Source organism: Ornithorhynchus anatinus, chromosome 5 (genome assembly GCF_004115215.2).
Source record: "Ornithorhynchus anatinus isolate Pmale09 chromosome 5, mOrnAna1.pri.v4, whole genome shotgun sequence".
NCBI classification, from domain to species: Eukaryota; Metazoa; Chordata; class Mammalia; order Monotremata; family Ornithorhynchidae; genus Ornithorhynchus; species Ornithorhynchus anatinus.
The window spans coordinates 103,369,382-103,511,435 of NC_041732.1; the positions used below are offsets into that span (position 1 = coordinate 103,369,382).

The 142,054-nt window shown below is 52.8% G+C and overlaps 3 protein-coding genes across 6 annotated transcripts; 2 read left to right on the plus strand and 1 right to left on the minus strand.

Annotated features, from left to right (window-relative positions):
* The first annotated feature begins 12,725 nt into the window (after positions 1 to 12,725).
* SNRNP27 (small nuclear ribonucleoprotein U4/U6.U5 subunit 27) lies at positions 12,726 to 31,563 on the plus strand. Its single transcript, XM_029065884.2, has 6 exons — positions 12,726 to 12,783; positions 15,513 to 15,633; positions 16,772 to 16,884; positions 17,510 to 17,589; positions 23,519 to 23,583; positions 31,219 to 31,563. Exons 1-6 carry the CDS (start codon positions 12,750 to 12,752, stop codon positions 31,271 to 31,273), a joined length of 468 nt encoding a protein of 155 aa, XP_028921717.1. The 5' UTR covers positions 12,726 to 12,749; the 3' UTR covers positions 31,274 to 31,563.
* Positions 31,564 to 42,162: 10,599 nt separating this feature from the next.
* Positions 42,163 to 82,294, plus strand: MXD1 (MAX dimerization protein 1). Of its 4 annotated transcripts, none has more exons than XM_039912157.1 (7): positions 42,163 to 42,272; positions 43,232 to 43,328; positions 56,138 to 56,167; positions 75,118 to 75,232; positions 75,995 to 76,139; positions 77,181 to 77,251; positions 80,437 to 82,294. In XM_039912157.1, the coding sequence occupies exons 1-7, from the start codon at positions 42,185 to 42,187 to the stop codon at positions 80,569 to 80,571; spliced, it is 681 nt and encodes a 226-aa protein (XP_039768091.1). In that variant the 5' UTR covers positions 42,163 to 42,184; the 3' UTR covers positions 80,572 to 82,294. The 4 variants fall into 4 exon arrangements, with proteins under 4 accessions (XP_039768091.1, XP_039768090.1, XP_039768092.1 ...); XM_039912156.1 differs by having other exon boundaries at positions 42,165 to 42,272; positions 77,178 to 77,251; XM_039912158.1 differs by lacking the exon at positions 80,437 to 82,294 and having other exon boundaries at positions 42,165 to 42,272; positions 77,178 to 79,944.
* A 5,090-nt stretch (positions 82,295 to 87,384) lies between these two features.
* ASPRV1 (aspartic peptidase retroviral like 1) lies at positions 87,385 to 88,651 on the minus strand. The gene has a single exon (XM_001519327.3). The coding sequence runs from the start codon at positions 88,400 to 88,402 to the stop codon at positions 87,650 to 87,652; it is 753 nt and encodes a 250-aa protein (XP_001519377.3). The 5' UTR covers positions 88,403 to 88,651; the 3' UTR covers positions 87,385 to 87,649.
* Between the last annotated feature and the right edge of the window lie 53,403 nt (positions 88,652 to 142,054).

The window sequence follows — 142,054 nt, forward strand, 5'->3', positions numbered from 1 at the left end:
ACCGAACGGAGCACCTCTTGTGTACCGCGCACCGTCCTGAGCACCTTCGATGCGCAGAGCACCGCAGGGGGCCCTCGGGAGTATATCGTAGATGCTCGAATCCCGGTCCCTGCCCCCGAGGGAGACAGACGGGTGTGACTCGTGTGTCCGTAATGAGAACGGGACCCACGGCCCCAAGGGGGTTGTTTTGGGGTGCAGAGGTGGTACCCAACTCTTTCGATCGGAAGGCGCAAGGGAGGGGTGAGCTAGAAGGCGTCCAGGACAACCTCTGGGGGACGGGCCGACTGTCCATCCCTGCCGATCCGGGCTTGGGCCCGGTCGGAAACGACGGAGAAACGATAACGATACTTGTGGTGTTTGTTCAGCGCTTACTATGTGCCAGGCGCTGTACTAAGCCCTGGGGCCAATGCAAGCAGATCGGATCGGACGCAGTCCCGGCCCCCCCCCTTGGGGCTCATATTTCTCAATCCCCATTTTCCAGATGAGGGAACCGAGGCCAGAGAAGTGAAGTGACTTGGGCGGCCAGACGCGTGGCGGAGCCGGGATTAGATCTCGTGACCTTCTGAGTCCCAGACCCGGGCTCCATCTTCTACGCCGGGCTGCCTCAATTCCGCCCATTCCACCGGGCCACTGGGAGGACGGGCCGGGGTCCGAGCCCGGGGACCGGACGTTCGTCTCCTCCGAGGGCCGTACGTCCGGAGAGGGCTTTCCTCCCCGCTTCCCGTTTTCCTCCCAATCCGCTTCTCCTCTCCCCCGACCCCTCCGGGCCTCGGGGGACCGGGAGAGTCCGGGAGCCCCGGCGGCCCGGACGTAGCGGCCGTGTTTCCTCTCAGGAGGGCGTCGGGGGGGGAAGCCGAGATGGGAGGCCCGCTCGGTCAGAGGCCGGACCTCGGCCCGTCGGTGGGGCTTCGTCCCCGTGGGGCGGTGGGCCCGGGGGGGGAGGAACGGCCGTCTCTCTGTCCTCCCTGACCCCGGCAGCCGTCGGTCGGTCGGGCCAGCGTATTCACTGATCGCTGCCCGTGCGCGGAGCACTGAACTAAGCACTTGGGAGAGGACAACGGAACAATAAACGGACCCATCATTCCAGCCCACAACGAGCTGTCGGTCTAGAGTCAGTCAGTCGTATTTATCGAGCGCTTACTGTGTGCAGAGCACCGTACTAAGTGCTTGGGTAGAGCAGTCTAACACATTTTCCCTGCCCACGGCGAGCTTACGGTCTGATCGGTCAGTCGTATTCATCGGGGGCTTCCAGTGCGCAGAGCACTGGGCTGAGCGCTTGGGAGAGGAAGGTGGGACCCTGCCCACCATGAGCTTACGGTCTAGAGGGGCGGTGAACATGCCCAGGCTCCTAGGGAGGGAGGGTCAGGAGCTTCACTCCCGCCTCCGCCGGGGACGGAGAGGGGAGAGATGGGATCCGGGATCGGAACGAGCCGGAGATTCCCAGCCGCTGTCCCTGGCCATCGGCCGTTGGGTTTGGAGGGAAGAGAGGCAGCTTGCCCGGGAAACCTCTGGGATTTGACCTCGGAGTTGTCGCTGAAAAGCGAGCGGGTTTGCGGTGACTTGCTCCTGGGGATTTGGCCGGTGGCGGTCCCAGAGTTATAAGAACGACACACCCCATCAATGCGGAGTATTTACTGAGCACCTCCTGGGTGCAGAGCACTGGACTGAGCGCTTGGGAGAGTCCAGGAGATTTAGTAGGTGCACTCCCTGCCCCGAAGGAGCTGACGGTCGACTGTGTGCAGAGCACTGTGCCTGGCGCTTGGGTAAGACACAGTCCCTGCTCTCAAGGAGCTGACGGTCTGCTGTGTGCGGAGCACTGTGCTGAGTGCTTGGGAGAGCCGAATAGACTAAGACACAATCCCTGCTCTCAAGGAACTGCCAGTCTACTGCGGGCAGAGCACCGGACTGAGTGCTTGGGGGAGTCCAATAGATTTAGTAGACATAATCCCTGCCCTGAAGGAGATCACGGTCTCTCCCGTATGCAGAGCGCTGTGCTGAGCGCTTGGGAGAGGACGAGTTAGTAGACAATCCCTGCCCTGAAGGAGTTCACAGTCTCTCCCGTATGCAGAGCGCTGTGCCGAGCGCTTGGGAGAGGACGAGAGAGTTAGTAGACACCATCCCTGCCCTCAAGGCACTTGCGGTCTACTGTGCGCAAAGCACTGGACTGAACGCTTGGGAGAGGACCTCCCCTCCACGGAGTGCAATTCTGGTTTTACCAGAAAAGACCAGACGCCCTGTCTTCTGTCCTCCCCCTGCTCGACGGGGACAACGGGTCGGAGTTCGAACGGGGCCGAGCTGGAGACCCGTCTTCGGTCTGCCCCCTTGACCTCGGCAAGAGGAGGCCGGTTCTCCCGCCGCCGGAAGGTATTCATTCAATCGTATTTATTGAGCGCTTGCTATGTGCAGAGCACTGTACTAAGCGCCTGGAATGGACAGTTGGGCAACCGATCGAGACAATCCCTGCCCAGTGACGGGCTCACGGTCTAAACGATCGTTCAAAAGATCCAGTCGGTCGTTTTCCTTGCCTCTCGTTCGTCACCTTTCCTGAGGGCTCGGGCTTGGGGGGAGATTTCACGGCGCCATGGTCTCGGCCCGGAACCCACTGGCGTGTTTTTCCGTCTTTTCAAGGTGATGGTTTAAAAGGCGATCCCGGTTTGGTCCCCCGCTGCTCTCTTTCACCCTCTTTGCGTTCCCAGAGACGTGTCCTCCACCCAGTTGAAGAGAGATTATAATAATAATGATGATAATAATAACCGTGGCATCTGTGAAGCGCTTACTATGGGCCAGGCACGGTTCCAAGCGCCGGGAGAGACCCGAGGTAATTGGATTGGACACAGATTATGCATTATTCGTCCATTTGTATTTACTGAGCGCTTACTGTGGGCAGAGCACTGGACTAAGCGCTTGGAAGAGGACGATAGAACAGTAAGCAGACACGTTCCCTGTCCACAGTGAGCTGAGCGTCTAGAGGAGGGGACAGACATTAATAGAAATAAATAAATTACAGATATAGAGATTATGATAACCAGCACGTGTGCATTACCCGTGCATTTGATGACCCTCTAATCTGTGAGTTCGTTATGGCCAGGGAGCATGTCTATTTGTACTCTCCCCAGCGCTTAGGACAGTGCTTTGCACACAGAGAGTGCACAATAAATATGATTGAATGAATGACCAACAAGTGTGCATTACCAGTGCATTTAATAGCCAGCACATGTGCATTCCCCATGCATTTGATAACCGGCACGTGTGCATTCCCCCTGCAGCTCAGGTCTCTTGGGGATGTTCTTTTCGGAAACACAATTGCCCACAAGAGAGGAGATGAAGGCAGAGGAAACCAGTAGCCTAAATTCACATTTTTTAAAATATTATTTGTTACGCGCTTACTGTGTGCCAGGCACTGTACTAAGCGCCGGGATAGATCCAAGCTAATCAGGTTGGACAACAGTCCCCCCGGTCCCACGTGGGGCTCCCAGTCTTCATCCTCATTTTACAGACGAGGTCACCGAGGCCCAGAGGAGTGAAGTGACTGGCCCAAGGTCACACAGCAGACAAGTGAAAACCCAGGCCCTCCTGACAACCAGTTCCGGGCTCTATCCCCTAGGCCGCACCGCCTCCTCCTCGTCCGTCCATATCTCCGGCCAACGGCGCACCCGGTTCTCTCCTGAGAGAGGCAGATAAGAAACCCGGAGAGGCAGAAGTTGAACGCTCCACCCTGCCGGGCCCGGCCCCCCCGACGAGTCTCCCGGGTGGAAACCGAGGGACCGCCAGCCTTTCCACAGCAGTTCGAGGAATGGGGGTACTCAGGACAGCCCCCGGGGCCTGGATTAAGCCGGTAGATTACGTGAGCTCTGTTTACCGGTGATTCATTTGTATTTCCAACTCAGCCGGCTGCCGTTTGAACTCGGTGGACCGGTGACGGACGCTAAGCAGCGTCCGATCCCCCAGCAGCTCCGGTAGGCTGGATGTCCTTAGTTCAGTCGCTCCGTCGACCGATGGTACTTGTCGACTGGATGCAGAGCACTGGACGGAGCACTTTTCATCATTCCACATTCACTTGTATTATTGAGCGCTCACTATGTGCAAAACACTGTACTCAGCACTTGGGAGAGGAAGATAGAGCCAGAGAGAGACACATTTCTGCCCACAGTGAGCTCACAGACTAGAGGGGGGACGAACGGTAATAGAAATAAATAAGTAAACTTGGGAGGGGGCAATAGAAGAGCTTACTGCGTTCCCTGCCCACAAGGAGCTTTCAGTCTAGAGGAGGAGACAGGAGAAAAGAAATTACGGATATCGATCAATCAGCTCTATTTATCTATTGCACGCTTACTTTGGGCAGAGCACTAGACTGAGCGCTTGGGGAGAGTCCGATGCAACGATAAACAGACACGTTCCCTGCCCACAGTGAACTTACAGTCCAGAGGGGGAGACGGACATTAGAATAAATTTCCGAGATCAATCGATCTGTTGAGTGCTTACCTTATAGCTGGCACTGTACTAAGCGCTTGGGAGAGTCCAGTACGATGAACAGTCACGTTTCCTGCCCACAACGAGTTTATAGTCTAGAGGGAGAGATGGACATTAGAATAAATTTCCGAGATCAATCGATCAATCTGTTGAGTGCTTATTGCATAGCTGGCACTGTACTAAGAGCTTGGGAAAAATACAATGTAGTAAGTGCTGTGTGATTTGTCAGGATGAGGAGAGGGGTGAAGTCGGAGGTGGAGAGTTCACAGATGAGTCGGCTTCAGTCTTTTTGACTCCCCGCTGGACAAGGTATTTTTCCAGGATAACCCTATGGATAGCAGTCAATAGGTCCGTGGTATTTATTGAGTGTTTACTATGTGCTGAGCGCTGAACTAAACACTTGGGGGAGTCCATTGCCACGGAACTGGCAGACACGGTCCCTACCCGTAATGCAGTGCTCTGCACACCGTCATCGGTCAATAAACGCTACTGATTGATTAGTCGATCGGGGAGAAAGGAGATGCCGTAGACCCGAGAAATCAATTTCATTTCTCAGTCACCCAGGGGTCCTGTTGCATTGTGTTCCCGCAAGTGCTTAGTACAGCGCTCGGCGTATAGTAAGCGCTCGGTAAATACGATCGGTCGATCGATTGGTCGAGAGGAAAGAAGAGGTTTGAAACACCAGCTCGTTGGCATTTATTGAACGCTTATTATGGACTAAGCGCTGGGGAGAGAACGACGGTGCGTTCCCTGCCCGGCGTGGGCCCTCGAGAGAGGTTGGCGAGGGCAACCGCCCAAGCTTCGGTGTTGGGCCGTAGCCCGGTCGACGTTAGCATCTCCCTGAGGTGAAGGGGCGACGGGTCCCGATTCCTCTCCCCTTCCCGCTGCCACCCCAGCTGGAGAAGTCGGTTCCACTTGGCAAAGTCCGTGGGGGTCCGCTCCCCGGGGCCGTGGCGGGGAGCGGAGGGCACCGCTGTCCGGGCCGGACCGTCCCCGCCGCCCGGCCTCGCTCAGCCCAGACCTGACGGTCTCCGGTCAGATCCAAAATGGCAGCTGTCGGGCCCGTTGGCTTTTGGAGGCCCGTCCCGGTCCCCATCCCCTCCTGAGGACCCTCCCGCTGGCTCTCCCGCCCAGTGAAAACTTGGCCCCGTGGGGAAGTCCGCAGATGTCTCCCCCCCAGACCTCGATCCCGGGAATGGGGGAAGAGTTGGGGGGCGGGAGACGGACTCCGGGACTCTTCCATTCCTACAGCCATCCTGGAAAATATACCTCAGGCAGCCCCGGGGAAGCCCAGATCCACAATCCCTAACCGGGTAGGGGAACTCGAAGGGGAAGCGGGAATGAGGGGGAGGACGGTCACCGACTCCCCGGGGGTCAGAGGTCAGGGGTCAGCAACCCCGCCCCCGGTCCTCCCGTCTCTCCGGCCGACGGCGCTCGATCGGGCCGGACCCCCGCGTCTCGCTGCCGCTCCCGGGCCGGGAGGCTTCTTGAGGCGAAACGCGGCGAGGAGCGTCGATCCAGAGGGAGCCGGGAAAATTAGCCACAGTTTGACTCTGAGCTGCCCACGTTCTCTCTAGCAAATGGGCCGTCCTGGTGAAAAGTCCCTGTCTGACAATCGTCGTGTGAAAGTGCTTTTCATCGTCTGTCTCCTCTCCGTGTACATATACTCCCTGTGTTTGGCCTTTTGCTGATGTGAAGTTTAAAGTGGGGAGCTTATAAATCCCTTCTCTCTCTCTTTCTCCTTCTCTGCCTCTCTCTCATCTCTGTCTCTGTGTCTCGCTTCCTCTCGCTCTTTGCTCTCTCTCTGCTTCCACTCTGGAACTGTGCCAACTCGCTTCATCCGTCGCACTTCAAAAACAAAAAAAAAATTCAGGACGTGCCGACCGGACGGTTGGTCTCTTGGGCTTTTACTTGGCAATTTATATATATATATATATATATAGGTATATAAATATATATATATATATTTACGGGTTAGTTTTTGTATGGTTTGGGGGTTTGAATCTCTGAGCACCAAAGGCTGCGTTTCGTTGTCGCGAGAACTTCTCCGCCTCCCCTTCCGAGCCCTCTCGCTGCGTTGTTTCGGGGGTTCTCCGCTGAGAGTGTGTGTTCCTGCCTCTGGATAATTATTGTATAAGCTCTTCTCTCACGAATGGATAGCATCGTATTAAACCCGGTATGTTCAAACGGCTCACCGGACCGGCGTGTGTGCACTGAAGGAGGTCTCTTTGAGTTCTTTTTGCTCCCCGGGGGCTGAAATTGGAAGAGCGGTCCTGGATCGTATCCGAGAGACAGAGTCAGTTGTACTTACTGACGCCGACTGGATGCAGAGCACTGTACTAAGCGCATGGGACATCTCTTGTCCTCCCTTCACCTCAAGCTTAACGTGTCCAAAACCGAGCTCCTCATCTCCACACCCAAACCCCATCTCCCCCTGACTTTCCCGTCACTGTAGACGGCACCACCGTCCTCCAATCTGACTCACATGCCCATAACCTTGGTGTTGTCCTTGACTCCTCTCTCTCATTCGACCTACATATTCAATCCATCGCTAAATCCTGTGGTCCCACCTTCCGGCATCGCTAAAACCCACCCTTTCCTCTCTATCCAAATTGCTACCACGTTAATAAGGAACAGTAGGGTGGAGTGGCGGGATCCCGGGCCTGGGAGTCAGAAGATCATGGGTTCTAATCCCGGCTCCACCACTTGTCGGCTGTGTGGCCTTGGGCAAATCACTTCACTTCTCTGGGCTTCGGTTACCTCATCTCCACAGTGGGGATTAAGACCGTGAGCCCCATATGGGAGAGGGACCGTATCCAACCTGATTTGCTTGTATCCACCCCAGTGCTTCGTATAGTGCCTGCCACATAGTAAGCCCTTAAAATTCCATCATTATCACTATTATCATTATTACAAGCACTCCTCCTATCCCACCTCGATTACTGTTTCAGCCTCCTTTCTGACCTCCCAGCCTCCCGTCTCTCCCCACTCAGGGCCATACTTCACTCTGCTGCCCAAATCATTTTTCTACAAAAACATCCAGGCCACGTTTCCCCCACTCCTCAAGAAACTTGAGTGGTTGCCCATCCACCTCTGCAACAGACACAATCTCCTCACCCTTGGCTTTAAAGCCGTCCATCCCCGGCCCCCTCCTCCCTCCCTCCCTTCTCTCCCCTCCATCCTGGGCCGCACGCTCCGCTCCTCTGGTGCCGCTCACTTCGCCTGGGCCCCATCTTGACTGTTTCACACCGCGCCGACCCCGGCCCACGTCCCCGCCTGCCCGGAACGCCCCCCTCTAAATCCCACAACAAAGCCATATTGCAGCCCATCTCCTCCAAGAGGCTACTCCTGACTGAGCCCACTTCCCTCATCTCCCCTTCCCTTCTGCATCACCCTGACTGGCTCCCTTTATTCATCCCCCTCCCGGCCCCACACCACTTACGTCCATCGCCGTAATTTATTTATTTCTATTCAAGTCTGTCTTCCCCGGCTCTAGATTGAAAGCTCATTGTGGGCAAGGAATCTGTCAGTTTACTGCTCTATTGTCTTCTCCCAAAGGCTTAGTCCAGCGCTCTGCGCATAGTAAGCGCTCTATAAATATGATTGAATGAGTGAAGGAGAGTACGGTATAATAACAGACACATTCTCTGTCCACATTGTATCCTGACAGTGTAGAGGGGGAGACAGACAGGAATAGAAATAAATAAATGATGAATAGGGACGTAAGTGCTGTGGGGCTGAGCCGGGGTGAATAAAGGGAGAGTCCCTAGCTTGTCTTCTCAGCCAGAACCCAAGTAGGCAGCAGTAATAATTGAGAAGTAGCTTGGCCTACTGGAAAGAGCCCGGGCCTGAGAGTCAGCAAGTCTGGGTTCTAATCCCGGCTCTGCCACCTGTCTGCTGTGTGACCTTGGGCGAGTCACTTCACTCTGGGCCTCAGTTCCTCATCTGCAATAAGGGCATTAAGACTTTGAGCCCCATGGGGAAGCAGCGTGGCTCAGTGGAAAGAGCCTGGGCTTCGGAGTCAGAGGTCATGCGTTCGACTCCCGGCTCTGCCACTCGTCAGCTGTGTGACTGTGGGCGAGTCACTTCACTTCTCTGTGCCTCAGTTACCTCATCTGTAAAATGGGGATTAACTGTGAGCCTCACGTGGGACGACCTGATTACCTTTTATCTCCCCCAGCGCTTAGAACCGTGCTGTGCCCGTAGTAAGCGCTTATCAAATACCAACATTATTATTATTATTATTATTATTATTATATGGACAGGGATCGTGTCCAACCTGATGAGCTTGTCTCTCCTCCAGCACTTAGAACAGTGCCTGGCACCTAGTAAGCGCTTAACAAATACCATTTAAAAAAAAACGATCAGGAGAGAACTTGAGACAGACATCTGGGGAACAATGAAACAATTAAAAATCGAAACAGCATAGAAGTGGAGGTGAAATTCACAGTCCAGATCAAACACAAATAATTGGAAGGGAGTTCTTTGCCTTAAAGCCGACTGGCGAAGATTTTTCTGTTTGTTTTTTGTTTTTCAATGGTATTTGTTAAGTGCTTATATGCACCAAGCACTGTAGTAAGCACTGAGGTAGATACAAGCTCATCAGGTCAGATACAGTCCCTGTCCACATAGAGGTCACAGTCTAAATGAAGGGGGACAACAGGGATTTGATCTCCATTTTCCAGATGAGGAAATGGAGGCCCAGAGAATAATGATAATAATGACATGGTATCTGTTAAGCGTTACTACGTGCCGAGCGTTGTTCTAAGCGCTGGGGGGGATAGAAGCTAATCAGGTTGGACACTGCCCCATCGTGGGGCTCACGGTCTTAATCCCCACTTACAGATGAGTTCCTGAGGCCTAGAGAAGGGTTTGCCCCAAGGAGACCCCAGCAGGCAGGAAGAGAACCCAGGCACTCTGACTCCCTGGCCCGGGCTCTACCCGCTCAGCCCACGCCACTTCTCAGCTTTAAATTCCGGCTCCATGCCGAGATGCTCGCGGTTTAGAAATGCTCATCTTTGCCGTTCTTCAGTTTCCCAAAGTGCACACCAACCGGTCAGTCAGTTGTATGTAATGAACAAGTACTGAGGGCAGAGCACTGCATCGTTCATTCAGTGGTATTTATTGAGCACTAACTGTGTGCGGGAGCACTGTACTCAGCACTTGGAAAGTATAATTCAGCAACAGAGACGATCCCTGCCCACAGTGGGCTCACCGTCTAGAAGAGGGGAGACGGACAGCAAAACAAGTAAACAGGCATCAGTAGCATCAATGTGAATGAATAGAATTAGAGATATATAGACATCACTAATATAAATAAATACAATTATTAAATATGTACATATATACACAAATGCCGTGAGGGACATGGGGTAGAGCAAAGGGAGCAAGTGGGGGTGATGGGGAGGGAGCAGAGGAAAAGGGGGGCTCAGTCTGGGCAATAATGATGGTATTTGTTAAGCGCTTGCTATGTGCCAAGCACTGTTCTAAGCGCTGGCGGTAGATACAAGTTAATCAGGTTGTCCCACTTGGGCTCACAGTCTTAGAGCAGCAGCGGGGCTTAGTGGCAAGAGCCCGGGCTTGGAGTCAGAGGTCATGGGTTTCTAATCCGGGTTCCGCCACTTGTCAGCTGTGTGACTCTGGGCAAATCACTTCACTTCTCTGTGCCTCAGTTTCCCTCATCTGGAAAATGGGGATGAAGACTGTGAAGCCCCGTGATTATTATAATACCCATTTTACAGATGAGGTAGCTGAAAAGTTAATTGACTTGCCCTAGGTAACACAGCGGACAAGTGGCGGAGGCGGGATTAGAACGCACGTCCTCTGACTCCCAAGCCCGGGCTCTTTCCATTAAGCCACGGTGCTGTACTAAGCGCTTGGGAGAGTCCCAGTACCCGGCCGGCAGTCGGCCTTGAAAGCCAGTTGGTTGGAGAGGCTTTTGAGCGTCTTTCGGTAGGTGGAATTTTCACCGGCCTTGACCATAAGAAGAACGCATTTTGCATTCACTCTATGTAAGAGTGAACACGCTCGTTGACGCCCCCGTCTTGAAAGAAATAAAGAGGAATATGATTCATCCTAAAGTTCCTCTTTGTCTTAATTTCCTTAGCAACAGATACACAGATCCCACAAAAACCCTAATCCCTGCCAGAATCTGATGGAGTAAATTAAGCTAGTATCAATGAAAGCAATACTGCTGCCTAGGTATATTTTTTTTAATGGTATTGTTAAGAGCTTACTATGTGCCAGGCACTGATTAAACGCTGGACGTAGATACAAGCAGCTGTGGCTCGTGGAAGAGCCCGGGCTTGGGAGTCCGAGGTCATGGGTTCGAATCTCGGCTCTGCCACCTGTCAGCTGTGTGACTGTGGGCAAGTACTTAACTTCTCTGGGCCTCAGTTCCCTCATCTGTAAAATGGGATTAAGACTTGAGCCCCACGTGGGACAACCTGAATTCCCCTGTGTCTCCCCCAGCGCTTAGAACAGTGCTCTGCACATAGTAAGCGCTTAACAATACCAACATTATTATTATTATTACCTTGTATCTACCCCTGTGCTGAGAACAGTGCTTGGCACACAGTTAAGTGCTTAACAGATGCCATCATTATTATGCAAGGCAGTCAGGTTGGACACAGTCCCCGTCCCACATGGGGCTCACGGTCTTAATCCCCATTTTACAGATGAGGTCACCGAGACCCAGAAAAATGAAGCGAGTTGCCCAAGGTCTCACACACACAGCAGGAAAGTGGCGGAGTCAGGATCAGAACCCAGATCCTTTGGACTTCCAGGCCCGTATTCTGTCCCTCAGGCCATGCTGCTTCTCTCCTATTTCCCAGCCCTGAAAGGTTTTAGGTTCCCCGTGGTGTGCGTACTAGAGTTATTCTTAGAGTTAACACTCATCAAGGGAGCAAATCCAAGTCACAGGGCGATGCAGAAGGGAATGGGAGAAGGGGAAATGAGTCAGGGGAATTAGTCAGGGAAGGCCTCTTGGAGGAGATGTGCACTTCACAGCACTTTATCGTGGGCAGAGCACTGTGCTAAATGCTTGAAAGCGTACAACGGGTCAAAGTTGGAAGGCACGTTCCCTGCCCACAAGGGCCTTACAGGCCTAGAGGGGAAAGTGAGGAGGCTCTGGCATTCCATCTCTCCCTGGCAGATCCAAAGAGGGTGGCCCAGTGGTTAGAACCCGGGTCTGGGGGTCAGAGGTCGTGGGTTCTAATCTCAGCTCCGCCACTTGTCTGCTGCGCGACCTTGGGTGAGTCGCTTCACTTCTCTGGCCTCAGTTCCTCCTCTGGCAAATGAGGTTGGAGACTGTGGGCCCCAGGTGGGACAGGGGCTGGGTCCAACCTGCTTAACTTCTACGTACGCCAGCGCTTAGAACAGTGCTTGGCACATGCGTGGCTCAGTGGCAAGAGCCCGGGCTTGGGAGTCAGAGGTCATGGGTTCGAATCCCGGATCTGCCACTTGTCAGCTGGGTGACTGCGGGCGAGTCACTTCACTTCTCTGGGACTCACTGACCTCATCTGGAAAATGGGGATTAACTGCGAGCCTCACGTGGGGCCGCCTGATGACCCTGTATCTCCCCCAGCGCTTAGAACAGCGCTCTGCACAGAGTAAGCGCTTAACAAATACCAACATATTAGAGAAGCAGCGTGGCTCAGTGGGAAAGAGCCCAGATTTGGGAATCAGAGGTCATGGGTTTGCATCCGGCTCTGCCACTTGTCAGTGGGTGACTGTGGGCCAGTCACTTCACTTCTCTGGGCCTCAGTTCCCTCATCTGTCAAATGGGGATGAAGACTGGGAGCCTCCCGTGGGCCCACCTGATGACCCTGTATCTCCCCCGCGCTTAGAAGCAGCGCTCTGCGCAGAGTAAGCGCTTAACCACCCACACCATTATTACATGGTAAGGGCATAACAAACAGGGTCCATTCTCTATTTATTGCTATTATTCTCGTCTGTCCGTCTCCCCCGATTAGACTATAAGCCCATCAAAAGGGCAGGGACCGTCTCTATCTGTTGCCCGATTCGTCCATTCCAAGCGCTCAGTCCAGTGCTCGGCACATAGTAAGCGCTCAATAAATACTATCGAATAAGGAAGGAAGGAAGGAAGGGGCGCCTGCGCAGGGCGGAACGTTGCAGTCGCCGCCGCTTCGCCCGCCGGACCGGAAAGAGGGGCGAACGCGGCCTAACCGGAAGTTCGCCGCTTCCGCTTCCGGTGTCCCGGCGTTTAGGGGCCGGGTGGAGGAAGAAGAGGAGGAGGAAGAAGGAGGAGGAGGAGGAGGATGGGCCGGAGCCGGAGCCGGTCCCCGCGGAGAGGTCAGTGCCGGGGCCCGCAGGAAGGGGGCTGGAGACGCGGGGAACCTCTGCTGCGCTTAGTAATAATAATAAAGATGGTATTTGTTAAGCGCTTACTAGGTGCACAGCACTGTTCTGAGCGCTGGGGGAGAGGATCATGATAAGGATGGTGTTTGTTAAGCGCTTACTAGGTGCACAGCACTGCTCTAAGCGCTGGGGGAGAGCATAGTCAGGATGGTATTTGTTAAGCGCTTACTAGGTGCAGAGCACTGCTCTGAGCGCTGGGGGAGATGATGATAATGATGGTATTAAGCACTTATTAGGTGCAGAGCACTGCTCTAAGCGCTGGGGGAGAGGATCATGATAAGGATGGTGTTTGTTAAGCGCTTACTAGGTGCACAGCACTGCTCTAAGCGCTGGGGGAGAGAATAGTAAGGATGGTATTTGTTAAGCGCTTACTAGGTGCAGAGCACTGCTCTGAGCGCTGGGGGAGATGATAATAATGATGGTATTAAGCACTTATTAGGTGCAGAGCACTGCTCTAAGCGCTGGGGGAGAGGATCATGATAAGGATGGTGTTTGTTAAGCGCTTACTAGGTGCACAGCACTGCTCTAAGCGCTGGGGGAGAGAATAGTAATGATGGTATTTGTTAAGCACTTACTAGGTGCGGAGCACTGTTCTAAGCGCTGGGAGAGATAATAATAATAAGGATGGTATATATTAAGCGCTTACTAGGTGCAGAGCAGTGTTCTAAGCGCAGGGGGAGATGATAATGATAAGGATGGTGTTTGTTAAGCGTTTACTAGGTGCAGAGCACTGGTCTAAGCGCTGGGGGAGATAATAATGATAAGGATGGTATTTGTTAAGTGCTTACTAGGTGCACCGCACTGTTCTAAGCGCTGGGGGAGATAATAGTAGTAATGATGGTATTTGTTAAGCGCTTACTATGTGCAGAGCACTGTTCCAAGCACTGGGGTAGATACAGGGTCATCAGGTTGTCCCACGTGGGGCTCACATTTTTTAATCCCCATTTTACAAAGGAGGTCACTGAGGCCCAGAGAAGTGAAGTGACTTGCCCAAGGTCACACAGCGGACAAGTGGTCAGGTCGGACACAGTCCCTGTCCCACCTGAGGCTCCCAGTCTTCATCCCCATTTGACAGATGAGGGAACTGAGGCCCAGAGAAGAGAAGTGACTTGCCCAGGGTGACACGGGAGACAGACGGCGGAGCCGGGATTAGAACCCCTGTCCCCTGGAATGTAAACTAGTTGCGGCAGGGAATGTGTCTGTTTCTTGTTCTGTTGTGCTCTCCAAACGCTTAGTCCAGTGCTCAGCACCACTGTAAGCGTTTGATAAATAATGCAGCAGCATGGCATAGAGCACGGGCCTGGGAGTCAGAAAGTCATGGGTTCATTCATTCAGTCATATTTATTGAGCGCTTACTATGTGAAGAGCACTGGACTAAGCGCTTGGAATGAACAATTGGGCAACAGATAGAGACATCCGTGCGCCAACAGCGGGCTCGCAGTCAAAAAAAGGGAGAGACAGCAAAACAAATCAAGTAGATTTGTTTTCTAATCCCAGCTCTGCCACATGTCTGCTGTGTGACCTTGGGCAAGTCATTGCACTTCTCCGGGCCTCAGTGACCTCATCTGTCAAATGGGGATGGAGACTGTGAGCCCAACGTGGGACAGGCCTCTGTCCACCCTGATCTACTGGTATCCACCCCCGGCTTGGAACATTCAATCAATAGTATTTTACTGGTCGCTTACTATATGCAGAGCACTGTACTAAGCGCTTGGAATGGACAGATGGGAAACAGAGAACAGTCCCTGCCCTTTGACGGGCTTACAGTCTAATCCGGGGAGACGGACAGACAAGAACAATAGCAATAAATAGAATCAATTTCTATTCTATTTCTAGAACAGTGCCCAGCAACCTAGTAAGCGCTTAACAAATACCTCTATCATTATTATTATGAATACGATCGACTGACTGATCATTATAATTATTATTTTTATGAATACGATTGGCTGACTGAAGACCCAGCTCCTTTGGCCTCCTTGGCCTGCCCAGTGCCTGGCTGATAGTGCTTCCGTCGCTGCAATTATCATTATTATTATTATTATTAATAAAGAAAGGGCTCAAAATGGGCGAGTTGAGCTTGAGAAGGCCTGCTTGTGGGGAGGAGCAAGGAGTGTGAGCCGGCGTATGGAGGGAGGAGAGGGAAGAAGGAGCGAGCCAGAAGATCAGAGAAGCAGCGTGGCTCAGTGGAAAGAGCCGGGGCTTGGGAGTCAGAGGTCATGGGTTCGAATCCCGGCTCTGCCACTTAGCTGTGTGACTGTGGGCGAGTCACTTCACTTCTCTGGGCCTCAGTTCCTTCATCTGTAAAATGGGGATGAAGAGCCCCACGTGGGACAACCTGATGACCCTGTATCTCCCCCAGCGCTTAGAACAGTGCTCGGCACATAGTAAGCACTTAACAAATACCAACATAATTATTATTATTATTCTCTGTGCCTGTTACCTCATCCGTAAAATGGGGGTGAAGACTGTGCACCCCACATGGGACAACTTGATGACCCCGTATCTCCCCCAGTGCTTCGAACAGTGCTCTGCACATAGTAAGCGCTTAAATACCAACATTATTATCAGATGGAGGGTCGGGGCTGGGGAGGTGCGGGGCCGATGGGCGGGCGGGCAGGCGTCCCGTACATCTCCTCCCCCGGTGTCGTGTTGTGCCATGGCAGAGCGCCGGAGGTCACGGTCGACGTCCCGGGACCGGGAGAGACGGCGGCGAGAACGCTCCCGCTCCCGGGAAAGAGAGCCGGAGACGGAGCCGGTCCGCTCCCCACACCGCAGGCGCTCCAGGTCAGACGCCATCCCGGGGATGGCACCGGGGATGGGCACGGGGATGGGCACGAGGGGGACAGGGTGTGGACTCCTCCTCGCCTCCCCACCCCGCCACAGGGCCGGCGGCACCCCCGGCGGAGGGAGAAAGCCGCGGAAAGTGCGGCAGCGGGCACGCGTTCTCCCGTCCCCCGCCGCCCCTGGGGCCGGCGGTCGCTGGCGGCCGGGTTCCCTGCAGGGAGAGCGAGTGGCTTCCCCTCAGGGAGCGGGCGGGTTCCCCCCGGGGAGCGGACAGGGAGCCGGCAGCTTCCCCTCAGGGAGCGGGTGGCTTCCCTTCAGGGAGAGTGGGCGGGTTTCCCTCGGGCAGAGTGGGCAGGTTCCCCCCCAGGGAGAGGACAGGGAGCCAGCAGGTTCCCCTCAGGGAGAGCGGGTGGGTCCCCTTCAGGAATGAGCCGGTTCCCCTCAGGAATAAGCGGAGGGTTTCCCTCGGGGAGCGGGTGGGTTTCCCTCAGGAAGAGCAGGGTGGGTTTCCCTCAGGAAGAGCAGGGTGGGTTTCCCTCAGGAAGAGCAGGGTGGGTTCCCCTCAGGGAGAGCGGGTGGGTTCCCCTCAAGGGAGAGCAGGTGGGTTTCTCTCAAGGGAGAGCGGGTGGGTTTCTCTCAGGGAGAGCGGGTTCTCTCAGGGAGAGCGGGCGGGTTTCTCTCAGGGAGAGGGGCGGGATTCCTCAGGAAGAGGATGGGTTTCCCTCGAGAGAGAGAGCTAGTTTCCCTCAGGAAGAGCGGCGGGTTTTCCTCAAGGGAGAGCGGGTGGGTCCCCTCAAGGAAGAGTGGGCGGGTTCCCCTCAAGGGAGAGCGGGCGGGTTCCCCTCAGGGAGAGCAGGGCGGGTTTCCCTCAAGGAGAGCGGGCGGGTTCCCCTGAGGGAGAGCAGATGGGTTTCCCTGAGGGAGAGTGGGCAGGTTCCCGTCAGGAAGAGCGGGTGGGTTCCCATCAGGGAGCGGGTGTGGGAGCGGACAGGGAGCTAGCAGCTTCCCCTCAGGGCCCAAGCAGATCTCCAGGACCCCGTCCCTTCGTCCCTTCGTCCTCGTGTCCGGCCCGTCCTCCCCGGGGTGGGCTCCTCCTCCGTTCTGTCGCGGGCTGAGGCGGGCACCTTCTCATCGCCAGGTCTCCAAGAAGGCACAGATCCTCGTCCCCGTCCCCTTCCCGCCCAAAAGACAGAAGAGATGACGAGAAGAAAGACGCGAAGGACGGGAAGGGCAAAGAGCGCCAGATTACGGGTACCCGGCTGGTTGCGGGCACGGGGAGGATGGAGGGCATCGGCCAGTATGGGAGTCTCCGGGAACTAAGCGTTGGGACACGGTGCAGCCTAGTGGATAGATCCCGGGCCTGGGAGTCAGAAGGATCTGGGTTCTAATCCACTTGTCTGCTGTGCCACCTTGAGCAAGTCACTTTCCTTCTCCGCGCCTCAGTTCCCTCATCTGGAAAATGGGGATTGAGACTGTGAGCCCCACGTGGGACAGGGACTGTGTCCAAAACTGATTTGCTTGTACCTACCCCAACGCTTAGCACAGTGCCTGGCGCATAGTAAGCACTTAACAAAGGCCGTAATTATTATCATTATAATTATGAGTATTCTCTGGGCCTCTTGTATAAAATGGGGATTGAGATGGTGAGCCCAACACGGTCCTGGTTATCCAACCTGATTACTCTCTCTCTCTCCCATTGCTCAGAACAGTGCCTGGCACATAGTAAGCGCTTAACAACAACAACAACCAAAAAAGCTGAGGCTAACACTCTGCTGCTTCTCCTCCGTGTAGCGGAAGGAACAGCGGCCTCTTGTCCCTTCGCCTTTTTTCCGTGTTCTTTTCCCACTCTCTGAAGGGTTTGGTTTGGTTTTTGCAGAAGAAGACCTGGAGGGCAAAACCGAAGAAGAAATCGAAATGATGAAATTAATGGGATTTGCCTCTTTTGACACCACTAAAGTAAGTGCGGTGTTTGTCTAACCGTGTGGGAGTGAAAACACCTATCGATAGGCAGTTTCATGTCTCCTGACCTGGGTTCTAATCCCGCCTCCCCCACTTGTCTGCTCCGTGACCTTGGGCGAGTCACTTCACGTCTCTGGGCCTCAGTTGTCTCATTTGTAAAATGGGGGTGAAGACTGTGAACCCCACGTGGGCCACGGGTGGTATCCAACCTGATTAACTTGGATCTACCCTAGCACTTAGTACAGCGCCTGGCACATAGTAAGCGCTTAACAGATACCATTTTTTAAAAAAAAATAAAAAACTTCAGAGCAGATGGTAGTGGACAGAGAAGTGTTTCAGGGGGAAGATTTCCCTTTATCATGCAGAGTGTTCATTAAGTTTGATTGTATTTATTGGGCGTCTACTGTATGCAGAGCACCGGACTAAACTCTTGGGAGAGGACAGTAGAATGATAAACAGACACATCCCCTGCCCACAATGAGCTGACAGTCGTATGTGTTCCCTTTACACTGGAGATTTCTTTCATTCATTCATTCAGTCATATTTATTGAGCACTTACTGCCTGCAGAGCTCTGTACTAAGTGCCAGGAAAGTACGATTTGGTAAGAGAGGCAATCCCTACCCAACAACAGGCTCCCAGTCTAGAAGGGGGAGACAGACAACAAAGCGGTGTCCAAAACTGAGCTCTTTATCTTCCTTCCCAAACCCTGACTTCCCCATCACTGTGGACGGCACCACCATCCTTCCCGTCTCCCAAGCCCGCAACCTTGGTGTCATCCTTGACTCGGCTCTCTCGTTCACCCCCACGAATCCAATCTGTCACCAAGGCCTGCCGGTGTCACCTTCACAGTATCTCCACGATCCGCCCTTTCCTCTCCATCCAAACAGCTACCGTGCTGGTACAAGCTCTTATAATATCCTGGCTGGATTATTGTGTCAGCCTCCTCTCTGATCTCCCTTCCTCCTGCCTCTCCCCGCTCCAGTCTATTCTTCATTCTGCTGCCCGGATTATCTTCCTGCAGAAACGCCGTGGGCCTGTCACTCCCCTCCTCAAAAACCTCCAGGGGTTGCCTATCAACCTCTGCATGAAGCAAAAACTTCTCACTCTGGGCTTCGAGGCTGTCCATCCCCTTGCCCCCTCCTACATCTCCTCCCTTCTCCCTTTCCACCGCCCACCCCGCACACTCCGCTCCTCTGCCGCCCACCTCCTCGCCGCCCCCCGTTCTTGCCTCTCCCGCCGTCGACCCCCCGGCCCACGTCCTCCCGCTGTCTCGGAACGCCCTCCCCCCTCACCTCCGCCAAACTCACTCTCTTCCCCTCTTCAAAGCCCTACCGAGAGCTCACCTCCTCCAGGAGGCCTTCCCACACTGAGCTTCCCTTTTTCCCTCTGCTCCCTCTCTGCTCCCCCTCCGCCCTCTGCTCCCTCCCCTTTTCCCCCCTTCACCTCCCCTCAGCTAAGCCCCCTTTCCCTCTGCTCCTCCCCCCCCCCCCCCTCATCACTGTGCTCATTTGTATAGATTATTTATTACTCTGTTTATTTTGTTAATGAGGTGTACATCCCCTCGATTCTATTTATCGTGATAATGTTGTCTTGTTTTTGTTTCGTTCTGTTTCGCTCTGCCGTCTGTCTCCTCCGATTAGACCGTAAGCCCGTCGTTGGGCAGGGAATGTCTCTATCTGTTGCCGAATTGTCCATTCCAAGCGCTTAGTACAGTGCTCTGCCCATAGTAAGCGCTCAGTAAATACTATTGATTGAATGAATGACAAGTAGACAGGCAGACCAGACAAACCAGAGAGAAATAAAGCAGTAGGCTTATATCACATTGCCCAAAGAACTCCAATCTTCAAGAAACATAAAACCACCTCCGTTTCTTTTGCAAAGGCATCCAACCCCCCTCGGTTTCCTTTTTTGAGTGGTATTGCTAAAAAGAAATTCCGTTCCTGGACGTCTTACCTCTGACCTTCGTTCTAAAGTCTCCTGACGTCCTCGGCCTCTAGTCGGCTGAGCGTGTGGATGAGCGTGAGCACAGCCAGAGGAGGGGGAGGAGCCGATTATTATCTATGGGGTCTCCTGAGAAGGGGCTGTGGGTGCAGAGAATATACCCAGAATTAATCCCGGGGTTTGCAGAAGTAAGGTGGATGTGCCACCCTCCAGCGTGGTGCTTTGGCTCTGATGTGTTCATTCGGTCGTATTTATTGAGCGCTCACTGTGTGCAGAGCACTGTACTAAGCACTTGGGAGAGTACAGTGTAACAATAAAACGGACACATCCCTGCCCTCAATGAGTTTACAGTATAGAGAAGGGAAGCAGCACGGCCTACTGGGTAGAGCCCGGGCCTGGGAGTCAGAAGGTCATGGGTTCTAATCCTGCCTCCACCACTTGTTTGCCGTGTGACCTTGGGCAAGTCACTTCACTGGGCCTCATTTCCCTCATCTGTAAAATGGGGATTAAGACTGGGAGCCCCATGTGGGGCAGGGACTGTGTCCAACCCGACTATCTTGAATCTACCCCAGTGCTTAGAACAGTGCCTGGCACATAGGAAGCGCTTAACAAATACCATCATTATTATTATTATTAGAGGATGAACCTCTTTGGATCAAAAGGGACATAGTGTGTTTTTCATGTATCTGAGTGTGGAAGGTATTGACAAACAAGAAGCAGGGTGACTTAATGCATAGAACCTGGGTGTGGGAATCGGAAGGACCTGGGTTCTAATCTTGACCCCCTGCTACCGGTCTACAGAGGGACCTTGGACAAGTCACTTCTCCTTGCCTCAGTTCCTTCATCTGCAGGATGGGGTGACCCCCTTGTGGGACGGGGACTGTGTCCAACCTGATTAACTTGTGTCCACCCCAGCGTTTAGTAAAGTGTCCTGGAGCATAGGAAGTGCTTAACAAATACCATTCGAAAATAAAAACTTGTAGAGCTATGCCACTTGCCTGCTGGATGACCTTGAGCAAGTCATTTCTCTGTGCCTCAGTCTCCTCTTCTGTGAAATGGGGGCTAAATACCTGTGTGACCAACCTGATTATCTTCGATGTTCCCTAGTCCTTAGTGCAGTTCTTGACATATAATGAGCAACGATATTTCTCGAGTACTTAGTGGTGCAGAGCACTTTATTAAGCACTTGAAGCACAAATAGTAAACGCTTAACAAATACCACAAGTAGTATTATTTTTGTTGGTTATTATCATAATTATGTGTTTAGGGGATTGTTTTATTTCCCCGCATTAATGTTTCTTCCAAACAGGTCGATTTAGAGAAGCAGTGTGGCCTAGTAGAAAGAGCCCAGGCCCGGAGTCAGAGGACCTGGGTCTGATCCCGGCTCCGCCAACTTGTCTGCTGGGTGGCTTTGGGCGAATCACTTCGCTTCTCTGGGCCTCGATTCCCTCCTCTGCAGAACAGGGATTCAATACCTGTTGTCCCTCTTCCCTTGATGATGAGCCCCCATGTGGGACCTGATTAGCTTGTATCTACCCAGTGCTTAGTACAGTGCTTGTTACATAGTAAGCGCTTAACAAATGCCATTGAAATAACACAAAAACCCAACCCAGGTCCTCCGTTTAAAGTCAGTTTTGGCAGGTGCAGTTCAGCAATTGCTCAGGAGCGATGTAAAGGGGAGATTTTTTTATTTTTAAACCAGAGAAGCAACGTGGTCTAGTGGATAGAGCATGGCCCTGGGTGGCGGAAGGACCTGGGTTCTAATCCTGGCTCGTGTACTTGTCTGCCGGGTGAGGTTGGGCAAGTCACTTCTCGGTGCCTCAGTTCCCTCATCTTTAAAATGGGGGTGAAGACGGTGAGCCCCAAGTGGGACGGGGACCGTGTCCCACCTGATTATTTTGCATCTGTCCCAGTTCTTAGAACAGTGTCTCTCTCACTGTAACTGTTTAAATATCATAAATAAAAAAACAGATTGCCCGAACCCTGGCAAGTCTGCCGGCTCAGAACAAGAATAATAATAATTATGGTATTTAAGCGCTTACTATGTACCAGGCACGGTACTAAGCACAGGGGGTGAATACCGGCAAATCAGGTTGGACACGGTCCTTGTCCTTTAGAGAAGCAGTTTGGCTCTGTGGAAAGAGCACGGGCTTTGGAGTCAGAGGTCATGGGTTCGAATGCCCGCTCGGCCACTTGGCAGCTATGTGACTTTGGGCAAGTCACTTCACTTCTCGGTGCCTCAGTTACCTCATCTGTAAAATGGGGATTAAGACTGTGAGCCCCACGTGGGACAGCCTGATGACCCTGTGTCTACCCCAGCGCTTAGAACAGTGCTTGGCACATAGTAAGCGCTTAACAAATACTAACATTATTGTCCCCCGTGGGGCTCCCAGTCTTAACCTCCATTTTACAGATGAGGGAACTGAGGCCCAGGGAAGTAAAGTGACTTGTCCAAGGCCACCCAGCAGATGAGTGGCAGAGGCGGGATGAGCACCCAGGCTCTATCCACTAGACCACACTGCTTCTCTTAGAAGCACCAGCAGTGAGATACAGACCAATGCCTCCATTCGGAGACCAGGAGCCCCGACCGGGGAAAGTTTCACCTGGATCACTCGGCCATTCCGACCCCTACTATGGGTGTCTTTTTAAAAATTTCCCCTAGAAAGTGGTTTGGATTTTTAAACACGTGCACATCGGGTGAACGTGGAGCGACGTAAATCGGAGAAACGTAGCCTGGGGAAACCAAAGCCGTCGGAAGACCCTGTCCCGGACTTTGTCTCGCTCCCTTTAGGGCGATTTGGAAAGAGGGCCGGGTTGATGTAGTTTACGTAGGGCAAAAAATGGGAAGAAGCACAGACTTGCTGGGGTCCTCTCTCCTGCCGGGCCCGGCCTGCCGTGGATACCCCAGCCTGACGGGTCACCCTGGGTTTAATTTTTTTTTTTTGAATGGTATTTGTGAAGCGCTTCCTATGCGCCAGGCGCCGTACTAAGCACTGGGGTCGACACAGGCGGAGGGAATGGAACACAGTTCCTGTCCCCACACGGAGCTCACCGTCTTCATCGCCGTTTTACAGCTGGGAGAGCTGAAGCCCAGAGAAGTGACTGGCCCGAGGTCACCCAGCGGACTAGTGGTGGGGATGGCATGAGAAGCCAGGTCCTTCTGACGCCCAGGCCGGGGCTCTAAACATTAAGCCACACTGCTTCCCACTAGGCCATGCTGTTTACTGCCTGCCTTCAGCCTGGTCTAGCGGATAGAGCACCGTGCTCCATCCACTACGCCTTGCTGCTTCTCCTAATGGTATTTGTGGAGCGCTTCCTTTACGCAGAGCGCTGTTCTAAGCGCTTGCGAGAGTCCCATACGAGAGAATTGGCATCCCCCTCCCCTGCCCCAAGCGAGCTTACGGTCCAGAGGGGGAGACGATCATCCGTCTGAGTCGATAAGTCACTTATAATAGATAATTTAAAGAAGCGTACATGAGTGCTGTGGGGTCGGGGCGGATATCAGATGTCCAGGGGTCACGGATCCAAGCGCACAGATGAGGCAGAAGGGAAAACCGGCAGGGGAAGAAAGGGATTCATCGGGGAAGGCCTCTCGGAGTCCACTAAGCAGCGGGTTGAGCTCCGGGGTAGCCGTGAGAAGCAGCGTGGCCCAGACTGGCAGTCACAAGGTCATGGGTTCTAATCCCAGCTCTGCCCCTTATCTGCCGTGTGCCCGTGGGCAATTCACTTCACTTTTCTCGACTTCCGTTCCCTCATCTGTAAAATGGGGACGAAGACTGCGAGTCCCACGTGGGACAGGGACTGTGTCCAACCCGATTTGCTTGCAGCCACCCCAACGCTCAGTACAGTGCCTGGCACGTAGTAAGCACTTAACAAGTACCGTGATTATTTGGTAGCGCATAGGAAGGGTTAAACAGATACCACGATGATATCGATGAGGATTTTCGAGTCAGCATCCAACTCTCGTCTTGTTCTGTATTCCAGGGGAAAAAAGTGGGCGGCTCAGTGAACGCCTACGCTATCAACGTGTCTCAGAAGAGGAAATACAGGTAGGTCTATTTCCCCTCCCGTCCCCCTCACCAGCCACGGCACAGAACCCCAGACTGAACGCTTAAAATGGCAGCTGTGCGCTTAGTATAGTGCCTGGCACATGGAAAGTGCTTAACAAATACCAGTATTATTATTATTATCGTTGTTGGGGCTGGTGATCCTTTGGAAAAGCAGCACGATCCTTTTGCTTTTGAGAAGCAGCACGGCCTAACGGACAGACCCCGGGCCTGGGGGTCAGAAGGACCTGGGTTCTAATCCCGGCTCCGCCCCTTGGCTGCTGTGGGACCTTGGGCAAGTCGCTTCACTTCTCTGTGCCTCGGTTCCCTCATCTGGAAAAGGGGATGAAGACTTGGAGCCCCAGGTGGGACGGGGACTGTGTCCAACATGATGAACTTGTTTCTATCCTAGTGCGTAGAACAATGCTTGGCACATAGAGAAGCAACGTGGCTTAGTGGAAAGAGCACAGTCTGGGGAGTCAGAGATCAAGGGTTCAAATCCCGGCTCCGCCGCTTGTCAGCTTTGTGACTTTGGGCAAGTCACTTGACTTCTCTGGGCTTCAGTTACCTCATCTGTAAAGTGGGGATGAAGACTGTGACCCTAATGTGGGACAACCTGATTACACTGTATCTACCCCAGGGCTTAGAACAGTGCTCTGCACAGGGTAAGCGCTTAAATACCAGCATCATTATTGTTATTATTATTCTTCTTCTCTGGGCCTCAGTTACCTCATCTGTAAAATGGGCATTAAGATTGCGATTCCCTCGTGGGACAACCTGATCACCTTGTATCCCTCCCAGTGCTTAGAACAGTACTTTGCAAACAGTAAGTGCTTAACAAATGTCATTATTATTATTATTATTATTATTATTAACAAGTACCATAATTATTATAATTATTCTAAGTCACTTTACTTCTCTATGCCTCATTTACCTCATCTGTAAAATAGAGATTAAGGCTGTGAGCCCCATGTGGGACAGGGACTGTGTCCAACCTGCAAGAGACAAGCAGCGTGGCTCAGTGGAAAGAGGCCGGGCTTGGGCGTCAGAGGTCTTGGGTTCTGATCCCAGCTCAGCCACTTGTCAGCTGTGGGACTTTGGGCAAATCACTTCATTTCTCTAGACCTCAGTGACCTCATCTGGAAAATGGGGTTGAAGCCCGTGAGCCCCTCGTGGGACAATCTGTTCTACCCCAGTGCTTAGAACAGTGTTTGGCACATAGTAAGCACTTAACAGATGCCATTGTCGTTATTGTTATGACCACCTGATTAGCTGCGTTCAGTGCCTGACACACAGTAAGCACTTAACCACCATCATCATCACCTGTGATATCTGAGTGCTTACTCTGTGCAGAGCACTGTACTGAGCGCCTGGGAGAGGAGGAAACAACAGAGTTGGCAGTCACATTGCCTGCCCACAAGGACCTGACAGTCTAGATGGAAAGGGGGGCATGAATAATAGGGAAAAAAAACTTCGCAGACTCTCCGTTGTGTTCAGAAGGGAATGTCAGATTCAAATTTCTTCCTACGAGCGCTGCTTCTAGCACTGGCAGGCAGTGGTGGTTGACGATCTGATTTCCCACTACTGGTTAAGGCCCGCTTAACTTCCAGCAATCCGAGTTTCTTTATTTACAGTCGATAGAGCATCCTGACTTCCCACGTGATCGAAGAGCACGGGTCATTATGTGGACCTCGATTCAAACAGCAGTAAATTTGCTCAGCGACCTCCTTCGCGCCAAATCCAACGGCCTCTACTCCATCCTAATCCTCCTCCACCTCTCAGCTGCCTAGAACACTGTCGACCGCTTCATTCATTCGGTCGTATTTATTGAGCCTTACTGTGTGCAGAGCACTGTACTGAGCGCTTGGGAGAGGACAATATAGTGAAAATAGTCGCATTCCCCGCCCTCAACGGGTTTACAATCGAGAGTGGTGGAGACAGACAGTACAAATAAATCAAATGAGAGATAGGGACATAGGTGGTGTGGGGCTGGGAATAGGGGAAGGGCAAAGAGAGCAAGTCTGGTGACGCAAAAGAGGGTGGGAGATGGGGAAAAGGGGGGCTTAGTCCGGGGAGGCCTCTTAGAGGAGATTGGCCTTCAGTAAAGCTTTGAAGTGGGGGAGAGTGGTTGTCTGATTTGAGGAGGGCGGGTGTTCCAGGCCAGTGGCGGGACATGGGTGAGGGGTCGGCGGCGAGACAGGTGAGCTGGAGGCCCAGGGAGAATGTTAGCTGCAGCAGAGGAGCGGAGTGTGCGGGCTGGGTTGGAGCAAGAGAGAAGGCAGGTGATGCTTCGAGGCTCTCCATCCCCTCGCCCCTTCCCACCTCTCCTCCCTTCTCTCTTTCCACCGCCCACCCCGCACGCTCCGCTCCTCCGCCCCCCGCCTCCTCGCCGTCCCTCGGTCTCGCCCGTCCCGCCGTCGACCCCCCGGGCCGCGTCCTCCCTCCCTCCTCGCCTCCGCCAAACTGATTCTCTTCCCCTCTTCGAAACCCTACTTAAAACTCACCTCCTCCGAGAGGCCTTCCCAGACTGAGCTCCTCTTCTCCCTCTACTCCCTCTACCGCCCCCCCCTTCACCTCTCTGCAGCTAAACCCTCTTTGCCCCCTTTCCCTCCGCTCCTCCCCCTCTCCCTTCCCATCCCCTCGGCACCGTACTCGTCCGCTCGACTGTATATATTTCCATTTCCCTATTTATTTTGTTAATGAAATGTACATCGCCTCGATTCTGTTTATTTGCCATTGTTCTCATGAGACGTTCTTCCCCTCGACTCTATCTATCGCCATCGTTCTCGTCCGTCCGTCTCCCCCGATCAGACCGTAAGCCCGTCAGACGGCAGGGACCGTCTCTATCTGTTGCCGACTTGTTCATTCCAAGCGCTTAGTACGGTGCTCTGCACATAGTAAGCGCTCAATAAATACTATTGAATGAATAAATAAATACTATTGAATGAATGTAGGAGGGGGCAAAGTGATGGACGACTTCAAAGCCAGTGGCCACTAGTTTTTGTTTGACGCTGAGGCGGATGGGCCACCGCTGGAGCTTTTTGAGGAGCGGGCTGATGTGTCCAGGTCACCGCAAGGACATGACATGACCACTTCCTTCTCCTGAAAGCGTTATCCAACCTCGCCTTCACTGTCGCTGTCCTCTCCCGGGTCTCCTCCTAGCTCTCTGGCCTCCTTGGCGGGCTCCTCCTCTGCCTCCCACCCCCTAACTTGGGGGGGGGGGGATCCCTCAGAGTTCACTTCTGGGTCCCCTTTTCTTCTCCATCTACACCCACTCCCTTGCAGAACTCAGTCACTCCTATGGCTTCAACTCCCACCTCTGTGCGGACGATTCCCAAATCTCCATCTCCAGCCCTGATCTCTCTCCCTCTCTCCAGTCTCCCGTCGCCTCCTGCTTTCAAGACACCTGTACGTAGATGTCCTCTCGTCGCCTCAAACTTAATACGTCTAAAACGGGACTTATCTTTCCACCCAAACCCTCCCCTCCCCCTGACTTTCCCATCACTGTAGACGGCACCACCATCCTTCCTGTCTCCCAAGCCCTAACCTTGGGGTTTTCCCGACTCCACTCTCATTCAACCCACATAGTCCTTCACTAAATCGTGTCAGTTCCGCCTTCACTAGATGGCCAAAATCTTCCCTTTCCTGTCCATCCAAACTGCTATCACTTGAATCCAGTCACTTCTCCTATCCCACCTGGATTACCGTATCAGCTGCCTGAATTCGTTCATTCAATAGTATTTATTGAGCGCTTATGTGCAGAGCACTGTACTAAGCGCTTGACTGCATCAGTCTCCTCCTCGCTGACCTCCCGGCCTCCCGTCTCTCCCCACTCCAGTCCGTACTTCACTCTACTGCCCGCGTCATTTTTCTACAGCAACGTTCAGGCCCCGTTTCCCCGCTCCTCGGGAAGCTCCAGGGGTTGCCCGGCCACTTCCTCATCTATTCATTCATTCATTCAATAGTATTTATTGAGCGCTTACTATGTGCAGAGCACTGTACTAAGCGCTTGGAATGAACAAGTAGGCAACAGATAGAGACAGTCCCTGCCGTTTGACGGGCTTACGGTCTAATCGGGGGAGACGGACAGACGAGAACAATGGCGATAAATAGAGTCGAGGGGAAGAACATCTCGTAAAACATCTCATCTAGACTGTCAGCTCGCTCTGGGCAGGGCCTGCGTCTGTTTATTGTCATATCCGTAACTCTCCTGGGTGCTTAGTACAGTGCTCTGCACACAGTACGCGCTCAAATACGATTGAATGAGACAAATTCCTCACCATCAGCTTTAAACCCCTGATCGTCCTGCCTCCGGAACGCCCTCCCTCCTCTAACGCCACAGACAATTACAATCGAGTGAGTAGATAATAATGTTGGTATTTGTTAAGCGCTTACTATGTGCCGAGCACTGTTCTAAGCGCTGGGGAAGATACAGGGTCATCAGGTCGTCCCACGTGAGGCTCACAGTTAATCCCCATTTTACAGATGAGGGAACTGAGGCACAGAGAAGTGAAGTGACTTGCCCACAGTCACACAGCTGACAAGTGAGCGCTTACTATGTGCCAAGCACTAAGTGCTGAAGTGGACAGGCAAATCGGGTTGGACACAATGTCCCTGTCCCACAGTCTCCATCCCCACTTTACAGATGAGGGAACGGAGGCCCGGTGAAGTGACTTGCCCAAGGTCTTACCGGCTGTCAGAACCCCTGACCTCCAGGCCCGTGCTCTAACCACTAGGCCATACTGCTTCTCGTAGGTAGGAACGCTTAGTCCAGTGCTCTGCACACAGCAGAGCTCAGTAAATCCCATCGATGAGTGGAGCGGCAGAGAAACTCAGGGCCTCCCTGGAGTGGATTCGCCAGTTCAGATAGGGCAGAGCACCCTTTCCAGGCTGTAATCAGTCGTATTTATTAAGCGCTTACGTGGCTCAGTGGGAAGAGCCCGGGCTTTGGAGTCCGAAGTCATGGGTTCGAATCCTGGATCTGCCACCTGTCAGCTGTGTGACTGTGGGCAAGTCACTTGACTTCTCTGTGCCTCGGTTACCTCATCTGTAAAATGGGGATTAAGACCGTGAGCCCCACGTGGGACGACCTGGTTCCCCTGTGTCTACCCCAGCGCTTAGAACAGCGCTCGGCACATAGTAAGCGCTTAACAAATGCCAACATTATTATTATCATGTGCAGAACGCTGTACTAAGCCCTTGGGAGAGTGCGACAGAACAGACACATTTCCTGCCCACAGTGAACTTAAAGTCTCGGCAGAGTAGAGATTCATTCATTCGATCGTATTTATTGAGTACTTATTGTGTGCAGAGCACTGGACTAAGCTCTTGGATAGATCTGACAAGTCCTTAATACAAGCCAGGACGCCCAATTTTATTTCATTTTTTTCAAATAGTATTTCCTAAGCCTCTCCTATGAATCGAAGGGTTCTCGTGGCGGGAGAGCGCGCGTCCGCTAATGAAGCTTAGAGCCGTGCCTTTGAGAGAGATTCCCCGATCGGGATTACCTGTAATGGAAAAGTCTAAGCCGAAGCGTCAGAGTGGATTCACCTGTGCCGGGCGGCAGCCGCGTGGAAAAGACGCGTGGAAAAGCGGATAAGCGAGAGTCCCAAATATTGATCAAAGACAACAGCAGAGACTTAAGCCCTTACTGTGGAGAAGAAGGCAACGGTAAATGGAGAAGCAGCGTGGCTCAGTGCTTGGGAGTCAGAGGTCGCGGGTTCTAATTCGGACTCCGCCACCCGTCAGCTGTGTGACTGTGGGCAAGTCACTTCACTTCTCTGGGCCTCAATGACCTCATCTGTCAAATGGAGATTAAGACGGTGAGCCCCACGTGGGACAAACTGATCACCTTGTATCTATCCCAGGCCCTAGAACAGTGCTTGGCACGTAATAAGCGCTGAACAGATACCATCATCATTATTATTATTCATTCGTTCATTCAATAGTATTTATTGAGCGCTTACTATGTGCAGAGCACTGTATTAAGCGCTTGGAAAGTACAAATCGGCAACAGACAGAGACAGTCCCTGCCCTTTGACGGGCTTACAGTCTAGTCGACGGGTTTAATAATCCACCTCTGTATTTTTACCCAAGAAAACTCTGGAAAATTCCATAAAGCCTCTATGAATCGGAAACGACTTGATGGCATCTGAAAAGAAAATTCTTGAATGTTTACTACGTGCCAGGCAGTGTTCTAAGCACTTTGGTAGATACAAGGAAATCAAGTTGGACGCAGTCTCTGTCCCCTGTGGGGCTCACAGTCTCAATTCCCATTTTACAGATGAGGTCACTGAGGCCCAGGCAAGTGAAGCGACTTACCCGAAGTGACGCAAAAGACAAGAGGCAGAGCCTGGATTAGAACCCAGGTCTTCTGACTCCCAGGCCCAGGCTCTCGCCACTAGGCCTCGCTGCTGCTGCTGCTTGTGATGATAATAATACTGTTCGTATTTAAGTGCTTACGATGTGCAGAGCACTGCTCTAAACGTTGGGGGAGATACTGGGTAATCAGGTTGTCCCTCGTGAGGCTCTCCGTCTTCATCCCCATTTTACAGATGAGGTAACAGAGGCACAGTGAAGTGACTTGCCCACAGTCACGCAGCTGATAGGTGGCAGAGCCAGGATTTGAACCCATGACCTCTGACTCCCAAGCCCGGGCTCTTCTCCACTGAGCCACGCTGCTTCTCGATCTTCGTTGTTGTTTTTGTGTTTTTGTCCCTGCTTGTTTCCTCCTGCATCCATTGCCCACCCCCTCCCCAAGCACCGCCATCTAATTGTTACCCGCGGATCTAAATATCCCCAGCGTCTCATCCAGTGCTATGGCAGAGTCGGCGGTTAATGGACACAAAAATAATAATCATTAATAATTACGGTATCGGTTCAGTACCTGCGATGTGCCAGACACTGTTCTAAGCACGGGGGGGGGGGGGGGATACAGGCAAACTGGGGTGGACAAAGGCCCTGTCCCATGTGGGGCTCACAGTCTCAATCCCCATTTTCCAGATGAGGGAACTGAGGCCCAGAGAAGTGAAGTGACCTGCCCAAGGTCACAAAGCAGACAAGTGGCGGAGCCGGGAGTAGAACCCAGGTTCTTCTGACTCCCAGGCCCGGGCTCCATCTATTAATAATAATAATGGTATTGGTGAAGTGCTTACTATGTGCGAAGCACTGTTCTGTGTGCTGGGGTAGATACAAGGTGATCAGGTGGTCCCCCGTGGGGCTCCCAGTCTTCATCCCCATTTTCCAGATGAGGGAACTGAGGCACAGGGAAGGGAAGTGACTAGCCCAAAGTCACACAGCTGACAAGCGGCGGAGGCGGGATTAGAACCCACCACCTCTGACTCCCAAGCCCGGGCTCTTGCCACTAAACGACGCTGCTTTTAGGCCACGCTGCTTCTCGGCGTGAAAGGGATCAAGCCGGACCCCAGATTTGGTGATTGAAGCCAGTTTAGGTTAACGCACGTCTACCGACGTCTAGCCTACTCTGCCCGGGGCTTAGTCCGGCGCCCCGCGCGCAGCCGGCGCTCAGTAAATACCACCGATGGGTGGATCGGTAGATATTCCCAGCCGTCGTCTCTGTCTTGCCGAAGATCACCTCAGCTCCTCTTCCGACCACTGACCCCTCTCCTCCCGTTTCAGGCAGTACATGAACAGAAAAGGAGGATTCAACAGACCTCTGGATTTCATCGCGTGAGGGCCTCGGCCCCGGCGGATCCCCGTCCGGCCGGGGATCGGGGACGGGCCCCGCCGACCCTCTCCTCTCACACTTAAATGGACTTGTAATTTATGAGACGTTTGCGGAAAATAAGCTCGCCCCGCCGAAGACCAGCGTAACTCCCCGCCTTTTCCGAAGACGGCATTCGGACGTCCTTCCGGCGCGGCCAGTTGGATGGGATTCGTCACATCGAAGTGTGTCTGCCTCGTCGGTTTTTTTTTTTTTTTTTTTTGGATATTCTTCCCAATAAAGTCTCATTTTGCCCTCCCCTCCCGACAGCTGTTCCTGAACGAAAGAATTCATTAGGCCTTGCGGTTGCCCGAGGAGTATGGAAGCGCTCGGTAAATGTGAACGAATGAAGGAGTAGCTTGGGCTTAGAAAATAAGCAGGATTTTGGGAGTTTTTTCCGACCAGATTCACCCTCTAACACAGGCTAGTTAGACTTGAAGCTCCTAAAGACTGGAAGCTCGTTAGGGGCAGGGAATGTGTCCGAAGCGGCGTGGCTCAGTGGCGAGAGCCCGGGCCTGGGAGTCCGGGGTCATGGGTTCGAATCCCGGCTCCGCCGCTGGTCTGCTGCGTGACCTCGGGCGAGCCGCTTCGCTGGGCCTCGGGGACCTCGACTGTTACATGAGGATGGAGACTCTGAGCCCCGCGAGAGACAACCTGATCACCTCGTAGCTACCCCAGCGCTTAGAACAGTGCTTGGCACCTAGTAAGCGCTTAACAAATGCCATCATTGTTTTTATGATTACAAGATAGGCACGATCCCTGCCCTGAAAGAGGCGACAGTGTCCTGTGTGCAGAGCACTGTATTGAGCACCTGGGAGAGTCCAATAGAGCTTTAGGAGACACGATCCCTGCCCTCTAGGAGTTGACCATCTACTGTGCAGACTAAAATTTTGCTTTTCACCCCATGGAAACCTGAGGAGAAGCAGCGTGGCTTAGTGGTTAGAGCCCGGGAGTCAGAAGGTCATGGGTTCTAATCCCGGCTCCGTCACTTGTCTGCAGTGTGACCTTGGGCAAATCATTTCACATCTCTGGGCCTCAGGTACGTCCTCTGAAAAAGGGGGATGGAGACTGTGAGCCCCACATGGGACAGGGACGGTGTCCAACCTGATTACCTTGTATCTACCCCAGCGCTTAGTACAGTGCCTGGCACATAGTAAGCGCCTGACAAAAACCAGAAAACAAAACAGAGTTGGTAGACATGTTCCCTGCCCGCAAGGAGCTTACAGTTCTAGAGAGGGAGAAGGATGTAATAATGATGGTGTCAAGCGTTTAATAAGGGTGCTAATTAAGCGCTTACTATGTGCAAAGCACTGTTCTAAGCGCTGGGGGGGATACAAGGTAATCAGGTTGGCTCACGGGGGGCTCACAGTTTTCACCCCCATTTTACAGATGAGGTCACTGAGGCCCAGAGAAGAGAACAGACTTGCCCCAAATCACACAGCTGGCAAGCGGCGGAGCTGGGATTAGAACCCGTGACCTCTGACTCCCAAGCCTGGGCTCTTCCACTGAGCCACGCCGCGTGCCAAGCGCCGTTCTAAGCGCTGGCATGAAAATAAATGACAGAGTTGGATGTAAGTGCTGTGGGGCTGAGGGCGGGGTGAATATCAAATGCTTAAAGGAATTGAGATTCAAGCGTAAGGGCGACGCAGAAGGGAGAGGGAGTCGGGGAAACGGGGGCTTGATCAGGGAGGGCCTCTTGGAGGAAATGGGAATTTAGGAAAGTTTATTCAATCGAATTCATTTGATTAATGAGTTTTGAAGGCGAGGAGAGGGGTGTCCGTCGCATCCGAAAGGCGGAGGGCGTTGCAGGCCGAGAGGAAGACGTGGGCGAGGGGTCGGCGGCCGGATTGAGGGGAAGGAGAAAGAGAGAGAAGAAGGTTGGCCTTAGAGGCTGGTTTTTCGTGGATGAAATTTGGTGGCCTGTTTTTGGTGGCTGCTGTTCAGTGGCTTGTTGTTAGGTCTCCTAAATTGCTCTCATCCCTGTCAGGTGACTTCCGTCTGATGGTCCCAGTTCAAGCTCTGGTAAAACGTCTCGTTTCTCTGCCTCCCCCCAAATCCTCTGTCAAAACAGTGGGGCTGAGCGGAAAGAGCCCGGGCTCGGGAGTCGGAGGTCCTGGGTTCTAATCGCAGCTCCGTTGCTTGTCAGCTGTGTGACTGTGGGCAGGTCACTTCATTTCTCTGGGCCTCGGTGACATCTACAAAATGGGGATGAATAATAATAATGTGGGTATTTGTTAAGCGCTTCCTAGGTGCAGAGCACTGTTCTAAGCGCTGGGGGAGATACAGGGTCATCGGGTGGTCCCATGTGAGGCTCCCGGTCTTCATCCCCATTTTCCAGATGAGGGAACTGAGGCCCACAGAAGTGAAGTGACTCGCCCGCGGTCACCCGGCTGACAAGCGGCGAAGTCGGAATTAGAACCCAGGACCGCTGACTCCCGAGCCCGGGCTCTTGCCACTGGGCCATGCTACTTCTCTGATGAAGCTTCTGTGAGAAGCGACGTGGCTCGGTGGGATGAGCCCGGGCTTGGGATTCAGAGGTCATGGGTTTGTAATCCCGGCTCTGCCACTTGTCAGCGGTGTGACTGTGGGCGAGCCACTTCGCTTCTCTGGGCCTCAGTGACCTCATCTGGAAAATGGGGATGAAGACTGTGAGCCCCCCGTGGGACAACCTGATTCCCCTGTGTCTACCCCAGCGCTTAGAACGGTGCTCGGCACATAGTAAGCGCTTAACAAATACCAACATTATTATGAAGACTGTGAGCCCCACGTGGGACAACCTGATGACCTTGTATCTACCCCAGCGCTTAGAACAGTGCCGGGCACAAAATAAGCACTTAACAAATACCATAGTTATCATTGTTATTATTATTATTATTGTTATTAATGACAGATCTCCGTGGCCTCCGGCCTCGCTGACCCTTTCTCTTCCGGCAAGCGGTGCGCGAGCACCTTGAAGCGCCTTGGGTTCCTTTAATGATTTCTTTTTTAATTGATTGGTATTGGTTAAGCGCTCACTATGTGCCAGGCACCGTACTGAGCTCCGGGAGGAGATGCAAGCTTAGGTGATGACGATGACGGCGACGGTGATGATGATGATGCTCTTGGTGGCGTCAAGAGTTGGCGGGTTCCAATCCGCACTCGGCCACTTTCATTCATTCAATAGTAATGATGATAATGTTGGGATTCGTTAAGCGCTTACTAGGTGCAGAGCACTGTTCTAAGCGCTGGAGGAGATACAGGGTCACCCTGTGGGGCTCCCAGTCTCCATCCCCATTTTCCAGATGTGCTAGCCACCGTTCTACGTAGGTCCAGCACTGACCTACGATGTGCTAGACACCGTTCGAAGCCCGGGGGGGGGGGATACAAGCAAACTGGGGTGGACAAAGGCCCTGTCCCATGTGGGGCTCCCAGTCTTCATCCCCATTTTCCAGATGAGGCCACTGAGGCCCAGAGAAGTGAAGTGACTTGGAAGATCTGGAAAGCGGACAGGCGTGCGCGAGGAGACGACGGTGACCTTTGAAACTCTCAAGTTCAAGAAATGCACCCGTAAGGACTTCAACGCCGTAGGGCGTGTTTCTCAGAGGCGGTCCGCTCGCTCTTTTATGATTCCTCCAACTTTCCAGATTATTGCCACTGATGCATTAGGTTAAGTAAGGCAGAAGGGGTTGCGCGCTTCCCTGTTTCAATTTTTTTTAATTTTAAATGATTTTGGTTGAGTGCTTACTCTGTGCCAGGCACTGTACTGAGCGCGGGGGTAATAATAATGATAACGATGGCATAATAATAATAATGTTGGTATCTGTAAAGCGCTTACTATGTGCCAAGCACTGTTCTTTCTGTTAAGCGCTTACAGTGTGCGAAGCACCGGGCAGATACAAGCTAATCGGGTTGGACACGATCCGTGTCCCTCAGAGGGCTCCCAGTCGGTGAATCGATAATATTTACTGAGCGCTTGCCGTGTGCAGAGCACTGAACTAAGCGCTTGGGAGAGGTCGGTATAACAGAGCTGGGAGATAATAACAACGATGGCGCTTGTTAAGCGCTTACTATGTGCAAAGCACTGTTCTAAGCGCTGGGGAGGATACAAGGTGATGAGGTCGTCCCACGTGGGGCTCCCGGTCTTCATCCCCATTTTCCAGATGCGGGAACTGAGGCCCAGAGAAGTGAAGCGACTTGCCCAAAGTCACACAGCTGACAAGTGGCGGAGCCGGGCTGCGTTTCCCGCCCACGACGAGCTGGCCGCCGAGGCGGGGAGACCGACATAAACAGAGATAAATAAATGAGGGATAGGGACGTCAGCGCTGGGGGGCCGGGGGAAGGAAGGGGGACAAATCCCTGATGCAGAAGGGAGAGGGAGAAGAGGCAATGAGGACTTTGCTGGGCTGATGCGCTTTCTTAATCTCCACGTACAGATGAGGGAACCGAGGCCGGGAGAAGAGAAGTGACTTGTCCAAGGTCACGCAGCAGGTACGTGTTGGAGCCGGGATGAGAACCCAGGTCCTCTTGACTCCCAGGCCCGGGCTCTACCCGCTAGGCCACGCTGCTCCTCGTAATGTGCCGATCAATGGGAGAGATCCCCTTCCCACGTGGGGCTCCCAGTTTAGGGCCGGGGGCAGATGGATTCGTCATAATTGTCGTATTTATTCAGCGCCTACTCCTTGCCCAGCACTGTACTAAGCGCTGGAGTTGTCATTATTATTTTAATGGTATCTGTTAGTGGTATTTACTGAGCGCTTTCTACGTACGGAACACCGCACGAAGACCCTATTTATTCTGTTGATGAAACGTCCATCGCCTCGATTCTATTTAGTCGCCATCGTTCTTACGAGACGTTCTTCCCCTCGACTCTATCTATCGCCGTCGTTCTCGTCCGTCCGTCTCCCCCGATCGGACCGTGAGCCCGTCCGACGGCCGGGACCGTCTCTGTCTGTTGCCGACTCGTTCATTCCGAGCGCTTAGTCCGGTGCTCTGCACGTAGTAAGCGCTCGATAAATACTATTGAATGAATGAATGAATGAATGACCTTGGAAGAGTAGAATGCAACGGGATTAGCAGACGAGTCCCCTGCCCGTCACGAGCTTACAGTCTAGATCGACCCATCGATGATATCGACTGAGCGCTTACTACGTGCGCAGCAATGTTCTAAGCGCTTGGGAGAGGTCAATGCAATAGATTAGACCGTGCGCCCGTCACCGGGCAGAGATTGTCTCTATCTGCTGCCGAATTGTCCTTTCCAAGCTCTTAGAACAGTGCTCTGCACGTAGTAAGCGCTCAATAAATACGACTGAATGAATGAATTTAGCAGACACGCCCCCTGCCCCTAACGCGCTTACAGTCTAGAGGTTAAAAGTTAAGCGCTTACTAAGTGAGCGAGGCTCAGTGGTAAGAGCCCGGGCTTGGGAGTCAGAGGTCATAGGTTCGGATCCCGGCTCTTCCACTCGTCAGCTGTGTGACTGTGGGCAAGTCACTTCGCTTCTCTGGGCCTCAGTTCCCTCATCTGTAAAATGGGGATGAAGACTGTGAGCCTCACGTGGGACGACCCGATGACCCCGTATCTCCCCCAGCGCTTAGAACGGTGCTCTGCACCTAGTAAGCGCTTAACAAATACCAACATCATTATTATCATAAGTGCCTGGCTCTTAGTAACTGAGGTAGATCCAAGCTGATCAGGTTGGACGGCATCCTTGTCCCCCGTGGGGCTCACAGTCTTCATCCCCATTTTACAGATGAGGGAACTGAGGCACAGAGAAGCGAAGGGACTTTCATTCGTTCAGTCGTATGTATTGAGCGCTTACTGTGTGCAGAGCGCTGTACTAAGCGCCTGGAAGGTACAATTTGGCCACAAAGAGGGACAATCCCTGCCCACAGAAGATTCAGTCTAGGATTTGCCCAGTATCGCACAGTAGGCATGGGGTGGAGCTGGAATTAGAACCCAGGTCCTTCTGACTCCCGGGCCCGGGTTCTACTCACTAGGACACACTGCTTCTCAGATGATAATAATAACGTTGGTATCTGTTAAGCGCTTTACTATGTGCCGAGCACCGTTCTAAGCGCTGGGGGAGATACAGGGGCATCGGGTCGTCTCACGGGAGGCTCGCAGTTAATCCCCATTTTCCAGATGAGGTCACTGAGGCCCAGAGAAGTGAAGTGACTTGCCCAAGGTCACACAGCTGACAAGTAAGCCCATCAATGGGCCGGGATCGTCTCTATCTGTTGCCGAATTGTCCATTCCAAGCGCTTAGTACAGTGCTCTGCACACAGTAAGCGCTCCATAAATACTATTGAATGAATGACTGAAAGTGGCAGAACCGGGATTCAAATCCATGACCTCTGGCTCCCAAGCCTGGGCTCTTGCCACCGAGCCACGTTGAGCTTAATGTGCACCTAGTGAGCGCTCAATAAATACTAGTGAACGAATGAATGAATTTAAAGAAGAATAAATGAAAAGTTTTCAGAGAAAGGGACAAAATAGCCTAGCCTGGCAGAGGCTCCAAAAGTGCCAGGGTTCCCAAAGGTGAGCCAAGGTTTGGGACTAAATAATAATAATGAGGAGGAGGAGGAGGAAATTTGCCAAGCCCTGTCCTAAGCCCCGGGGGAGGTTCAAGGTCATCAGCTCGTCCCACGTGAGCAGCGGGGCTCAGTGGAAAGAGCCCGGGCTTTGGAGTCAGGGGTCATGGGTTCGAATCCCAGATCTGCCACTTGTCAGCTGTGTGACTCTGGGCGAGTCACTTCCCTTCTCTGGGCCTCAGTGACCTCATCTGGAAAATGGGGATGAAGACCGTGAGCCCCGCGGGGGACAACCTGATTCCCCTGTGTCTACCCCAGCGCTTAGAACAGTGCTCTGCACACAGTAAGCGCGTAACAGATACCAACATTATTATTATTCATCCCCATTTTATAGATGAAGGAACTGAGGCCCAGAGAAGTGAAGTGACTTGCCCAAAGTCACAGGTACCCAAGTTGTTTTTCTTGTGACTAGCGGGACAAACGACTGTCGATAATAATAATAACTGAGGTATTTGTTGAGCATTTACCATGTGCCAGGCACCGCACTAAGCGCCGGAGTAAATAATAATTAGAATTACTGTATGCATTAAGCGCTTACTATGTGCCACAAACTGTACTAAGCGCTGGGGCGGATACAAGCACATGGGGTTAGACACAGTCCCTCTCCAGCACGGTGTCCATCCCCATAGAGAAGCCGCGTGGCTCAGTGGAAAGAGCCCGGGCTTGGGAGTCAGAGGTCGTGGGTTCGAATCCCGTCTCCGCCGCTTGTCAGCTGTGTGACCTTGGGCGAGTCACTTCACTTCTCTGTGCCTCAGTTCCCTCAGCTGTCAAATGGGGATGAAGACGGTGAGCCCCACATGGGACAAACCGATGACCTTGTATCTCCCCCAGCGCTTCGAACGGTGCTTGGCACATAGTAAGCGCTTAACAAACGATTAGACCGTGCGCCCGTCCAAGGGCAGGGACCGTCTCTATCTGTTACCGATTTGGCCATTCCAGGCGCTTAGTACAGTGCTCTGCACAGAGTAAGCGCTCAATAAATACTATTGAATGAATGAATGAACAAATACCATAATTATGATTATTATGTGACAGAGGAGGGAACCGAGGCCCCCGAGAAGCGAAGTGACTGGCCCAAGGTCACATGGCAGACAAGGGGCAGAGCCGGGATTGGAACCCACGACTTTCTGAGTGCCAGGCCCGTGATCTAGCCACCGTGCCACGCTGCTTCTCGATGCAAAGGGAAGAAAGGGAAGCGGGGAGGTCTAATGGAGAGCGCCCAGGTCTGGGCGCCAGAAGGACCTGGGTTCTAATGAAGCAGCACGGCCTAATGGGGAGAGCACAGGCTTGGGAGTCAGGAGGTCATGGGTTCTAATCCGGCTTTGCCACCTGTCTGCTGTGTGACCTCGGGTGAGTCGCTTCCTTCTCCGGGCCTCAGTGACCTCATCTGGAAAATGGGGATGGAGACCGGGAGCCCCACGGGGGTCAGGGACTGGGTCCAGCCCCGTTTGCTTACTTCCATCCCCGCGCTTAGTATTCATTCATTCAATCATATTTATTGAGCGTTTACTGTGCGCAGAGCACTGCACTAAGCGTTTGGAAGGGACAACCGGGCGGCAGGTAGAGACAATCCCTGCCCGACGACGGGCTCACGGTCTAAATGGAGTTCGAATCCCAGCTCTGCCACTTGTCAGGTGTGTGACTGCGGGCAAGACACTTCACTTCTCTGGGCCTCAGTTCCCTCATCTGTCAAATGGGGATTAACTGTGAGCCTCACGTGGGACCACCCGATGACCCTGTCTCTCCCCCAGCGCTTAGAACGGTGCTCGGCACAGAGTAAGCGCTTAACAGATACCAACATTATTATAAACGGAGGAGACAGACAACGCCTGGCACATAGTAAGCGCTTAACAAATAGTACAATGATTACTATTAGCTTGTCACTAAGTGCAGCGCTTAGACCAGTGCCTGCCACATGGTAAGGGCTTTAATGAACACCATTAAAATAAAATAAAAAATTCACGAGCTTGGCTGCGCCACTTGCAGAACGTCCATCAAGCTCCGGTATTTAGAGAAGCAGCATGGCCTAAGGGATAGGGCCTGGGAGTCAGAGGGTGGTGGGTTCTAATCCCGGCTCGGTCACTCGTCCGCTTTATGACCTCGGGCGAGTCCCTTCGCTTCTCTGGGCCTCAGTTGCCTCACCTGGAAAAGGGGGATCGGAGACGGTGAGCCCCACGGGGGACAGGGTCTGGGTCCAACCCGATTGGCTTGGATCCACCCCAGAGCTTAGTACAGTGCCAGGTACTTAATATTTACTATGCGCTTACCATGTTAAACGCTTACTATGTGCCAAGCACTGTTCTAAGCGCTGGGGTAGGTACAAGGCTGTCAGGTTGTAATAATAATAATAATAATAATGTTGGTATTTGTTAAGCGCTCACTATGTGCCGAGCACCGTTCTAAGCGCTGGGGTAGACACAGGGGAATCAGGTCGTCCCACGTGGGGCTCACAGTCTTCATCCCCATTTTACAGATGAGGGAACTGAGGCACCGAGAAGTGAAGTGACTTGCCCAGAGTCACAGAGCTGACGAGTGGCCGAGCCGGGATTCGAACCCATGACGTCTGACTCCACGTGGGGCTCACGGTCTTCATCCTCGTTTGACAGATGAGGGAACTGAGGGCAGGGAGAAGTGAAGCGACTTGTCCAAGGTCACGCAGCAGACAAGTGGCAGCATGAGAACCCACGACCCCTGACTCTCAGGCCCGGGCTCTTGCCACTAGGCCACCCTGCTTCCCTAATAATTAATAATAATAATAATAATAATGATGATGGCATTTGTTAAGCGCTTCCTATGTGCCAAGCACTGTTCTAAGTGCTGGAATAGATCCAAGGTGATGAGCTCCACGTGGGGCTCCCAGTCTTCATCCCCATTTTGCAGACGAGGTCACTGAGGCCCCAGAGAAATGAAGCGACTTGCCCAAGGTCACCCAGCAGACAAGTGGCAGAGCCGGGATTATTCGTTCATTCATGGGGAAGCAGCGTGGCTCAGTGGGAAGAGCCCGGGCTTGGGAGTCAGAGGTCATGGGTTCGAATCCCGCATCCGTCACCTGTCAGCCGTGGGACGGTGGGCAAGTCGCTTCACTTCTCTGGGCCTCAGTTCCCTCATCTGTAAAATGGGGATGAAGACTGGGAGCCTCACGGGGGACAACCTGATCACCTTGGATCTCCCCCAGCGTTTAGAACAGTGCTTGGCACATAGGAAGCGCTTGATTCTATTTATCGTTCTCGTCCGTCCGTCTCCCCCGATGAGACCGTGAGCCCGTCAAAGGGCAGGGACCGTCTCTGTTGCCGATCTGTCCATTCCAAGCGCTTAGTCCAGTGCTCCGCACATCGTAAGCGCTCAATAAATACTATTGAATGAGTGAATGAATGAATGAATGAATGAATAATAAAAATGATGTGCGGAGCACCGTGCTGGGGGGGAGATACAGGGTCATGTATCATCTACGTGTATCCACATGCTGATGTATCTACAGAGTAATGGTCTGAACAAACGCCGATGTGATTATTATGATGATTATCGATTATTGATTATTAATAACCAGTGAGCGCCTCCGGGGCGCGGAGCCCTAGCGCCGAGCGTCCGGGAGAGGGCACTGCTGCGGAGCCCCAGAAATAGGACCGGAGGAAGAGCCGCCGCCGTCGTCGTCGTCGTCGTCGTCGTCGTCGTCGCCGCCGCCGGCCCTGCGCCTCCGGGGGTGACGTCATACAGGGGTGACGTCACTCCGAGGGATGACGTCATGTCGCCGAAGGGGGGGGGGCAGCCGGGGGAGGGCCCCGGGGAGCCAATGGGCGGCGCTCCAGCTGGGCCGGGGGGCGGGGCCGGCCGCCCCGGGTGACGTCGGCCACCAGGTGGCGGCCCGCGCGCCTCGGCCAATGGGAAGGCGCGGCGGGGGCCGGGCGGGCCGGCGGGCGCCGCGATTGGCGGAGCCGCGGGGGGCGGGGTCGGGCCCCGCCTCCGGGGAGCCAATGACGGTCTCCGCCGCCTCCCCGCCGCCCAATAGGAAGGCGAGGGGGCGGGGCCGGCGGCCGGGGGGCGGGGCCGGCGGCGGGGGCGGGGGCCGGCGGCCGGGGGGCGGGGCCGGCGTCCGGGGGGCGGGGCCGGGGGCGGGGCCGGCCGGCCCATGGGGGCGCGGCGGGGGCGGGGCCGAGGAGCGGGCGGCCAATGGGGCCCGGGCGGGCGGGCGGGAGCGGGGAGGGGGAGGAGGCGAGTCGGGGAATAAACACTGGGCGAGCGGGCGAAGCGGAGCGGAGCGGAGACGGAGGAGAGAGAGGAGAGGGCAGGGCGGCGAGGGCGGCGGAGGCGGCGGGGATGGCGGCGGCGGCGGAGGCGGCCGAGGTCCGGACCAACATCCAGATGCTGCTGGAGGCGGCCGATTACCTGGAGCGCCGAGAGCGAGGTGACGCCCCCTGTCGCCGCTCAGCCCTCACCCCTCCCCTCTGACCTCCCACCCCCCCCTCCCCGGCCCCCCCCCCTCCTGCCGTCGGCGGGGGAGGGCGGATCTGGGGGGGGCGAGAGTGGAAGGGGAGGGCGGATCTGGGGGGGCGAGACTGGGGGAAGGGCAGATCTGGGGGGGGCAAGAGTGTAAGGGGAGGGCAGATCGGGGGGAGCAAGAGTGCAAGGGGAGGGCAGATCGGGGAGGGCAAGAGTGGGGGAAGGGCAGATCTGGGGGGGGCAAGAGTGTAAGGGGAGGATAGATCTGGGGGGGCAGGAGTGGGGGAAGGGCAGATCTGGGGGGGGCAAGAGTGCAAGGGGAGGGCAGATCGGGGGGAGCAAGAGTGCAAGGGGAGGGCAGATCGGGGAGGGCAAGAGTGGGGGAAGGGCAGATCTGGGGGGGGCAAGAGTGTAAGGGGAGGGCGGATCTGGGGGGGCAAGAGTGGGGGGAGGGCGGATCGGGGGGAGCAAGAGTGCAAGGGGAGGGTAGATCTGGGGGGGCAGGAGTGGGGGAAGGGCAGATCTGGGGGGGGCAAGAGTGCAAGGGGAGGGCAGATCGGGGGGAGCAAGAGTGCAAGGGGAGGGCAGATCGGGGAGGGCAAGAGTGGGGGAAGGGCAGATCTGAGGGGGGCAAGAGTGTAAGGGAGGGTAGATCTGGGGGGGCAAGAGTGCAAGGGGAGGGCAGATCGGGGGGGGGCAAGAGTGCAAGGGGAGGGCAGATCGGGGAGTGGACGGGAGAGCGGGGGGGGGGGGGCACGAGAGGACAAAGTGGCGAGATGGTCCGGGGCAGGTGGAGCTGGGGGGCAAAAGCGGGCGGGCCGGTACCCGGTGGTTGTCCAGGGCCGAGAACGGGGGAGCCGCCCCCCGTGGGGGGCCGGGGTCGGGGGCGCCGCCGACGGAGGCGTCGACTTGGATTTTTTGCAGAAGCGGAGCACGGCTATGCCTCCATCCTACCGTTCGACGGCAAGGACGCGGACGCCTTCAAGAGGAGGGGCAGGTCCAAGAACAGCAGCATTAACAGGTAAAGGGGCCAACGTCCCCGTCCTCCTCCCGGGGGGCTCCCTCCGGACCCCCACCCTCACGGAGACGCCGCCTCCCCGACCTCTCGCCGCTCCGGAGGTGGCTTCCCCGGCTCCGTCGACGGATCGTTCCTTCCCAGCGCTCGGTACGGCGCTCCGCGCGCAGCGGCGCCCGGTAAATAGCGGCGGACGGATGTCGACCGCGTAGGCCGCCGCCCGCCCCCTAACCTTCCTCTTCCCGCAAATCGATCGTGTCGACGGTGACGGCGTCCACTGGGCCCTCGCTCCGTGCCACACGCTGCACTGTTGGTTCAGTGGCATTTATCGAGCGCTCGCTACGTGCAGAGCACCGGGCTGAGCGCTCGGAACGGACGAGTCGGCAACAGATAGGACGGTCCCTGCCCGTCGGACGGGCGCACGGTCCCGCCGGGGGAGACGGACGGACGAGGACGATGGCGACAGATGGAGTCGAGGGGAAGGACGTCTCGTAAGAGCGACGGCGACCGAATAGGATCGAGCGCCGCGGCTCGGATGGGACCCGGTCCCCGTCCCCGCGTGGGGCTCACGGTCTCCGTCCCCATTTGACAGACGGGGGAACCGAGGCCCGGAGAAGGGGAGCGGCCGGCCCGAGGTCGCGGAGCGGACGGGGGGGGTCGGCGTCGGGATTGGAACCCGGCGCCTTCGGGGTCTCCGGCCCGGGCCCGCCGGGCCGGGCCGCTCCCCAGGCGGCCCTTCTCCGTCGGGGGGGTGAGAGGGGAGGTATTTCGGATGTCTCTCCGTAATGATTCTTCCCTCCCCCCGGCCTCCCCGACGGGAGAGATCTCCGGGAGAGACGTCGGGCGGGCGGTCGGGCTCCGCTCTTTCCGCCCCGGAAAGAAATCTGGATTTGAGACGCAGCGGGGCTCCGTGGAAAGAGCCCGGGCTTGGGAGGCAGAGGTGGTGGGTTCGAATCCCCGCTCCGCCGCTCGTCAGCGGCGGGACCGTGGGCGAGTCGCTTCGCTTCTCGGGGCCTCGGTGACCTCGTCCGTCAAATGGGGAAGAGGGCCGCGAGCCTGCCGGGGGACGACCCGATGACCCCGCGCTCTGCACAGAACGGTGCTCTGCCCAGAGTAAGCGCTTAAATATCAACATTATTATTATTATTGTTATTCTTGATCCCGGCTCCACCACTTGTCGGCTGTGTGACTGTGGGCGAGTCACTTCGCTTCTCTGTCCCTCAGTGACCTCATCTGGAAAATGGGGACAAAGACTGAGCCCCGCATGGGGACAACCTGATGACCTTGTCTCTACCCCGGCGCTCAGAACGGTGGTTGGCACCTACTAAGCGCTTAGCCACTACCATCGTCGTTATCATTAAATCCGAGGCGATTCCTCCCCCCAGATCGACAGAGCCGTTGGCAACCCCCCCGCTTCCCCAACCCGCCCCGTCCGTTTCAGACGCAGAAGTTCACTTGTACGTGTAGGATCTGGGGGGGAAGAAAGAAAATCGAAAACCGTCGCGCCAAACCGCGGCCTGAGGAAGGAGGGCGTTTCTCCTGGCCTCGTTTTACGCAAACCTGCTGGCCTTTGGGAGGAGCGGCGACGATTCCGACGGCGCCCCGTCCCTCGCCGGGGTCGGGGCCCGCCAGATCCCCCTGAGAATTCGAGTGGGGAAAGCCGTCGGGGCGCGGCCGCGGCCACCGTCGCGTCTTGACGTGTCGCGATGCCTTTCCGGCCGCCCTTCCATTTCTCTCCTTCTCTTTTTCTTTTCCGAAGAGGTCTCCCGCTAGCTGCCGTGCGGACGCGGCGTTTAGGGTGGGACCGGGGAAGCCGGGAAGTTCCCGGTTAGACTTGAACCTCTCCGGTCATCCGCCGGGGCCTCGGCTCGCCCCGTTGGAGCCGCCGGCAGTCGCTACCTGCCGGGTGTATTTTTTCTTTGCGTTCGTTTTTCGACTCCCCCTCCCACCCCGGGGGCGGGGAAGGGTGTCGGTTCGCCGACCGGACGGGAAGAATGAGGACGAGTCTGGGATTCGGTCGCGGTCCTCGACTCGCCGGCTGCCCCGCGTCCGCCCGAGGTCAGAGCCGGGGCGGTTGGGCCCGTGAAAGGAGACGTGGGTTCCTGCCACGCCGGTGGCGTTATATTGTTGAAAATGCCGTGAAGCCACGTGGCGCTGGGCCCGAATCTTCGACGTCCGGCTGAAGACTCGGCCGGCAAGAAGTTTCCAGCGAGGCCTGGGTTTCGGGGAAGACGTAATAATGACGTGATAATAACATTGGTATTTGTTAAGCGCCTACTCTGTGCCGAGCACCGTTCTAAGCGCTGGGGGAGATACAGGGTCATCAGGTGGTCCCACGGGAGGCTCGCGGTTAATCCCCATTTGACAGATGAGGTCACTGAGGCCCAGAGAAGTGAAGTGACTCGCCCACAGTCACCCAGCTGACAAGGGGCAGAGCCGGGATTCGAACTCATGACCTCTGACTCCCAAGCCCGGGCTCTGTCGTGCCGCAGCGTGGCTCGGTGGAAGGAGCCCGGGCTTGGGAGTCAGAGGTCACAGGTTCGAATCCCGGCTCTGCCCCTTGTCAGCTGGGTGACTGTGGGCAAGTCACTTCTCTGGGCCTCAGTGACCTCATCTGGAAAATGGGGATGAAGACTGGGAGCCTCACGTGGGGCAACCTGATGACCCTGTATTCATTCATTCAATAGTATTGATTGAGCGCTTACTCTGTGCAGAGCACTGTACTCAGCGCTTGGAATGGACAGTTCGGCAACAGATAGAGACCATCCCCGCCCATTGACGGGCTTGCCTACCCCAGCGCTTAGAACAGTGCTCTGCACCTAGTAAGCGCTTAACAAATACCAACATTATTATTATTTTGAATCCAGCGATTCTTCCCGACCTCTTAGCCAACGGTGATTTGGGGGAGAGCCGACTTTAGGTTGGGGGTTACACCCCGGCGAGGGTGTTTATTGAGCGCCTGCTGGGTCTGACAGATTGGCTCCCGCCCGGGGGGGTACCCCCTTTCCCCCCGTAAACCATCCACACCCCCAGTGTAATGGTGTGATTATCTGGGGGAGGAGGAGGGACCAAGAGAATGACAAATTGCCAGTTCAATAAGTTAGCCTATTTAACCGAGCTTATTCCCCAAAGAGATTTTACAGCCCGTGGAAATCTTTGCCCCCGTCGCCAAGTGAAATCGATCTTTTTTTTTTTTTTTTTTTTATGGTATTTGTTAAGTGCTTACTATGTGCCGGGCACTGTACTAAGTGCTGGGGCGGATACAGATTTTATCAGGTCGGTCACACTTCCTGGTTCCACGTGAGGCTCGCCGCCATAAATCCCCATTTTCCCGATGAGGGAACCGAGGCCCGAGAGAGGTGAGGCGACGTGCCCAACCAAGGTCACCCAGCGGACGAGGGGCGGAGCTGGGATTAGAACCCGGATCCTTCCGACTCCCGGGCCCCGGCTTTCGCCACTAGGCCAGGCTGCTTCTCTGTGGTATTTATAACGATTATGGTGATTACGGTATCGGGCGCTTATTTCGTGCCAAGCACCAGTCCAAGTGCCGGGGTAGATACGAGGTGATCGGGCCGGACACATCTCTTGAGCGCTTACCGTGTGCGGGGCGCTGTCTCAACGGAAAGAGCCCGGGCTTGGGAGTCGGAGGTCCTGGGTTCTAATCCCGGCTCCGCCACTCGGCAGCCGGGGCCGGTCGCCTCGCTTCTCGGGGCCTCAGTGACCTCATCTGGAAAATGGGGATGAAGACCGGGAGCCCCACGTGGGGCAACCTCATTACCCGGTATCTACCCCGGAGCTTGGCACATATAGTAAGTGCTTAACAAATACCATCATCATCATCATCATCATCATCATCATCGTTATTGTCGTTATTATTAGTAAGCGCTTGGGAGGGAAGACTGCGACGGAGCCGGGGGAAATGGCTCCCCGCCCACGACAAGACTCCGGTCGGTCGATCGATGGTATTTATTGAGCGCCCAGGCTAGAAGGGGAGGCCGGAAAGGTCCGGCTGGGCTCCCGATGTCGGGCAGAGGCGTCGCACTCGTCTGCCGGGTGGCCTTGGGCGAGTCGCTTCACTTCTCTGGGCCTCCCTTCCCTCCTCCGGAAAACGGGGACGGAGACCGTGAGCCCCACGGGGGACGGGGACCCGGTCCGACCCGACCCGCTCGTATCCGCCCCGGCCGCTCGTGCAGTGCCTGGCACGTAGTAAGCGCTCGACGAGTACCCTGATCGTTAATGATAATGTTGATATCCGTTAAGCGCTTACTATGTGCAGAGCACCGTTCCAAGCGCTGGGGGGGATACAAGGTGATCGGGTCGTCCCACGTGGGGCTCACGGTTTTCATCCCCCTTTTACCGACGAGGTAACTGAGGCCCAGAGCGGTGAAGTGACTTGCCCAAAGTCCCACAGCTGACCGGGGGGGGGGGGGGGGCGGAGCCGGCATTCGAACCCACGACCTCCGACTCCCAAGCCCGGGCTCTTTCCACGGAGCGACCGTGCCCCGGGCCTCCGTCCCCTCATCTGTAAAATGGGGATGGAGACCGTGAGCCCCACGGGGGCCGGCTCCAACCCGCTCTGCCCGGAACCACCGCGGCGCCTGGCACGTAGAAGCGTTCAACGGATACCGCGACGACGATGACGGTGATCGTTGATAATAACGATGGCATCTGTTTACCGCCACCCACGGCAGGGGGCGGGGGGGGGGGAGGGGACACCCTCCGAAATGAAATCTAGAGCCGGCGTGGCGCGGTCGTCCCAGCCGCGAGCCGGTGGGGCTCGACGGCGCCGCGGCCTCCTCCTCCTCTTCCTCTTCCTCCTCTTGGGCGACCCGACCCGGGGGCCCGAGGCGGCCCCACCCTCAACGGCGCCGAGGCCGCCGGCCCGCCCGGGACCGTGCACCTTGACCCCGGGATTTGACTAGCCCTGCCACGCGCCCGCCCGGGAGAATAGCCCGCAGGAATGGCGGTGGTGGCCGTGGCCGTGGCGGGGGGTCAGTGTGGGGGAGGCCGCGGGAGATGAGTGGCCTTACTGGACCCTGGGCCAGCTGGCCGCCCTTCGCGCCCGCTCCTCACCTCGGCCTGATAATAACTGTGGCATTTATTAAGATCCTAATAATAATTATTACGATAGCTGTTCGGCGCCCACCGCGTGCCGGGCAGCGTACTAAGCGCTGGGCCGGCGACGAGCAAATGGGGTTGGACCCGGTCCCGCCAGGGGCCTCAGTCCAGATGAGGGAACTGGGGCCCGGAGAAGTGAAGTGACTGGCCCGAGGTCGCCCGGCAGGCGAGCGGTGGAGCCGGGATTAGAACCCAGGATCTCCCGACTCCCAGGTCCGGGCTCTGTGCGCCAAGCCACACCGCCTGGCCGGTCGCCTCACTTCTCTGGGCCTCAGGTTGCTCATCTGTAAAGTGGGGATTAAAACTGTGAGCCCCACGTGGGACGGGGACTGCGTCCGACCCGATTAGCTGGTATCTTCCCCCAGGGCTTAGTACAGTGCCCGGCACCTAGTGAGTGCTTGAGTAAGACACTGTGTCACCTTGGGTGAGTCACTCAACTTCTCCGTGCCTCACTTACCACATCTGTCAAATGGGGATGAAGACTGGGAGCCCCGTGAGGGACAGGGACCGCGTCCACCCCGATTAGCTTCTATCTACCCCGGCCCTACCCCTACCCCAGTAAGAATAATAATAATGTTGGTATTTAGGCGCTTACTATGTGCAGAGCACTGTCCTAAGCGCTGGGGGAGATACAAGGTCGTCGGGTTGTCCCCCGTGAGGCTCCCGGTCTTCATCCCCATTTTCCCGATGAGGTCACTGAGGCCCAGAGAAGCGAAGTGACTCGGCCACAGTCCCGCAGCAGCCAAGGGGCAGAGCCGGGATTCGAACCCGAGACGTCTGACTCCCCAGCCCGGAGTCTTTCCACTGAGCCACGCTGCTTCTCTAATACTCTAGTCCAGTGCCTGGCACCTAGTAAGTGCTCAACAGATGCCATCATCATCATCATCATCATCATCATCATCATTATCATCATTAGCCGAGACCGGCAGTCTCAAGGGGGTTCCTGGGTCAGTCGGTGGTATTTATCGAGCGCCCGCGTACTGAGCGCCCGGGGGCAGTCCAACAGACCAACGTGTTCTCGTCCGCCCGTCTCCCCCGATTAGACCGTGAGCCCGTCAGTGGGCAGGGACCGTCTCTATCTGTTGCCAGATTGTCCATTCCAAGCGCCGAGTCCAGTGCTCCGCGCGTGGTAAGCGCTCAATAAATACTGTGGAATGAAAGAATGAACAGTCCCGTTCCCCGCCCACAACGAGCCGACAGCGTAGAGGACTCCCGGAGGCCTCCTCCCCCCTCCTACCGCCCGCGCCACCCCCGGGCACCCGGGCACCCGGGCCGGACCTCGGCTACCCGCCCCCGGGTCCGGGCGGAACGACCCGGAGCCGCCCCGGCGCCTCCCCGGGAACCGAAAGGGGCGAGCGCGCCCGTCCCCGGGTCGGCCTTCGGAGCGACGAGGCCGGCGAGGGCGCGGCGCGGTCGGAGGCGGGAGGGCGGGGGTCAGCCGGCGCCCCGGGCCTCGTGGCGGGGCTGCCGCCTGCACGCGTGGAGATGCGTGTGTGAGCGGGAGAGCCCGGACGCGGCCTGTGACTTGGACTTTTGGAATCGAGGGAGAGGCTCTCCCTACCTGAGATACCGGTTATTTCCCACCCGGGCCCTCTGGCACCGGGCCGACGCAGGGAGGCGGAGGCCGCGCCAGGCTGCCGGCTCATCGTGGGCGGGGAACGTGTCTCGTCGGTGTGCCGTCGGACTCTCCCGAGCGCTCGGCACAGTGCTCTGCGCGCGGGAAATCGACGGGGAGCGACGCGGCCCTGCGGGGCGAGCCCGGGCGTCGGAGGGACCTGGGTTCCAATCCCGGCTCCGCCACCCTTCCGCCGCGTGACCTCGGGTGAGTCACTTCCCTCCTCGGGGCCTCAGTGACCTCATCTGGAAAATGGGGACGAAGACGGGGAGCCCCGCGTGGGGCGGGGACCGCGTCCGGCCCCGTTGGCTCGTCCCCACCCCGGCGCTTTGCGTGGCTAAGCACTGCGCTAAGCGGCGAGAAGCGGCGTGGCCTGGTGGAGGGAGCCCGGGGCTGGGAGCCGGAGACCGGCGTTCCGGTCGCGGCTCTGCCGGTCGCTCCCGCGGTGACCTTGGGCAAGTCGCGTCGCTCTTCTGGGCCGCGGTTTCCTCAACTGTAAGACGGGGCTTCGATTCCCGTGGCTCCTCTCACGTAGCGAGCCCCGGCCGGGACGGGGACCGGGTTCCGCCGGATTAACCGCTCCGCACACAGCGAGCGCTCAGTAAATACGATCGACTGAACGGGACCTACCCCGGCATAGACCGCCGTTTGACACAGAGTAAGCGCTTAAGACCGTTAAAGGAAAGCCGACCAGGTCAGGCGGCACGGTCCCTGTCCCATATGGGGCTGGCGGCCTGAAGAGGAGGGAGAGCAGATCTTTTTTTTTTTTCTTTAGTGGGTATTTGTTAAGCGCTTACTGTGTGCCGAGCACTGTTCTAAGCGCTGGGGTCGATACGAGGTCATCAGGTGGTCCCACGTGGGGCTCCCGGTCTTCATCCCCATTTTCCAGATGAGGTCACTGAGGCCCAGAGAAGTGAAGTGACTTGCCCAAAGTCACTCAGCTGACAGGTGATGGAGCCAGGATTCGAACCCATGACCTCGGACTCCTAAGCCCAGCCCCTTTCCCCTGAGCCCCACAGAAGGCAAGGTCTTCGATCTCCATTTTCCAGATGAGGAAACTGAGGCCCGGAGAAGCGAACTGGACTTACCCAAGGTGACGCAGCAGGCTGTCAATCGACGGCGGTGCTTGAGCACGTACTCTGTGCCAAGCACTGTGCCAAGGACGTGGGAGAGTACAACGTTAACAGACACATTCCCCGCCCACGATATCCTGACGGTCTAAAAGAAGGGGGACAGGCAGTGATAGAAATCCATCGCAGATATGAACATACGTGCTGTGGGGCTAGGATGAATACCAAATCATCAGTGGCATTTATTGAGCGCTTACTATGTGTAGAGGACTGTACTAAGCGCTTGGGAGAGGACGATACAGCAGAGTTGGTGGACAAGCTTCCCTGCCCGCGACAAGCTGACAAGTCTTCCCCAGTGGGCACGGAGCCAATAATAATAATGATGGCATTTGTTATTGCTGATAACGATGATGGTATTTATTAAGCGCTTACTTTGTGCCAAGTACTGTTCTAAGCGCCGGGGTAGAGACAAGGCGATGAGGTCGACCCCCGTGGGGCTCACGGTCTTCACCCCCATTTTACAGATGAGGGAACTGAGGCACAGAGAGGTGAAGTGACCCGCCCAAAGTCACCCAGTTGACAGGATTAGAACCCACGTCCTCTGACTCCCAAGCGCGGCCTCTTTCCGCTAAGCCACGCCGCTTCCCATAAATGCTTACTACGTGCCGAGCACTGTACTACTGAGCGCTGGGGTGGACGCCCACAAAACGAGTTGGACGCAGTCTCTGTCCCATGCGGGGCTCCCAGTCTTAAACCCCATTTAATAATAATAATGTTGGTATTTGCTAAGCGCTTACTATGTGCCAAGCACTGTTCTAAGCGCTCGGGGAGATACAGGGTCATCGGGTGGTGCCCGTGGGGCTCCCAGTCTTCATCCCCTTTTGACAGATGAGAGAACTGAGGCCCAGAGAAGCGAAGTGACTTGCCCACAGTCACACAGCTGACAAGTGGCGGAGCTGGGATTCGAACCATTTGACAGCTGAGGTAACTGAGGCACAAAGCAGTAAAGTAATAATAATAATACTGGTGGTATTTGTTAAGCGCTTACTCTGTGCAGAGCACTGTTCTAAACGCTGGAATAGATATAGGGTCATCAGGTGGTCCCACGGGAGGCTCACAGTTAATCCCCATTTGACAGATGAGGTCACCGAGGCCCAGAGAACTGAAGTGACCTGCCTACGGTCACACCACTGACGAATCCCGATTCGAACCCATGATCTCCGACTCCCAAGCCCGGGCTCTTTCCACTGAGCCACGCTGTTTCTCTAAGTGATTTGCCCAAGGTCACGCAGCAGACAAGTGGCAGAGCTAGGATTAGAACCCGTGACCTTCTGACTCCCAGGCCCGGGCTCTACCCACTGCGCCACACTGCTTAGCCAAGCGCATGGAGGACTGTGGGAAGGGAGGAGGCAACGAGGAGCGGAGGGCCGGTGGCCGAGCCGGGATTAGGGGCGTCAGCGTGGCTCAGTGGAAAGAGCCTGGGCTTCGGAGTCAGAGGTCATGGGTTCGACTCCCGGCTCTGCCACTCGTCAGCTGTGTGACGGTGGGCGAGTCACTTCGCTTCTCTGGGCCTCAGTTCCCTCATCTGTCAAATGGGGATTAACTGTGAGCCTCACGTGGGACGACCCGATGACCCTGGATCTCCCCCAGCGCTTAGAACAGTGCTCTGCACATAGTAAGCGCTTAACAAATAACATTATTGAAGCCCAGGTCCTCTGCCCCCCTAGCCTGGGCTTTTTCTTTTTTAAATGGTATTTGTTAAGCGCTTACTATGTGCCAGACACTGGATTAAGCGCTGGGGTAGGTAGCAGAGCAGAGAAGCTGCGTGGCTGAATAGACCCCGGGTTTCGGAGGCAGAGGTCGTGGGTTCTAATCCCGGCTCCGCCGCTTGTCCGCTGGGTGACCTTGGGTAAGTCACTTGACTCCTCTGTGCCTCAGTGACCTCCTCTGGAAAATGGGGATGAAGACTGGGAGCCCCACAGGGGACAACCTGATCACCTTGTATCCACCCCATTGCTTAGATCGGTGCTTGGCACATAGCAAGCGCTTAACAAATATCAACATTATTATTATTATTATTGTTATTGCAAGCTAATTATGTTGGACCCAGTCCCAGTCTTCATCCCCATTTTTCAGATGAGGGAACTGAGGCCCAGAGAAGTGACTGGCCCGAAGCCCCACAGCAGGCAAGGGGCGGCGCTAGGATTAGAACCCAGGTCCCCTGACCTCAAGGCCCGGGCTCTTTATTTTTTTAATGGTATTTGTTAAGCACTTACTATGTGCCAGGCACTGTACTGAGCGCTGGGGTAGATGCAAGCTAACCAGGTGGGACACAGTCCCAGTCCCACATGGGGACTCACAGTCTTAATCCCCATTTTCCAGGTGAGGGAACTGAGGCCCAGAGAAGTGGAGGGAATAAGCGCTTAGCACAGTGCTCTGCACATAGTAAGCTCTCAATAAATACGATTGAATGAATGAATTTGCCCCGAGTTCCTGCAACAGGCAAGTGGCAGAGCCAGGATTTGAACCCAGGCTCCGTGACTTCCAGGGCTGGGCCCTTTTTTGTTTGTATATGGTATTTGTGAAGCACTTACTGTGCGCCAGCCACTGTACTAAGCGCTGGGGTAGAAACAAGCTAATCCGGTGGGATACAGTCCCCGTCCCCCGTGGGGCTCCCTGACTTCATCCTCATTTTACAGATGAGGGAACTGAGGCACAGAGAAGAGACTTACCCAAAGTTCCGCAGCAGGCGAGTGGCAGTCGTTCATTCAGTTGTGTTATTGAATAAAATAAAATAAATGGTGGTATTTGTTAAGCGCTTACTATGTTCAGAGCACTGTTCTAAGCGCTGGGGGATACAAGGTGATCAAGTTGTCCCCGTGGGGCTCCCCGTCTTCATCCCCATTTTCCAGATGAGGTCACTGAGGCCCAGAGAAGTGAAGTGACTCGCCCAAAGTCACACAGCTGGCCAGTGGCAGAGCCGGGATTAGAACCCACGACCTCTGACTCCCAAGCCCGCGCTCTTTCCATCGAGCGCTTACCGTGTGCAGAGAGCACTGGCAGAGTCCACCACCACCACAAACAGACGCATTCCCCGCCCGCCCCGAGCTCCCGATCTGGAGGAGCAGAGGCGGAATTCGAACCCAGGCCCTCCCGACTCCCGGGGCCGGGCTCCATCCGCTAGGCCGCGCCGCTCCCCCGGGCTTCGCTGTGGGCGGGGCCTGTGTCTGTTGGTGGTCGCGCCGCACTCTCCCAACCGCTCCGTACGGTGCTCTGCACCCCAGGAAGCGCTCAGTACATCCGATGGAATGAATGAGCCACTTCGTGGGCCGACGGGGGCGAGCGGACACGGCGGGGATCGGAGATTCCCCGAGACCACCCCACGGGCGGGGAATGTGGCTCTTTCATATCCTTGGGCTGTAATTAATGTTGGTATTTGTTAAGCGCTTACTGTGGGCAGAGCACTGTTCTAAGCACTGGGGTGGATACGGGATCATCCGTTTGTCCCACGTGAGGCTCACAGTTAATCCCCATTTTACAGATGAGGGAACTGAGGCACATCGCTTAGGACAGTGCCCCGCACGCTGTCAGCGCTCAATAAATCCCAGCTCTGCCACTTGTCAGCCGTGTGACTTTGGGCAAGTCACTTCACTCCTCGGTGCCTCAGTTACCTCATCTGTAAAACGGGGATTAAGACCGTGAACCCCACGTGGGACAACCTGATTCCCGTGTGTCTACCCCAGCGCTTAGAACAGTGCTCGGCACCTCGTAAGCGCTTAACAAATACCAACGTTATTATTATTAAATACACCGTCACTGTCGGGCGGTCAAGTGCCGTTGACCGTCTGACTGTTGTGCTCTCCCAAGCGCTTAGGACAGTGCCCCGCACACCATAAGTGCTCAATAAATACCACGTCGTACTCTCTCCAGCGCTTGGTACCGTGCTCTGCACACAGTAAGAGATCGATAAATATGATCGACTATTTTAACCTTCGTTTCTTCAATTGTACTGAGTGCTTACTAGGTGCAGAGCACTGTGCTGATAATGATAATGTTGGTATTTGTTAAGCGCTCACTCTGTGCCGAGCACCGTTCTAAGCGCTGGGGGAGATACAGGGTCATCAGGTGGTCCCACGTGAGGCTCACGGTTAATCCCCATTTGACAGATGAGGGAACTGAGGCCCAGAGAAGTGAAGTGACCTGCCCACGGTCACCCAGCTGACAAGGGGCAGAGCCGGGATTCGAACCCATGACCTCGGACTCCCAAGCCCGGGCTCTTGCCACTGAGCCCCGCTGCTTCTCTTCTGCTTCTTCTCTTGCTACTAAGCACTTGGGAGAGAAGAAACAGCATGCCTAAGTAGATAGAGCCCGGGCTTGGGGCTCAGGAAGTGATGGGTTCTAATCGCGGCTCCGCCACTTGTCTGCCGTGTGACCTTGGGCGAGTCGCTTCCCTTCTCGGGGCCTCAGTTTCCCCCCTCTGGAAAATGGGGATTAAGAGCGTGAGCCCCATGTGAGACAGGGACTGTGCCCGACCTAAATAGCTTGTATCTCCCCTAGCGCTTGGAGAAGCAGGGTGGCTCAGTGGGAAGAGCCTGGACTTGGGAGTCGGAGGTCGTGGGTTCTGATCTCGGCGCCGCCACTCGTCAGCTGGGTGACTTTGGACGAGTCACTTCACTTCTCTGGGCCTCAGTGACCTCATCTGTCAAATGGGGACGAAGACCCTGGGCCCCACGGGGGACCACCTGATGACCTCGTATCTCCCCCAGCGCTTAGAACGGCCCTTGGCACCTAGTAAGCGCCTAACAAATGCCATCGTTATGACAGTGCCTGGCACATAGGAAAAGCTTCACAAAATACCTTGGAAAAACCCCAAATTGGGGGTGCCCCGAGCTTGACGTTTTCCACCTCAGGTGGGGGAGGTTCGGGGGGAACGGGGTGGCCCCGCTTTTTAGGACCCGCTCACGCCGAGTACCCCAAAATAATCTCTGCGTGTGGCGTTCTGTGTCTTTCAGGTCGACTCACAACGAAATGGAAAAGAACCGGTGAGTACTTTCCAACACCCTTTTCGAGGCGAGTCCTGGCGGGTGGGGCCGGGCCTCCACCTGTCTGCCGCGTGACCCTGGGCGAGTCGCTTCACTTCTCTGGGCCTCAGTGATCTCCTCTGTGAAAGGGGGACGGAGACCGAGGGCCCCGCGTGGGACCGGGGACCGCGGCCAGCCCGAGTGGCTCGTCTCCACCCCAGCGCTTAGTAGAGCGCCCGGCACGTGGCACGCGGTGAGCGCTTAACAAATCCCCCCTCTAGACTGTCAGCTCGTTATGGGCGGGGAATGCGTCTGTTGATTCGGGCGTCTGTCCCGGCGCCAAGCTGGCCTTCCTTCCTGGGCCCAGGAGCCATCTTGGGTGGCCCCAATCATCTGCGCTGGGGAAGGGCCCAGCTCAGCTCCCCCCAGAACGAGCCCTCTTCTTCTCCAACGCTGCTTCCGGTGAAGCAGCGTGCCCTAATGGATAGAACCCGGGCCCGGGAATCAGAAGGACCTGGGTTCTGATCCCGGCTCTGCGCTTGTCTGCTGTGTGACCTTGAGCCAGTCGCTTCACTTCTCTGGGTCTCGGTTACCTCATCTGTAAAATGGGAATTAAGACTGAACTTCCTTCCCGTTTTTTCCCTCCTTCCCTTCCCTGCCCTGCCCTGCCCTTCCCCCTCCCTGCCCTGCCCTTCCCCCTCCCTGCCCTGCCCTTCCCCCTCCCTGCCCTGCCCTGCCCTGCCCTTCCCCCTCCCTGCCCTGCCCTTCCCCCTCCCTGCCCTGCCCTGCCCTGCCCTTCCCTTCCCTTCCCTGCCCTTCCCTTCCCCCTTCCCTTCCCTTCCCCTTCCCTTCCCTTCCCCCTTCCCTTCCCTTCCCCTTTCCCTTCCCCCTTCCCTTCCCCCTTCCCTTTCCCCTCCCTTCCCCCTTCCCTTCCCCTTCCCTTCCTCTTCCCTTCCTTCCCTTCCCTCTTCCCTTCCCTTCCCTCTTCCCTTCCCTTCCCTTCCCCTTCCCCTCTTCCCTTCCCTCTTCCCTTCCCTCTTCCCTTCCCTTTTCCCTTCCCTCCCTTCTTCCCTGTCTTCCTTCCTTCCTTCCCTCCCTCTTTCCCTTTCCTTCCTTCCCTCCTTCCCTCTATGCATCCATCCATGCATCCTTCCGTCCATTCTTCCCTCCCTCTGTCTCATCCTCAGAGACGTGTCTTGGGGCTTTTCCGGTGGTCTCCGGCGATTCTCCCCTCTTCTAGACCGTGAGCCCGGTGCGGGCAGGGATTGTCTGTCTTCATTGCCTAACCGTACTTTCCAAGCGCTTACAACAGTGCTCTGCCCACAGTAAGCGCTCGATAAATACGATCGAATGAACGGTTTCCCTCAGAGCCCCGGCTGCCGCCCGGCCCGATGAGAGCTCCCGGTGATGAGTTTGCCAGGGGGCAGAGGGGACAAAGCCGTAGGCTCAGGGAAGGACTTGGATTACCTCTGCCGTCCCCTGAGCCATTCCCAGGGTACACCCAGCCCTCTCGTCACGCACGTATGCGCTCAGCTCCGTGTTCGACGACGGCCGAGTTCAAGCCGGGTGCCGCACACCCGGGGCGAGGGGCGTCCCCTCCTCCCCACCCCCCCAAATCCTGGCCGCGTCCTCTCCGAAGTGGGGTGGATCCAAGCCGGTCGCGTTGGACCCAGTCCCTGTCTTACACTGGGCTCATTCATTCATTCATTCCTTCAAGCATATTTATTAAGCGCTCACTGTGTGCAGAGCACTGGACTAAGCGCTTGGGAAAGTACAGTACAACAATAAAGAGTCACATTCCCTGCCCGCAACGAGCTCACAGGCTTGGGAGTCAGAGGTCCTGGGTGCTAATCCCACCTCCGCCACTGGTCTGCTGGGTGACCTTGGGCAAATCACTTCTCTGTGCCTCAGTGACCTCATCTGGAAAAATGGGGATTAAAAAATGTGAGCCCCACGTGGGACAATCTGATTACCCTGTCTCTACCCCAGCGCTTAGAACAGTGCTCTGCACATTCATTCATTCAATAGTATTTATTGAGCGCTTATTATGTGCAGAGCACTGTACTAAGCACTTGGAATATACAGTTCGGCAACAGATAGGAAGCGCTTAACAAATACCAACATTATTATTATTAAAGAGCCCGGGCTCGGGAGTCAGAGGTCTTGGGTTCTAGTCCCGGCTCCGTCGCTTGTCAGCTGTGTGACTTTGGGCAAACCACTTCACTTCTCTGGGCCTCAGTTCCCTCATCTGGAGAATGGGGATGAAGACTGTGAGCCCCACATGGGACATCCTGATCACCTTGTATCCCCCCCAGGGCTTAGAACAGTGCTTTGCACATAGTAAGCCCTTAATAAATGCCATCATCATTATTATTATTAGAGGGGAGAGACAGACATGAATAGAAATAAATAAAATGGAAATAAGAGTTGTGGGGCTGGGAGGCGGGGAAGAGCAAAGGGGGCGAGTCAGGGAGACGCAGAAGCAAGTGGGAGATGAGGAAAAGTGGACCTTGATAATAATAATGATGGTGGTATTTGTTAAGCGCTTACTATGTGCCAAGCACTGTTCTAAGCGCTAGGGTAGATACAAGGTGATCAGGTTGTCCCCCGTGGGGCTCACAGTCTAAATCCCCATTTTACAGCTGAGGGAAGTGAGGCCCAGAGAAGTGAAGTGGGTTGCCTTCGGTCACACAGCAGACAAGTGGCGGAGCCGGGATTAGAAACCGCGTCCTCCGACGCCACTACGTCACGCTGCTTCCTAGTCCGGGAAGGCCGCTCGGAGGAGATGGGCCTTCAGTAAGGCTTTAAAGGGGGCTGGGGGAGGGCATTATCGGTGGGATTTGAGGAGGGAGGGGGTTCCAGGCCAGAGGGGGACGTGGGCCGGGGGTCAGCGGCCAGACGGGCGAGCTGGAGGCCCGGGGAGGAGGTTAGTACACAGGCTCAATCCCCATTTTCCAGATGAGGGACACGAGGCCCAGAGAAGCCAAGTGATTGCCCCAAGTCATCCAGCAGCAAGTGGCGGATAATAGACCCATTTCCTGCCCATAATGTGCTGAGCATCTAGAGGAGGCAGACTTCCTCTTAGTACCAAGGCAGGGAGGAGTAGTATGTTTATGGTGGTATCTGTTAAGCGCTTACTATGTGCAAAGCACTGTTCTAAGCGCTGGGGGGATACAGGGTGATCAGATTGTCCCACGTGGGGCTCACAGTTTTTAATCCCCATTTTACAGAGGAGGTAACTGAGGCCCAGAGAAGTGAAGTGACTCGCCCACAGTCACACAGCTGACAAGTGGCAGAGCCGGGAGTCGAACCCATGACCTCTGACTCCGAAGCCCAGGCTCTTTTCACTGAGCCGCGCTGCTTCCCCAATAATAACTGTGGTATTTATTAAGCTTAACTACGTGCCAGGCTCTGTACTAAGCGTTTGGGGGGGATCCGAGCAAATCGGGTTGGACCCAGGCCCTGCCCCTTGTGGGGCTCACAGTTTCGATCCCCATTTTACAGCTGAGGGAACTGAGGCCCAGAGAAGTGAAGTGGCTTGCCCAAGGTCACCCAGTCGGCAAGCGGCGGAGCCGGGATTAGAACCCGTGACCTAGCCACCTCCGCCCCTCTCTCCTATCGTGAGGGAATTGTCGCGGGTGGGAGGGTCCGAAGAAGGCCGCGACCCGTTCCCTGCCCATCGGGAGCTTCCACTCTAATGGGGGAGAAGGCAGAGACACGGTTCAGTCACACCCGCGTCTCTGGCCCGAGCGCTTAGTACAGTGCTTTGCACCCAGTAAGCGCTCAATAAATGCGGTTGAATGAATGAATTGGGACAGTGCTCCTCCTTCCCCTTCTGATCACCAAATACTTAAGACCGCCCGTAAGCACTTGCATTTTGGGGTTTAGATAAAATTAGGTTGACTCATTTTTCTGGGATGGGAGAAGCTCTTTGGCTTCTCATCTACAGCTAGAGGGATTTGGGTGAGACGCCGGAAAACCTTTCCTGCCTCGGATGTTTGAGAACCTTTGTTTTGTTTTGTTTTCCCGCCCCTCCTCAGAGGGCTATAATAAGAGATTAATGATAATAATTGTGGTATTTGTTAAGCACCTACTGTGTGCCCGGCACTGTACTAAGCACTGGGGTGGAGACAAGTGGTGGCTCACAGTCCCAATCCCCATTTTCCAGATGAGGTCACTGAGGCCCAGAGAAGTGAAGCGACTTGCCCCAGGTCACCCAGCAGACAAGTGGCGGAGTCGGGATTAAAACCCGTGACCTTCTGACACGCAGGCCTGGGCACTAGCTATTATGCCGGGCTGCTTCTCATTCATTCATTCAATAGTATTTATGGAGCGCTTACTATGTGCAGAGCACTGTGCTAAGCACTAGGGATGTACAAATCGGTAACAGATAGAGACAGTCCCTGCCCTTTGACGGGTTTACGGTCTAATCGGGGATTTAGAACAGCTCTATCCCCCAGATCTCTATTCATTCATTCGATCGTATTTATTGAGTGCTTACTGTGTGCAGAGCACTGGACTAAGCGCTTGTAAAGTACAATTTGGCAACAGATAGAGACAATCCCTAATAATAATGACAATGTTGATATTTGTTAAGCGCTTACTATGTGCAGAGCACCGTTCTAAGCGCTGGGGTAGACACAGGGGAATCAGGTGGTCCCACGTGGGGCTCACAGTCTTCATCCCCATTTTCCAGATGAGGTCACTGAGGCACAGAGAAGTGAAGTGACTTGCCCACAGTCACACAGCTGTCAAGTGGCAGAGCCGGGATTCGAACCCATGCAACGGGTTCAGTCTAGAAGGGGGAGACAGACGACAAAACAAGTAGACAGGCATCAATAGCACCAGTATAAATAGAATTATAGATATATACACATCATTAATAAAATGAATAGAATAATAAATCTGTACAAATATGCACCGGTGCTGTGGGGCGGGGAGGGGGTAGAGCAGAGGGAGGGAGTCGGGGCGTTGGGGAGGAGGAGCGGAGGGAAAGGGGGGGCTCAGTGTGGGAAGGCCTCCTGGAGGAGGTGAACTCTCGGTAGGGCTTTGAAGGGGGGAAGAGAGCGAGTTTGGCGGAGGTGAGGAGGGAGGACGTTCCCGGACAGCGGGAGGAGGTGGGCCGGGGGTCGACGGCGGGACGGGCGGGAACGGGGGACGGCGAGGAGGTGGGCGGCGGAGGAGCGGGGCGTGCGGGGTGGGCGGGAGAAAGAGAGAAGGGAGGAGAGGTAGGAGGGGGCGAGGGGATGGACGGCCTCGAAGCCCAGAGTGAGAAGTTTTCGTTTCACGTTTCATGCGGAGGTCGACGGGCAACCACCGGAGGGTTTTGAGGAGAGGAGCGACAGGCCCAGAGCGATTCCGTAGAAAGAGAATCTCTAGATTATAAACTCATCACGGGCAGAGAACGTGTCTCCCCAGTCTGATGCGTTGTCCTCTCCCAAGCGCTTAGGCCAGGGCTGTGCACCCGGTTAAGAGTGCCGTAAATCCCACGGGTGGGATGACTGTTTGCCTGACACGGCGTAAGCCGTTTTCGAACACCAGAATAAGAGCGAGAATCGCCCCCGACCCAAGCAGCGTGGCTCAGTGGAAGGAGCCTGGGCTTCGGAGTCAGGGGACATGGGTGCGACTCCCGGCTCTGCCACTTGTCAGCTGTGTGACCGTGGGCGAGTCACTTCACTTCTCTGGGCCTCATTTACCTCATCTGTAAAATGGGGATTAACTGTGAGCCTCCCGTGGGACGACCTGATTCCCCTGTATCTACCCCAGCGCTTAGAACGGTGCTCTGCACATAGTAAGCGCTTAACAAATACCAACATCATTACCCCCGGGAGCTCAGCGGCCGGCCCGGCACCCGGGAGCACTGAGCCCGTGGCCGAGCAGCGTGGCCCGGTGGCCGGAGCCGGGGTCTGGGAGTCAGAAGGCGGGACCCGGTTTGGGGGAGAGGGTCGGGGGGTCGGGGGTCGGAGGTCGGAGGTCAGGGGTCCGGGAGGGAGGGGCCCGCCCCACCCATCACCGGCCCCGACCGGGAAATGCCACGCCGCGGCCACCCGCAGAGTCAAGGGCTCGAGGAGGAAGCTGGGGGGGGGTTCGGTTCTAAACGCGCTCTCACACCCACTCCAACTCACTCTCACTCTCTCACACACACTCGTGCACGCACCCTCACACACACACCCTCACTCCCGCACGCACACTCACTCTCTCATATATTCACTCCCACACACACTCCCGCACACACCCTCCTTCCCTCACACACACTCCCGCACACACTCACTCTCTCACACATTCATTCCCCCCACAAACTCACTCTCACACACACACTCTCCCGCACACACTCACACCCGCACGCACTCACTCTCTCACACATTCACTCCACACACACTCACACCCTCATTCCCACGCACACACTCACTCTCTCACACATTCACTCCCCCCACCCCACACTCCCGCACACTCACTCCCCCACACACTCTCTCGCACATTCACTCCACACACACTCACACCCTCACTCCCGCGCACACACTCACTCTCTCACACATTCACTCCCCTCCCCCCCCCACTCCCACACACTCACTCCCCCACACACTCACTCTCTCACACATTCACTCCTACACACATACTCACACACTGACTCACTCATTCTCACACACACACCCCCTCCCGCACCCCCTCCCTCACACCCTCACTCCCACGCATACTCCCACACTTATTCTGGCACACACTCCCACACACACTCACTCCCACATTCACTCCCCCCCCCCCCCCACACTCCCACACTCATTCTCACACACTCCCACGTTGGGCCGGGATGATCTGTTGCTGAACTGTCCATTCCAAGCGCTTAGTACGGCGCTCTGCGCACAGTAAACGCTCAATAGATACGATTGAATGAATGAATTGAATGAACATTGAGTCCCACCCCCACACTCCCTCACACACTCACCCTCTCACACACTCACTCTCACGCACTGACTCACATCCACTCACCCTCTTACTCACCCACACCCACTCACACACACACACACCTTGTCTCCGTCCCTCTGTCTCCTTCCCCCAACCCCCCAGCGTCACGTAGCAGGCGGAGCCGAGGCCTGGGAGTCAGAAGGTCGTGGGTTCTAATCCCGGCTCCTCCACTTGTCCGCTCTATGGCCTAGGGCGAGCCACTTCACTTCTCTGCGCCTCAGTTCCCTCATCTGTAAAGTGGGGATGGAGACCGTGAGCCCCACACGGGACGGGGTCCAACCCGATTTCCTTGGATCCACCCCGGGACTCGGTACAGCGCCTGGCACCTACTAAGCGCTTCGCAGATACCACGGTTATTATTATTATTATCTAGGGCTTGGGAGAGTCCAGTAGAGCAACGAGCAGACACGTTCCCGGCTCATAACGGTCCGACAGCCCGGAGCGATTTTGCACCGCTCCGATTATCAGTTGGACGCGAGCCGCCGGTGGAGCGTTCCGGGCTTGGGTCGGGTCGGATGGGACGAGAGGTGTGTGTTGGGGCTTGGGCGAGCCGTCGAGCGGGTTCTTTTGATTCCCCGCACCGCGGGGTTGCAGCTGTGCAACTCAGTTCTCCATCGGCCCGGTGAAATGCAGTTTGTCCCGCGGGCTTCGGAAGCCTCTTGACTAATAGCAGTTTCCGACCACCTGCTTCCTCCATCCGGCCAGCGGTCAGTGGCCTGGAACCTCACGTCTGGACCGAGAGGCTTCTTATTTTTATTTTTTTTAAGGGTATCTGTTAAGCCAGTCAGTCGGATCGTATTTATTGAGCGCTTACTGTGTCCGCTGGACTAAGCGCTTGAGAAAGTACAGTGGAACAGTAAGCAGGCACATTCCCTGAATATACTATAATTCATTCCGTCATAATAATAATAATAATAATAATGTCGGTATTTGTTAAGCGCTTACTATGTGCAGAGCACTGTTCTAAGCGCTGGCGGAGATACAGGGCCATCAGGTTGTCCCACGTGAGGCTCGCAGTTAATCCCCATTTGACAGATGAGGTCTCTGAGGCACAGAGAAGTGAAGTGACTTGTCCACAGTCACACAGGTGACAAATGGCAGAGCCGGCATTCGAACCCATGACCTCTGACTCCCAAGCCCGGGCCCTTCTTCTTCCCCCTTCTAGACCGTGAGCCCGTTGTGGGGTAGGGATTGTCTCTCTCTGTTGCCCAATTGGACTTTCCAAGCGCTTAGTCCAGTGCTCTGCACCCAGTAAGCGCTCAATAAATACGATTGAATGAATGAATACCATAATTATTATTATTAAAAGGTGGAGCCGGGATTCCAAACCAGATCCTTTCCCCTCCCAGACCTGGATTGTCTCTTCTGGACCCTTTTCTTTCTCGATTTCTGCCCGAAATCTGGGGTTGTGACAGCGGTCGGGGGTTGCCCTGTGGGGCAACATTCATTGCATCATTCAGCCGTATTTATTGAGCGCTTACTGTGTGCAGAGCAGTGGACTGAGCACTGGGGAACGTCCAGTGCTACAACAAACAGTGACATTCCCTGCCCGCAACGAGCTTAGCGTCCCGAAGCAGCATGACGTAGCGGTGGTGGCGAGAGCCCGGGCCTGGGAATCGGAAAGTCGTGGGTTCTAATCCCGGCCCCGCCACTTGTCTGCTGTGTGACCTTGGGCAAGTCATTTCACCTTTCCATGCCTCAACTCCCTCGTCCGTAAAATGGGGATGGAGACTGTGAGCCCCACGTGGGACAGGGACTGGGTCCAACCTGCTTAGTCTGTATCCACCCCCAGCGCTTAGTATGGTGTCTAGCACATAGTAAGCACTTAACAAATGCCATTATTATTATTATTATTATTATTATCGGAGGGGGGACCCAAGATCCTGGGGGTTACTACCCAATTCCACCCAGAAGGTGTGGGCACCCACCCCAAAACCCCTCCGTGGGAGAAGCGGGGAAGGGCTCTGGCTGGTACCCCCCGGGCCTAGCCCAGTCCTGCCGGGCCTACCCGGAGTAGAAGCAGCGTGGCTCAGTGGCAAGAGCCCGAGCTTGGGAGTCAGAGGTCGTGGGTTCTAATCCCGGCCACTTGTCTGCTGTGTGACCTTGGGCAAGTCCTTAACTTCTCTGGGCCTCAGTTCCCACATCTGGAAAATGGGTCTGAAGACTGTGAGCCCCACGTGGGACAACCTGATGACCTTGTATCTACCCCAGTGTTTAGAACAGTGCTTGGCACATCGTAAGCGCTTAACAAATACCATCATTATTACCTCGCCATGGCCGCTGAGGCTTCAGCCTGGCCCGCGGGCGAGCCGGACGGGAGGCCGCCATCTTCGGACAACCCCGGCTCCGGCTGACCTCCTCCTCCTCCCCCGCCCCCTGAACCCTAGCCCAAGATAATAATCATAACTGTAGGCTTAAATTGTAATAATAATAAATAATAATAATAATAAAACTGTAATAATCAAACTGTACTAAGCACTGGGGTAGGTACAAGCTAATCAGGTTGGACACAGGCTCACACGGGGCTCATTTCTGCACTGTGGTTTTTACCTGTTGAGGCTGGTAATCCCTGTGGCTGGTTCCTGCCCGCCCCGGTTTTCCCAATTGGATCCCGACTTTCTCCAGGGAATTGGCACATTCCGGGCCCGGCCCAGGACGGGATTGGTGTCCGGTTAAGGATGCCGCCCTGAAATCCTTCCAGGACCACATTCAGGTGGATCACCACCCACTTCAGTCATGGCGGAGTGGTTAGAGCCCGGGCCTGGGAGTCGGAAGGTCACGGGTTCTAATCCCGGCTCCCCCACTTGTCTGCCTTGTGACCTTCTCAGTGGAAAGAGTCTGGGCTTCGGAGTCAGGGGTCATGGGTTCGACTCCCGGCTCTGCCACTTGTCAGCTGTGTGACTGGGGGCAAGTCTCTTCACTTCTCTGTGCCTCAGTTACCTCATCTGTAAAATGGGGATTAACTGTGAGCCTCACGTGGGACAACCTGATGATCCTCTATCTACCCCGGAGCACTGCACATAGTAAGCACTTAACAAATAGTAACATTATTACCTTCGGCAAGTCCCCTCGCTTCTCTGGGCCTCGACTACCTCATCTGGAAAATGGGGATGGAGACCGTGAGCCCCACGTGGGACAGGGACAGTGTCCAACTAGATTTGCTTGGATCGACCCCAGTGCTTAGTACAATGCCTAGCTCATGCTTAGCGCTTAACGAATACCAGGATTTTTACTATTATTATTAAAGGCAGGGCAGCCATCCATCAACCCGTCCATCCATCCATCAATCCATTCGTGGAATTTAGAGAGCGCTTACTACGCGCAGAGCACTGGCTTAGGCGCTTTGCATTCAGTCAGTTATTTTTACTGACCGCTTGCTGTGTGCAAAGCACAGTGCAAAGTGGTTGGGAGAGGACAATATCACAACAAACAGATACATGCCTGCCCACAGTGAGCTCACAGTCTAGAAGGGGAGACAGTTATCAATATAAAAAAAAAAGATCAATTAGAACCAGTGCTTGACACATAGTAAGCGCGTAACAAATACTATTATTATTACTACTATTATTATTATAAATAAATGACAAATCTATCCAGATATATAGATATTTGCTATGGGGATGGAGGGAGGATGAGTGAAGGAGCAAGTCAGAGCGATGCAGAAGGGAGAAGAGAGTCCTGCCCATTGTGAATGCCCAACCACTCAGTACAGGGTTCTGTTGCAGAATAAAAAAAAAATGTTGTTATTTGTTAAGCGCTTACTGTGTACAGAGCACTGTTCTAAGTGCTGGGGTAGATACAGGGGAATCAGGTTGTCCCACGTGAGGCTCACAGTTAATCCCCATTTTACAGATGAGAGAACTGAGGCACAGAGAAGTGAAGTGACTTGCCCACAGTTACACAGCTGACAAGTGGCAGAGCTGGGATTCGAACCCATGATCTCTGACTCCCAAGCCCAGGCTCTTTCCAGAGAAGCAGCGTGGCTCAGTGGAAAGAGCACGGGCTTTGGAGTCAGGGCTCATGAGTTCGAATCCCAGCTCTGCCACTTGTCGGCTGTGTGACCGTGGGCAAGTCACTTCACTTCTCTGTGCCTCAGTTCCTTCATCTGTAAAATGGGGATTAAGACGGTGAGCCCCAGGTGGGACAACCTGATTCCCCTATGTCTACCCCAGTGCTTAGAACAGTGCTCGGCACATAGTAAGCGCTTAACAAATACCAACATTATTATTATTATTATATCCACTGAGCCACGCTGTGCTCAGTAAATACCACTGATCGATTGACTTGAGCGAGGAAGGAAAAGGAGCAGATGTTCTCCCCCTCTAAGCTCGTTGTGGGCAGGAAATGTGTCTGTCATATCCAAATTGGACTCTCCCAAGTGCTTAGTACAGTGCACACAATAAGCGCTCAATAAATACAATTAACTGACTGTAAGTTACTTCTCCATAGCCTCTCCGCTGCACCCAAGGCCTTCAATCCAGAGCTGGCCACTGGGTTTGTTTTTATGGGGGGGGGTTTATAGTATGTAAAACGTTTACTGTGTACCAGGCACTGTACTAAGCGCTGGGGTTGATCCAAGATCACCAGGTCGGACACGGCCCCGGTCCCATGAGGGGCTCGCGGTCTTCATCCCCATTTTCCAGATCAGGGCACCGAGGTCCAGAGAAGTAAATCGACTGGCCCCAGGTCATACGGCAGACAAGTGGCAGAGCCGGGATTAGAACCCAGGGCCTTCTGACTCCCAGGCCCGGGCTCTGTCCCCTTGGCCACGCCGTCGTCTGCGTGGGGCTTTCGTTCACAGAATGAATCCGATGACTCCCGTCACAGACGTCGGCGAGCCCAAGTCTTTCTTGAGGATAATGATCCCTTTCTGGATGAGGAACTTATAAAGCCATTAAAGAGATGGTTTGGTTCTAATCTAAAAACCACCGTCTAGCTTCATTCCACCAGAAATTAGCCTTTTGTATTCAAGTCCTGAAACAGCAGTTGAGAATTTCACCATAAAACTCTTTTTCTCTCTAACTTGGCGATAATAACAGCAATAATAATAATAATTATGGTGACATTTGTTAGGCGCTTACCGTGTGATGATGACGATGGTATCTGTAAAGTGCTTACTATGTGTCAAGCACTATTCTAAGTGCTGGGGGGATCCAAGAGAATCCATGAGGATCCCTGTGGGGCTCACAGTCTTCATCCCCATTTTCCAGGTGAGGGAACTGAGGCCCGGAGAAGTGAAATGGCTTGTCCGAGGTCCCATGGCAGACGAGGACGGGAACCCACATCCTTCTGATTCCCAGGCCCGGGCTCTAACCACTAGGCCCCGCTGCTTCCTGCTTTGTCTCTAGGTCCTTGATGAGCCAGACATGCTATTGGCCCGTGCCCACTGGTCTGTATAATGCCAAGTGTTTAGTACAGTGCTCCGCACACAGTAAGCACTCAATAAATACAATAGAATGATTTCCAGGTGGCACTCCCCAACCCCCCTTATCTTTGCTCCGTGGCCCGGCTTCAGACCTCGGCTCCGTCGGGCAAGGCCGCCCCTACCTAGCTTGCCATCTGCCCCGGTGGCATGGTGCCCACAGAGTTGCCCTGAGCGGTTCCCTCCTGCCCAGTAATAATAATAATAAAAACTGTGGCGTTTGTTAAGGATTTATTGTGTACCGAGCACTGTATTAAGCACTGGGGTTGATCATCGTAATAATAATAATTAATAATCATTCTGGCATTTGTTAAGCTCTTACTATGTGCCAGGCGCTGTATTAAGCACTGAGGTGGATACAAGCAAATCGGGTTGGACAGGTTCCTTGTCCCCCGTGGGGCTCAGAGTCTCCATCCCCATTTTACAGATGAGGGAACTGAGGCCCAGAGGAGTGAAGTGACTCGCTCAGGGTCACCCAGCGGACAAGTGGCGAGCTGGGTTTAGAACTCATGACCTTCTGACTCCGAGGTCCGGGTCCTATCCGCTACGTGTGCCAAGCAAGCCGTCTTGGACACGGTCCCTGTCCCACCTGGGGGCTCACAGCCTCAATCCCCATTTTCCAGATGAGGGAACTGAGGTCCTGAGAAGTGAAGTGACTTGTCCAAGGTCACACAGAAGACACGCGGTGGCCGACCTTGGTGGTGGCCGAGACGGACGTGTGGGTCCGGGCTCCGGGGCCGAGTGGGGGCCGGGTCTGGGGGGACTCCTGGGTCCCCTTCTTCCATCCCACCGAGGACCCTCAATCATTAATCCATTCGTCGGATTTATTTCTTGAGCCCTTACTGTGTGCAGAGCACTGGACTAAGCGCTTGGGAGAGGACAACCCAGCAATAGAACAGAGTTGGTAGACACATTCCCTGCCCAGAAAGAACTTACAGTCTACAGGAAGAAGAGTCTTCTTCATCCCTTCCCGTCTTCCTCGAGAAGCATCGTGGCTTAGTGGAAGAGCCCAGGCTTGGGAGTCAGAGGACGTGGGTTCTAATCCAGGCCCCGCCACCTGTCTGCTTTGTGACTTTGGGCAAGTCACTTCACTTCTCTGGGCCTAAGTGACCTCAGCTTTAAAATGGGGATGAAGACAGTGAGCCCCAAGTGGGACAACCTCATTACCTTGCATCTACCCCAGTGCTTAGAACAGTGCTTGGTACACAGTAAGCACTTAACGTGGCTTAGCGGAAAGAGCCCGGGCTTGGGAGTCAGAGGTTGTGGGTTCTAATCCCGGCTCCGCCGCTTGTCGGTTGTGTGACTGTGGGCAAGTCACTTCACTTCCTCTGTGCCTCGGTTCCCTCATCTGTAAAATGGGGCTTAAGACTGTGAGCCCCACATGGGGCAACCTGATTACCTTGCGTCTATCCCAGTGCTTAGAACAGTGCCTGACACATAGGAAGCACTTAATAAATACTGTAATTATTGTTATTTCCTTCTCCTTCCCCCTCCTCACTCTCCTTCCTTTCATCCATTCAATCATATTTATTGAGCGCTTACTGTGTGCAAATCATTCATTCATTTGTATTGAGCACTTACTGTGTGTAACACTGTTCTAAGCACTTGGGCGAGTACAGTCTACCAAGAGACACATTCCTGCCCACAATGAGCTCACAGTTTAGAGGGGGAGACAGACATTAGTATAAATAGATAAATAAATGACAGATATATGGATACGTGCCGTGGGGCTGGGAGGGAGGATGAATGAAGGAGCAAGTAAGAACGACGTAGAAGGGAGTGGGAGAAGAAGAGAGGAGAGCTTAGTCGGGGAAGGCTTCTTGGAGGAGGACTCTTCTTAGTGTGCCTTCCTACCACTGTACTAAGCGCTTGGGCGGGTACAGTAGAACAAAAATCAGACACATTCCCTTCCCACAGTGAGCTGACAGTCTATAGAGTCATTCAGTCAATCAGTGGTATTTATTGAGCGCTGACTGTATGCAAAGCACTGTACAAAGCGCTTGGGAGAGTACAATATAGCAATAAAATCGACGCATTCCCTGCCCACAAGGAGCTAACTCTCCTCCTCCCTCCCCCTCCTCACTTTCCTTCCCCTTCCTCCCTCTTCCTCCCTTTCTCCTTCCTCTCCCTTCCCATCCTCCTTCTCCTCCTTCCTCCTCCTCCCTTTCCCTTCCTCCTTCCTCTCCCTTCCCATCCTCCTTCTCCTCCTTCCTCCTCCTTCCTTTCCCTTCCTCCTTCCTCTCCCTTCCCATCCTCCTTCTCCTCCTTCCTCCTCCCTCCTTCTTTTTCTGCTTTTAAACACTTACTGTGTACTAAGCGCTGGGGAAGACAGTCAGGCCGGACCCAGTCCCTGCCCACAAGGGACTCCCAGACTAAGCAGGAGGGAACGTCCCCTCCCAGCGTCCACGCAAGTCCTGCCCTTAAAGGGAAGAAGCCGAACCGTTCCCTTGGAATTCCAGAACTCCCCTGCCCCCCAGCACCCCTTAATGGAGAAATTCCCTCCAGTCTGCCTCCCCCCGAGCGACCTGTCGTCCAATTCCCTTTGACTTGAAAGGGAATATTAATTTGCTCTCATTATCTTTATTTCCTGCTTCCTCTGGAAACTGCAGTGAGAGAGGAAGAATTCCCTTCTCCTTCATAGGCTGCCATGGGGGTGACCCAGCCGGGTGAAACCCAAAGAGGGAGATGGATCAGCCAACGGTATTTATCGAGCGCTTACTGTGGGCAGGGCACTGGACTGAGCGCTCCGGAGAGGACAGTGCAACAGAATTAACAGGCACATTCCGTGCCCCAGGCCGGCTTCCCGTCTAGACGGAAGGAAAATCTGTCCTCTCCAAATCCCTCCTGCCTCTTCTCCACCTTTCCCCCTTTCATTCACTGATTCGATCGTATTTATCGAGCGCTTACTACGTGCAGAGCGCTGTATTAAGCGCTTGGGAGAGGACAGTAGAACAATAGACACATTCCCCGCCCGCAACGAGCTGACAGTCTGGAGACGGACATGATTCATTCAGTGGTATTTATTGAGTGCTTACTATGTGCACAGCATGATTAGAAGAAGCAGAGAGAAGCAGCGTGGCTCAGTGGAAAGAGCCCGGGCTTGGGAGTCAGAGGTCATGGGTTCTAATCCCGGCTCCGCCACTTGCCAGCTGGGTGACTTTGGGCAAGTCACTACTTCTCTGTGCCTCAGTGACCTCATCTGTAAAATGGGGATTAAAACTGTGAGCCCCACGAGGGACAACTCGATCACCTTGTAACCCCCAGTGCTTAGAACAGTGCTTTGCACATAGTAAGCGCTCAACAAATACCAACATTATTATTATTATTATTAGAAATAAATCAATGACAGATATGGACGTCAGTGCCGAAGGGCCGATAGGACACAATCTCTAAATCCTCCCCGTAGCTGACCTGTTATTCTCGATGGGTCTGAAGGTTTTTAATGGTCCTGTCTGGGTCATTAGTCGACCTTCTCCAAAGGTCAGCGTTCGAAAGAGGAACGGTTGTTGCTCAAAAATGGCTCCGGTCCAGACAGTAGAGACGGGTTCCTTTATGGGGCCGTGGTTTTGTTTTAATAAGTGTGAGGCCGATTTAAACCGAAATGCTACTGGTGGGACTGGGGATTTTTGTCGCTGGAACTAGTCACACTCTCCGGTTTAAACTCCATGATTTATAAGAGCCCGGGCCTGCGAGTCAGAGGGCCTGGATTCTAATCCTGCCTCGGCCACGTGTCTGCTGTGGGACCGTGGGCAAGTCTCTTCACTTCTCTGGGCCTCAGTTCCCTCATCTGGAAAATGAGGATGGAGACAGTGAGCCTCACGTGGGTCGGGGACTGTGTCCAACCTGTCTTGGATCTACCCCGGCGCTTAGAACAGTGCTTGGCACATAGTAAGCGCTCAACAAATACCACAATTATTCTTAGTATTGTCTCCCCCGGCCTCCGAAAAAAAGATCGGTAAGCAGTGTATTCTAAAACTCATCCTTGGAAAGATAAATCTCTCGGGTGCGTAGATTCTAGGTACCGCTCTATTAGTAGTATTTATTGAGCCCCTACTTTATTGATTGATCAATCAATGGTATTGAATGCTTACTATGTGCAGAGCATTATGCATTCGTTCAATTCTATTCATTCATTTATTAAATCATATTGACTGAGCGCTTACTGTGTGCAGAGCCCTGTACTAAGCACTTGGAAAGTACAATTAACAACAAAGAGAGACGATCCCTGCCCACACGGGCTTACAGTCTAGGATGGGGGAGGCAGACATTAAAACAAGTAAACAGGCGTCAATATAAATAAGTGGAATTATAGATATGTACATGTATACACAAGTGCTGTTGGGTCGGAGGGTGAGTAGAGGAAAGGGAGCAGGTCGGGGAGATGGGGAGGGAAGGGGGAGCTGAGGAAAAGGGGGGTTCAGTCTGGGAAGGCCTCCTGGAGGAGGTGAGCCTTCAGTAGGGCGTTGAAGGGGGGAAGAGAGTCAGTTTGGCGGAGGTGAGGAGGGAGGGCGTTCCAGGCCAGAGGCAGGACGTGGGCCAGGGGTCGACGGCGGGAAAGGCGAGAACGAGGCCCAGGGAGAAGGTGAACGCTTGGGAGAGTCATTCATTCATTCAATAGTATTTATTGAGCGCTTACTATGTGCAGAGCACTGTACTAAGCGCTTGGAATGAACAAGTCGGCAACAGATAGAGACAGTCCCTGCCGTTTGACGGGCTTACGGTCTGATCGGGGGAGACGGACGGACAAGAACGATGGCGATAAATAGAGTCAAGGGGAAGAACATCTCATAAAAACAATGGCAACTAAATAGAATCGAGGCGATGTACAATACATTGACAAAATAAATAGGGTAATGGAAATATATACAGTTGAGCGGACGAGTACAGTGCTGAGGGGATGGGAAGGGAGAGGGGGAGGAGCAGAGGGAAAGGGGGAAAAGAGGGTTTAGCTGCGGAGAGGTGCCAATAGAACAGAATCGATAGACACATTTCCTGCCCACTCTGAGCTTACAGTTTAGAGGGGGAGACGGGCATCAACCAGTGATATGTACTGAGCGGTTACTATGTGCAGAGAGCACTGTACTAAGCGCTTGGGAGAAAGTGCGGCAGAGTTGGTAAATAAAAAAATAAATTGTGGTATTTGTTAAGCGCTTACTATGTGCAAAGCACTGTCCTAAGCGCTGGCGGAGATACAAGGTGATCAGGTTGTCCCACGTGGGGCTCACAGTTTTAATCCCCATTTGATAGATGAGGTCACTGAGGCACAGAGATGTTAAGTGACTTGCCCAAGGTCACACAGCTGACTAGCGGCGGAGCCGGGATTAGAACCCGTGACCGCTGATTCCCAAGCCCGCGCCCTTTCCACTGAGCCACGATGTTCCCTGCCCACAACGAGCTCACAGCGAGGCTAGGGGGGAAACCGTGTCTCGAGTCTGGGCCTCTCTGGGCCTCAGCTATCTCATTTATAAAATGGGGGTGAAGACTGTGAGCCCCATGTGGGGCAGGGACTGTGTCCAACCTGTATCTTAGTTCAGTGCCTGGCACCTAGTAAATGCTTAATAAATAATTCAAATAATAACGGTATTTGTTAATAATGTTGGTATTTGTTAAACGCTTACTATGCGCAGAGCACTGTTCTAAGCGTTGGGGGAGATACAGGGTCATCAGGTTGTCCCACGTGAGGCTCACAGTTAATCCCCATTTTCCAGATGAGGTCACTGAGGCATAGAGAAGTGAAGTGACTTGCCCACAGTCACACAGCTGACAAGTGGCAGAGCTGGGATTCGAACCCATGACCTCTGACTCCCAAGCCCGGGCTCTTTCCACTGAGCCCCGCTGCTTCTCTAATAATGGTACTTGTTAAGTGCTTCCTATGTGCCGAGCACTGTTCTAAGCCCTGGGGCAGATGCAAGTTAATCAGGCTGGACACAGGCCCTGCCCCACATGGGGCTCCAGCACCATGGCATAGTAGCTAGAGCACAGGCCTGGAAGTGAGAAGGTCATGGGTTCTAATCTCGGCTCCGCCACTTGTCTGCCGTGTGACCTTGTCCAAGTCACTTCTCTGGGCCTCACTTCCCTCATCTGGAAAATGGGGATTGAGATTGGGAGCCTCACGTGGGACGTGGAACTGAACAACCCAATTTGTTTGTATCCACCCCAGCCACCGCTTGGCACCTAGTAAGCGCTTAACAAATGCTATTATTATCATTAATGTTCTTATAAATAATAATAATTCCCATGTTACAGGTGAGGGAACTGAGGCCCAGAGAAGTGAAGTGACTTGCCAAGGGTCATGCAACAGACAAGTGGCGGAGCCGGGATTAGAACCCACTTCCTTCTTGACCCCCATCCCCGGGCTCTATCCGTTTAAGCCACGCTGCTTCGATTCCATGCAAGCGTATTTATTGAGCGCTTACTGTGTAAGCTCTGCACATAATAAGCGCTTAACAAATACCAACATTGTTATTACCATGCAGCGCTAAGCACTTGGGAAGTCCAGTAGAGCACTATATATCACGTCTAGTGCAATATAAATCCCGCTGAAGGAAAACGGTAAGGATGATAACGCTGTCCCGGCTTCCGGTTTCAGACGGGCCCACCTCCGCTTGTGCCTGGATAAATTGAAGGGGCTGGTGCCGCTCGGGCCGGAAGCCAGCCGTCACACGACGTTGAGTCTGCTCACCAAAGCCAAGATGCACATAAAGGTTTGTCGGGGTCTCGGGGACCCTCGGACCTTCCCTCCGCCGGAGGCCTTCCCCGACTAAACCTTTCCTCTCATTCATCGATTCGTTCGGTCGTGTTTATTGAGCGCTTACTGCGTGCGCAGCACTGTACTTGGTGCTTGGAAAGTACAATTCAGCAACAAAGAGAGACCATCCCTGCCCGACAATGGGCTCGGAGTCTAGAAGGGGGAGAGACGGTCATCGAAACAAGTAAACAGGCGGTAATCGCTCAATAAATACGATTGAATGAATGAAAATAAACGGACACATTCCCTGCCCACAGCGAGCTGACAGTCGAGAGACTAACGATGGTTACCCTAACCCTCTCCCCACCTGCTCTGTCGGTCCTTCGTATTCACTGAGCCCTGACTGTGTGCTTTGGAGAAGCCTGGCGTTTAACTTGTGTCTACCCCAGCGTTTTGAACATTGCTTGGCACACTGTAAGCCCTTAACAAGTACCATTATTCATTCATTTATTCAGTTGTGTTTACTGAATACGTACTGCGTGCAGAGCACTGGACTGAGCGCTTGGGAAAGGACAGTAGAACAATAAACAGACGTATTCGAGTCTAAAGGAGGGGCTGCACCTACCCCAGTGCTTAATAAAGTGGCTAGCACATAGTAAGTGCTTCGCAAGTATTATTAAAAATAAGTCGAGAGGAAGCAAGGCGGTTGGTGTCCTGGGCAGTGGGCTTTGCCTGCCCCGGGGAACCCTAGAATTGCCTCCCCCCCGCCCCCCCGCAGAAACTGGAAGACTGTGACCGCAAAGCCATGCACCAGATCGACCAGCTGCAACGCGAGCAGCGACACCTGAAGAGGCAGCTGGAGAGGATAAGGACCAACAGCATCGGCTCCACCATCTTTTCCGAGCGGTCCGACTCGGACCGAGGTGAGAGCGCGCCCCGGGGGCGGGCTCGGCTCCGGCCCCGGCGGGGGGCGGGGGGACAGGTCCCATCCACCTCCCAAACCTCCCCCCGCCCCCCGGGTCAGGCCTCGGTTGAGAGTGGGCCGCCATCTGGCTCTCAGAATTCTCTGGGCCAACGGGGCCAAAGCCATTCCCTCAACTTGGAGGGATCGGGATGGTTGAAGTGGCTACATCCCTTCAGCCCTCTTTCTCCACTCCCCCACCCCCCCTCTCTCCCTCTCTCGTCCTCTCATCCTTTCTCTCCCTCCCCCTTCTCCCCTTTCCTCCCTTTTCCCCCTCTCCCCCTCTCTTCTTCCTCCTTGCCCTCCTTTTCTCCCTCTCTTCTCCCTTTCCCTCTCCTCCTCTCCCTCTCCTCCTGTCCCTTTCTTCCTCTCCCTTTCCTCCTCCTCTCTTGCTCCTTCTCTCCCTCTCCTCTCCCTCTCCTCCCTCTCTCCTCCCCTTTCCCTCTTCTCCTCCTCTCCCTCTCCCCTTCTCCCTATCCTCTGTCTCTCCTCCTCTCCCTCTTCTCCCTGTCTTCCTCTCCTCCTCCTTTCCCTCTCCTCCTTCCCTTCTGCCCCTCTTCTCCCTATCCTTCTCTCTCTCTCCTCCTCTCCCTCTTCTCCCTGTCTTCCTCTCCTGCTTTCCCTCTCCTCCTTTCCCTCTCCCCCCTTCTCCCTCTCCTCCTCTTCTCCCTCTCCTCTTCTCTCTACTCTTTTCCCTCACCTCTTCCTCTCCCTCTGCTCTTCTCCCTGTCCTCTTCCTCTCCCTTTCTTCCTCCCCTCCCTCTTTTCTCCCTGTCCTCCTCTTCCTCTCCTCTCCCTCACCTTTTCCTCTCCCTCTTCTCTTCTCCCTGTCCTCCTCCTCTTCCTCTCCTCTCCCTCACCTTTTCCTCTCCCTCTTCTCTTCTCCCTGTCCTCCTCCTCCTCTCCCTCTTTTCTCTCTGTCCTCCTCCTCTCCCTCTCCCCCTTCTCTCCCCTTTCCCCCTCTCCTCCTCCTCTCCCCCCTCCATGTGCCCGCCTGCAGAAGAAATGGACGTGGACGTTGAAAGCACAGACGACTACCTCACGACGGGCGAGCTGGACTGGAGCTGCAGCAGTGTGAGTGATTCCGATGAAAGGGGCAGCCTGCAGAGCCTCTATAGCGATGAGGGCTACTCTAGCTCTAGCGTTAAGAGAATAAACCTCCAGGACGATCACAAGACGCGCCTCGGCCTATAAGAGGCAGCCCTGGAGCCGGGCCCACCGCCTCTCGGGGTCTCCTCCCCCCGTCGGACCTCGTTAGGTGGCAGGCACGTGTACCATCTTCCTGCCCCAAAAGCCGTTCTGGCCGAGCTTCCCAGCAGCGCATGAGGTTGCGGGTCCTGAGCTACTCTCTGGAGGACGCGCATCTGATCCCATCCACTAGCTTCTCTCTCTTTCGGTGTCTCTCTCTCTCTATCTCTCGCCCTCCATAACTCGTCCCCGGGAGACCGTCCATTCCATCCACCCTCTCGAAGGCCCCGAGACCGTCTGAGACCTTCCCGCCAAATCTCAGCCAAGTCCCTCCGCCTCACGGCCGACCACTTGCCTTCTCCCCCCGTTTTTCTGTCCGCGCCTCTCACCTAGCCACCGGGTCCAAGCTGGGCCTAGTCTGTGAAATCTGAAGGAATCAAACCACTTCTATTTTTTGATATTTTTTGTCCCCCGCCTTCCCTTTCTCATTTTTTTTTCCTGTTTTCAAATGGGTTGAGATCCAGAGCTTAAAAACCCCGAAGCCAGCTTTGACGGCCACGTTTTCAAAAGCACTTAGACAGCCGCGTGCCGGCCTGGGCACTGGGTTTTCCCTGGGAATTTGCAGAAGTAAATCCCCACCCCAGCCTCACTCCACCCAACTTTCACCTCCAGGGGAACCGCCAGTCACTTCCTCCAGACCCGGGGCCCGGAGGGGGTTGCGAGGGGCCCGGCGCCCCGACCCCCCGAGAACTTCCTCAGCCTCGTCCTCACAAGTCAGGCGGTCTGCCCCACTCTGGCTCGGCGGGTCGGGGACCCCGCTCCCCGCCCGTTCTCCGCCTCTGAGACGAAGGAGAAGGCCCCTCCACCCGCTTCCCATTAGCACAAAGCAACCGTGCCTCCTTTCTCTTTCTTCACGCGGCGGGCGATCCGATCGATTCGGGCCTGTTTTTACTAGGAAACGTAGCAAAAAACGGAGCTGGGGAGTTAGCCAAGCTAGCTTCCCGCTCACCACCCCCTCAGAGAGAGAGGCCAAGCCCCCTTCCCCTCCCCCTTTCTCCCCGCTTCTCCTTCTGATGTCGAAAAGGACACCAGGGTCAGCTCTTTGGGGCTATTGCAACTCAACGGAGCACTTACTAGGAAGGAAAGCTGGCTTTCACCTGGTTGAACATTTTTTTTTTTGACGATTATTATTTTTGTTATTTCTTGTGTTTTTTTAATTCTCCCCCCTGCCCTCGAACCGGGCTTATGGGGGCTTTCGGTTTGCCGATCTAAAAGCCCGATTTTACGTCTGGCTGCGGCTCCGCCCCTCCACCCCTTCTCGTAGCATTTTTATTTAAGCGAAACAGAGCACACGAATATGTACATAAAACCCCCGAATCTATAAATACTATTTATTCATTTTTATATAAAAGAATGCAGCGGAGATAACTTCTTACGACTCTGTGCTTTTATAGATGTTTCGGAACTTTGTATGTAGATTTCGGCCCCCTGACACGGCTCTGTTATATCCACCCGGCCCGCTTGTTTTTCGACCTCTTTTGAGGTGTGGCCGTTGAGACGGATCCTTTCCTTCGATTTGACACGTTCCGTGATGCAGAGGTGGGCACAGAGCGAGTCGAGCATCCCTAGGATCCAGCTGAGAAGCGGCCCCTTCACATCGAAGGCTACCGGAGCTCAGTGGTCATGGGCTATTGACATGTGCTTTCCTGCTGCCCGGCGGTCTTTAAAATACACGCGTGTGTGTGTGCAGATGTGTGTTTACGTACACAAGCGTGCGCCCACAATTCACTCAAACACTCAATGGTCAGCAGCCTAAATTAAAAAAAAAAACTAGATTTCCTTTCTCTAGCTCCTTTTGGATTTTTTGATGAGCCTAACTTTTAAAAGATGGGAATTGGGCTGGTGGATTTCTTAGAACTCCAAAGCCTTCTTTCTCTCTCTCTCTCTCTCTGTCTCTCTCTCTCGGTCTCTCTCTCGCTCACTTGTTTTGTTTTGGGGGTTTTTCGTGTGTTTTGGGGGGGAAAAGAAGGAATTTTGTGTTTGTTTGTTTTTAAATGGCTGGGATTTTTCCGATAACCAGCAGAAGATTTGCACTGAAATTACAACGTGTATATGCCTTGGCAATTTTAAGCCTGCTCCTTGAGTCCAAGCAGAAAGATAGTCTTCAGAGAGCTAGCTCAACCTGTAAGGTGTCTGGAAAAGATAAATATATGCGCACTTTGAGGTCTGTACTCAAATGCATTTTGAGAGACCTCTCAAGCTTTTTTTTCCTCCCATTGTTAATTAAATGTTACATTAAAGTTTCTCACAAGTCCTGAGCTATGGTTGTGATTGCCTGGTTTAAGGCAACAGAGGAGCTTCAGATTTGGGGAAAGCTTGTGGGTGTGAATTGGGAGAGGGAAAGGGAGAGCAAATGTGTACTTGTCTGTTTAATTTAGAAACAAGAAGTCTGAAAGACTCAAATCTTTTCTGTAATTTGATCGTCATGCCTCTTTGAGTTCAACTCCATCTTTGTCTCTTTGGTTGAAATATCAAATGTGTTTTGCCCCGCTATATAAAACCGTGATTATTTGACCTCAGCACTGTTTGTCTGGTCCTTTTCCATTTGACTGCCTAAGAATGGGGAACTTTTCAGATATTTTGAGAGATTGTTTTTTTAAAACCCACACTAGTGTCAAGCTGGCTTTCCACGACGCTTTCTCTGTCCCGTGGGCAAACAGACACGGCCCCCACACCCCCCACCCCGCGGCACGCTCCCGACATTCCCAGAAGGGAAGCCCGGTGGTCTCGCCTCGGCTCCGGAATTCACCGGTCCACCAGCATTTAACATCCAGCCGAGTTTGGGAGCGGGGTAGAGAAGCGAGGCGGCATTCCGGATGGGATGTGGAAGCAGCGGGACGGAGAGGAGACCCGGGGGGGGGGGGGGGGGGGCGGGCCGAGGGGGAGGTGTGCGAAGGGGAGGGGGTGGGGACTGGAAGAAGCTTCTAGCCTCTAGGACTCGGACGGGTAAACCTCGAAATGGGTGTATCTAGAGAGGCACATCTTGGGGTGAAAACCCGATTTTTTTCCAGGTAAAAAAACCTGCACTTACCCGGGCCCGTCTCTGCCGTCCGAAAGGGGAAAAAGAGGTGGGTGAGATCCGTAATCAGAAAAGAATCAACCCAGACCCTTGTTTGATGAGCCAAACGAGACCCTCGCAGCGATGAGACCCTTATCTAATATTGACCGATCTATGTAGAGATGGCCTTGTCTCCCTTTTTGCCAAAATAGCACTTTCCCCTCTATCGGCTTGAGTGTTGAACACCCAGAACCTATTTTGTTCAAGGGGTGGTTTTTTTTTGTTCTTTTGGCTTCTGCCAAACGGTTCTTCCGTTCTTCAAGGCGCTATCCAGCTTGGGCATCTCTGGGCCCGCCGATGTCAGGCCGGGCACGGACCTCAGGCTCCCGCCCTGGTGCGGGCGCCGAGATCAACCAACCACGCCGTTGGCACCTTGGCGAGATTTATCCCCAGTCGATCCGTTCCCGCATCTCTTACCCGAGACCACCAAGGCCCCGGGTCCTTGGTTTCACCGTCACCTTCTCCCCTCCCATCCGCTTCCATCCTCATTTCTAAGGGAAGCCGTGGCTCATTGCAAACTAGACAGAACTGGGATTCCTAGCAATATCTTGGGGTGGAAGGGGGAATTTGGAGGTTTCTATTTTTTTGGGAGTTTTCCTCCTTCCACTTCATAGAAAAATAACCGATTCAGGTTCCAACACAGTACTGTATTGGGAATAATAATAATGACATGTGTTAAGCGCTTACTCTGTGCCAAGCACTGTTCTAAGCTCTGAGGAATCCTCTTTTTTTGACCCTCGAGCTCCATGAGGTCTATCGGTTCCCAGGCCTCTCGGTCTTGCCATTCCCACCCCTCCCCACTTCCCCTACTTGAATAGGGGCTTCCGGGGACTAGAAAGAAGCCAGTAGCCCCCTCCCCTTGGACTGGGGCATTTAGAAGCTGCAAGACAACACCAGCCAGATGCTAGCTCACTGTGGGCAGGAAATGTGCCTGTTTATTGTTCTTTTGTCCTCTCCTGAGCACTTAGTACAGTGCTGTGCACACAGTAAGTGCTCAATAAATACCACCAAATGACGGAATGAATGGTAGGAACCATCACCGGAGGGGAAAGAGACCAAAAAGCCCCAACCTCAGCCTAGATAAAGTGATTATCTATTGCTCTTGGGCCGCTGGGTACTCTATATTTTGCAAGAAAATCCAAGCTTGGTGGGGGGTGTGTGACCTGTGTGATTTATCGTGATTGTTTTTAATTTTTTTGTCAATGTGATACGGATGAATTTCACGTTCTCTGTTCTTGCGGGAAGAATCACCTCACAGAGCTGATCCACGCAGGCTGTTCTCTTCTAAGCAGCTGTTCCCCGATTGAAAAAAAATACCTCGGTCACCTCTCGAAATCTAAAGATCAGTCACCTAGCCCCACCCGTAGATCGATCCTTGCTTAATTCGATGCGACAAAAGAAAAAAAAAATCTTTTTTTTTTCTTTCAGTTCTCCATTTCCTAAATTGTACCTGAGAACCAAACATGCCTTTATCACTTATTCCTAGAACCGGTGCTCTTTGTAACACTGCAGTTTAGCCGTCGGTTTTGGGGGGCCGCCTTCCGCTCGGCAAACCCCATCCGAAACGGGGAAAGCAGCAGACGGGAGGATGAGTTGTGTTTCCAGACGTACGATTCGGTTCCTCGCGTTTATTACCTCGCCGATGTAAATCCTCTGTCAAGACCATAGAGAATGGTGCTTTTATTAACAGGTAGCACATACATTTTTAGAAACTCCGTGTTTGAGAGAATCTTGCTGTGTATATGTAAACTTCTGTAATGTTTGATTGTTAAAAAAATAAATTATTTCATTATTAAAGAGATTATTTTCATCCTGGGGTTTTTTCCCGTTCTTTCTGTGGCCAGCCTCGTAATGGTCAAATTCTCCAAACCTGAACCAAATTTGAATCCTTTGCATCGTGTTGGCTGTCTGCTTGTCTGGAAATCGAATCCATTCCCTGATCAAAATAAGTCTCGAGGTTGTTTGGGGGTGGGGGTTTGTGGTATTCGTTAAGTACTTGTGTCTCTTTATTGTTGTATTGTACTCTCCCGAGCGCTTAGTACAGTGCTCTGCGCAGAGTAAGCGCTCATTTAATGAATGAATGAACTTCCTACGTACCAAGCATTGTACTGAGCACTGAACTAGATCCAAGATAATCAGTTTGGACACGGTCATACGGGCCTCACGGTCTAAATTGAAGGGAGGATGATTTAATCCCCGTTTTACAGGTGAGGGAAGTGAGGCAAAGAGAAATGAAGGGACTTGCCCAAGGTCACAGAGCAGATAAGTGGCGGAGCCAGGATTAGAACCCAGATCCTCCGACTCCGGGGCCTGGGCTCTTCCCACGAGGCCCTGCTGCTTCCCCAGAGGTTCTGCTGCCCACTTTAGGAATAATAATAACTGTGGTGTTTGTTAAGCCTTTACTATGTGCCGGGCACTGTACTAAGCCCTCAAATCGGGTTGGACACAGTCCCTGTCCCTCATGGGGCTCACAGTCTCAATCCCCATTTTACAGATGAGGTAAAAGAAAGGACAGGGAGGGGGAAGAGAAAGGGGATGCTCTGAGGACTGGGTGGCCACAGTGATAGATAAAGACCCACTCCTCTCCCCCGGCCATTTTGGTGGTTTCCCCCCACCATCTCTTCTCCAGCCGTAGTGGTCCCCTCCTGTTAGAGAAGGAACATGGTGGAGTGGATAGAACTCGGGCCTGGGAGTCAGAAAGTCACGGGTTCTAATCCCGGCTCCGCCTTGTGTCTGCTGTGTGACCTGAGGCAAGTCACTTAACTTCTCTGGGCCACTTTTACCTCATCTGTAAAATGGGGATTGAGACTGTGAGCCCCACGTGGGACAGGGACTGTGTCCAACCCGATTTGCTTGGGTCCACCCCAGGGCTTGGTACAGTTCCTGGCACATAGTAAGCGCTTAACAAATACCACAATTATCATTATTATTCCTTCTCGTTCCCCATTGCCGCCTTCTACACCATCCCACCACTCCCATCCCTCTCCTTCCTTCCCTTGGAAGTCTACTTCATCTGCCTCTCCCCCCCAGTCCGGTTACTAGTCACGATCATCCGCATCCCCCAGGCCCCACCTCCAACTTTCTGAATGGTTTGGATTCCTCCTCACTTCATCCTCCTCTCTTCATCATACATTGTTCCCTGGGGACTTCAATATCAATTTGGATGTTCCTGACGGGCTCTTCCGCTGCCGGCTCTCTATCACCCCTCACCTCCGCTGACCCCCTGTTCCAGCCCAACTCACCCACTCACCAGCTTGATTTCATCATCTCTGGCCACCCTACATTCTTCATCCACACCAACTCTGAAATCCCTCAATCCGACCACAACCCCACCCGCCTGCCTTCTCTCCCACATCCCCCCTCCTCACAAATCTATCCTGTTCCCCCTAGAGACCTCTGATCCTTTAACCCTATCCGATTTTTCCCAAGTCATCGTGCACCGGTACCCGATCTGCCGACCCTCGACTACTAAACTGACACCCTCGGCACCACCCTCTCTGTTGAACTCAACTCACTCTCTCGCCTGTCCCTTCACTGACCTCTTACCACTAACCCTCAGCCCTGGATCACCTGCACAGTCCACTTCCTTCGACCCTGTGCACGAGCCTCAGAGTGCCGTTAGGGGAAAACCAGATACCAGGCTGACCTTGTCCACCTTGCTCAAATTCATCCTTGCCTGCTTTAACTCTGCCCTCTCCTCTGCCCGGCAATATTATTTCTCCATCCTTCCTGACTCCCATGCTCATTGCCCTCACCAGTTGTTTCAGACATTTAACTCTCTCCTCATACTTCCTGTCTCCCCATCCCCCAGTCTCTTGCTCCTAATGATCTGTTTGCCTACTTTATTGAGAAAAATGAAATCATCAGGTGTGATCTCCCTAAAATCTCCCTTGCTCCTCTCCAGTCTCTCCCTTTTTCTGTGCCCTCTTCGACTCTCCCATCTATCTCTGCAGTACCTCATGAGGAAAGCTACTGCCTTCTCTCAAAATCCACCCTCTTCACCTGCACCTCTGGCCCCGTTCCTTAGAACCTTATCAAAGCGCTTGCCCCCTTCCTCCTTCCCTCCCTAATAGCCATCTTCAACTGTTTGCTCTCCAGTGGCTTCTTCCCCATGGCTTTCAAACAGGTTTATGTCTCCCCTATCCTAAATAAACCTTCCCTTGACACCCCCTTCCCGGCTCCCTCCAGTTATGGCCCCATCTCCCTTCTACCCTTCCTCTCCAAATTATTTGAGTGTCTACGCCTGCTGTCTCAAATTTCCCTCCTCCAATTCTCTCCTTGACCCCACCCAGTCTGGCTCCCGTCCCCTTCGCTCCACAGAAACCATCCTCTCAGGTCACCGATGATGTCCTTCTCGCCAGATCCAACGGCCTCTACTCTATCCTCATCCTCCTCGACCTCTCAGCCGCCTTCGACACTGTGGACCACCCCCTTCTCCTGGAAACTTTATCCGACCTCGGCTTCACTGACTCTGTCCTCTCCCGGCTCTCCTCTTATCTCTCTGGCCATTCATTCTGTATCTCTTTTGCGTCCTCCTTCTCTGCCTCCCACCCCCTGACTGTGGGGGTGTCCCTCAAAGTTCAGATCTACTTCCTCTTTTATTCACCATCTACACCCACTTCCTCGGAGAACTCATTATTGCGATTAGGATTATTTCTCTCATCTGATCTCTCCACACTCTGGAACTGGACTCTCCTTCCCTCCATCTCTCCTTTCTCTTCCTCCTCCCTCCTGCCTTTGCTCCTCTCGTCTCCCTTTCTGCTCCTCTCCCATCCCACTTCTCTCCGTCCTTCCATCCCTGACAGGAAGACAGGGAGACATCCATCAGGCCCCTTCCAGGGGTGGAGCTCGGCCTATTTAGAGAGATCCAGTTTTCAGTTCCCAGCCTGGTGGATGTGGGTGTGGACTGGGTGTTGATGGATCAATCTCTCGAGCTACTGATTATGGTATTTATGGAGAACTCCCTGAGCTCTGGGCGAAGTGCTGGGTGGAAACCAAATGAGGGTCGAGGAGCTGTTTCTGTGTCTCGGTGTCTCCGTGTCTCTTCACAGAGGAACAGCGTGACACAGTGGATAAAGCACGAGCCCGGGAGCCAGAACGTCATGGATTCTAATCCCGGCTTTGCCACTTGTCTGCTGTGTGGCCTCGGGCAAGCACTTCACTTCTCTGGGCCTCAGTTACCTCATCTGGAAAACGGGGATGAAGACTGTGAAGACGTGGGACAGGAACTGTGTCCAACCTGATTTGCTGGCATCCACCCTAGGGCTTAATACAGTGCCTGGCACATAGTAAGTGCTTAACAAATACCATTATTATTATTATTATTATTAGTCAATCGTATTCACTGAGTATTATTTATTTATTTATTGTTTGAGAGAGGACAAACAACAATAGACACAATCCCGCCCACAACGAGCTTATAGTCTAGAGAATGCCTAGAGACTATCACTGTGACTCTGCGTCTCTGTCTAACAAGGGGTGGATCTGGGAGGGGGTGGACAGGCACGCAGAAATTTGAGGCGGGGGTGGGGGCTGAACCAGGAGAAGCTGCAGGAAATGCCCCTGGTACTGTCCCAAGCGCTTAGTCCAGTGCTCTGCACACAGTAACCGCTGCATAAATACGATTGACTGACTGACTTGGCCAGGGGCAGGAGACCCCGGCTCTATTTCCAGGTTTGTTCCGGGCCTCAACGTCCCGATCTGTAAAGTGGGGAGAAGGATCACCGCCCCCATCCCACCTTCCCGACCCCCCCACCCCCTGCCCACCAAGAGAGATGGCCAAGGCTTGTGGCCCTGGGGGCTCCGAGCAGCGCTTATTTCCCGAGGGGGTGAGGACCCTCCCTCTGGTTTGGCTCGTGAGTAGAAAACCTCAGCCTGGTCTGGGGGGTCCCCAAAGGAAGGAGATCCCCCCACTCCCTTCCCCACCCCACCTGCCTCCAACTCTGAGTCAGCCCAGACGGCGGGCAGCCGGACGAGCCCCTTCCATCCGGACGGTCTAGGGGTCGCGCCCCCGGGGGCCACAACCACAACCTTCTCTCCTTCCCTCTCCCCCCACTCCCACTCCCCTCTCTCCTCCCCGTTCCCTCTTCCTCCTCCTCCTCCTCCTTCCTCCCCCCAGGCCAGCTCTCGGCCTCCAGGCCGAGGGTCTCAAGCCTTCTCATCGGTTCCCTCAGCACACTGAAATGCAACCGCTTCTGGGGAGAAGCAAGAGGAGGAGGATAAGGAGCCAAGAGCAGGGACCGTGGGGTCGGCGGTGGAGGAGGAGGAAGAAGAAGAGGATGAGGAGAAAGAAGTTCCTGCATTTTTCCCCGGTGGAGACTTTGTCGGACAGGATGGTAGAAAGGCCAGGCCATTTCAGAGGCCCCATCCTTAGGGAAGCAGCCTGGTGTAGTGACTAGAACCCGGGCCCGGGAGTCAGAAGGTCATAAATTCTAATCCCGACTCCGCCACCTGTCTGCTGTGTGACCTTGGGCAGGTCCATTCACTTCTGTATGCTTCAGTTACCTCATCTGTCAGATGGGGCTTTAAAAGTGTGAGCCCCAAGGGGGACAACCTGATTACCTTGTATCTACCTCAGCACTTAGAACAGTGCTTGGCACATAGTAAGTACTTAACAAATACCATAATTATTATTATCTCCGCCCCCTGCCCCCTCTTCCCTCCTCCCATCCTCCATCCCTCCCTTCTCCTCCTCTCCCCGGATCCCCCTTCCCCCATCAGCACACTGCTCATCGTGTGTGGCCAATTACTCTTTATTGGTTTGTGGCAGCCAGATGGCAGGAGTAAGAACAAGCAGGGGTAGTGGGGAAACGCGGACCACACAATTCGGGAAGACCAGGAGCCCCCCCAAGCACCCCCCAAAACCCAGCCCATCACCTCCCCGACCCCCTTACTGGTCAAAGGCCAATTCCAGTGGGGGAGGGGAGGGTGGCCTTCCCCGTCCCCCAGACGGGGCCTTCTCCGGAGGGAGGCCTTCCGGCGTTGAATCTCGGAGAGAGACTTCGAGAGAGGAGGGGCGGAAGGCGGGAATGAAGGGGAAGCGGGCCCGACCTGGTACCTGGGATGGGACCGCGTCTCCAGGGCCGGGGGAGTGTGGAGGAGGAGGAGGAAGAGGAGGAAGTGGAGGAGGAAGAGGAGGAAGGGAGCCGTGGCGGTGGTCGTGAGCGTCAGGGCGAGCAGGGCCGCTCTTCGATGAGCTCCAGGTCGAACTCCTCCTCCAGGGAGCCTCCCACGGGCAGCAGGCGAAACTTCTTGCCCTTGAGGGTGCAGGTGCGGTGCTTGAAGTCCAAGATGGCGCCGTGGTCCTGAAGCACGTCCGTGCCGATGATGGCCTCTTCCGTGGCCTCGTCGGCCACCAGGAACTGGGCGTTCATCTCCAGCTTGCCCAGGGTGATGACCGTGTCCCAGATGCCCAGGATCTTCAGCTCCGCCCCGTTGGCCACCTTGACCACGTTCTCGAAGGGCCTGAGGGTGGACGGGTCCCCGTCGGTGGCCTGCTCCCACAGGTCGGGGTGGGCCACGGACACCTGGGCCCCGGAGTCCACCAGGAAGCGCACCGGGACCCCCTCGATGCTGCCCTTGAGGTAGTAGCCCTTGCCCATGCTGCGGGCCAGGAGGATCTCCCGGGGGCCGGGAACGGGGCCGCCGAAGGCCTTCAGGAGGGCGTCCCGGACGGCCGGGTAGCTGCGGCGGGCCTCGGGGCCGAGCCCTCGGAAGAGGTCGAGCGGCCCCCCTCGCAGGGCCGAGCTCAGGAAGCGCAGCTTGGTGGCCTCGTCCCAGTGGTTGAGGTCGGCGATGACCTCCAGCTGGTGAAGCCACCGGCCCGCGTCCCCCCGGGACCCGTCGAAGGGTTCGGGCAGGAAGGCGTGCTCCCTGGCGGGGCCCCGACTTCCTGCCTCCCGATCTCCGGCCTCGGCCATGGTTCTCCTTCCCCGGACCCCGGCCTCGGCCCCGACGCCCGGCCCGGCGCTCAGAGAGGAAGTCGAGATGACCGCGGCGTGGACCCCGACGCCGACGAGCAGCAGCAAGGGCAGGGACGCCCGGGCTGGGAAGACCGGGGCCTGGGGCCTGCGGGGGGCAATGGCAGCGGGCTCCTCGGAGCGGGGCGAGGGCTCCCCGGGAAGCGGAACGGGTTCTGGGGCTGGAGAGGCCTCCTCCGACTGTGCCCGTCCGGCTGCCGGTGGCGGTGGCGGGCCCGGTCTGTCCCCGCCTCTCCCGGCGGGGCCTTTTTGAGGCCGGGGCCCGGGACCGCACGCTCCCCTGGTCCTCTGCCCTCAACCGTCCCGCCCCCGCCAGCATCCGGCCCGACCGGCAGAGCCGGTGTGCTGCCCATCCGCCCACCTGGCATCCGCGGCCGCTGCCCTGGACCGTGTGGGCATGGGACGGCCCGGTCTGGAGGGCGGGGGGCAGGGGGTGCCAGTTGGGAGGGAGAGGCCTCCACACCGGGAAGTTCCAACCTGTCGTCTCCCCCTCCGGACCGTCGGCTCGTTGTGGGCAGGGAATGTGTCTGTTTATTGTTCTACTGGACTCTCCCAAGCGCTTCATTCAGTGCTCTGAACACCGTAAGCGCTCAGTAAATGCCACTGACGTACTGACTGACTGGTCTCCGGAGGAGAGGCCGGGAGCCGGACGGGTTCTGGAACACGGGGATGATGGTATCTCGTTGTGGGCAGGGAATGTGTCTGTTTATTGTTCTACCGGACTCTCCCAAATACTTAGAATAGTGCTCCGAACACACTAAGTGCTCAATAAGTACCACTGACTGACTGACTGATTGGTCCCCGGGAGAGAGGCCGGGAGTCGGACAGGTTGTGGAACGCGGGGACGATGGGCTCTGGTTGTGGACGGGGAATGCGCCTGTTCTAGTGTTCTACTGGACTCTCCCAAGAGCTTAGTACAGTGCTCTGCACATGGTAAGCACTCAATAAATACCATTGATTGACTGGAGTCTCCGTCACCTCGCCCCCTCCTACCTCTCCTCCCTTCTCCCTTTCCACCGCCCACCCCGCACGCTCCGCTCCTCCGCCGCCCACCTCCTCGCCGTCCCTCGGTCTCACCCGTCCCGCCGTCGACCCCCGGGCCGCGTCCTCCCGCGGTCCCGGAACGCCCTCCCTCTTCACCTCCGCCAAACTGATTCTCTTCCCCTCTTCAAAACCCTACTTAAAGCTCACCTCCTCCAAGAGGCCTTCCCAGACTGAGCTCCCCTTCTCCCTCTACTCCCTCTACCACCCCCCCTTCACCTCTCCGCAGCTTAACCTTCTTTTCCCCCATTTCCCTCCGCTCCTCCCCCTCTCCCTTCCCATCCCCTCGGCACCGTACTCGTCTGCTCAACTGTATATATTTTCATTACCCTATTTATTTTGTTAATGAGATGTATATCACCTTGATTCTATTTATTTGCTATTGTCTTAATGAGATGTTCATCCCCTCGAGTCTATTTATCGCTATTGTTCTTGTCTGTCCGTCTCCCCCGGTTAGACTGTAAGCCCGTCATAGCGCAGGGACTGTCTCTATCTGTTACTGATTGGTCCATTCCAAGCGCTTAGTACAGTGCTCTGCACATAGTAAGCGCTCAATAAATACTATTGAATGAATAAATGGAGTAAAATGTCCACCAATCGACCGGTCAGTTCATCGAGCCATCTGACAATCCATCGTTCAATCCATCCATCCTTCAATCAATCCTCCCACCAATCCTTCCATTCATAATAATAGTAATAATAGTTATGGTTGTCCTCAAGAGCTTACTATATGCCAAACGCTACACGAAGCACTGGGGTGTTTACAAGATAATCATGGAAGTCACAGCACAGTCTTATGAGAAGCAGCGTAGCTTAGTGGCAAGAGCCCGGGCCTGGAAGTCAGAGGTCGTGGGTTCTAATCCCCGCTCCGCCACTTGTCAGCTGTGTGACTTTGGGCAAGTCACTTCACCTCTCTGGGCCTCAGTGACCTTATCTGGAAAATGAGGATTAAGACTGTGAGGCCTATGGGAGCCCTATCTTGTATCTACCCCAGGACTTAGAACAGTGCTTGGCACATAGTAAGCGCTTAACCAATGCCATCATTATTATTATTGCCCCAGTGCTCAGAACACTGCTTGGCACATAGTAAGTGCTTAACAAATACCATAATTATTATTATTATGCATCCCCTGCCCACAAGGAGAAGCAGAGTGGCTCAGTGGAAAGAGCCCGGGCTTCAGAGTCAGAGGTTATGGGTTCGAATGCTGGCTCTGCCACTTGTCAGCTGTGTGACTGTGGGCAAGCCACTTCACTTCTCTGTGCCTAAATTACTTCATCTGTAAAATGGGGATTAAGACTGTGAGCCTCACGTGGGACAACCTGATTACCCTGTATCTACCCCAGCGCTTAGAAGAGTGCTCTGCACATAGTAAGCGCTAAACAAATACAAACAACAACAAGGGGCTTACAGTTTAGAGTGGGAGACAGACATTAATAGAAATAAGTAAATTATGGATATGGACATTAGTGCTCTGAGGCTGTGAGGCTGAACAGACTGTAAGCTGGTTGTGGGCAGGGAATGTCACCGTTTATTGTGCTTAGTACAGTGCTCTGCACACAGTAAATGCTTAACAAATACTTCCATTCATTCGTTCAATTGTATTTATGGAGCGCTTACTGTGTGCAGAGCACTGTACTGAGCGCTTGGAAAGTACAATTCAGCAGTAAAGAGAGACAATCCCTGCCTTTACTGGGTTTACAGTCTAGAAGGGAGGAGACAGGCATCATGAATGAGTGAAGGGAGCAAGTCAGGGGACGCAGAAGGGAGTGGGAGAAGAGGAAAAAGGGGGCTTAATCAGGGAAGGCCTCTCGGAGGAGGTGGGCCTTCCGTAAGGATTGGAAGTGAGGGAGAGGCATTGTCTGTCGGCTAGGAGGAGGGAGGGCCTTCCAGCCCAGAGACGGGACGTGGACCAGTGGCCCAGAGAGTTCAGGCCGAGGGATTTTTTGATCCTCAAGCGGTTGATCCTTAGAGTCGATTTTTAGGCCTCACTTTTCCAGTTGTACTGGACGCTGCCCAGCCCAAGCGCCAGCTCTCCGAGAGCCGGGGGCCAGTGGCCTCTGCCGCCAGGATCCAAGACGGAGAGTCACAGAGAAGAGAGCAGCAGCATGGCTCAGTGGAAAGAGCACGGGCTTTGGAGTCAGGGCTCATGAGTTCGAATCCCAGATCTGCCACTTGTCGGCTGTGTGACTGTGGGCAAGTCACTTAACTTCTCTGTGCCTCAGTTCCCTCATCTGTAAAATGGGAATTAAGACTGTGAGCCCCACGTGGGAGAACCTGATTCCCCTATGTCTACCCCAGCGCTTAGAACAGTGCTCGGCACATAGTAAGCGCTTAACAAATACCAACGTTATTATTATTATTAGAGAAGCAGCACGGTGTAGTGAATAGAGACCGGTCCTGGGAGTCAGAAGGTCATGGGTTCTAATTCCGGCTCCGCCACTTGTCTGCTGTGTGATCTTGGGCAAGTCACTTCACTTCTCTGGGCCTCAGTGACCTCATCTGTAAAATGGGGATGGAGGCTGTGAGTCCCACGTGGGACCGTGTCCAACCCGATCTGCTTGTACCCACCCCAGCGCTTAGTACAGTTACAGTATACTAACTATACAGTTAGTATAGTTAAGCGCTTAACAAATACCTTTATCGTTATTATTATTAGAGAAGCTGCACGGCCTAGTGGATAGAGAGCAGGCCTGGGAGTCCACGGTCTTGGGTTCCAGTCTAGTTGGTGACCTCACGGGCTCGGGTGCCAATCTAGTTGTGACCCCCACAAGCTCGGACGTCAATCTAGTCGGCGAATTCATGGGCTCAGACTCCGGTCTTGTTGGTGACCCCACGGGCTTGAACCCCAGTCTAGTTGGATGGGAAGCAGCATGGCGGAGTCAAAATGTCGTGGGTTCTAATCCCAGATCCACCACTCGTCTGCTGTGTGGCCTTAGGGGAGTCACTTCGCTTCTCTGGGCCTCAGCTACTTCTTCTGTAAAAATGGGGATGAGGATTGTGAGCCCGACATGGGACAGGGACTGTGTCCAACCCAATTTGCTTATATCCATCCCAGAGTTTAGTACAGTGTCTGGCACATAGTAAGTGCCTAACAAATACCATAATTACTCTCGTTATTATTATTACTAGCTGTTGACCCCACAGGCTCAGACACGGGTCTCGTCCGTGACCCAAGGGTAGGGACGTAAGTCGAGACGTGGCATCCGGGCTTAACATCAAGCCGAACTCCACCTTGGAGGGAACCGCCCGCTCCGCCCCGAGACCGCACTCGCCCCCGGCCCGGGGCCGGCTCTGACTCCTGACCCCTGACCCCTGACCCCACGGCGGGCTCCCGGGCCGGGGGCTCCCGGAGATTAGATCCCGGCCAAGCCGTTGCTGACTCCGGAGAAATCGGGGAGGCGGCGGGGAGCGACCGTCGTCCCGGGAAGGTTGCCCAACGGAAAACCAAACAAAGGCCGGGAACGGCGGCCCACGGGGCCGGGCCGCCCCCGGGCAGGCCCGGCGGCAGACCTGCGTCCACCCGGCCCGACTGTTCATGCGTTCGGTCGTTATTCGTTCATTCGTCCATTCCCGGGCCCCGACGTGGAGCCGGAGGCCGGGCTGATTGATCGATCGGGAAGGAGGAGAGGGGTTGGGTCCCGGGTCCCCACCTTCCCGCTTCTCAGCGCGCACACGCGCACACAAACACGTACGCACGGCCCGCCTGCTCTGTGGGCCACCCTGTGCTGTAATGCCGAGGCTCAGGACGGACCGGCCGCTGGGGCGGGGGCCAGGGAGGGGCCGGAAGCGTCTCCCTGTCGTTGGCTGCTGGGAGACCCTGACCCTCTGAGCGGGTGCGGGCTGGGATCTGAGGACTGCGCACCCATACTGGGAGGGAGGAGAGACCAACCGGTCCCTCCACCTCCCCTAGATACTGTAGATTGGAGATTAATACTAGTACTGAGCTTCTGTCTCTACAGGAGAAGGAGCACGGCTCAGTGGAAAGAGCACGGACGTGGGAGTCAGAGGTCGTGGGTTCTAATCCCGGCTCCGCCACTTGTCAGCTGGGTGACTTTGGGCAAATCACTTCTCTGAGCCTCTGTGACCTCATGTGGAAAATGGGGATTAAGACTGTGAGTCCCACCTGGGACAAACTGATAACCCTGTACTCCAGCGCTTAGAACGGTGCTTGGCACATAGTGAATACCATCATTACCATTACTGATGATAGCATTATTAGACTGCGAGCTCACTGTGGGCAGGGAATGTGTCTGTCTGCCACTCGTCTGTTGTGTGACCTCGGGCAAGTCACTTAACTTTATTGGGCCTCGTTTTGGCATGGACTAGTGGAGAGAGCCCGGGCCTGGAAATCAGAAGGACGTGGCTTCTGATCCTGGCTCCACCACGTGTCTTCCGGGTGACCTCAGACAAGTCACTTCACTTCTCTGGGCCTCAGTTCCCTCATCTGTAAAATGGGGATGGAGACTGCAGCCCCATGGGAGACAGGGACCGTGTCCAACCCATTTGTTTGTATCTACCCCAGCGCTCAGTACAGTGCCTGACACCTAGTAAGTGCTTAACAAATGCCATAATTATTGTAGTCTCCCAAGTGCTTAGTACAATGCTCTGCACACAGTAAGTGCTCGATAAATGACTGACTGACTGATAATAACTCTAGGAAGAGTACTTGTAAAGGGTTTGCTATGAGCCAAGCACTGCTTAAGCCCTTAGGTAGAGAAGCAGCGTGGCTCAGTGGAAAGAGCCCGGGCTTGGGAGTCAGAGGTCATGGGTTCAAATCCCAGTTCAGCCACTTGTCAGCTGTGTGACTTTGGTCAAGTCACTTAACTTCTCTGTGCCTCAGTGACCTCATCTGTAAAATGGGGATGAAGACTGTGAGCCCCACGTGGGACAACCTGATCACCTTGTATCCTCCCCAGCACTTGAAACAGTGCTTTGCACATAGTAAGCGCTTAACAAATGCCATAATTATTATTATTATAATGGTATTTGTTAAGCACTTATTATGTGTCAGGCACTGTACTAAGTCGGGGGGAAAATACAAGCAAATCAGGTTGGGCAGAGATCCTGCCCCACATAGGGCTCACAGTCTTCTTAATCCCCATTTGAGCCCAATGGATAGGGATTGTCTCTATTTGTTGCTTAATTGTACTTTCCAAGCGCTTAGTACAGTGATCTGCACACAGAAAGCGCTCAATAAATATGATTAAATGAACGTGGGAACTGAGGCAAAGAGAACTGAAGTGACTTACCCAAGGTCACACAGCAGACAGCTGGCAGAGCCGGAATTAGAATCCAGGTCCTTTTGACTCCCAGCCCCGGGCTCAGCAACTTGCCAGAGGGCACACAACCGACGAGTGGAAGAACCGGGATTAGAACCCGGGTCTTCCGACTCCGAGGCCTGTGCTTTTTCCGCTAGGCCGTGCTGCTTCTGTGGGGTTCGCCTTTTTCTCGCCACCTGAGAATGTTCGTTGGAGCTTGGGCTGCCACGTTCTGCTCCGATAGCCCGACTCGTGTTGTAGAAGGAGAGGCCGAGCTGTTAAGGGAGGAAGCATCCAACGCCACACAATTTTGGTCGAAGGAGCGGCCAGGAAGCCAAGGAGGCAGCGAGAACTATTGGAAAGAGACCTGGATTCTAAACCTCGTTCTGCCATTGCCCTCCTGGGTGGCCTTCACCTTCTCTGGGCCTCAGTTTCCTCATCTGTAAAATGGAGATAAGGTATTCATTCATTCAATAGTATTTATTGAGCACTTACTATGTGCAGAGCACTGTACTAAGCGCTTGGAATGGACAATTCGGCAACAGATAGAGACGATCCCCGCCCATTGACGGGCTCACGGTCTAATCGGAGAGACAAGACGGACAAAAACAAGACAACTTAATCGCAATAAATAGATATAACCATTCCACACTTTTAACCTTCCTAAAATCACATCTCCAAGAGGCCTTTTTTTAATGAAATTTGTTAAGTGCTTACTATGTGCCAGGCACTGTTCTAAACGCTGCAGTAGATGCAAGCTAATCAGGTTGGACACAGTCCTTGTGCCACGCGGGGCTCACACTCTTAATCCCAATTTTACAGATGAGGGAACTGAGGCCCAGAGAAGGAAAGTGACTTGCCCAAGGTCCCACAGCAGACAAGTGGCAGAGCCGGGATTAGAATTTAAGCCCCCTTTCCTCTTCTCCCACTCCTTTCTATGTCACTCTGACTTGCTCCTTTTATTCATCCCCCCTCCCGGGCGCTTATGTCCGTGTGGGAGAAGCAGCATGGCCTAGTGGCAAGAGCAAGGGCTTGGGAGTCAGAGGTTGTGGGTTCAAATCCCAACTCTGTCCCTTGTCTGCTGTGAGACCTTGGGCAACTCGCTTCACTTCTCTGTGCCTCACTTACCTCATGTGTAAAATGGGGATTGGGGCTATGAGCTCCATGTGGGAAAAGCTGATGACCTGGTATCCACCCAGCTCTCAGAACAGTGCTCGGCACATAGTAAGCGCTTAACAAATACCATATTTATTATTATTATTACTCTCCCAAGCGCTTAGGCCATTGCTCTGCACTGTGGACTGTAAACTCTTTGGGAGCAGGGAATGAGTCGGTTCTATTGTTCTATTGTCCTCTCCCAAAGCGCTTAGTCCAGTGCTCTGCACAGAGTAAGCACTCAATAAATACTATGAATCAAATGATTGGTTTCCTCACCTCTTAGAGGTGATGATGACGATGGTATTTGTTAAGTGCTTGTGCCAAGCTCTGTTCTAAGCACTGGGGTACATACAGTAGAGTCCAACAGAGTGAGTAGACACATTCTCTGCCTTCGAGAAGCTTCATTCATTCATTCAATCGTATTTATTGAGTGCTTACTGTGTGCAGAGCACTGGACTAAGCGCTTGGAAAGTACAATTTGGCAACAGATAGAGACGATCCCTACCCAACGACGGGCTCATCACGGTCTAGAAGGGGGAGAGAGACAACAAAACAAAACAAGAAGACAGGCATCAATACCATCAATAAAAATAGAATTATAGATCTATGCACATCATTAATACAATGAATAGGATAATAAATATGTACATATATACACAAGTGCTGTGGGGAGGGGAAGGGGGTAGAGCAGAGGGAGGGAGTCGGGGCGATGGGGAGGGGAGGAGGAGCGGAGGAAAAGGGGGAGTTCAGTGTGGGAAGGCCTCCTGGAGGAGGTGAGCTCTCGGTAGGGCTTTGAAGGGAGGAAGAGAGTGAGTTTGGCGGAGGTGAGGAGGGAGGGCGTTCCGGGACATTGGGAGGACGTGGGCCGGGGGTCGACGGTGGGACGGGCGAGCAGGAGGCCCAAGGAGGAGGTGAGCAGAGGTAGAGGAGCGGAGTGTGCGGCTCAGGATGGAGGAGGAGGAGAGAAGGGAGGGGAGGGAGGAGAGGGCCAGGGATGGACGGGCTTTGAAGCTAAGAGTGAGGAGCTTTTGTTTGATACGGAGGTTGATAGGCAACCACTGGAGAGGTCTCTGTGCAGAGCACCGGACTAAATGCTTCAAGAGAAGCAGCATGGCATAGGGGTTTGAGCGTGGGCCTGGGAGTCAGAAGGTCATGGGTTCTAATCCCGGCTCCGTCACTTGTCGGCTGTGTGACTTGGGGGAAGTCACTTCACTTCTCTGGGCCTCAGTTCCCTCATCTGTCAAATGGGGATTGAGATTGTGAGCCCCACGTGGGACAGGAATTGCATCCAACCTGATTTGCTTGTATCGGCCGCGATTAGAACCCATGACCTTCTGACGCCCAGATCTGGGCTTTACCCTCTACACCATGCTGCTTTGAGAGGGGAAGGGATGATAATAATGATAATAATAATAACTGTGGTATTTGTTATTATTATTTGTTATTGCCTGACTCCCCTTCTAGACTGAGAGGAGACGCAGCGTGGCTCAATGGAAAGAGCCCGGCCTTGGGAGTCAGAGGTCAGGGGTTCGAATCCCGGCTCTGCCACTTGTCGGCTGTGTGACTGTGGGCAAGTCACTTCACTTCTCTGGGCCTCAGTTTCCTCATCTGTAAAATGGGGATGAAGACTGTGAGCCCCACGTGGGACAACCTGATCACCCTGTATCCCCCAGCGCTTAGAACACTGCTTGGCACATAGTAAGCGCTTAACAAATGCCGGCATTATTATTATGGGCTAATTCCATTGTACTGTACTCTCCCCAGTGCTTAGTACAGTGCTCTGCACCTGTAAGTGCTCGGTAAATACGCCTGATGGATTGATTTCCTTGAAGAACTAGAATTGACGGAGCCCGTCCGGCCGCCCCACACATCCACGCGCACTTTTTATGGTACTTGTAAAGCGCTCACTAAGTACCAGGCACTGTTCTAAGCTCTGAAATAGTTCAGAGATCATCAGTGGCCCTTGTCTGCCTTGGCCCTTGGGTGGATTTAGAGAAGGGAAAACCACAGCCCTGCCATCAGAGGAGTTTACAATCAAGCAGTAGTCTTTAATGGGCACTTACTCGATGAGGCAAGTAGACAGAAATTGTTTACGCTTCAGTGGGGCAGGAGGGAGGGCAGAGACACAGATGTGTAACCGCAAGGGTGTGGACGAATGAATAAATGAATAAAGAAGAAGGGTATGAGCATCGTTGTGTACACGATAACGATGGCATGCCTGGCCAGTCGATCAGTCAACCATATTTATTGAGCACTTATTAATAATAATCTTGGTATTTGTTAAGCGCTTACTATGTGCAGACCACTGTTCTAAGCACTGGGGTAGATACAGGGTCATCAGGTCGTCCCACGTGAGGCTTACGGTCTTCATCCCCATTTGATAGATGAGGTCACTGAGGCCCGGAGAAGTGAAGTGACTTGCCCACAGTCACACAGCTGACAAGTGGCAGAGCTGGGATTCGAACCCATGATTGTGTGCAGAGCGCTGTTATAAGCCCCGGGGAGGGTACGACCAAAAAAAACAGACATTCCCAGCCCACAATGAGTTTATGGTCTAGAGGGGCCCTGGCAAGATACAAACTGATCAGTAGAGAAGCAGAGTGGCTCAGTGGAAAGAGCACAGGCTTGGGAGCCAGAGGTCATGCGTTCGAATCCCGACTCTGTCACTTGTCAGCTGTGTGACTGTGGGCAAGTCACTTTACTTCTCTGGGCCTCAGGTCCCTCATCTGTAAAATGGGGATGAAGACCGTGAGCCTCACGTGGGACAACTCGATTACCCTGGATCTCCCCCAGCGCTTAGAACAGTGCTCTGCACATAGTAAGCGCTTAACAAATACCAACATTATTATTATCAGTCCTCTAGACTGTAAGCTCCTCGTGGGCAGGGAATCCGTTCTAATCTCAGCTCCGCCACTCATCTGCTGTGAGACCTTGGACAGGTCACTGCACTTCTCTGGGCCTCAGTGACCTCATCTGCAAAATGGGGATGAAGACTGTGAGCCCCACGTGGGACAGGGACTGTGTCCAACCCGATTTGCTTGGATCCACCCCAGCGCTTAGTACAGCACCTGGAACATAGTAAGTGCTCAACAGATACCATTAAAACGGGAGGGAGGACAGGTGCCGAGTCCCCACTTCACAGATGTGGAAACGGAGGCCCGGGGGAGTCAAGTGACTCGCTCAAGTTCACGCAGCAGGTCGGCGGAGGAACCGGGACTAGAATTTCATTCAGTCGTATTTATCGAGCGCTTACTGTGTGCAGACTAGAATCCAGCTCCTCTGATTTCCCGGCCCGCGAAACGTCCCCTCGGTCACGTTGCCTCTCTGGGTGGTTTCGCGGGGACGACGTGAGCCGGGATGGGGGGGATGAATGAGTTATTCCCTGGCTTTTCTTGGCATGAGGCCACAGGGAATAAACACAGCAACGCTGACCTCCCTCTCGGGTGCGGCTCCACCGGTTGGAGGTGGAGAGGTCAGTTGGTCAAGGAGAATCAGCCCAACCGGAGGTTGACGAGGTCGCCTGGACTCCAGGAAGCAGGTAGCGTGGCCCAGTGGATAGAGCACAGGCCTGGAAATCAGAAGGACGAGGGTTCTAATCCTCTCTCCACCACCCGTCTGCTGGGTGATCTCGGGCAAGTCACCTCACTTCTCTGGGCCTCAGTTCCCTCATCTGTAAAATGGGGGTGAAGATGATGCGCCCCATGGGGGACAAGGACCGTGTCCAATTCGATTATCGTGTGTCTACCCCAGCACTTAGAACGGTGCCTGGCACATAGTAAGGGCTTAAGAAGTACCACAGTTATTATGATCGCCGGCCTGGGAGTCAGAGGACCTGAGTTTTAATCCTGGCTCTGCGTTACTGGGTAAGGATTGTCTCTTTTTGTTGCCCAATTGTACTTTCCAAGCTCTCAGTCCAGTGCTCTGCACACAGTAAGCGCTCCATAAATAGCTCTTAGTCCAGTGCTCTGCACTCAGTAAGCGCTCCATAGATACGATCGAATGAATGAAATGCTTGCTGTGTGATCTTGGGCAAGTCACTTCACTGCAACTCAGCTGTCCTGTTCTCCCTCCTACTTAGATGGTGAACCCCACGCGGGCCAGAGATTGTGCCCAGCCTAATTCAGTTGTATCTACCCCAGCGCTTAGAACAGTGTTGGACACAGAGTAAGCCTTTAACAAATACCATTAGAAACCAACAAAACAAACAAACAGATCAAAAAGAAACCACTGCGCAAGCACAACAGGAGTCTGTCAAAGCTTCTCCTCCCCCTGACCCGGGGATTCAGTCAATCAGTTAATCAATCGTTGGTATTTACTGAGCACTGGACTAAGCGCTAGGGAGAGTCCAATACGATTGAGTTGGTAGACGCATTCCCTGCCCACAGTGAGCTTACAGTCTAGAGGGGGAGACAGACTTTAATAGAAATTATAGAGATGGACATAAGTGCCGTGGGGCAGAGGGAGGGGTGAATAAAAGGAGCAAATTCATGTGCAAGAGTGACATAGAAGAGAGTGGGAAAAGAGGAAATAATAATAATGACATTTTCTAAGCGTTTAATATGTGCCAAGCACTGTTCTAAGTGCTGGGGAGGTAAGGTGATCAGGTGGTCCCAACGTGGGGGGTCACAGTCTTCACCACCATTTTACAGATGGGATAACTGAGGAACAGAGAAGTGAAGTGCCCAAAGTCCCACAGCTGGCAAGTGGCTGAGCTGGGATTTGAACCCAAGACCTCTGACTCCCGAGCCCGGGCTCTTTCCACTGAGCCACGATGCTTGTCGCGCTGCTGAGGGCTTAGTCGGGGAAGGCCTCTTGGAGGAGATGGGACCTTAGTAAAACTTTGAAGGTAGGGAGTGAACGTCTGTCAGATATGAAGAGGGAGGGTATTCTAGGGCAGAGGCAGGATGTGGGTGCGAGGTCTGCAGCGAGATAGGCGAGACGGAGGCCCAGGGAGAAGGTTGGCATTAGAGGAGCGGAGCGTGCGGGCCGGGGTGGAGCAGGAGGGAAGGGAGGGGAGGGAGGAGGGGGCCAGGGGATGGAAGGGCTTTAAAGCTGACGGTGACCAGTTTTTTTGGAGGCGGAGGTGATGGGCGACCACTGGAGGGTCTTGAGGAGGGGGGAGACGTGTCCTGAATGTTTTTGTGGAAAAATGATGCGTGGACTGGAGTGGGGAGAGATGGGAGGCAGGGAGCATCAGCCAAGTGGCTCAGTGAAAAGAGCCCGGACTTGGGCGTCAGAGGTCGTGTGAGTCCTAATCCCAGCTCCACCACTTAGCCGGGTGACCTCGGGCAAGTCACTTCACTTCTCTGGGCCTCAGTGACCTCATCTGTCAAATGGGGATGAAGACTGTGAGCTCCACTGGGACACCCTTGTATCTTGTATCTCCCTCAGTGCTTAGAACAGCGGTTAGCACATAGTAAGCACTTAACGAATACCAACATTATTATTACTACTCTTTGCCAAGCACTATTCTAAGCACTGAGGTAGGTGCGAGTTAATCAGGTTGGATATAGTCCCTGTCCCGCTTGGGGCTCACCGTTTTAATCCCCATTGTACACCTGAGGGAACTGAGGCACAGAGAAGTGACTCGTCCAAGATCACACAGCCGACAAGTGGCGGAGCCGGGATCGTAGCCCAGGTCCTTCTGACTCCAGGCCCGGGCTCTAGCCTCTAGGACGTACCCAGTTGCTTAATCCGGTACACGGCAAGCGCTCAATAAATATGATTAACTATTGACTGAGGAAGCCTATTTCTTAATCAAGTTCTCCCTCCCAGATGGTGTCATCCCAACCTCCTCCCTGAGCGCTTTGGTATTCAATACGTCAATCGGATTACTCCATTGATATATTCTCTTCTTTATTCATCTTTCCACACCCCGGCTATTGCCAGTTGAAACTTGATTCTTTTGCCTGCTTCCATTCTTGAAAATAAAATAATCCGTGTCCGTCCGTCTCCCCCGGCGGGTCGGAAGACATCACGCTTACTCACTCTACTAGACTCTCCTAAGCGTTCAGTCCAGTGCTCTGCCCATAGTAGACTGTCAGCTCCTTGAGGGCAGGGATCCCGTCTCCTAACTCTATTGAGCTCTCTTAAGTGTGGCGGAGTGGCTAGAGCCAGGGCCTGGGAGTCAGAAGGTTATGGGTTCTAATCCCGGCTCTGCCACTCATCAGCTGTGTGGCCTTGGGCAATTCACTTAACTGCTCTGTGCCTCAGTTCCCTCATCTGTAAAACGGGGTTTGAGACTGTGAGAAGCAGCGTGGCTCAGTGGAAGGAGCCCGGGCTTAGGAGTCAGAGGTCATGGGTTCCAATCCCGGCTCCGCCACCTGTCAGTTGTGTGACTTTGGGCGAGTCACTTCACTTCTCGGTGTCTCAGTGACCTCATCTGGAAAATGGGGATGAAGACCGTGAGCCCCACGTGGGACCACCTCATTACCTTGTATCTACCCCAGCGCTTAGAACAGTGCTCAGCGCAGAGTACGCGCTTAACAAATACCAACACTCTTATTATTATTATTATGTGGGACAGGGACTGTGTCTAACCTGATTTGCTTGCATCCACCTCAGTGCTTAGTACAGTGCCTGGCACATAGTAAGCACTTAACTAACACCACAGTTATTATTATTAAGTGCTCAGTCCAGTGCTCTGTACACAATAAGAGCTCATTAAATACTATTGATTAATCGATTGATTGCACACAGTAAACTATCATATCTTCGAAGGCAGGTATATGTGTTTACTAACTCTGTTGTCCTCTCCCAAGCACTCAGTACAGTGTTCTGCACCCAGTAGACTGTCAGCTCCTTGAGGGCAGGGAATGTATCTACTAACTATTGTACTCTCCCAACCGCTTAGTACAGCGCTCTGCACACAATAAACCATAAGCCCTTTGAGGCAAGCGATCATGTCTACTAACTCTACTGCGCTCTCCCAAGCGTTCAGTACAGTGCTCTGTGCAAGTAGACTGGAAGCTCCTTGAGGGCAGGGAAAGAGAAGCAGCATGGCTCAGTGGAAAGAGCCCGGACTTGGGAGTCAGAGGTCATGGGTTTGAATCCCGGCTCTGCCACTTGGCAGCTGTGTGACTGTGGGCAAGTCAATTCACTTCTCGGTGCCTCAGTTTCCTCATCTGTCAAATGCGGATTAAGACTGTGAGCCTCAGGTGGGACACCCAGATGACCCTGTATCTCTCCCAGTGCTTAGAACAGTGCTCTGCACATAGTAAGTGCTTTTAAATACTAACATCATTATTATTATTATGTTTACTAACTCTGTTGTCCTCTCCCAAGTGCTCAGGTCAGTGTCCTGCACTCAGAAGACCAAAAGCTCCTTGAACAGCCATGGCATAGTGCATCGAGCCCGGGCCCGGGGGTCAGAAGGTCACGGGTTCATTCATTCATTCAATCGTATTTATTGAGCACTTAGCGGGTGCAGAGCACTGGACTAAGTGCTTGGAAAGTACAGTTGTGCAACAGATAGAGACAATCCCTGCCCGACGACGAGCTCACGGTATAAACGGGGGAGACAGACAACAAAACAAAACAAGTAGTCAGGTGTTCTAATCCCGGCTCTGCCACCTGTCTGCTGTGTGGCCTTGGGCGAGTTGCTTCACTTCTCTGGGCCTCAGTGACCTCATTTGGAAAATGGGGATTAAGACTGTGAGCCCCATGTGGGTCAGGGGCTGTGTCCAAGCAGCTTTGCTTATAAAAATAGTAATAATAATAATAATAATGATGGTATTTGTTAACTGCTTACTCTGTGCCAGGTATTGCTCTAAGCGCTGGGGTGGATACAAGATGCATTTATTCATTCAATCGTATCTATTGAGCGCTTATTGTGTGCAGAGCACTCTACGAAGTGCTTGGAAAGCACAATTTGGCAACAGATAGAGACGATCCCTACCCAACAACGGAAGATAATCAGGTTAGATACAGACCCTGTCCCACATGGGGCTCTCAGTCTTCAACCCCATTTTACAGATGGGGGAACTGAGGCCCAGAGAAGTGAAGTGACTTGCCCAAGGTCCTGGAACACTTCCAGCCTGTATGGAGCTGGGGTGGCCGGGGAAGAGCCTGAGGGGCTGTTCTATCCAGCAGAGACAGATGTCACCATTTCTATAATCACAGGAATTAGAAGGAATGAGGTACATATTAAGCGCTTACTATGTGCCAAGCACTGTTCTAAGCACTGGGATAGATACAGGTTAATCAGGTCAGACACAGTCCCTGTCCCCCAAGGGGCTCGCAGACTAAGGGAGAAGGAGAACAGACATTAAATCCCCATTTTACATATGAGGGAACTGAGGAACAGAGAAATTAGAGTGACTCACCCAAGGTCACACAGCAGACAAGTGGCCTAGCGGAACAGTGTGGCCTAATGGAAAGAGCCCAGTCACGGGGAGTCCTAGGACCTCGATTCTAATAATAATAATAATGGGGGTATTTGTTAAGCACTTACCCTGTGCAGAGCACTCTTCTAAGCACAGGGTCATCAGGTTGTCCCACGTGGGGCTCACGGTCATAATCCCCAGTTTACAGATGAGGCAACTGAGGCACAGAGAAGTTAAGTGACTTGCCCAAAGTCACACAGCTGATAAGTGACAGAGCTGGGATTAAAACTCACGACCTCTGACTCCCAAGCCCGGCCTCTTTCCACTAAGCCACGCTGCTTTTCTAACCCAGCTCCTCCACCGGTCCGCTGTTTGACCTTGGTCAAATCACTTCACTTCTCCGTGCCTCAGTTTCCTCATCTGTGAAATGGGGATTCAGTACCTGTTCTCCCTCCTACTTAGACTATGTGGGACTGAATAATGACAATAACAATAATAATAACAGTATTTGTTAAGCACTTACTATGTACCAGGAACTGTTCTAACTGCTGGAATGGATATGAGGAAAGTGGGTTGGACACAGCCCCTGTCCCTCGTGGGGCGCACAGTCTCAATCCCCCTTTTACAGATGAGGTCACTGAGGCCCAGAGAAGTCAAGGGACTCGCCTGAGGTCACCCGCCAGACCAGCGGCAGGGCCGGGACTAGAGCCTATGACCTTCTGATTCCCAGGCCCGGGCTCTGTCCACTACACCGTGCTTAGTACGGTGTTTGGTACATAGTAAGTGCTTTTCTACTACCACCTTCTTTATTATTCTTATTAAGTGGTGGAAGAAAGAGTAGAACCCAGGTTTTCTGACTCCCAGGCCCAGGCTCTTTCCACTAGGCCACACTGCTTCCCCAGTTGTGCTTTTCCTATTGTGCTGCTGTATTCCTCCACTTTTTTCTTTTTCAGAGCATCTTTCTTCTCCCTTCCTGTTAGACCAGGAGCCTATGGGTCTGATCCGATCACCTGGTCCCTTTCCCCAACACCTAACGCCGTGCTTAGCGCACAGTAAGCACTGACCGATTCAGGAATAATACCAACAAAAATAATAATTCTGGGTGCACCATCGGCTCTCTGTTAACCAACGCAACCGCACTGGGTAATTAAATCGGCTTAAATTTCAGTGAAAGGATTAAATGTTGATTCCGATTTTACAGAAGAATTTCCAAACCACTAAGCCCTTGAATGACTCAGAAACAGGCAACGTAGAATCTCTTTCCCCAGAGATCTTTGAGATGAGAATCGGTATACCCCTTGGTGTCTCTCCAGCTCTCTGACTCTTTCTCCCACTCCCTCCCTTTTCCTCTCCTTCCCTCTATCTCCCACCCTTCCTCCCCATTATCTCTCCTTATCTTTCTTCCTCTTTCTTTCTCCCTCCTTCCCATTCTCTCCTCTCATCCTCCCTTTTCTCTCTCGGTCTCTCCTTCTCTCTCCCTCCTCTCTCCTCCTGCCCTCCCTTTCTCTCTCCCCCCCCGTCTCTCTCTCTCCTTCTCCTCTCCTCCTTCCTTCTCTTTCTCTCTTCCTCCCATGTCTCTCCTTCTCTCTCTCTCCCCTCTCCTTCTTCCTTTCCTTTCTCCCTCTCTCTGTCTCTCTGTTTCTCTATCTCTTTGTTTCTCTGTCTCTCTCTCCTTCTCTCTCCCTCCTCTCTCCTCCTTCCTTCCCTTTCTCTCTCCCTCTCATTCCCTTTCTTTCTCTTTCCTCCCCCACCACCCTCTCCTCTTATCCTTCCCATTTATTCATTCATTCGTATTTATTGAATGCTTAGTGTGTGCAGAGCACTTTACTAAGCGCTTGGAAAGTCCAATTCAGCAACAAAGAGAAACAATCCATGCCCACAATGGTCTCACAGTCTAGAAAGGGGGGAGACAGGCAGCAATACAAGTAAACAGGCATCAATATAAATAAATTAAATGATATATAAATCAATAAAATTCTTTCTCTCCCTCTCTCTGTCTCCTTCTCTCTCTTTTTGTCTCTCTGTCTCTTTCCTTCTCTCACCCTCCTTTCTCCTCCTTCCTTCCCTTTCTCGCTCTCTTTTTCTCGTTCTCTGTCACTCCCTTTCTTTCTCCTTCTTTCTCCCTCCCTCCCCTCACCTCCTACTTTCCTCTTCTTCCTTCTCTTTCTCCTTCTCTTTCTCCCTCTCACTCCCTTTCTTCTCCTTCTTTCTCTTTCCCTCCCTCCTTCATCCCACCTCCCTTTTCCCCCTCTCCTCCCTCCCTCCCTCTTTTCTCTCTCTCTGCCTCGCATGATTTTGGAGCATCTCTCTCTCTCACCTCAGACTTCTTGGCCAAGGCCTCCCTCTTACCTGGAACTCTCTCCCACTTCATATTCATATTCATTCATTCAATCATATTTATTGAGTGCTTACTGTGTGCAGAGCATTGTACTGAGCGCTTGGAAAGTACAATTGGGCAACAAATCCCTGCCCACAACAGGCTCACACTGCTCCCATTGTCAAAGCCCTACTCAAATCACATCTCCTCCAGGAAGTCCTCCTTGATTACCATAACAAATAATAATAATAATAATTGCGGTATCTGTTAAGCACTTACTATGTGGTAGGCACTGTACTAAGCTCTGGGGAAGACACAAGCAGATTGGGTTGGACATAGTCCCTTTCCCCCATGGGGCTCACAGTCAACCCTCATTTTACAGATGAGGAAACTGAGGCCCAGAGAAGTGACGTGACCTGCCCAACATGATTCTATTATCTTGATTCTATTTATCTTGTTTCTATTTATCTTTATTTTATTATTTATCTTGATTCTGTTTATCTTGATTCTATTTATTGCTATTGTTCTTGTCCGTCCACCTCCCCCGATTAGACCGTAAGCCCGTCAAAGGGCAGGGACGGTCTCTATCTGTTACCGATTTGTCCATTCCAAGCGCTTAGTCCAGTGCTCTGCACATAGTAAGCGCTCAATAAATACTACTGAATGAATGAATGAACATCACACAGCAGACAAGTGGCAGAGTCAGAACTAGAACCCAGATCCTTTTGACTCCCAGACCCGGGCTCTATCCATTAGGCCACAGTGCTTCCCATGACTTCTCGTTTCCCTACCTTATTCCCACGTACAGTATCTGTAAGCGCCTTGAGGCCAAGGACTCTGTGTCTCATTTAATAATAATAATGATGGCATTTATTAAGCGCTTTCTCTGTGCCAAGCACTGGTCTAAGCACTGGGGAGGATACAAGGTGATCAGGTTGTCCCACGTGGGGCTCACAGTCTTCATCCCCATTTTACAGATGAAGTAACTGAGCCACAGAGAAGTGAAGTGACTTGCCTAAAGTCACACAGCTGACAAGCGATGGAGTGGGGATTAGAACCCATGACCTCTGACTCCCAAGCCCGGCCTCTTTCCACTGAGCCACGCTGCTTTTCTATCAAATGTTCTGAAATGCAATGAGCCGGGAAAGTATAATTCAGCAATAAAGAGAGACAATCCCTGCCCACGACGGTTCTTCCGTTATGGTTGTGGCGGTCCCTATCCATTGAGCTGCCGGGCTGCCTCTTCCACCTTTTCCCTGGACTTTTCCTCGCATTATCATCTTCTCCAGAGAATCCATCCTCCTCATCACATGTCCAAAATCTGCTCACCTAAGTCGAGTCATTTGGCCTTCCAAAGACCACTTGGGCTTCATTTGCTCTAAAATCTACTTGTTTGTTTTTCAGACCGTCCGTGATATTGGCGAAAGCCTTCTCCGACACCACATTTCAAAGGAATCGACTCTCTCTCTCCCCTGTTTTTTCACTATCCAGCTTTCGGATCCGTACTGGAAACACCATAGAATTGACAATTTATATTTTTGGGGCGATTGTTATATCAGCTCATTTCATGACTTCTTCCAGGCTCTTCATAGCAAGTCTTCCTCACATTAATCTTCAACATATTACTTCATTCATTCAATTGTATTTATTGAGCGCTTACCATGTGCACAACACTGTACTAAGCGCTTGGAATGTACAATTGGGCAACAGATAGAGACGATCCCTGCCCAATGACGAGCTCACAGTCTAAACGGGGGGGGGGGGGGGGGGGGGGGGACGGGGACAGACAGCAAAGCAAAACAGAGCAAAACAAAACCAAGACAAATACTGGTTCCCTTATTGCTGATTATCGATCCCAGATGAGAAAAATTGTCAACTATTTCAATCTTCTCTCCATCCGCTACAAATGTGTTAAAACTTTCAGCTTAACAAATACCATTAAAAAAAACCCCAAACCTCTGGTACTTATTCATTCGTTCAATCGCATTTATTGAGCACTTACTGTGTGCAAAGCACTGTTCTAAGCGCTTGGGAGAGTGCAATACAGCAATAAATAGACATATTTCCTGGCTACAAGTAGTGGAAAGAACTCAGGCCTTAGAGTCAGGGAGACCTGGGTTCTGCATCGCCCTGACACTGGATTTGCTCTTTTTATTCCCAGTCTCCTAACACTTATGTTCATATGATGGTATTTGTTAAGCGCTTACTTCGTGCCAAGCACTGTTCTAAGCACTGGGGTAGATACAAGGTTATCAGGTTGGACGCAGTCCCCGTCCCACGTGGGGCTCACAGTCTCATCTCATCGATCATTTATTTATTTCTATTAACGTCTGTCTCCCCACCTAGACTGCAAGTTCTTCCTGGACAGCTAACGACTCTGTTGTACTGTTCTATCATCCTCTCCCAAGCATTTAGCACAGTGCTCTGCGCACGGTAAGCTCTCAATAAATACCATCGATAGATTGGTTGATTTATTGGGAGAGTACAATCTAGCAGAGTTGGTGGACATGTTCCCTGCCCGCAGGAAGCTTACAGTCCAGGGGGAATAAAACATATAGAGGGGATGTAAGCGCTTAGGACAGTGCTTTGCACACAGTAAGCGCTCAGTAAATATGATTGAATTGAATGAATAACACCTATTTCCCCCCCCGTTCCCCTCTTTGCCCCCGGACTCTTAATTGTGCGCCTGGTGTGGGGCAATGTCTAGGTTTGAGCTAATCCTCTTGGAGAGTGCTTGGTACCCAATAGGTGATTAATTAATTCATTCAGTCATATTTATTGAGTGCTTACTTTGTGCAGAGCACTGTACTAAGCACCTGATTGTATTAATCGATCATTCTCTCTCCCCCTTTCTAGACTGGGAGCCGTTGTGGGCAGGGATTGTCTCTCTTTGATGCTGAATTGTACTTTCCAAGTGCTTAGTCCAGTGCTCTGCCCACAGTAAGTGCTCAGTAAATACGATTGAGTGAATAAATGAATTTATCAACCAATCAGTGGTTTCTATTGAGCACTTACTGTGGGCAGAGCACTGGACTAAGCCCTTGGGAGAGTAATGATAATAATAATAATAATAATAAAAGTGAGCCAGTGGTTGGGCAGGGATTGTCTCTATCTGTTGTCGAATTGTACATTCTAATTGCTTAGTACAGTGTTCTGCACACAGTAAGCGCTCAGTAAATACGATGGTAAATGTTAAGCTCATAATATGTGCCGGGCACTGTTCTAAGCAATGGGTAGATACAAGGTAATCAGGTTGGACACTGTCTCTGTCCCACATGGGGCTCACAGCTTTAATCTCCATTTTACAGATGAGGGAACTGAGGCCCAGAGAAGTGACGTGTCTTGCTCAAGGTCCCACAGCAGACAGGTGGTGGAGCTGGGATTAGAACTCAGGTCCTCTGACTCCCAGGCTGGGGCTCTTGCCACTAGGCTATGAGTAAAATAAAACAATGTGACATGAGTCCAGTGTAACAGAGTTGGTGGACGTGGTCCCTGTCCACAAGGGAGCAAGGGGTTGAACGCTCTAAGCAGGTAATGTCTCCTTCCAGTGGAAAGAGCCCGGGCTTAGGAGTCCGAGGTCATGGGTTCGAATCCCGGCTCCGCCACCTATCAGCTGTGTGACTTTGGGCAAGTCACTTAACTTCTCTGTGCCTAGTCCCCTCATCTGTAAAATGGGGATTAAGACTGTGAGCCCCACGTGGGACGACCTGATTCCCCTGTGTCTACCCCAGCGCTCAGAACAGTGCTCGGCACATAGTAAGCGCTTAACAAATACCAGCATCACTTCTCGGTGCCTCAGTGACCTCATCTGGAAAATGGGGTTGAAGACTGTGAGCCTCACATGGGACAACCTGATTACCCTGTTTCTACACTGGCGATTAGAACAGTGTTCGGCACATAGTAAGCGCTTAACAAATGACAACATTATTAATATTATTATTCTCACCCTTCCTGAGTTCACTGGCCTCCACTGGTCAGCACTAGCCCAGTGGGGCTGGCCTATGGTCCACGCAGGGAACTGCCTCAATTATAATAATACTTAATAATAATATTAATGGTATTTGTTAAGCACTTACTATGTACCAGGTCCTTTACTAAGCACTGGGGTTTGACACAAGCAAATTAGGTTGGACCACAGTCCCTGTCCCATTTGGAGCTCACAGTCTCCATCCTTTTTTTCCAGAGGAGAGAACTGAGGCCCAGAAAGTGACTTGCTCATTTAGTGGTATTTGATAAGCACTTACTATGTGTCTGCCACTGTACTAAGCGCTGGGATAGAGACAAGATCACCTTATTGGTGTTTGTTAAGCCCTTTCTATGTGTCAGGAGCTGTTCGAAGCACAGGGGTAGATACAAGATCACCTTCATGCTCTTACTATGTGCCAGGCACTGTACCTCCCCTCCCCACCCCATCCTCTGCTCCCCCTCCCCCTTTCTCCTCCCCTCAGCACTGTGCTCATTTGTATACATTATTTATTACCTTATTTATTGTGTTAATGAGGTGTACATCTCCTTGATTCTGTTTTTCGTGATAATGTTGTCTTGTTTTTGTTTCGTTCTGTTTTGCTCTGCCGTCTGTCTCCCCCGATTAGACCGTGAGCCCTTCACTGGGCGGGGATTGTCTCTATCTGTGGCCAAATTGCCCATTCCAAGCGCTTAGTACAGTGCTCTGCTCATAGTAAGCGCTCAATAAATACGATTGAATGAATGAATGAAGTAGCGGAGCCGGGATTAGAACTCGTGACCTTCTGACTCCCGGGCCCGGGCTCTATCCACTATGCCATGCTACTTCTTCTTAAGTACTTGTTAAGCACTTAACTATGTGCCAAGCACTGTTCTAAGAGCAGGGGTAGATCCAAGGTCATCAGGTGGGTCTCGGTCCCCGTCGCACATGGGGCTCACAGTCTTCATTCCCATTTTACAGATGAGGGAACTGAAGTTCAGAGAAGTGAAGTAGTAATAATAATAATAAGAATAATAATAATGGTATTTGTTAAGTGCTTATTATGTGCCAAGCACTGTTCTAAGTGTTGGGGTAATAATAATAATCATAATAATGATGGCATTTGTTAAATGCTTACTATGTGCCAAGCACTGTGATACAAGGTGATCAGGTTGTCCCACGTGGGATTCACGGTCTTCATCCCCATTTTACAGATGAGGGAACTGAGGTACAAAGAAGTGAAGCGACTTGCCCGAAGACACACAGCTGACAAGGGGCGGAACCGGGATTATTCATGCACTCATTCATTCAATAGTATTTATTGAGCTCTTACTGTGTGCAGAGCACTGTACTGAGCTATTTATTGGAAAGTACAGTTGGGCAACAGATAGAGACAATCCCTGCCCAACAACGGGCTCAAGTCTAGAAGCAGGGAGATAGAGAGCAAAATAAGTAGACAGGCGTCAATAGCATTAATAGAAATAAATGGAATTATAGATATATGCACATCATTAGTAAAATATAATAGAATAATAAATATGTACAAATGTTCACAAGGGCTGTGGGGCGAGGAAGGGGATAGAGCAGAGGGAGGGAGTCGGGGCGATGGGGAGGGGAGGGGGAGCCGAGGAAAAGGGGGGGTCAGTCTGGGAAGGCCTCCTGGATTAGAACCCATGACCTCTGACTCCCAAGCCCGGGCTCTCTCCACTAAGCCACGCTGCTTCTCCCAGCAGCGCCTTGCCCAAGGTCACACAGCAGACGTGTGGAGGAGCCGGGATTAGAACGCAAGTCCTTCTGACTCTCAGGCTCTACCCAGTAGGCCCCGTTGCCTCTCTCGGGCTGCTCTCCGCCATGGGGAGACTGGGGGCAAAGGTCATAGGGAAGGCCACAAACAGAGACCCCCCATAAATCAGGCTTGGGAGCAAAGGTCGCACAGACAGACCGGCCGACGCTTCTCTGCTGACTCAAGCGCCCACAGGCCCGCAGAATCTCCCGGGAAGTCACGGCCTTTGCCGCCGCCTTGGATTTATCGATGGCTTTTACGACACCAACTCCCTTTCCCAGAAATCTATCAGCAATTAGAGAAGCAGCGCCGCTTGATGGGTAGAGCCCCGGCCTGGGAGTCGGGCGGACTCGGGTTCCGATCCCGGCTCCGCCACTCGTCTGCTGTGGGACCTTGGCCAAGTCACTTCTTCCCCCCTTCAAAGCCCTCCTGAGAGCTCACCTCCTCCAGGAGGCCTTCCCAGACCGAGCCCCCCTTTCCCTCCGCTCCTCCTCCCCTCCCCCATTCCCCCTTCTCCCTCCCTCTCCTCTACCCCCTTTCCCGCCCCACAGCACTTGTGTATATTTGTATCTATTATTTATTACTCTATTTTATTAAAGATGTGTATATTTCTGTGATTCTACTTATTTTGATGGTATTGAGGCCTGACTACCTGTTTTGTTTTGCTGTCTCCCCCTTCTAGACCGTGAGCCCGTCGTTGGGCAGGGATCGTCTCTATCTGTTGCCCGATTGTCCATTCCAAGCGCTTAGTACAGTGTTCTGCACCCAATAAGCGCTCAATAAATATGACTGAATGAATGAACTTCCCTGTGCCTCAGTTCTCTCGTGTGTAAAATGGGGATTGAGACTGCGAGTCCCACGTGAGACAGGGATCGTGTCCAATCTGATGAACTTGTCCTTTGAGACTGTAAACTCATTATGAGCAGTGAAAATATCTGCTAATTCTCTTGTACTGTCCTCTCCCAATGCGCTTAGAGCTCTGCACATAGTAGCGCTCAAAATACCACCGATTGACTGATTGATCAACCCCAGCGCTTAGTACAGTGCCTGGCCCATAGTAAGAGCTTAACAAATGTGAGCCCGCCATTGGGCAGGGATCGTCTCTGTCTGTTGCCGAATTGTCCATTCCAAGCGCTTAGTACAGTGCTCTGCATATAGGAAGCGCTCAATAAATACTACTGAATGAAATATCGTTATAAAAAGTCACTCACTTCTCTGGGACTGTGTTCAAACCGATCATCTTGGAATTACCACCAGTGCTTAGTACAGTGCGTAGAAGCAGCGTGCCTCAGTGGAAAGAGCCTGGGGCCTTTGGAGTCAGAGGTCATGAGTTCGAATCCCAGCTCTGCCACTTGTCCAGCTGTGTGAGCTGTGGGGTAGCTATGTCCTACCCAGCGCCGCAGAGCACTGTACTCAGCCTTGGAGGAAGACAACAGAAACATAACAGACGTCTCTTCCCCCAGTCCTGCTCTGGCCTTGGAAGGCCCCCTCCCCCAATAATAATAATAGGTGGTATTGGTTTAATGCGCTTCCTATGTGCATGAGCACTGTTTCTAAGCACTGGGGTAGAGACAAGGGGAATTCAGATTGTCCCAACATGGGGCGTCTAACATTTTTAAATCCCCATTTTACCAGATGAGGTAACTGAGGGCACCGAGAAGTGAACGTGACTTGCCCAAGGTCACACAGCAGACAAGTGGCGGAGCCGGGATTAGAACTCACGACCTCTGACTCCCAAGCCCCGGGCTCTTTCCACTGAGCCATGTTCTTCTCCAAATACAAGGTGATCAGGTTGTCCCACGTGGGGCTCACAGTCTTCATCCCCCATTTTCCAGATGAGGTCACTGAGGCACAGAGAAGTGAAGTGACTTGCCCAAAGTCACACAGCTGACAAGTGCGGAGCCGGGATTAGAAACCATGACTTTTGACTCCCAAGCCCGGGCTCTTTTTCACTCGAGGCCACCGCTGGCTTCCTCAATCTGACAGACAATAATTCTCCCCCTTCAAAGCTTATTGAAGGTCCACCTCCTCCAGGAGGCCTTCCCTGACTGCGCCTCCTTTCCTCTTCTCCCCCTCCTTCCGCGTCGCCCACGCGCTCCCTTTCTTCATCCCGCTCCAACGCCACTCCCCTTATGTCCATCTCCTCATTATATTATTAAATTACTTATTTCTATTCCTGTCCGTCTCTCCAACTCTTGGCCCTGTGGAGCTCGTTGTGGGCAGGGACTATTCTGTTTATTGTTCTAAACTGTCCTCCCCAAGCGCTTACTACAGTGCTCCGCACACAGTGAGTGCTCAGTAATATGATTGACTCGAACTGAAATCGAATCGACACGTTCCCGTGCTCACAACAACGGTATGAATATAGGTAATATAGAGGTAATATAAGTAATATAATAATATATAGGCAGGTGAACGCAGGTGGTAGAGGCCGGACGTTGGGACCCGCGGTCTCCGAATTCCCAGCTGACTCTTCTGCTTCTTCTCCACGGGCCCGGCCCCGATCCAGAGCCGATTCGGAAGAGGACGCTCCGACGTCCGGAGTTGATTTGGCCAGCACGGCCTAATAATAATTGATGATAATAAATGATGGTATTTGTTAAGCGCTCACTATGTGCCAGGCACTGTACTGAACACTGGGTTTGGATACAAGCAAATGGGGTTGGACACAGTCCCCTGTCTCAGCGTGGGCTCCAGTCTCCATCCCCATTTTGCAGATAGGTCACTGAGGCCCCAGAGAAGTGAAGTGACTTGTCCAAGGTCACACCGCAGACGAGTGGCGGAGCCGGGATTAGAACCCATGACCTTCTGACTCCTGGGTCCATGCTGTATCCACTATACCGTGCTGCATCCCAAGCTGCTGCCTAGTGGGTGGAGCGCGGTCCTGAGAGTCAGAAGGATCTGGGTTCTAATCCCAGCTCCTCCACCCGTCTATTGGGTGACCTTGAACGAGTCACTTCACTCCTCTGGGCCTCGGTTCCCTCATCTGTAAAATGGGGATTAGGAGTGTGAGAGGGAACAGGGACTGGGGCCAACTGATGATCTTGTATCTACTCTCAGCTCTTAGAACAGTGCTCGATCCTAGTAAGCGCTTAACGAGTACCCCTAATTAATTACTTATTATTATTATTATCGTTTCTGACTCCCGATCTCCCCGCCCACCGAATCCTGAGACTTGGCCAAGATGCTAGGGAGTCTTCCGAGCTGGGAAGGGACAGGGAGGTTCTGGAGATTTGGGGGGAGGCTGGGTTTCCCTCCCCTCCACCCCGGGGAGGAACACTTTGGGATCCAGGCAGATTGGGGCCAACTTCCTGCCATTTCATGTGCGTGATCAATCGTCTTCATTCAATAAATTATATTTATTGAGTGCCTATTGTGTGCACAGCACTGTCCTAAGCACTTTAGAGAGGAGAATTACGCTTCCCTCACCACTCCCCCCGTCGCCATGACTCCCTCCCTCTGCTCTACTCCCCCCGCCCCCCCGGCACTTGTGCATATATGTACATATTTTATAATTATAATTTTATTATTTTTATTAATGATGTGTATATATCTATGCTTCTATTTATCTAGATTGATGCTACTGATGCCTGTTTACTTGTTTCTAGGCTTCTAGGCTGTGAACCCATTGTGGGCAGGGATTGCCTCTCTTTGTTGCTCAACTGTACATTCCAAATGCTTAGTCCAGTGCTCTGCACACAGTAAGCGCTCAATAAATATGATTGAATGAATGAATGAATGAATGAATGAATACAACAATAAACAGACACATTCCCTGACCACAATGAGCTAACAGTTTAGAGAGGGAGACATCAATTGATCCATCAGTGGTATTTATTGAGCGCTTACTACTTGCAGAGCACTGGACTAAGCACTTGGGAGATCCCAGTTCTTTCATTCAATCGTATTTATCGAGCACTTACTGTATACAGAGCGCGTTTCATTCATTCAATCGTATTTATTGAGCGCTTACTGTGTGCAGAGCACTGGACTAAGCACTTGGGAGAGCCCAGTTCTTTCATTCAATCGTATATATTGAGCACTTACTGTATGCAGAGCGCATTTCATTCATTCAATCGTATTTATTGAGCGCTTACTGTGTGCGGAGCACTGGACTAAACGCTTGGGAGAGAACAATAGAACAAGAAACAGAGGCATTCCCTGCCCACAGTGAGCTTACCAACATAACAGAATGAGCAGACGTTTTCTGTCCATAAAGAGCTTAACGTCTCCAGGAGGAGAATGACATTAACATGAATAAATAAGTAATTTATAATCTGTCATTTAAAGATATGTACAGAAGCGCTGTGGGTTGGCGGGTGGGGCGAATAGCAAACGTCCAAAGGTCACAAGTAGAAGTGGCAGAAGGGAGAGGGAGCCGGGAGAAAGAGGGATTTATGGAGGAAGGCCTCTTGGAGGAGGTGATGACTCCAGGGAAGCAGCGTGGCGGGGTGGAGACTGGATAGAGCACAGGCCTGGAAGGCAGGTGATGGGTTCTAATCCCGGCTCCTCCACTTGTCTGCTGTGTGACCTAGGCGAGTCACTTCACTTCTCTGTGCCTCAGTTCCCTCATCTGTAAAATGGGGATGAAGACTGTAAACCCCATGCGGGGCAACCTGATAACCTTGTATCTATCCCAGGGCTTAGAGCAGTGCTTGGCACATGGAAAGCGCTTAACAAACACCATTATTATTATTATCATTATTCTCTAGGCCTCAGTTGCCTCATCTGTAAAATAGGGATTAAGACAGTGAGCTCCACGTGGGACAATCTGATCGTCTTGTATCTATCGCAGTGCTTGGCACATAGTAAGCACTTAAAAAAATACTATCATTATTATTATTATTATTCTCTATGCCTCAGTTGCCTTATCTGGAAAATAGGGAATAAGATCATGAGCCCTACGCGGGACAGGAACTGTGTCCAACCCGATTTGCTTGTATCCACCCCCAGTGCTTAGTACAGTGCCAGTAATTCTTAACAAATACCACAGTTATTATTATTTTTATTGGAAGAGGGAAGCAGCGGGTTTGGGAGTCAGAGGTCATGGGTTCTAATCTCGACTCTGCCTCTTGTCAGCTGCGTGACTGTGGGCAAGTCACTTCACTTCTCGGTGCCTCAGTTCCCTCATCTGTCAAATGAGACTGTGAGCCCCACATGGGACAACCTGATAACTCTATATCTCCCCCAGACCTGAGAACAGTGCTCTGCACATAGTAAGCGCTTAACAAATGCCAACATTATTATTATTAGTCTTTCCCCACTCCACAAGCCATCAGCCCAGTGGTATTTACTGAGCGCTTACAATGTGCAGAGCAGTACTCATAAATAATAATTATGGTACTTGTTAAGCGCTTACTACGTGCCAGGCCCGGTACTAATCAGGCTAATCAGGTTGGACCCGGTCCCTGTCCCACGTGGGGCTCTCACTCTTAATCCCCATTTTCCAGATGAGGGAACTGAGACCCAGGGAAGTGAAATGACTTGCCCGGTGTCACCCGGCAGACGAGTGGCAGAGCCGGAATCAGAACCCAGGTCCTTCTGACTCCCAGGCCCGGGCCTACCCACTAGGCCACGGTAATGGCAATGGGTGCGGCGGCGGGGTGGGGCTGGTCCCGTCAGGCCTCAGCTGGGGGACCGAGAATGTGGGGTGGGAGCAGAAACCCGGACCGTGTTTGCCAGCCGTTTCCCAGGTGCGACGGCAGGGGTGGGGGCCGGTGCCCACGGAGATGCCAGCCCCGGGAGGCTCGGCGGCCCCGACCAGCTTGACTCGTCCGGCCTGTCGGAGGCCCAGCCGGCCAGCCCGGCGGGGGCGGGGAGGACCATAATAATAATCATAATAATGTTGGTATTTATTAAGCGCTTACTATGTGCAGAGCATCGTTCTAAGCGCCGGGGGAGAAACAGGGGAATCAGGTTGTCCCACGAGAGGCTCACAGTCTTCATCCCCATTTTCCAGATGAGGGAACTGAAGCCAGAGAAGTGAAGTGACTTGTCCACAGTCACACAGCTGACGAGTGGCGGAGCGGGGATTCGAACCCATGACCTCTGACTCCCAAACCCGGACTCTTTCCACTGAGCCACGCTGACCATCTCCACACCGGCGGCCGGCAGTGCCCTCGGACTTGGGCGGGGGTCGGCTGGGTTGTGGGGGGTGGGAGGTGTTGGGGTGACACAATCACCCCCACCCCCTCTCCTGCCTGGGCCCAATCCTTCCCCTCCCGCCTCCCCGCCCGGTCACCGTTGAAAGGCCAAAACGTGACATCAATCGATCCCCCGGTGAATCCGGGATTCATTCACTCGATCGTATTTATTGAGCGCTCACTGTGTGCAGAGCACTGGACTAAGCGCCTGGAAAGTGCAACTGGGCAACAGCTAGAGACAATCCCTGCCCAACGACGGGCTCACGGTCTAGAAGGGAGCGACAGACGACAAAACAAGTGGGCAGGCATCAGTAGCATCAGTGGATTGAGCGCTTACTTTGTGCAGAGCGCTGGGCTGAGCGTATGCAGGGTGGGGTCGGCCCTGCGTCCCCGGGTCAGTCTGGCACGGGGTTGGGGACTCCTGGGTCTCGTGTGGCCTAGCCTGGGGTGGGGGAGAAGGTGGACGAGGAGGAAGAGGAGGAAGAGGAGAAAGTGGAGGGAGAGGAGGGGGAGGTTCATCCAATCTAATAATGTTGGTATTTGTTAAGCGCTTACTATGTGCAGGGCACTGTTCTAAGCGCTGGGGTAGACACAGGGGAATCAGGTTGTCCCACGTGGGGCTCACAGTCTTAATCCCCATTTTACAGATGAGATCACTGAGGCCCAGAGAAGTGAAGTGACTCGCCCACAGTCACACAGCTGACAAGTGGCAGAGCTGGGATTCGAACTCATGACCTCTGACTCCAAAGCCCCGGCTCTTTCCACTGAGCCACGAACCTAGGTCTTCCCCAGCGCTTAGCACATAGTAAGCGCCGAACAAGTACCATAATAATAATTATCATTTCTAGATGAGACGGTAAAGAGCGGCACCTCCTTGGGGCTCCGAATCGGAAGAGATACACGAGGAGGCAACAAGGAAGAGTTCAGGTGACAAATCAAGAGCTTGCTGTGGCAGTAAAAATAATGATAGCAGCGTGGCTCAGTGGAAAGAGCACGGGCTTTGGAGTCAGGGGTCATGAGTTCAAATCCCAGCTCTGCCACTTGTCAGCTGTGTGACTGTGGGCAAGTCACTTCACTTCTCTGTGCCTCAGTTACCTCATTTGGAAAATGGGAATTAACTGTGAGCCCCACGTGGGACAACCTGATTCCCCTGTGTCTACCCCAGCGCTTAGAACAGTGCTCGGCACATAGTAAGCGCTTAACCAATACCAACATTATTATTATATTATTTTATTATTATTATTATTTATTATAGTATATTGATTATGATTGTGGAATTTGTTAAACATGTGCTACGTGCCAGACACTGTACTAAGCACTGGGTTGGAAGTAGCTGGGTAATTGAGTATTGGGTTGGACACGGTCCCTGTCCCACGTGGGGCTCACACTTTTAATCCTCATTTTACAGATGAGGGAACTGAGGCACAGAGAAGTTAAGTGGTTTGCCCAAGATTGCCCAGCAGACAAGTGGCAGAGCCGGAATTAGAACCCAGGTCATTTGACTCCCAGGCCTGGGTTCTATCCACTAGGCTGCGAGAATCAGTTCCTTCAGTACTGTTTTCCAACAGAATAATAATAATAATGGTAATTGAGATTTGGTTAAGCCCTCACCGTGTGACAAGCACTGGGCTAAGGGCTGAAGTAGATAAAAGATCATCGGGTCAGAGACTGTCCCTGCCCTACACAGGGCTCAAAGACTCGAGGAGTGGGGGCACCACCTACTGAACCCCCCACTTTACAGAAGAGGAAGCTGAGGCCCAGAGAAGTTAAATGACTTGCCCCTGGTCACTCAGCAAGCCAATTGGCTGATCCGGAATTATCAATCAATCAGTGATATTTATTAAGTACTTACCCTGTGCAGAGCACTGGAATGAAAACTTGGAAGAGTGACCAACCCAATGATCTTGTTTCTACCCCAGTAGAGAAGCAGCGTGACTCAGTGGAAAGAGCCCGGGCTTGGGAGTCAGAGGTCGTGGGTTCGAATTCCGGCTCCGCCACTTGTCAGCTGGGTGACTTTGGGCAAGTCACTTAACTTCTCGGTGCCTCAGTTACCTCATCTGTAAAATGGGGATTAAGACTGTGAGCCCCACGAGGGACAACCTGATCACCTTGTATGCCCCCCAGTGCTTAGAACAGTGCTTTGCACATAGTAAGCGCTTAACGAGTACCATCATTATTAGTGTTACTTAGAACAGTGCTTGGCACACAAAATGGGTTAAGAAATACCATAAAAAAATTAACTGGTGGTATTAGAGAGCACAGCATTGCCTAGAGAAGCAGCGTGGATCAGTGGAAAGAGCCCGGGCTTTGGAGTCAGAGGTCATGGGTTCGAATCCCAGCTCTGCCACTTGTCACCTGTGTGACCGTGGGCAAGTCACTTCACTTCTCTGGGCCTCAGTTCCCTCATCTGTAAAATGGGGATTAAGACTGTGAGCCCCACGTGGGACAACCTGATTCCCCTCTGTCTACTCCAGCGCTTAGGACAGTGCTCTGCACATAGTAACCACTTAACAAATAACATTATTATTATCACCTGATTACTTTGTATCCACCCCAGCGCTTAGAACAGTGCTTTGCAAATAATAAGTGCTTAACAAACACCATCATTTTATTTTTTATTTTGGTGGAGAAAGCCCGGGCCTGGGAGTCAGAAAGACCTGGGTTCTATTTCCTCCTCCTCTGTGTGTCTGCTGGGTGACCTGGGGCAAGACGCTTCACTTCTCTGGGTCTCAGTATCCTCACCTGGAAGATGAGCCCCCTGTGGGACAGGGACTGTGGCCAAACCGATTAGGTGGCGTCCACCCCAGCGCTTAGTACAGTACCTGGCACGTAGTAAGCGCTTTGACAAATACCATAATTATCGTTATTATCGTTATTAATATAATCCAGGGTGTGGGGCGGCTGCCGATTTATCAGGCGGGCGGCCTCACCCGCCTCTCCGGGTGGGGGTGCCTCCCTGCTGCTCCCCCAGGCCCAGAGGGAAGGGCACCCTGTCATGGCTGAGTCACAGAGATGGCTCTCCCTGGCGTGGGCCGGGAGCCCCCAGCCCCGCCGGCACCGCCCACCCCCGGGATCGAACCCACCTCCCTCTCCCCACTGCCTCGGTGGTCCTCGGCCGTCCCCGTCTCCCAACCCCACTGAAGCAGATACACAGAAAAGCACCGTGGCCTGGTGGCTAGAGCCCAGGCCTGGGAGTCAGAGGGATGTGGGTTCTAATCCCAACTCCGCCACCTGTCTGCTGTGTGACCTTGGACAAGCCACTTCACTTCTCCGGGCCTTAGTTCCCTCGTCTGGAAAATGGGGATGAAGACCGGGAGCCCCACGTGGGACAGGGATTGGGTCTAACCTGATTGGCTTGCATCCACCCTGACGCATAGATCGGTGCCTGGTACATAGTTAGCACACGGCATAGTGGATAGAACCCGGGGCTGGGAGTCAGAAAGTCATGGGTTCTAAACCTGGCTCTGCCACTCGTCTGCTGTGAGACCTTGGGCAAGTCACTTTAGCTCTCTGAGCTTCCGTTCCCTCACCTGTCAAATGGGGATTGAGACTGCGAGCCCCCTGTGGGACAGGGACTGGGTCCAACCCGATTTTCTTGTATCCACCCCAGCGTTTAGTAGAGTGCCTGGCACATATATAACAAATATAACAATTATGATTATTAAGCACTTAACAAATACTACAATCATTATTATTCATTCATTCAATAGTATTATTGAGCGCTTACTATGTGCAGAGCACTGTACTAAGCGCTTGGAATGTACAGATCGGCAACAGATAGAGACGGTCCCTGCCCAGTGATGGGCTCACGGTCTAATCGGGGGAGATGGACAGACAAGAACAATAGCAATGAATAGAATCGAGGGGAAGAACATCTCATTAAAACAATAGCAAATAAATAGAATCAAGGCGATGTACATTTCATTAACAAAATAAATAGGGTGATGAAAATAAATACAGTCGAGCGGACGAGTACGGTGCCGAGGGGATGGGAAGGGAGAGGGGGAGGAGCGGAGGGAAAGGGGGGGAAAAGAGGGTTTAGCTGCGGAGAGGTGAAGCGGGGGAGGTAGAGGGAGTAGAGGGAGAACGGGAGCTCAGACTGGGAAGGCCTCTTGGAGGAGGTGAGTTTTAAGTAGGGTTTTGAAGAGGGGAAGAGAATGAGTTTGGCGGAGGTGAGGAAGGAGGCCGTTCTGGGACCGCAGGAGGATGTGGCCCGGGGGTCGACGGCGGGCTGGGCGAGAACGGGGGACGGTGAGGAGGTGGGCGGCGGAGGAGCGGAGCGTGCGGGGTGGGCGGTGGAAAGGGAGAAGGGAGGAGAGGTAGGAGGGGGCAAGGTGATGGACAGCCTCAAAGCCTAGAGTGAGAAGATTAGTCTATGTTGGGGAAGCAGCATGGCTTAGTGGAAAGAGCCGGGTTTGGGAGTCAGAGGACATGTGTTCTAATCCCGGCTCCGCCACTTGTCCGCTGTGTGACCTTGGGCAAATCACGTTACTTCTCTGTGCCTCCATTACCTCATCTGCTAAATGGGGATTAAAAGTGTGAGCCCCATGAGGGACAACCTGATAACCTTGTATCTACCCCAGCACTTAGAAAAGTGCTTGGCACATAGTAAGCGATTAACAAATACCATTATTATTATTATTCTCATGTTTATATCACTCTTTTGAGGACTGTGGGTTCTAATCCCGGCTCCTCCACTTGTCAGCTGTGTGCCTTTGGGCAAGTCACTTCAGTTCTCTATACTTCAGTTCCCTCATCTGTAAAATGGGGATTAAGACTGTGAGCCCACATGGGACAACCTGCTGACCTTGTATCTACCCCAGCACTTAGAACAGTGCTTGGCACATAATAAGCACTTAACAAATGCCATCATTATTATTCTATTCACCCTCTGAATTCCAATTACTGTGAGGACAAAAGTCTGAAGCAAGCCAACCTCTGTATGCAAAAATCTCCTCGATAAACAAGTAGTGGGGAGACGGCTGGACAGGTTGCGGGTGTTTCTCTGGAGGAAGGCACGCAGCGTTTGGGGAAGTGTCTGTCCCTCGCCCGTCCCAGGGGCTCGCTGATCGGTTAGGCCATCTGCTCCAGGAATGAAAGGGGAAGAGGTGTGCGTTCTTTGGGGGTGAAGGAGGCCCGGGATTCCATTCCTTCAGGGCCAGGGGGACACAGGGAGAAGCGGTGTGACCTAGAGGGTAGAGCCCGGGCCTGGGAGTCAGAAGGACCTGGGTTCTCATCCCAACTCCACCATTTGTCTGCTGCGTGACCTTGGGACAGTCACTTCACTTCTCTGGGCCTCACTTACCTCATCTGTGCAATGGGCATTAAGACTGTGAGGCCCAAGTAGGGCAGGAATTGTGTCCGAACTGATTACCTTGAATCTGAGAAGGAATATGACATAATGGCTAGGGCAAGGGCCTGGAAGTCAGAAGGTCATGGGTGCTGATCCCGGATCCCCCCACTTGTCTGCTTGTGTGACCTTGGGCAAGGGCATTCATTCATTCAATTGTATTTATTGAGTGCTTACTGTGTGCGGAATACTGTACTAAGCGCTTGGAAAGTACAATTGGGCAACAGAGAGAGACGATCCCTGCCCAACAACGGACTCACGGTCTAAAAAAACAAATAAAACAGAACAAGTAGACAGACATCAATACCATCAAAAGTCACTTCACTTCTCTGTCCCTCATTTACCTCTTCTGTAAAATGGAAAATAAGAATGTGGGCCCTATGTGGGACAGGGATTGTGTCCCATCTGTTTAACTTTTTTCTACCCCAGCATTTAGAACAGTGCTTGACATAAGTTTAACAAATACCATAGTTATTATTGTCATCAGCATCACCATTATGATGGGTTTTTTAATACTAATAACAATGGTAGTATTTGTTCAGTGCTTACTATGTGCCAGGCACTGTACTAAGTGCTTGGATGAATACAAGCAAATCAGGTTGGACACAGTCCCTGTCCCACATGGGGCTCACAGTCTCAATCCCCATTTTACAGATGAAGTAACTGAGGCACAGAGAAGTGAAACGGTTTGCCCAAGGTCCCACAGCAGACAAGGGGCGGAGCTGGGATTAGAACCCATGACCTCTGACTCCCGGCCCAGATTCTATCCACTAGACCACGCTGCTCTTATTTATGAGCGTTTACTATGGGCCTGTTTACACTGTGCTAAGCACTGGGGTAGGTACAGGATGATCAGGTCGGCTCATGGTGGGCAGGGAATATGGCTATTATTGCCCTCTCCCAAGTGCCTAGTACAGTGCTCTACACACATTAAGTGCTCAATAAATACTATTGAATGAATGAATGCTCAATAAATATGATTGAATGAATAAATACGATTGAACGAATGATTCTATTGTTATCCTCTCCCAAGTGCTTAGTACAGTACTCTGCACACAGTAAGTGCTCAATAAATATGATTGAATGAATAAATACGATTGAACGAATGACTGAATGAATGACACAAGCCCTGCCCCACGTGGGGCTTCCAGTCTAAGATAAATAATAATAAGGATACTATTTGTTAAGCGCTTACTATGTGCCAAGCACTGTTCTATGCACCAAGGTCATCAGGTTGTCCCACGTGGGGCTCACAGTCTTCATCACCATTTTACAGATGAAGAAACCGAGGCACAGAGAAGTGAAGTGGCTTGCCTAAGGTCACACAAAGGACAAGTGGTGGAGCCAGGATTAGAACCTACAACCTCTGACTCCCAAACCCGGGCTTTTGCCACGAAGCCATGCTGCTTCAGATATCAGGTGTCATAGCCCAGTGTTACAGATGAGGAAACTGAGGCACAGACTGGTTGAGTGACTTGCCCGAGGTGTCGCAGCCCTTCAGGGGCAGAGTTGGAATGGGAACCCAGGACTCCAAACTCCCCCTCCCATCTCCAGCCACCCGGGGACCACCGGGGATCAGAGTTTGTGCCTTTTTTTTTTTGAATTGTATTTGTTAAGCACCTACTGTGTGCCTGTGTACTGAACGCTGGAATCTTGTGTAGTCTTATGCTATTGATTCTTCTCCGGCCAATAGCGACTTCATGGACACATCTCTCAGAACGTCCCACCACCATCTGCCATCGTTCTGGTAGTGGATCCATAGTGGATCCATACGCACTGGGTAGATTCCAACTAATGAGATTGGACCCAATCCCTGTCCCTCCTGGGGCTCCCAGTCATTCATTCAGTCATTCAATAGTATTTATTGAGCGCTTACTATGTGCAGAGCACTGTACTAAGCGCTTGGAATGTACAATTCGGCAGGAATTGTCTAGATGAGGGCACTGAGGCCCAGAGAATAGTGAAGTGGCGTACCCAAGGTCACACAGCAAACAAGTAGGACGAGAACCCAGGTTCTCTGACTCCCAGGCCAGGGCTTTACCCGCTAGGCCGTGCTGCTCCTCTACTTGTTTGAGCCGTCGGGAGCTGACGATAAAAGTAAAATAGAAGGCCCCTGCCCTCAACGGAGTAAGTAGTGGGGTGCAAGCAGAGGACGGGGGGCTTGGGGAGGATGAAGAGAAACCAGGAAGAATCTGGTCCCCTCCGGGGTCGTAGAGGGGACGAGTTGTATCAGCCTGCACATTCATGGGCACCTGATCCGCTCATGAGGTTCCCCATCAGCGGCTGCCCACTCTGCTCCTTTCTGCTTGCTCCCTCTTCCACCTCCTCTTCTTCTTCCTCCTCCTCTTCCTCCTATTACTCCCCCTCCTTCTCTTCTTGCTTCTCCACCTCCTCCTCTTCCTCCTCCTCCTCTTCCTCCTCCTCCTCCTCCTCTTCTTTCTCCTCCTCCTCTTCCTCCTCCTCCTCTTCCTTCTCCTCCTCTTCCTTCTCCTCCTCCTTTTCCTCCTCCTCCTCCTCTTCCTCCTCCTCTTCCTTCTCCTCCTCCTCTTTCTATTACTCCTCTTCTACTACTTCTCCTCTTCCTTCTCCTCCACCTCCTCCTTTTGCTCTTCCTACTCCTCCTTCATCTCATCTTCCTTCTTAACCTCCTCCTCTTCCTCCTCTTTCTTCCCCCTCCTCCTTTACTCTCTCCTCCTCCTCTTCCTCCTCTTTCTCTTTCTTCCCCCTCCTCCTCTTCTCTCTCCTCCTCCTCTTCCCCCTCCTTCTCCTCCTTTTCCCCTTCTTCCTCCGCTTTCTCTTCCTCTTTCTCCTCTTCCCCCCATCTCTTTCCCCTCCTCTTCCTCCTTCTCTTTCTCCTCCTCCTCCTCTTCCCTCTCCTCCTCCTCTTCCCTCTCCTTCTCTTCCTCCTCCTCCCCCTCCTCCTCCTCCTCCCTGCACCACCCTCCCCAGCCTGGGGTTGTGAGCCATTTGTAATAGCTGCCGACCCTGGTCTTCTTCCCTTTTTAATTCCCAGTCATTACATAATCCGCAGCATAATTGCTGACTTGAAAAACGATTAGCAAGAGGAGAAAACCCTCAGCGTTTGGACAACAGGAAAAGGATGATTAAAGCCCAGGCTTCCTGACAGTTTGACAGAAGAGTTCCTTGTGGGAGCCGGCTAGGATCCCTTGCTTCATGTCAACAGACTCGTGAAAATCACCTGGGCCCTGACTTCCAGCCCAGGGCAAAGCACATCTCCAACCTCCTGCCTCCTCTCTCTCCCCTCTTCAGATCTCACTCTGCTGCCCCAATCATTTTTCTACAAACCCACAGCAGTCCACATCTCCCCATTCCTCATGAGGACTGAACTGAGTGTCCACCATGTGCAGAGGGCTGTACTGGGTGTCTGTTGTGGGCAGAGGGCTGTATTGTGTGTTTACCCTGTGCTGAGTGCTGTACTGGATGCCTGTAGGTGGATAGGGAGCATGAAGTCAATTCAATCCATAGAGAAAAAAGGGATAGACGGTGAGTAGTAGTAGAGTAATAATTGTATTCATTCATTCAATAGTATTTATTGAGCGCTTACTGTGTGCAGAGCACTGGACTAGCGCTTGGAATGGACAATCGGGCAACAGATAGAGATGATCCCTGCCCAACGACGGGCTCACGGTCTAAAAGGGGGAGACAGACAGCAAAACAAAACAAGTAGACAGGCATCAATAACCATCAGAATAGATAAATAGAATCTTATATACACATCATTAATAAAATTAAGAGTAATAAATAATATATAATGTTGGTATTTGTTAAGCGCTTACTATGTGCCGAGCACTGTTCTAAGCGCTGGGGTAGACATAGGGGAATCAGGTTGTCCCACGTGGGGCTCACAGTCTTAATCCCCATTTTACAGATGAGGGAACTGAGGCACAGAGAAGTTAAGTGACTTGCCCACAGTCACACAGCCGACAAGTGGCAGAGCTGGGATTCAAACTCATGAGCCCTGACTCCAAAGCCCGTGCTCTTTCCACTGAGCCACGCTGCTTCTCCGACAATATATACAAATATATACTTTACAAATATTTATATACTTAAAATATATACAAATATATACTCCGACTTGTATATACAAATATATACAAGTGCTGTGGGGCAGGGAAGGGGGTAGAGCAGAGGGAGGGAGTAGGGGGAGTGGGGGAGGGGAGGAGGAGCAGAGGGAAAGCGAGGGCTCAGTGTGGGAAGGCCTCCTGGAAGAGGTGAGCTCTCAGGAGGGCTTCGAAGGGGGGAAGAGAGTTAGTTTGGCGGAGGTGAGGAGGGAGGGCGTTCCGGGACAGCGGGAGGACGTGGGCCGGGGGTCGACGGCGGGACAGGAGTCAACGGGGGACGGTGAGGAGGTGAGCGGTGGCAGAGAGCGGAGTGTGCGGGCTGGGATGGAGAAGATGAGAAGGGAGGTGAGGTAGGAGGGGGCAAGGGGATGGACAGCTTTAAAGCCAAGAGTGAGGAGCTTTTGTTTCGTGCGGAGGTCGATAGGCAACCACTGGAGGTTTTTGAGGAGGGGAGTGACAGGCCCACAGCGTTTCTGTAGGAAGACGATCCGGGCAGCGGAATGAAGAATAGACTGGAGCGCGGAGAGGCAGGAGGAAGGGAGATCAGAGAGGAGGCTGACACAATAATCCAGCCGGGATATTATAAGAGCTTGTACCAGCACGGTAGCTGTTTGGATGGAGAGGAAAGGGCGGATCGTGGAGATATTGTGAAGGTGACATCGGCCAGCCTTGGTGACAGATTGGATGTGTGGGGTGAACGAGAGAGCAGAGTCAAGGAGGACACCAAGGTCTACTCTATGACCTTGGGCAAGCAGCGTGGCTCAGTGGAAAGAGCGCAGGCTTGGGAGTCAGAGATCACGGGTTCTTATCCCGGCTCTGCCGCTAGTCAGCTGTGTGACCTTGGACAAGTCAATTAACTTCTCTGTGCCTCAGGTACCTCATCTGTCAAATGGGGATTAAGACTGTGAGCCCCACGTGGGACAAACTGATCACCTTGTATCCCCCAGCGCTTAGAACAGTGCTTTGCACATAGTAAGCGCTTAACAAATTCCACAATTTATTTATTTATTTTAACATCCTGTACCTAAGCTACCTCATCTATAAAAATGGGGATGAAGACTGTGAGCCCCACGTGGGACAACCTCATTACCTTCTTTCATTCAATAGTATTTATCGAGCTCTTACTATGTGCAGAGCACTGTACTAAGTGCTTGGAATGTACGTTCGGCAACAGATAGAGACAATCCTTGCCCAGTGACGGGCTCACAGTCTAAACGGGCTCTCAGTCTTGTATCTCCCCCAACGCTTAGAAGAGTGCTCGGTACATAGTAAGCGCTTAACAAATACCATCATTATTATTAGTACCAGTAATAATAATAGTAATTGTAGTAGTGGGTAGAGCCCAGGCCTGGGAGTCAGAAGGTCATGGGTTCCAATCCCGGCTCCGCCACTTGTCTGCTGTGTGGCCTTGGGCGAATCACTTCACTTCTCTGGGCCTCAGTGACCACATCTGTAAAATGGGGATTAAGACTGTGAGCCCCATGTGGGACAGGGACTGTGTCCAACCCAATTTGCTTGCAAGTGCCCCAGAGGTTAGTACAGTGCCTGGCACATAGTAGACGATTAACACATACCACAATTATTATTAGTAGTGGTAATGGTAAGGGCTTAATACAGTGCTCTGCACAGTAAGCGCTCAATAAATACCATTGAATGAAAGAATGAATAATAGCAGTAGTAGTAGAATTCAATTCTATTGTATTTATTGAGCGCTTACTGTGTGCAGAGCTCTTGGGAGAGTACAATATAACATCAGACACTTTCCCTGCCCACAGTGAGCTCATAGTCTAGAGGGGGAGATGGACATCAATATAAATTAATTAATTGCAGATCTATACACATGTGCTATGAGGAAGGGAGGGAGGATGGATGAAGGAGCAAGTATGAGCGGCAAAGAAGGGAGTGGGAGAAGAGGAAAGGAGGGCTCAGTCAGGGAAGGCTTCCTGGAGAAGATGGTCCTGCAATCAGGCTTTGAAGAGGGAGAGCAAATTTCTGTGGGATAGGAGGAGGGAAGGAGTTCCAGGTTGGAGGTAGGACGTGGGCCAGGGATCGACGGTGGGACGGGCGAGCCGGAGGCCCAGGGAGGAGGTGAGCGGCGGCAGAGGAGCGGAGTGTGCGGCCCAGGATGGAGGAGGAGGAGAGAAGGGAGGGGAAGTAGGAGGGGGCCAGGGAATGGACAGGCTTTAAAGCCAAGGGGGAGGAGCTTTTGCGTGATGCGTTTAGACCATGAGCCCGTCACTGGGCAGGGATGGTCTCTATCTGTTGCCGAATTGTCCATTCCAAGCGCTTAATCCAGTGCTCTGCACATAGTAAGCGCTTAATGAATACGATTGAATGAATGAATGAATGATGTGACGGTGATGGGCAACCTCTGGAAGTTCTTGAGGAGTGGGGGAAAACATGGTCTGAAGCTTTTTGTAGAAATTTTGGTGGCAGTTGTAGTGATCGTGGAAATGGTAATAGGAGTTTCCCTCTCAGGGTGGCACCTGGAGAGTTTCCAGTCCTCTACCAGTCTCGACTCTGGGATGGAGAGTCAAGCAGGGGCCTGTCCGGTCCGTTCTTAGTTTGGCCAGTGGCAGGCAATCAGACGAGTCAAAACTCACCCGTGCTGGGCAACAGCGGCACGAGAGAGAGTCAAGGGAAGAGACTGAAGTTCGCTGAGCAGAGGGAGATGAGAAACCACTTCCGAATTTTCAACCGAAAACTCTCGGGATCCACTACCGGAACGATTGCGGGTGGAGGGAGGGCGTTCCGGGAGAGCCGCGGCCATGGCGTCGCTATGGATCGGAGGTGACTCGTCACCATGAGACGAGACAGGTAATACTAGCAGTGGTGGTCGTTCCTTCAATCGTATTTATTAATATAAATATATATTAATAAATATAACATAGGGTGTAATATTTGGGAAAACTTGTTTCAAGTGAATGTAATCAAGGTGATATACGGTTAACACTTTGTTGTCCTAGTCAGGAAGAGTCGGGGCTAACCAGCAGTGAGTTTTGAATAATCACACAGTACTTAAACCCAAGGAAGGTTTGCTGATCAAATTAGGAGATAATTGGTTAAAGTTGTTAGGAGAGGACTATTCGCTAATCATATTAGTAGAACTGCAAACCCAGCCCCCTGGTTAAATTCATTAATTGCCTGGGCTATGGAAGACTATGTGTCTATATTTACCATATATATATATATATAATATTGTGTATATATATATATACACTATATATTGTATATATATATACACACAATACTATATATATTGGCAGACTATGTGCAGAGCACTGTACTAAATGCTTGGAATGTACAATTCGTCAACAGATAGAGACAATCACTGCCCAGTGACAGGCTCACAATCTAAATGAGATTAAAAACGGTGATAACAGCGTGATTTAGTGGCAGGAGCCCGGGTTTGGGAGTCAGAGGACCTGGGTTCTAATCCCGACTCCGCCACTTGTCTGCTGTGTGACCACGGGCAAGCCGCTTCAATTCTCTGTGCCTCCGTGACCTCATCTGGAAAATGGGGATGAAGACTGTGAGCCCCACAGGGGACAACCTGATGACCTTGTATTTACCCCAGTGCTTAGAACAGTGCTCTGCACATAGTAAGTGCTTAACAAATACCAACATTATTATTATCCCGGCCCTGGGAGTCAGAAAGTCATGGGTTCTAATCCCACCTCTATCATTTGTCTGCTGTTTGACCTGGGGCAAGTCACTTCACTTCCTGGACCTCATTTCCCTCATCTGCCAAATGGGGATTAAGACTGTGAGCTCCACATGGGACCACCTGATTGCCTTGTCTCTACCCCAGTGTTTAGAACAGTGCTAGGCACATAGTGAGTGCTTAACCAATACCATCATCATCATTATTATTATTAGAAGGCCAAAAGACGAGGAGATCAGGAGAAAAGGAAGCCAAGGAGCAAGAGGCCAGGAGACAGAGGCCTGGAGGTGGGAGACCAGGGGTCAGGATGCCAGAGGCCAGAAACCCAGAGGGCCACTGGTCAGGAGGAGGCTGGGAGGCTAGGGGTCAGAAGACCAGAGGCCAGGAGACCAGGAGGCCAAAGGCCATTGTGGAGGGCGGGAGGTTGCTGGGATAGCTGCGGTTGGGACAGTGAGGATGATTCCCTGGTGCCTTGGCCTGCCCTGTGGGGAAGCACATAGACTGTCCATTTGACCTTCACAACATCCATAAAGTCCACCACTTCCTCTCCATCCAAACTGCTACCAGGTTGATCCAAGCACTTCTCTCCCACCTTGATTACCGTATCGGCCTCCTCGCTGACCTCCCGGCCTCCTGTCTCTGCCCACTCCAGTCCATACTTCACTCTGCTGCCCACATCATTTTTCTACAAAAATGTTCAGTCCCTGTTTCCCCACTCTTCAAGAATTTCTAGTGGTCGCCCGTGCACCTCCGCCACAAACAGAAACTCCTCACTATCGGCTTTAAAGCCGTCCATCCCCTCGCCCCCTCCTACCTCACCTCGCTACTCTCGTACTTCAACCCAGCCCGCACACTTCGCTCCTCTAATGCCAACCTTCTCACTCTACCTCAATCTTGTCTATCCGGCCGCCGACCTCTCATCCACAACCTGCCTCTGTCCTGAGATTATCTCCCCCTTCGTATCTGACACTTCTTCCCATCTTTAAAGCCTTTTTAAAAGCACGGTTCCTCCAAGAGGCTTCCCTGACAAAGCCTTGTCTTCCCCACTCCCTCTCCTTCCTACGTCACCCCGCATTTGGATTTGCACCCTTTATTCACCTTATCCGTAATTTATTTTAATGTCCGTCTCTCCCTGTGAACTTTAAGCTCCTTGTGGGCAGGAGATGTGTCAATCAATCGATCCATGGTATCTATTGTGGGCTTACTATGTGCAGAGCACTGTACTACGCATCTGGGAGAGGACAATACAACAGAGTTGGTAGACCCGTTCCCTGCCTGCAAGGAGCTCACAGTCTAGAAGGAGAGACAGACATTACTTAAAACTCACCTCCTCCAAGAGGCCTTCCCAGACTGAGCTCCTCTTCTCCCTCTACTCCCTCTGCCACCCCCCCTTTACCTCTCCGCAGCTAAACCCTCTTTTTCCCCCTTTCCCTCCGCTCCTCCACCTCTCCCTTCCCATCCCCACAGCACTGTACTCGTCCTCTCAACTGTATATATTTCCATTACCCTATTTATTTTGTTAATGAATTGTACATCGCCTCGATTCTATTTAGTCGCCATTGTTTTTACGAGATGTTCTTCCCCTTGACTCTATTTATTGCCATTGTTCTTGTCCGTCCGTCTCCCCCGATCAGACCGTAAGCCCATCAAACGGCAGGGACTGTCTCTATCTGTTGCCGACTTGTTCATTCCAAGTGCTTAGTACAGTGCTCTGCACATAGTAAGCGCTCAATAAATACTATTGAACATTAATAATAATAATAATGACATTGTTTAAGCGCTTACTATGTGCAAAGCACTGTTCTAAGCACTGGGGAGGATACAAGGTGATCAGGTTGTCCCACACAGGGGTCACAGTCTTAATCCCCATTTGACAGTTGAGGGAACTGAGGCCCAGAGAAGTGAAGTGACTTGCCCAAAGTCACTCAGCTACCAAGTGGCAGAGCCGGGATTTGAACCCATGACCTCTGACACCCAAGCCCGGGCTCTTTCCACTGAGCCACGTTGCTTCTCTATTAAAAGAAATAAATTAATGACAGACATGGACATAAGGGCTGTGGGGTTGAGGGAGGAGTTAATAAAAGGAGCAAATCCAAGAGGAAGGGAGACGCAGAAGGGAGTGGGAGAAGAAGAAATTAAGGCTTAGTCAGGGAAGGCCTCTTGGAAGAGATGGGATTTTAACCAACTCTGTTGTGTTGTACTGTGGTTGTTAGAAGCAGCGTGGCTTAATGGAAAGATCCCGGGTTTGGGAGTCAGAGGTCGTGGGTTCTAATCCCGGCTCCGCCACTTCTCAGCTGTGTGACTGTGGGCAAGTCACTTCACCTCTCTGTGCCTCAGTTGCCTCATCTGTAAAATGGAGATGAAGACTGTGAGCCTCACGTGGGACAAGCTAATGACCTTGTATCTCCCCCAGGGCCTAGAACAGTGCTTGGCACATGGTAAGTGCTTAACAAATGCCATCATTATTCTTAGTAATAAGAGCTCCATAAATAGTATGGAATGACTGATTGGAAGTGGGCCTCTGAGCTAGGATCTGCTGGGCAAAAGGAGAGTTTCCCAGAGCAGGCGGGCTTCCCCGCAGGGAGCGTCCAGCTGCCCTGAGGCCAGGAGTCGAAGACCCCCTTCTCCCCGTCCTCTCAGGATCTGGCTGGACGGATGCCTGAACACCAGCCCGGGTCCGGGCCTTTCCAAGGATGGAGAGTGAAGGTGGGAAGCCAAGGGACGGGCTGGGAGGCAGAGGGACGACCGGGTTCATTCAGTCACTCATTCAATCATATTTATTGAGCACTTACTGTGTGCAGAGCACTGTATTAAGCACTTGGGAGGACGATACAACAACAAACAGATTCCCTGCTCACAACAAGCAGTGGGGGCCCAGCTCCGGGAGAGCCCCAGACATCGCCCCAGCATACCCTGCTTCCCTCAGCACTCCCATCTTGGGTGACCAGTGCTCACTCCCCTCCCCAACACTCTCTAATAATAATTATAATAATAATACTAATTATGGTATTTGTTAAGCGCTTACTATGTGCCAAGCACTGTTCTAAGCGCTGGGGTAGATACAATGTCCCTCATGGGGCTTAATCCCCATTTTACAGATGGAGGTAGCTGAGACGCAGAGAAGTTAGGTCACTTGCCCAAGGTCACTCAGCTGATAAGTGGTGGAGCTGGGATAATAATAATAATAATGATGGTATTTGTTAAGCGCTTACTATGTGCCAAGCACTGTTCTAGGCGCTGGGGTAAATGCAAGGTAATCAGGTTGCCCCACTTGGGGCTCACGGTCTTAATCCCCATTTTGCAGATGAGATAACTGGGTCACCAAGAAGTTAAGTGGCTTTCCCAAGCTCACACAGCAGACAAGTGGAGGAGCCGGGATTAGAACCCACGTCCTCTGACTCCCAAGCTCTTGCTCTTGCCACTGGGCCCTGCTGCTTCTCTATTTGCCCCGATGCTCGACGCTCTGGTCCTGGGTTTGCAGTGCTCACGCCCCTCCCGAGCTCTTTCTGCTCCTCTCAGGGCTCAGATCTCCAGGGCTCACACTCTTCCCCAGCACTCTCTGCTCCCCTCAATGCTCAGATCTGGGGTCTCGGGTGCTCATACCCCTCCCCAGCACTCCCTGCTCCCTTCAGGGTTCAGGCCTCAGTTTCTTTCACCCCTTCCCCTCACCCAATCTTCCCCCCCTATAACGCGCATTATCTTTATTGCTTCTTCCCGCTATACCTCTCATTTATCACAGCTTCTCTCTCCCCCTGGACTGTAACCTCCTAGGGGCCAGAGTTCGTGTGCTTAGTACAGTGCTCTGAACATAATAGACTCTAAAAGATCCTTGAGGGCAGGGATCGTGTCTACTAACTCCCCCTGGACTCTAAACTCCTGGGGGGAGAGTTCGTGTCTACTAATTCTACTGGACTCTCCCAAGTGCTTAGCAAAGTGCTCTGCACACAGTAGAATTCAAAACAATAATAATAATCATAATACTTATGGTATTTCATTCATACATTCATACAGTGGTATTTATTGAGCGCTTACTGTATGCAGAGCACTGTACTAAGCGCTTGGAATGTACAATTCGGCAGCAGATAGAGACAATCCCTGCCCAACAACGGGCTCACGGTCTACAAGGGGGTATTTGTTAAGTGCTTATTAAGTGTCAGGCACTGTAGTAAGTGCTAGAGTGGGTAATAATAATAATGCTGGTATTTGTTAAGCGCTTACTACGTGCAGAGCACTGTTCTAAGCGCTGGGGGAGATACAGGGGAATCAGGTTGTCGCATGTGAGGCTCACAATCTTCATCCCCATTTTACAGATGAGGGAACTGAGGCCCAGAGAAGTGAAGTGACGCCCACAGTCACACAGCCGACATGTGGCAGAGCAGGGATTCGAGCCCATGACCTCTGACTCCCATGCTTGGGCTCTTTCCACTGAGCCACGCTGCTTCTCTACAAACAAACTGGGTTGGACCCAGTCTCTGATCCACCTGGGGCTCACAGTCTCCATCCCCATTTTACCTATGAAGTAACTGAAGCCCAGAGAAGGGAAGTGACTTGCCCAAGATCACAGCAGACAAATAGCAGAACCAGGATTGGAACCCATGACATTCTGAGTCCCAGGCCCAGGCTCTAGTCATTCCCCATGCTGCTTCTCAAAAGATCCTTAAGGACAGGGATTGTGTCTAGTAAGAGCCCGGGCTTGGGAGTCAGAGATCATGGGTTCGAATCCCTGCTATGCCACTTGTCAGCTGTGTGACTATGGGCAAGTCACTTCACTTCTCTGTGCCTCAGTTACCTCATCTGTAAAAGAAAATGGGGATTAAGACTGTGAGCCTCACATGGGACAATCTGATGACCCTGTATCTCCCCCAGCGCTTAGAATAGTGCTCTGCACATAGTAAGCGCTTAACAAATACCAACAGTATTATTGGACTCTTCCAAGTGCTCAGCACAGTGCTCTGGACACCGTAGACTGGCAACCCTTCAGGAAGAGATCATGAGAACCTCATTACCCCGTATCTACCCCAGCGCTTAGAACAGTGTTCTGCACGTAGTAAGTGCTTAACAAATACCAACATTATTATTATTATTATAGTCTGTCGGCTTTGAAGAGGGTTTCCAGGGCATGGTGGGAAGCTTTACCTGGTGGGTGGGTGATTACTGACAAAACAATTCCACAGCCCCCAGGTGACCAGACAAGGTGTCGGTTGGGGGTCAGGGCCCACGTTCTAGTACACGTGAGAAGCAGCATGGCGTAGCCTGGAAGTCAGAAAGTCATGGGTTCTAATCCTGCCTCTGCCCCTTGTCTGCTGTGTGACCTTGGGCAAGTCACTTCACTTCTCTGGGCCTCAGTTGCCTCATCGGGGATGGAGACTACGAGCCCCATGGGGGACGGGGACTGTGTCCAACCCCCTTTGGTTGCATTCATCCCAGTGCTTAGTACAGTGCCTGGCACGTAGTAAGCACTTAACAAATCCCATAATTAATGAATTAATCACACAAGGTGTCGGTTGGTGTCAGGGCCCATGTTCTAGCATATATGGCGTGGGATCAGAAAAGAGCGGGCCTCAGCTCACAGTAAGCAACAAGAAGCAGTGTGACCTAGTGGAAAGAGCCCAGACCTGGGAGTCGGAAGGGTCTGGCTTCTAATCCAGGGAAGCAGCGTGGCTCAGTGGAAAGAGCACGGGCTTTGGAGTCAGGGGTCATGGGTTTGAATCCCGGCTCGGCCACTTGTCGGCTGTGTGACTTTGGGCAAGTCACTTAACTTCTCGGTGCCTCAGTTACCTCATCTGTAAAATGGGGATTAAGACTGTGAGCCCCACGTGGGACAACCTGATTCCCCTGTGTCTACCCCAGCGCTTAGAACGGTGCTCGGCACATAGTAAGCGCTTAACAAATACCAACATTAATCCCAGCTCTGCCGCCTGTCGGCTGTGAGACCTTGGACGAGTCACTTCACTTCTCTGGGCCTCAGTTCCCTCATCTACAAAATGGGGGTGAAGACCATGAGCCCCATGTGGGACACGGACAGTGTCCAACCTGATTATTCATTCATTCATTCAATAGTATTTATTGAGAGCTTACTATGTGCAGAGCACTGTTCTAAGCGCTTGGAACGTTTCTTACATCTACTCTAGGGATTCCCCTCTCAGGTTGGCACCTGGAGAGTTTCCAGTCCTCTACCAGTGTTGGCTATTCATTCGTTCATTCAATCGTATTTATTGAGCGCTTACTATGTGCAGAGCACTGTACTAAGCGCTTGGAATGGACAATTCGGCAACAGATAGAGACCATCCCGGCCCAATGGCGGGCTCACAGTCTAATCGGGGGAGAGAGATGGACAAAAACAAGACAACATCATCACGATAAATAGAATCGAGGGAGAGTCAAGCAGAGGGATGGTCATTCCATTCCTAGCTTGGCCAGTGGCTAGCGAACGGAAGGTCACCGGCTACAAGTCAAAACTCCCCCGTGTCGGGCAGCAGCGGGGAGTTTACCACGCGGAAGGAGGCAATGGTCAACCGCTTCTGGATTTTTCCCAAGAAAGTGATCCACTACCAGAATGATGGCAGATGGAGAGCGGGACGTTCTGGGAGAGATGTGTCCGTGATGTCGCTATGGGTCGGAAACGACTCGACGGCGAAAGTCAAGACTCCAGGGCTTAGTACAGTGTCTGGCACAGAATAAGCTCTTAACAAACACCAAAAAAAAAAAATTTAAAGGTGGAGTTTCCTCACTAGAGCCATTGCATAATAATAGTCGACAAATTGCTTCACTTCTCTTTACCTCAGTTCCCTCATCTTTAAAATAGAAATTCAGTACCTGTCCTCCCTCCTATTTAGGGACTGTGATCAACCCGATTAACTCGTACCTACCCTAATGCTTAGTACACTGCTTGACGCACAGTAAGCGCTTAACAAATACCATTTAAAAAAAAAAATTCTAAAGAACAGAATTTCTCAAAATAAAGCTCAGGAAACATGATAATTAATTTTGCCAGGATTGAGGCACCGGTGGGGATAGTTTATGTTCAGCATCTACAGTGCGCAGGGCACTGGATAACTGTTGGGAAAAGCATCGAGGACATAGCACAGTGCTGTGCTCCTAGGAAGTGCTCAGTAAATACTACTAGTCTAAAGGGGAGGGAGGACAGGTATTGAATTCCCATTTTAAAGATGAGAGAACTGAGGTCCAGAGACGTGAAGCGACTTGTCCGAGGTCACACAGCAGGCAAGTGGCGGAGCCGGGATTAGAATCCAGATCCTTCTGACTCCCAGGTTCGGGGTCTCGCCACTGGACCACGCCACTCTTCGGGTTGTACACAGTCCCAGTCTCTCTTGGGACTCACATTCTCAATCCCCATTTTCCAGATGAGGGAACTAAGGCACGGAGAAGTCAAGTGACTGGCCCAAGGTGACGCTGCAGGCAAGTGACGGAGCCGGGATTAGAACCCAGGCCCTCTGCCTCCTCTTTCCCCTAAGAATTTCCAGATGACACTAAATTGTTGGGGAGGGTTTGCAGATCACTCTGGGAGACTGGAAAGTATTCTGAGCGACGTGGACAAATTGAAAAGGCGCTCCCGAAATCAGCAGAAGCAGATGCAGCCAAACCCACTTGGGGATAAGTAGGTTTGGCTGCGTCTGGTTCTGCCGATAATAATAATCATAAGAAAATTAATAATGATTATGGTATTTGTTAAGCGCTTACTAAGTGCCAGGTACCGTACGAGCAAATCGGCTTGGCCACAGTCCCTGTCCCCTGTGGGACTCACAGTCTCAATCCCCATTTTGCAGATGAGTGAACTGAGGCCCAGAGAAACGAAATGACTTGCCCAAAAAAGAAACAGCTGACAAGTGGCGGAGCCGGGATTAAAACCCATGACCTCTGACTCCCAGGCCTGGGCTCTGACCCTGCTGCATCGAACAACAAGGCAGAGAACGGCCAAATATGGCATCGGAAAAGCCCCGGGGGTTAAAGTTGTCCGGTCGCTACGGATGAATCAGTGATGAAAAAACCGCATTCGAAACGCCCGCAACAGGATAGAGACAGCTCCTGGACGTCTGAAATGCCGCTGGGAGCCCTGGGTCATTCATTCATTCAATTATTCATTCGTTCAGTTATATTTATTGAGCACTTACTGTGTGTAGAGCACTGTATTAAGCACTTGGGAGAGCCCAGTACAACAATAAATAGACACAGTCCTTGCCCACAATGAGCTGACAGTCTAGTGGGGGAGAGAGACATGAATAGAAATCAATAAATGAGGGATGTGGACACATGAATAGAAATAAATAAATGAGGGATGTGGACATAAGCGGTGTGGGGCTGGGAAGGGGGATGAAGAAAGGGAGCGAGTCAGGGGGACGCAGAAGGGAGGGGGAGAAGAGGAAAGGGGGGCGCAGTCAGGGAAGGCCTCTTGGAGGAGGTGAAGGCTTTGAAGCAGGGGCTGGGGAGTCATAGTCTGTCAGAAATGAGAAGGGAAGGCATTGCAGGCCAGAAGGCCATCTGTGACCGGCTTGGATCATTCATTCATTCAATCGTATTTATTGAGCGCTTACTCTGTGCAGAGCACTGTACTAAGCGCTTGGAATGTCCAATTCGGCAACAGAGAGAGACGATCCCTGCCCAACGACGGGCTCACGGTCTAAACGGGGGAGACGGACAAGGAAACAAAACAAAACAAAGACCAAACCGTGGAGGGGCTAGAGGCGAGCGAGAGGGACGGGCAGGGAATGTCACTGTTTATTGTTGAGTTGTACTTTCCCAAGTGCTTAGTTCAGTGCTCTGCACACAGTAAGCGTTCAATAAATACGATTGAATGATGGACATCGTTTTGGCTGAAGGAGGTCACCAGAGTCGGGAGTGGTTTAAATATCATACATTTATATATTATAAATGACTTATTTATTACTACTAATAATAATTATAGCATTTGTCAAGCACTTACTATGTGCCAGGCACTGTACTAAGCGCTGGGGTGGTTACAGGCAAATCGGGTTAGACCCACTCCCTGTCCCACGTGAGGCTCACAGTCTCCAACCTCATTTTACAGATAGGGTATCTGAGGCCCAGAGAAGGAAAGTGACTTGCCCAAGGTCACACAGCAGGGAAGTGGCAGAATCAGGGAGGTTATCTGTATTAATGTCTGCCTCTCCTTCTAAATTACTCATTAATTCATATTAATGTCTGTCTTCCCCGCTAATTGCTCATGTATTCATATTAATGTCTATCTCTCCCTCTAAATTATTTATTTGTATTAATGTCTATTTCCCCCTCTAGACTGTACACTTATTATGGACAGGGAACATGGCTGCTAATTCTGTCGTATCGTACTCTCCCAGGCACTCAGTACAGTGCTGTGCACATACTAATCACTCAATAAATCTGATCGATCGATTTATTGATTGGTTGGTTTGAGCCCCGAGAAGAGAAAGCTGTGGGGCAGCAACTTAAATCTCCAGGGTGTTGGAGGGGGGGGAGAAAGGGAGTCAGCTTGGCTTAGTGGAAAGAGCCCGGGGCTTGGGAGTCAGAGGTCGTGGGTTCTAATCCCGGCTCTGCCACTTGTCAGCTGTGTGACTTTGGGCGAGTCACTTCACTTCTCTGGGCCTCAGTTCCCTCATCTGGAAAATGGGGATGAAGACTGTGAGCCTCACGTGGGACAACCTGATGACCCTGTATCTACCCCAGCGCTTAGAACAGTGCTTGGAACATAGTAAGCGCTCAACAAATGCCATCATTGTTATTATTATTGTCCTTCACTCCCCTGAGGACTGGGCTAAAACTGGAGAAGCAGCGTGGCTCAGTGGAAAGAGCCGGGGCTTGGGAGTCAGAGGTCATGGGTTCGAATCCCTCCTCTGCCACTTGTCAGCTGGGTGACGGTGGGCAAGTCACTTCACTTCTCGGTGCCTCAGTTACCTCATCTGTAAAATGGGGATTAACTGTGAGCCTCATGTGGGACAACCTTTTTACCCTGTATCTACCCCAGCGCTTAGAACAGTGCTCTGCACATAGGAAGCGCTTAACAAATACCAACATTTAATTTTTTTTTAATTTTAAAACTCAGTTCATTCATTCAGGCAATCATATTTCTTGAGCGCTTCCTATGTGCAGAGCACTGTACTAAGCGCTTGGGAGAGGACAACAGAACAATAAATAGACACATTCCATCCTCACAGTGAGCTTGCAGTCTCAAGGCAGAGAGGCTGCAGTTGAGAAGACAGAAGAGGAAGCAGCATGGCCAAGTGGATAGAGTTCGAGCTGAGGAGTCAGAAGGACCTGTGTTCTAATCCCACTCCACCACTTGTCTACTCTATGACCTTGGTCAAGTCACTTCCCTTCTCAGTTCCTTCAATTGCCTCATTTATTGAAGTTGTATTTATTGGAGAAGTGAAACGACTTGCCCAAGGTCCCACAGCGGGCAAGTGGCAGAGCAGGGATTAGAACCCAGGTCGTTCTGACTCCCAGGCCCCAGCTCCCTCCACCAGGCCACGCAGCTTCCAGTAGCCCTGAGGCGAGGAAGTGGAAGTGCTGGGGG

Bases quoted from the DNA above. Each gene is read 5' to 3' on its own strand.
- SNRNP27 (XM_029065884.2), top strand. From the start codon at position 12,750: ATGGGCCGGAGCCGGAGCCGGTCCCCGCGGAGAG. The intron at 15,634-16,771 runs GTCAGACGCCAT...TCTCATCGCCAG, and splicing joins CCACACCGCAGGCGCTCCAG to GTCTCCAAGAAGGCACAGAT. The intron at 17,590-23,518 runs GTAAGTGCGGTG...TCTGTATTCCAG, and splicing joins CCTCTTTTGACACCACTAAA to GGGAAAAAAGTGGGCGGCTC.
- ASPRV1 (XM_001519327.3), bottom strand. From the start codon at position 88,402: ATGGCCGAGGCCGGAGATCGGGAGGCAGGAAGTCGGGGCCCCGCCAGG.
- MXD1 (XM_039912156.1), top strand. From the start codon at position 42,185: ATGGCGGCGGCGGCGGAGGCGGCCGAGGTCCGGACCAACATCCAGATG. The intron at 42,273-43,231 runs GTGACGCCCCCT...GATTTTTTGCAG, and splicing joins CCTGGAGCGCCGAGAGCGAG to AAGCGGAGCACGGCTATGCC. The intron at 76,140-77,177 runs GTGAGAGCGCGC...GCCCGCCTGCAG, and splicing joins GCGGTCCGACTCGGACCGAG to AAGAAATGGACGTGGACGTT.